This window comes from Cricetulus griseus, chromosome 6 (genome assembly GCF_003668045.3).
Source record: "Cricetulus griseus strain 17A/GY chromosome 6, alternate assembly CriGri-PICRH-1.0, whole genome shotgun sequence".
NCBI classification, from domain to species: Eukaryota; Metazoa; Chordata; class Mammalia; order Rodentia; family Cricetidae; genus Cricetulus; species Cricetulus griseus.
In genome coordinates, this window is record NC_048599.1 from 147,509,381 (window position 1) to 147,651,430 (window position 142,050).

The following is a 142,050-nucleotide window of genomic DNA, read 5'->3' on the forward strand; positions in this document are numbered from 1 at the left end:
TGTTGAGAAACTTGCCTTCTTTCCCTTTGCACTTTCTTCAGAGGTCAGTTGACCATATGTACGTGGTCTATTTCTGGCCTCCATCCGGATCCATTGATCTGTACATCTTATCCTTATGCTGATTCTGCAGTCTTGTTGACATTAGCTGTTTTTCCAGAGGCTAAAGTATGTCTTGAAAACGGCTTGAAACCCACTGGCATGGAAGTCCTCTAGCCCTTTTCTGCATTCTCAAACCCGATTGGCCATTCTAAGTCCTTTGCATTCCTGTCTGAACTTAAAAATCCTGCTTGTTAGAATCTTTGAAAAGCTCCCTGGGATTTTAACATGGATTGCATTGAATCTGTAGGTCACTTTGGGCAACATGTTCCCAGAACATTATTGAGTCTTGCAATGTGGCGTTGGCTATTCATTTCTTTAGACTACAAGATAATACCTTTCAGCAATGCATCTTGGTTGTTAATCTTACACGTGTAATTTAAAAAACTACGTATTGTGTGTGTGTGTGTGTGTGTGTGTGTGTGTGTGTGTGTGTGTGTGAACACACTGTGAGTGTGGGCGTGTGTGTGACGTGCGCATGTGAAGGTCTGAGGACAGTTTTCAGAAGTCCTCCCTCCTCCTGCTTTGCTGCATGCTCCAGCTTAGCTGGACCTAACTTGTGGGCGATTCCCCACTCTCCATCTCCCAAATCACTGTCAGTGCTGTAATTACAGGTTCAAGCCACTGTATATGGTTTTTCCCTGTAGTGTCTAGGATTGAACTCAGGATATCAGGCTTGTGTGGCAAGTGCATTTATCTGCTGAACCGTCTCTCCAGCCTGCATGTTAACATTTTAAAAGGTGGTGCGTGCATATGTGCATGCATGCCTCTGAGTGTGTGTGTGTGTGTGTGTGTGTGTGTGTGTGTGTGTGTGTGTGTGTGTGGATCGATCACAATGGAGGGACTAAGAGTTCACTATAGTTGTTAGTCTGGTGGAGTTTCATGGAGGCTGACAAAGCACAAGACATCTACATCCGAGGTAGAGGATGGACTTGTGGCCTCCCCTGTTAGTCAGCTTGGGCTTCACATTTCTATTGATTGTCCTTCCATTCAAATTCTAAGAACAGATTTTAGGATGATCTATTCTTGACTATAGCTGCTTTGCTCTGCTATTTTTTCAGTGTAACCTTGTGTCCCTTATAGGATCTGATAAACAGTCTATGAGTCAGTTGCTCCTTAGGCTGAAAGTTACACAAGGAATTGGAGTGCAGTCTTGTGACAGGATGACATCATTAAATCAGTAGTTTGAGCCAGGTGTGGTGGCGGGTGCTTGCAATAGGAGCTCTTGAGAGGTGAAGCAGGAAGATCGGGAGTTCATGGATATCCTTGGCAAGAATGGGACTAGCCTGGGCTCCATGAGGCCCTGTCTCAAAAGCAAACAAGACAAACAAGAAGTTTGGAGATAATTAACATAGAATTCCAGGTTGTGCAACACAGAAAGGTAAAGAAAGTATGAACATCATATGTGTACACACACACACACACACACACACACACACACCCACACACACACACACACACACGAATGAAAGTGGACATGTAGGGGCTAGAGAGATGCCTCAGCCTGTAAGAGTACTCGCTGCTCTTGTAGAGGACCTGAGTTTGTATCCCAGAACCCACAATTGCCTGTGACTCCAGCCCCAGGGGATCTGATAGTTTTGATCTGCATGGGTACCCAAACTAACATGTACTCAGTGACACCCACATACACATAACTAAAAATAAAACCTAAAAAATTAATAAATACACACTTAGTTCTGTGCCTGTCTTAGCATGCTGCAAGAGGCAAGCCTGCTGTATCGTACAACTTGATGACATGATTTTTAAACAAGAGGGCAAAATATTAAGGAGTATTAAGTACCGAGGTATGATCAGCAGGGGGGTAGTTTCTAATGACTGAGGTGTGATGGGGGTAGTTTCTAATGACACAAGTGTGGTGGGGTAATTTCTAATGACACAGGTGTGATGGGGGGGAGTTTCTATGGACAGAGGTGTGACTGAGGTTTCTAAGAACTGAACTGGAAAGGATGAGATTTTAGTGTTGCCGCCTCCCTTTGGCACACTTTAATTAGGACTTTGTGTCTTAAAGTTTTGTTGATGTAATTAGTTTCTATTCTAAGGATGAAATATGCAAGGCGCTGGATTGAAGAGATATCTCAGTGGTTAAGAACACTGGCTGAGCTCTCAGAGGACGCGGGTTCAATTCCCAGCACCCACACAGCAGCTCACAACTGTCTGTAACTTCTGTTCCAGGGGGTCTGACACCCTCTTGTGGACTTGGAGAGCACTACATATAAATGGTGTACAGACATACATGTATAATCTTTGAGGTCTGGAGGTCAGAAGTCTGCAGTCTGGTTCAGCAAGCTAAAGTTAAAGGGTCTTGAGGCTGTGACCCTTGTGGAGGCCCTGGGGATAATGTATTCCTTGCCTTTTTTAATATTCTAGAATCTGCCTGCAGGTCTTGGCTCATTACCTCACCTCTGCCCAACTGTTGCTTCCCTGATGACATTGTCTTTTTTCCTTCTCTCACCTTACTGTCTCCTTTTGTGGCTGGGCATAGGGACACATATCTATAATCTTAGCACCTGGAATATTGAGATAGCAGGGCCATGAGTTCAAGATTAGTCTGAGCTACATAGCAAGATCCTGTCTCCATAGCAAAGAAATTAAATAAATGAAAACTAAAGTCTTTGTTATCACAGTGTGCTCACCCTGGTTTTCCTTCGCATTCAAGTCCTTAATCATATCTGGGTATCATTCTGCCACATGAAGAAACACTTTCACAGGCTGCATGGGTCAAGATGTGTTTTTTTTTGGGGGAGGGGGGGAGGATCCAGTACTTGGATCACAGGGGAGAGGAAGGGTTTGTAACCTCCAACTAACACCTGGCCACAGATGGACCATCAAAGGCTCAACTGGGAAGAATGTGTAGTCTGAGGCAGGAGTACCAGCTTGCGGAATTTTCACAAATATCACCAGAGAACAGTATGGTAGGTTTCATATGCTTCCTTGTCCTAACACGCACACATACATGCACACATACAAGCACACCGTACCACCTACCACACATCACATACACCATGCATACACTCACCATGTTGTACATACATACATCATACCACATAGGCACACACCATACCTGTGCATACTACATACACAGACACCCACTGCTGTCACACACACACAGATACCCACTGCTGTCACACACACACAGACACCCACTGCTGTCACACACACACACACACACACTGCTGACACACACACACACACACACACACACACACACACACACTGCTGTCACACACACACACAGACACCCACTGCTGACACACACACACACACACACTGCTGTCACACACACACACACACACACACACACACACACACACAGAGACACCCACTGCTGTCACACACACACACACACACACACACACACACACACACACACACACACACACAGACACCCACTGCTGACACACACACACACACACACAGACACCCACTGCTGTCACACACACACACACCACACACACACACACACTGCTGTCACATACACACACACACACACACACACACACACAGACACCCACTGCTGTCACACACACACACAGAGACACCCTCTACTGTCACACACACACACACACACTGCTGTCACACACACACACACACACACACACACACACACACTGCTGTCACACACACACAGACACACACACACACACACACTGCTGTCACACACACACAGACACACACACACACTGCTGTCACACACACAGAGACACACACACAGGCACCCACTGCTGTCTCACACACACACACACACACACACACACACAAACACTGCTGTCACTCACACACACACACACACACACAGACACCCACTGCTGACACACACACACACACACACACAGACACCCACTGCTGTCACACACACACAGGCACTCACTGCTGTCACACACACAGGCACCCATTGGCAAAACTCTGTCTTGAAAGTTCTGAGTTTTCGCCTGGGCTGCCTGCTCAGGTCTCCGGCTGGGGCTCAAGTGTGTCTAGCACCCTCTTGAGGGCTCTGCCTTTTGGAGCTTCCATGCTCTTCCCTGCTGTCAGGTCATCTCAGCTGCTGTCAATCTTGATGTTCAGTTTTGGTTTTTATTTTTTTTTCTTCATTTCATTTCTCTTCAGACTTATACAGAGGGATGGGTTTTACTGAACTACTGTGTGACCTGTGTATGTTTTAGTTTTATTTTTAGGGTTTGGAAGGCGCCATCTTCTTTCACTCAGTGTGTGTCTCCGGTCTCTACTCTTAGGCCCTCTGGTTCTACAAAGAGAAGCTCTATGCTGTTCCTCTATGTGACTGTGTGCACATATGCCCAGGAAGGAGAATGACTCTGCTTTAGTCATGCGGACAGCAAATGCATTTTAGCCTGCAGGGCCCACTGCAGGCCTTAACTTCTGTTTTGAAATGATTATAGGTTTGCAGCAATTGTTCAAACAATACAGACAAGTCCAGGGCGAACTGCTTCCCCTTGGCCGCTTGCATAGCAGTGCTCTGCAGAGAGGGACCACCAGGAATATTCTAGAAGTCAAGCTACGGTTCTTGCTCAAGGTGATGAGGTACACCTGGACACAAGAGTCAGGAAGGACCTTCCTTAGGGCCTGGTGGTCTGGGGAGGTCTGGGGAGGTCTGGGGAGGTGAGACTAACGGCTGGTTGACTGTTGTCACAAAGTGGAAGAAGGCAGGGCTATGTCAGACATGACGTCCTTTTCTTTTTTGGCTATTTGAAACAAGCTCCTGAGTGTGTAGCTCAGGCTAGTCCTGAACTTGAGCATCTTCCTCACCCCCACCCCAGATGTTCTGGTTCTTGTCTCTTGGGAGAGGCAATTCACAAACTGCTAACCTGTCATTGATGAAGTAATCGTCCTCGAGAGGAGAGGAAGATTTTGTTTGTTTGTTTTGTTTTTGCTGAGAGGAGGCTTGGTGTTTTGTGGGCAGCTGTGACCATGTCTTTGTGGACTGCTTAGACATGAAGCAGCTGTGTTTGCTGTCACTTTATTGTTGTCCTGGGTCACCCATCCCAGGAGGCTGCTTATGTTCAGGGGAGTAACATGGTCATCCTCCTGCCTCCACTACCCAAGTACTGGAATTGCAGGTGTGTGCCACCATGGGGCACTGGGGGTTGAACCTAGGGCATCCTGCATGCTAGGCAAATGGTCTACCAGTTGGGGCACCTCCTCAGTGCTTGTTTCATCACTTTGAATGGTGTCAGTGCTGTGGAAGTCATTGCTGCTGCTTTCCTCATTAGCAGCATGCCCTTGGGATGACCCACACCGTGCAGTTCTTTAGTGCATTCTTTTTCATAGCTGACTGGTATTCCACAGTACTACAGTTCCTCTCCCAGGCTCAGTTTCCCCTGGCTCCCTATTTCCCTTCTTGCCCCTAGGTGAAATCCCGGCCTCACCTGCTGGAAAGTGTTCTACCAGCGAGCCACATTACCCCTCCAGCCCTATTCTATTTCTGTTGCTGCTGCACATATTAAATCTATCAGTGCACACAGCACAGGTGCCATCTTACAGTTCAGTAGATGGAACTCCAGTACTGGCTTTGCCAGACCCAGCCTAAGTGTTGTGGGTTGCCTTCCCTTCTGAAGACTGGAGGAAAGCTCACCTTAACCTGTGTTCCTGCACTCTAGAGGTAGAGGTGTGGGGAGTGGGAGTTCGAGGCCAGCCTAGACTACATAGCAAGGTCCTGTCTCCAAAACAAAAACAGAAGAGACAAAAAGAAATCCCATCACCCTCATTGTGTTTGCAGAATGTCGTTCCCTGCAGATGGTTGCTGCACTCAGGCTCCTGTCAATCACTGGCTGTCAGCTGGGTTCCACTCCAGTCTTGAGATGGTGACATGAGTGTTCCTCTGCAGCAAAGCTAGCAGTGGAGGATGGGAGTCCCTCTTGCATCTGAAACATTTGTCTTTTGCCTCCTGCCATGTCTCTAGCTCCAACCTCGGCCATCCTTGCCCACATTTAAGGGCTCCTGAGGTGGAATTCTCCCCAAGGGTAGCCTTGTCTTCTGCCTCCCAATCTTGATCCTCAAGTACACATCTGCAGAGTCCCTCTCTGCCCCATCACCATGGCTTATTTACAGGCTCCAGGAATTAGGATGCAGGTTTCTTTGGGGCATCATTATTCTTTTATGCATTGTAGTTTGCATAACCACTTTCCTATTGAAGGATGCTTGGTTGTGTCTAGTTGGGGCTATTGTAAGGCTGCCATGAACACTCTTACAAAAATGTTCGTAAGAGGGTCATAGTCTATCTATTTTAGCAACTGTTTTTCTCATTTAACATCCTGTTGCTGTTGTATTTGTGTTAATCGATATGAATTTAGATTTTTATGGCATGCCTTTGTGCTCCATGTAGAGTCCTCCTGAGCTGTGTCCTCTTCTGTGCTGTGTAGTATTCCACTGGGTGACTATTCCATGATACAGTCAGTTCCAAGATATAGTCATCCTTTCCCTACTGCTGGACATTTAGGCTGCTTACCCTTCTGTGCTAATGCAGGGCTACAATCATCTCTGCAGCCATCATATCTGTGGGATGAACCATACAGACTACCTGGACTACACAAGTAGTGTAGTCTAGACTGCACCTGTAAGAAGGACAGTTCTGTTCATATGTCTGTCTGTGTGTGTGTGTGTGTGTGTGTGTGTGTGTGTGTGTGTGTGTGTACTATCTGATGTCTGATTGTTCCCCAGAGCCTGTCCATGCCACCAGCAAGATGAATGAGTAGCATCCTTTCTCTGCCAGTAATGGGAGACACTGCTCATTTTAATTTCAGGACTGGTTTCTTATTAATTTCTTCTAGTTTCTTTTTAGTTTTGGACTGGGCCAAAGTGTATCTGAAAAGTGTGAGGTGGTATCTGGTAGTTCTGATTGACTTTTCCCTCACTGTGAGGACCCCCATCCGCTTCTGCAGCACCCAGCCTTTCTAAACCTCTGCTGACCCTGTGTCTCCCAACATCCATGTTCAGAGTTAGCACCTCACCTGCCTCCAACCATTAAGATCTGGGCAGTGCAACCCGACAGTTGAAATTACAGGATGTTCCTCCAGCCACTGTGTTTCCATGGGAACAAGTAACAGTCATCCTTCATGATTAGGTGGTATCCATGGTAACCAAGCCAGCAGCATTTGAATGAAACCGATTTTATTTTATTTATTTTTTGCAAACACTTGAAGGTTAAGATGCGTGACTCTGGCAATGGCTTCCAAGAGTAGACAGTAGCCTGATCTCACTGCTTAAATGGGGACTTTTCCTACCTGTCAGTGGAAAAGGGGGATGCAGCGTCAGCCCATTCCAAGGCTCAGTTCTGTAGACTGGGAGGTCATGTAGAGGTCGTATCAAGTATGAGATGAGGAAGGACTTCTGGGCTGTCCTTAAGGGAGGTCTGAGGGTGAGTTGGGTGGGTGGGTTTCCCTTTCCATGAACAGGTCTTAGAGTTATCTCATAGTGCTGTTTGTTCTTAGTGGACTCACTTGGCCTCTTTGGGATCCTACTTCCATCAGCTCCTGTTTCCAAAGCCTGCAAAAACCTGTGTTGCTAAGTCTGAGGCCAGAGGCAGAGGTCCTGGAGCTCAACACTGAGCTGAGAACCTCAGAGGCAGAAGCACAGTTTGGTCTGGGGACACGGTAGGGGTACCAGCTCCCTGCTCATTTTCTTGTATAAAATAAAGGTTGGGGGCACTGGGAGAGTGCTCTCTGCTTTTCCTCTCAACTCACTGAACTGATGTTTAGTCAAGAGCCCAGAGATGGAAAAGCACTGGGTTGGAGTCACACAGCAACCACAGTGTTAAATGGAGACCGAACTCTCCCCCCACCCCCCACCCCCGTCTCTGTTTCCTCTGCCTTCCCTGAGGTCCTATGTGAGTTCCTTTGGGGGGGGCATTGTTTGGGACACTCGGAGTAACCTTTATGTCTTGGAACCTTGGTTTCTTCATCTGGAAACGGGTGCACACCATGGCTGTCCAAGCTGTCACATGGGGTTGTTATCTGAAAGCCCAGAGCACTTGTTCTCAGTGGGGGTGGTATTATAAGCAGTATTATACACAAGCTGGTCAAAAGCTGGGTCCCCAAAGAGGTGGAAAGTCCTACCCTTTCTCATCATAAAGCCCAGTACATATTCAGTACCTAAAAGATTCTACTTTTGCTATTGCAATTTTACGTGTGGGTACCAGGGAGAGAGAAGCTTGAGAAGACTGCAGAGGGTCAGTGCTCACCACCAGAGGCTGAGATGCTGGTCAGGCCTCGGCCATGGAGGCCTATATCTTCTGTGTGCTCAGCTCAGTGGGCTGGCTGGTGTCTGGCTTCCCAGGGAAACAACTTGGAGTAAAATGGGAGGTTAGCCAAGCGGCCTTTGAGAAGCTCCTGGATCAAACCCTGAGGGCAAGAGGCAAGGTGCTGGGTGGGTCCTGGAGATCATCAGTCTCAGAGATGGGTGAAGGTGCAGACCCTCCCAGCATCCATGTTCTACTGGGAGGCCAGGTGTCCTGGAAGGGGAGGTAAAGCTGTGGCCAGGTGCGTATGCACGTGTCGTGTGTGTGTGTGTGTGTGTGTGTGTGTGTGTGTGTGTGTGTGTGTGTGTGTCTGTGTGTGTGTGTGTGTCTGTGTGTGTGTCTGTGTCTGTGTGTGTGTCTCTGTGTCTCTGTGTGTGTCTGTGTGAGTATGTGTGCATGTGCCTGTGTGTATGTGTGTGTGTATGTGTACATGTGTGTGTGTACATGCACTTATACCCTTCTGTGTGTTTCCCACATGTGAACACATATATCTTTGGAGGCCAGGCATCATGAGGGGTTCCCTGATACTTTGGAGATCTCATACCTTTTTTCGTAGGGATCCTAAGAGGTCTGGAGCAGGCTGGCTTTGCCAGCTGAGCCCATGGCTGTAGCGGGTCCCCTATGTGGGTTAGCTGAGTTAGTGGAGGAAGGATAATGGCCAAACCAGGACCCAACACTGCTGGGTGCCTGGCTCAACAGAGCTGGGAATAGAGATATTCAGGGAGAGACTTAGTAGGTCTGCAAGACTCAGCGATGGAGAAGGAGAATGGGCATGAGTCATGTCTGAACTGATAGGGTACCCCCAACATACAAACAATGACCCCTCAACACCTGACTGCATCTCACAGGAGGCCATGCTATGTCTATCATGAGGAGACAGCATGGATGAAGTGTAGAGGGGGCATCTCTGCCTCATGGCAAGCGCAGTAGAGCTTGTTAGCAGGGGCAGCACCCAGTGGTACTATAGAGTGGCCCTTAGGAACCAGGGTGAAGTATATGTCTTCTTGAGGTAACTGAGTAGGGTAGAAGACAGCTATCTGGAGCTGACCACTCCAGACTTGTCAGTTCCTATCCTGGCCCTATTCCCTGTCCTTGGAAAGGTGACCAATCCCAGGTGTCTGCCTTAGCTAAAGTTTGCACCCTGAACTGAGCTCTGAGTACTATCTGTATGTCTTCTGGCTGGTCCCAGGGCCCAGTGGCTCAGTGCCTCAGGAACTGTGAACTCAGTCCATACATACCTGGGCACCCATCCCTGTCCTCACTTGATAGTGATGGAACCTGAGGTTCAGACTCCACTCTGGTAAAATGGGGCCTCCATTGCCTGTGGCCTTCCAGGCACAATGCCTCCCACAGGACTCAGAGTGACAGTGGGATGCACCATCACAGAGCTCATAGGACATCTATCTGGTGGTGTTGATGTGCTATTAGGGACACCTGTTCAGGTGGCGAAGGTGTGTTCTGTCACAGAATGAGCTGGAGCCAGGCCTAGGTTTGGGGGAGAGACTTGATGGCAAATAGGGAGCGTGGGAAGAGATTTCCTAGGAAAACCTCCAGAAAGAGTGGATGTCTCTTGAGTGATTAGCAGGGTGTGTGTGGGGGTGAGTTTTAAGTAGAGAAACACAGCAAGGAACTGTGGAGATGGTTGCCCCCTGACTGGAAGAGCCACTTTGGCAGAGTAGGGCCAGGGCATGTCCTGCTTGCTCCTTGGCCAGGGTTCAGAATTAGAGACTTATAGTTGAGTGAAGGCTGAGCTCTGTCCTTTTGCATTTCTGGGAAGAAGTAGGAAGTGTGAATAGGATGGCCTAGACTACTCTGCTTTTGACGAACCTGCTCCTGTGATTACCTGTGTCCTCTGTCCTGCACCTGCACACATCCCCACTTGCTGTGCTCCTGGGGTATACTTGTGGGAGGATCTGTGTAAATGCGTGCACACATTTGCCAGGGTGGTCTCTTATCCCATGTCCCTGTGTGTTCCCATGTACCAGGGAGACCTTCATACTGTCCTTTTCTTACTTGTAAATCAACAGGTTTTTTCTAAGTGCCACATATACCAGGCTCTGTGAGTGCAGGAGATGTGGAGATGCAGTGTGAGCATTGGGAGTTGTCTGTCTGTCTGTGTCTGTGTCTGTGTCTGTGTCTGTCTGTCTCTGTCTGTCTGTCTCTGTCTGTCTGTCTGTCTCTCTCTCTGTCTCTCTGTCTCTCTGTCTCTGTCTCTGTCTCTCTCTCTTGCTCTCTCTCTCTCTCACACACAGACATACAGTGCAGTGACCTTCCTTCTTAGCAAGAGACACTCAGCCATTGCCAGAGGAGCCAAGATAACAAACAGGCAGAAGTGTCACCAAGGACCTCCTTCAGGGCTGTCTGTGTAGTTGACTGGTGGATGAACCTGGAAGAATCCTCTGGGGTGGGCTACACCAATGCAGGCAAACAGGCAGCAACTATGGTCTGAGGGAACAGGCAAGAGCAGTTGGATTGGGTCTTAAATAGGCATGTGCAGTCCTGACCAAGCATATCTCGTCCTCCACCACCCCCAGGCTGTCACCATTTACAAACCCGAGTATTTCACATTTTAGAAAGCTACAGAAGTGATAGGCTCATCCCCCGCCCCCTCCATATCCTCATCAATCCCCACTGGAGCTGTGTAGCCACTGCCTTTTCAACCCTGCTATGGTCTGATCCTGCCGGCCTCCCAACCTTAAAACTCCTGGAAAGGAAGGCCCAAATTGGAAGACAGAAGTCACAGATTATCTTGGTTAAAGGGACTGTGGATGCAGCCATCAAGTTGCTTATCTAGTATGGCATTCTAGGAAAAGGCTCCGTGACCTGTCTGCTTATGTTACACTGGTGACAGGATGCTTGCTCAGTACACACAAGATAGTAGCATTAAGTACAGACTAAGGAGCATTTAAAAAAGCAATTGTCGCCAGGTGGTGGTGGGACACACCTTTAATTCCAGTACTTGGGAGGCAGAGGCAGGCAGATCTTTGTGAATTCAAGGCCTGGTCTACAGATTGAGTTCCAGGATAACCAGAGCTGTTATACAGAGAAACTCTGTCTCCAAAAATTAAAAATAAATAAACAATAAACAAAACAACAACAAAAATAATTGTGAGGGCTGGAGAGATGGCTCAGTGATTAGGAGCATTTGCTGCCCTTACAGAGGACCCTGGTTTGGTTCCCATCATGCACATGGTAGCTCACAATGATCTTTAACTTCTAGGGATCCATTGCCTCTCCTGGCCTCTGTGGGTACTAGGCATACATGTGGTGCACACACTATAATGTAGACAAAACACCCACACACATATGGCAACAATAAGTCATTTAATGAATTGTAGAAATCAAGCACTTAGGAGTTGGAGGCAGAAGGATCAGCTGCATGGCAAATTCAAGGCCATCCAGGGCTACATGGAACTCTGTCTCAAAATAAATTGCAGTAAATGCATGCAGTTTGCTATTTTAACACCTCTCCCTCCCTCCCTTCTCCCCTTCCTCTCCCTCCCCACCCCCTCTCTCTGAGTGTGTGTGTGTGTGTGTGTGTGTTGGTGTTCTCTTGTTACTTTCTGTCTTATTTTTTGGAGACCAGGGCTCTCCCTGAACTTGGAGCTCACTTCTGGCTAGACTGCCTGGCCAGCAAGCTTTCAGGATCTTTCTGTCTTTGTCTCTTCAGTACCAGGATCACAGCACACCTGGAGTTTATGTGGACACTGGGGATTGGAACTCAGATCCTCATGCTTGTGCATCAGGCACTTTGCCATTTGAGCAGTCTTCCCAGCTTCATTTCAACCATTTTTAAATGTACAAATGTGCAGTTGCACAACTCTCCATTTGCAAAACATTTTTATCTTCTTACACAGAAACCCTACACCATTCAGCCATAGCCCTTGCCCCTTCCCAACAGTCCTGGGTAACCTTTGACCTACTTTCTGGCTATAAATTTGACTACTATATTTATTTCCCATTGTTGGATTAGAAGAGTCTTTGCTCTTTGGTTTCTGGCTTATGTCACTTGTCATGATTTTGGGGTTCGTTCACATCATGTAAACTATGCTTCACAATGTTCCTCCAGTCATCTGTGGATGAGCAAATGAACCGTATTTGCCATGTGCCTGTTGTGAATATCGCCGGTATCAATATTTCATACAAGTATTTAAATCTGTTTTCTGGTCCTTTTAGGTGTACTTGCAGGAGTATCATTAATTGCCTGGGTGTATAGTAGTCCCATCTTTAATGGTGGGGGGCATGCCACCATACTTTCCATAGTGGCTATAGTCTGTCTTTTGTGCTGTCTTAGAACATGGGAGTCCTAAGAAGCCTTGGCATTTCAGAGCTTTTGAATTTTAACCTCCTCTCCTCTTCTTCCACAGAGTCACCACAAGAAAGGCCGGGCTCCCGGCGCAGCCTTCCCGGCAGCCTGTCAGAGAAAAGCCCCAGCATGGAGCCCTCGGCTGCAACCCCGTTCCGGGTCACGGTAACTATCTCTGCGTCACCACGGCCACTGCCACCACCATCACCACCTCGCCCTGTGGGGCTGCTCTGCGACCCCGCATTCCCCTTCCTGGAGCCTCATGGACCGGGAGAGCCTCCAGCCTCCCTTGCTCTAGGTATCCAATCCCCTGGCGGCTCCCTGTTCTCTGGGGGCCACATGGGGTCCCATTCTTTGAGGGAGGGGGCAGGTGGAGGACAGAGCCTAGGAGGCCACCAGGGCTGGGAGAACAGGCTGGACTGGATTAGAGCCCTTGACATATGCATATGCAGCCCTTCACCCTTAAGATACAAAGCTGTGCTTTGGTATCTTCCATAGAAGAGTCCAGGACATGTCATAATTTGATTATGTCTTGAAAGGAAAGACAAGAATTCTGTATTCTCCAACGGATAATGCCTTAAAATTGATCCCCACACAGCATGTGTACTGTAGTTGTTCAGTTTAGATAGCCAGCATGCATACTTTCTTCTTTTTTGCAAACCTAAATGAGGGCTAGAGAGATGGCTCAGTCAGTAAAATGCTTTCCTTGAAAACGTAAGAACCTGAGTTCAATTCCTAGATCCTATGTTAAAAAAAAATTTCCAGGTGCCATGTAATCACAGAGATGGGATACAGGAAGGTCCCTGGGGATCACTTGCTGGACAGCCTAGCCTACTTGGTGAGTTTCAGGTCAGTGACTACCTCAAAAAAGGTGTACAGTACTCTGAGGAATTTTTCTGTGGCCTCTACACAAGTGCACACTCTTATGTGTATGTACCAGCATGCACACATATGGATACATGGAGATATATATATATATATATATATATATATATATATATATTGTCCAGAAATGATTTCACAGAAGTGGACCTCAGTCACATTTAATGTCTCTCACTCTCATGCATTTTTTTCTCCCTCCCTCCCTCCCTCCATTGTTTTCCTGAGACAGGATCTTATTGTGTTGCCCTTGCTGGCCTGGAGCGCATAGGGATCCACCTGCCTCTGCCTCCTTAGTGCTGGGGTTAAAGGTGTGTGCCACTGTGCCCAGCTCCATGTGTTCTTATTCTCTGTATTCTTACTCAAACACACATTTTCACAGAGCCCCTTAACACAGCGGGCATAATTGTACATGCTTCTCTCCAGTGCCGTGGCAGGCACCTGGCACCGGGGGAAGAACACACACTATTTTCCCCAGAGATTTCCAATCTGGGCCAGAGATAAAGGTGTGAACCTTTGATCATCCATCCATTCATTCGTTGAGCAAGTTTTCCTGTGTGCTTGCTCAATGCCAGGTACCATTCTAGGGACAGGCCAAGTGGTAAGAGTGTCAAAGCCAATGCACGGTGGGCAGAGCCCTCTTGTTGCCAAGAGCTGCTATGAGGAGAAAACCATAAGAGAGCTTCTCGGGTGTGGTCTCAAGGGGATGTTTCTTGTGCCTCTACTCTTTGAGTGCTAGCATTACAGGTGTATACTGCCACACTTGGCCTTTGAGGTGACGTTTGAGGTAGATGATAAAAGATGAGGTGCCAGATAGTCTGTGGCAGACAGGCAGATAGACAGGGAACCAGGTGAAGGAGAGAGAGAGGAAAAGAACACAGGTCTGTATGTCTTGTGACTCAGGGGCTCCAGAGGAGCCTACTGTGGCTGTTCTAGAGGGTGGGAGAGGTGTCTTAGGCCCAGAAGGGTCAATGGAAATTGGCTAGGTGGTGGCCATTGGCAGTGGTGGTGGTTCAGAGTCAGGGCCAGCCTCTGTCGGGGAACAAGAGTCCATGCTGAGCCTAGGGTCACAACAATGGTTTCTGAGGGCTCCATTGAAGCAGGAACTAGATGTTTCTCCCCCTACACCCTTGGCCCTCTGCCCACCCCCAGATAGGAGGGCCACAGTGGACAGGGTGAACCTTTGGAGACCTTGGGACAATGATTGGTATTGCTACCTGTTCCCATTCACATACGAAGAACCTGAGGTTCAGAATCTGTGTCACATAGCCCCTGAGTTACAGGCAGGCACTTTAGGGCTCTTGGCCATGTCAGATTTTTGTCCTTAGGCACTTTGGTCCGTTGTCTCTGTGTAGCCTTTAAGGACAGGTCTTAGTGGAGACTCTCTTGGCCTGGATGCCTGGAACTGGTGGAACTGAGTGCCTGAGTGCTTGGGTATGGAGATCTGGGTTCAAATCCTAGCACTTCCCTGAGCTATGATGTGACCTGGTTAGCCAACCAGCCTCTCAGAACCTCACCCAGTAAAGTGTGGATGACAACCCCTGCCCTGTGGCAGGTACTTAGCTGGTGAGATGTGCTCTGACCAGTCATACCCATTCATTAGACCCGCTGTCCCAGCTGAGCTTCTCTTTCTGGCTCTAGGTTAGTGCAGGGCTGGGAAGGACTAGGCTAGAGGACAGAAGTCATGGGCCTCCTCACTGCCATTCCTGAGCACTTACTCTTTCCCACATTTGGATCCTGAGTTTGCAGCTTGCTGCTGCTGCCCCCCAGGGGAGCCTGGGGAACATGGTTTTGCCTGGGGGAGGCAGGGGAGATACCACAGGCTGTAATGAACCTGCCACTGTTGCTGACATTGCAAAGCCTGGTGACAGGATGTCACCATCTCTCATAGAAGGTGCCCTGTGGGAGAGGACTGTATCTGACAGAGGTCCCTCCCAGGCCTCAATCTCAGCCCTTCTGTGAGAGGCTGTCCTTATTACAGGGCATGGGTAGCTCCGTGCTAGCCCCATTGCAGCCTGTTTTTTTTTTTTTTTTTTTTTTTTTTTTTCCTGCTGTGAAATGAAGTTGATGGCACTTGTGGTTGGGCACTTGTGATGGGGCTTTAAGGGCTTTGTGATTTGGGCGAGATGGAGGTCCTTCTAACTCAGGTGCAGTTTCTGGTGTCAGGTGGCAGTGAGCATGGACTGTGGTTCTTCAAGGAGATTGCTGTGTGTCTCATCTGTGTGGTATAGAGCCTGTGGGGGAGGGGCTGAGAGTAGGTGACCACAGTGGCCTCCTGGTCCTCTCCTATAGGTCTGGGTTTCACAACCAGCACTGTCTTTTCTGACACAGGTGATTGGGAAGTGGGAGACCGAGTAGGAGGCGGAGCCCTGGATCTGCAAGCATGTTGTGCCCACCCCTCTTGGGCCACAGTCCCCTAGTGTGTTCCCAGGTTGATGGGCGACAAGGAAGTGCTGACAGCCATGGTTCCCTGGAAGGCCCTTCAACCTTTGCCATCCCTAGGTGTGTGCTGAGTCCTTCCTCCTTCCTCCTTCCTCCTTCCTCTGTCCCGTAGGCTGTTGACCTCGAGGAGTTGAGCTGGGTCAGGGTGGGAGGTGGCAGAGGCTCTGGGGAACTTGACAGCCCAGTGACAGTTGGTCTGTCCTGGGGAAATGGAGAGTAGAGATGTTGGCTGCAGGTAGGTCTCAAGGCTATTTTTTTGTCAGATAGAGAAGAAATGTCAGAGGGAAGACTCAGGGGGCTGCAGAAGCTGCAGATGAACTCAGCACTGTGCTGATTGCAGATGCTTCTAGAAGTAGGTCTTCGTTCTTTTCTGTGATTCACTTTTACTAGTGCTGGGTTGCACATAAACTGTGTATTTCTGAGTCAGTGACAGGTATGGGGGGACAGCGCATGGGAACCCAGAATGAGAGCTCTCTGGCTGAGGCAAATAGGAGAATTCTTACATGGGGATCTTTAAAACTGGGTTTTAAGGGACATGTAGGTGTTTTTCAAGAAAAGAGATAATAGTTTGGTTAGAGGAAGATCTAACCAAACAAGAACAAATCAGTGGTCCTGTTTGCTGTGTTGGAAGCATGAAGGCAAAAGTGAGTCAAGAAATGTTGGGGCCTCTAGTGGGGGCTCTGAAGCCTTTGTACTTTCTCCTATAGGATGTAGGAGCTACAAGGGGTGATGACTAAGGGTGGAGGCCTCTGGGGTACCCACTTGATGTTTCCAACTGCTCAGCCCTCTCTCCATTCCTGCGTGACTTCCCCATGTGTGAACCATCTTTCTCTCAATAACAGACATGTAGAGGGTGGGTGACTCGGCTGGAGAGTCTGTCATTCTGCAGGATGCCCTTTCCTAGAGATGGAATGTTCCAGGTAGATTTCAGTCAGAGCACCAGAAGCAGGAGCTGTTCAGGTTGGGTCAGAGCTGGGGAACAGGGAGCCCAGGTCCATGAGGTGGATGGGACTGTTGGGATTTGGGCTCACCCTGAGAGCCAGCAGTTCCATCAGTAGACAGAGACCAGGCCAGATGGGGGAATTAGAATGGGTAAAGGGACACGCCAACTGCTATTGTCACATGGCCCTTGATCCCCTGAGCTTAGATGTCCTTGTGGGGGTCTGCTTGCTCAGTCCCAGGAAGGACTAGCCCAGCCTGGTCAGCTTGGAGAGGGAAGAGGACAAGGACAGCTCCCCACCCCTTCTTTTCAGCTCTAAAATCTTCTAGAGTGTCCCTCAGTCTCTGCCAGGCCCTCTCTGGTAACCACAAGGTATGAATGACTGGTTCCTGTCACAGACTCCTTACGTGTTTCTCACTCAGGGTGCCATGTTGGGTTCAGTGACTGGCAGGCAGAGTGTCATGGAGACATTTCCTTTCTTCACATGTGCTCTGGGTATATAGTGCTGACTTCTCCCTACAGACCACCTGGAGGGAGCGAATTCAAATCTTGGCCGCTGCTCTTCTCTGTGGACAAATTGCTCATCTCCAGACCTCTTTCCTCATCTGTAAACAGGGCAGCTGTGAGGGCCTGCAACCAAGTAGGTAGGCATTCAGCCAGTGTCCACCCCCTGCTGCTTGTTGTTTCGGGATGCACCCTTTCCACACTCTCCCCAGAGCCCCAAGTACCTGGCCTATCTCTCTCCTTCACACTGTCCCTCGCTGTCCCAAAGCAGAATCACCCCTGGCAGCTCCCAGGCCCACCTGGGATCAGGAGGTGGAGAGAGGTGAAGGCCAGAATGCTTGGGGAACCAGAACTAGTGCTCTAAGGAGGCAGATCTGGCTAGAGCTGGCCAGTCTAGTCTGCAGGGCATTTTTCCCACCAATTGGGGGCAGCAGAGGGCAGCCAGTGGACATCTGGGTGGCTACTTTGAGCGAGAGCTGAGGTCCTAGTTGTATCCCTAGCCACAAGGAGCCATTGAATTATGAAAGCTGTGGGTGACAACACTGGCTGGTCTAGCTTGGGTGGCTGAACTGGCTTGGGGTCATTGGAGGGCCAAGGTTTGGGACCACAGCATGCTTGCATCAGGGGAGGCTCTGTGAGAGGCTAGTGTGAGAGGCTGTGCGTGTGCGCTCATGTGTGTGTAGGGGCCAGTTGTTGACTTTGGGAGCCTTCCTCAGCTTCTCTCCCTTTCTTCCCTCACCTCTGCTCTCCGGGACAGGTCTCTCACTAGCCTAGAGTTCACTGGTGTGGAAGCTGACAGGAAGGCTTAGGGCACTGCAGTTACCAGGCTGGGACAACTAAATACTTTGACCCTGTCATCCTGAACTGTTTACAGGCTCCTTGAGTCCCACTACTTTGGGAAGGAGTAGGGTTTCCAGGGGGCGGTAGTCAAGTCTTCCTGACTGGGTCCCAAACCCAGCATGGCTGTGTGGACTATATCGTACAGGGTCATAGAGCCTGTTTTCGGCAGGCCCCTGGTTCAGACCTGTGTTGGGCACTCTGCAGGTGGTGTTCACTTTGCAAGATGACTACATGGAGCATAGGGCGAGGCCCCTGAAGCTGCCTCCCTGTGCACCTGGATGTGGAGGGCCTCATGGACCTTGCTGGCTGCCTGTGACCAATGTGCGCTAGCCAGTGTCACCATTCTCTTTATGGACGAGGGTTCACAAACTCACAGAAGTGAGGTGTGCTGTTAGCGGGTCACATAGCTAATAAGGGTGGGAGCTGATATTTGAACCCTCCCCCACTTTCCCTTGCTCAGCAGTGCACCCCACCTTGTAGCCCTGCAAGCACTTGAGTCTGGATAGAGGTTCACATGCCTTCATTTTCTCCTTCTCTCTGTGTGCTTATTAGTGTATTCTCGTGGATGCGCACATGTGTATATGAGGTCCTGTGCGTGTGCGCTCATGTGTGTGTAGGGGCCAGTTGTTGACTTTGGGAGCCTTCCTCAGCTTCTCTCCCTTTCTACCCTCACCTCTGCTCTCCGAGACAGGTCTCTCACCAGCCCAGAGTTCACTGGTGTGGAAACTGACTGGCCAGTGAGCCCTGGGAGCTTGCCCATCTCTGCCGTCTCGGCATGCCTTCTAAGGATTGAATTTAGGTTCTCATTCCTGTGTAGCATTCACTTTACTAACAGGCATCTCTCCAGCCCCCCACCCTACCTCTCTTCCCACCCTACCTCTCTTTTTTTAGCTAGACCTTGGATTCTTGACCTTTCCCCTCCACTTTTGAGTGCTAAGAGGACAGGCACATACCATCGTGCCTGGTTTTTGCTGTGCTGGGGATCAAACTCAGGACCTTGTGTATTCCAGGCAGGCACTCTACAAACTGAGCCACACCCCCAGCCCGACTTCTTCACTATTTCCTGCTATGGATACAAAGTGATTCTGTGACATTGGGGTTGGATTACAGGCATAATTACATGTGAGGTCTTGGGTGAGAATTGTTTCTGAAGCCTGGAGGCCCTCTGTGGAGGTGGCTGCTACAGACATCTGTTTCCTACACGAGTCTACACATGGTGATGAATAAGTGCCCGTGGGATTGCTTAAAAAACATCTTAGAGGAACCATGAATGTCCCTCCCCTGTCCTGGTGCCTGGTAGGGATGGGTGGGTCCATTTCTCCAGACTGGCATCCGGGCATCCAGGGCCCCACAGGCCTGTCCCAGCCTCCACTTTGGGGCAGATTGGTCTTTCTGCCCCCCCCTCCATCCCCTGCTTTGAAGTTATTTCCTCCCTGAAAGGCCTTCTGGGCAGACATCCCCCTCCCCAGCCCCAGCGTCTCCTGTCCTTCCTCTTCTCACTAAGGATCCACTTCGTGCCCCTTCCACCAGCTGACAGTGACCTTCTCAAGGGCAGGACTGGTTTCTGATTCTTTGGAATCCTCAGTGCCTGCTGTGGGCACCTGCTAGGGACTGTTGGATGGGTAGGGGGAGGGTGGGAGGCAGTAGGGAGCAAATTAATTAGATGGGGGTGACGTGGGGAGCAGCCACCTCCACAAGTCTGAGAGTCCTCCACTCTGTGTCTGAGGCTGCTCTGGCTACCTACTCTGGGCAGGAAAACTGACTGGTTGCCCAGCTCCCCAGAGCTCAGCAGGTCATCAGCCCTTGCCTAGACTTAGACTCCACTCACAGTTCCTCTGAAGCAGAGCAGCCTGTGACTGACAGATTACCAGAGGATAGTGTCCCAGCTGCCACTGTTCTCCTAGTGAAAAGGCACTTAACAATCCTGCTGCTCAACGGCTCCGCTCCGGGGTGCTACTGTCCCTCTCAGTTCTGCTTTCTTGATGCTCAGGCCAGAGGCCCCTGGGTTCTCTGTTGTTCCCCATTGGTTAGCACTTTTCCCTGCCTTGCTCCGGGGCTAGTCCAAACTGTAGGTGTCTGGGAAGCTAGACCATCTGACCTAGCATCACCCACCCTGTGGGTTAGCTACTGTTTTCTCTCTTATTTGTTGTCACAGCAGATGAATTTCTGTTGGTGTGGTGGGGGAACATGCCTAAGAAACAAAGGGTTTAGAGCTCAGCTGGTTTCTAGACCAACCTTTTCATTGTAGGAACAAGGAAACAGAATGGCTGAAGTGCTTGTTCAGGACTTCATGGTTGGTTGTGGAGTCGTCTACCCAGGCTTCCTGGCTGTGTGGCCCTAGGCAAGGTTCTTGCCCTTTCTGAGCCTCTAATTTCCCATCTGCATAATGGGTTGTAAGGACCAAAGGAGTCATGAAGAGCTCTAACACAGGTGGGAGCGTTGTGAGTGAGTGTGAGGTCAACTCCTGTTGTATGGTCAACAGGGAGGCTGAGAATGGGCCCCTGGCCACTCTGTGAGAGCACTTGCTCATACAGGATGGGGAAGGTATGATTCACTAGGCCTGGTCATGGGATCTCAGCCCTGAGGCCAGGGGACAAAGATGAAAGGCCAAATGCAAGGGAAGGCACCCTGGTGGAATGGACTTCCTGAAGCCCCCCTCCTGTGCTAGCCTAAGGTCAGCCTAGAACAATGGTTCTCAACCAGTGGGGGTGTGACCCCTTTGGGGTCTACCCCCCCAAAGACCATTAGAAATGATTCATAACAAGAAAGGGGATAATTTTATTAAAGGGCCGAAGCATTGGGAAGGTTGAGAGCTGCTGGCCTCGCATGTGTAGGCCTTCAGGCCTCTGAGCCGATTTATGCTAAAGGTAGTGTCTACAGGCCTAGGGACTGAAGAATGCATGGCTGATTTCTGCACATGGCTGTCTGCTCAGGCCTAGGAAAATATTAGAGGGCCATGCTCATGTAGCTCTTTCTCTTCCTCACTCTCTTCTCCTGCCTTCTCCAGGCTCTTAGGATTTCTTAAGGGACCCTTGCCTTGCATGTCCTCATAATGGGTCATCAGCCCAGGCTGGGGTGCTGGTGTGGAAACTGGAGGCCAGGGGGCCCTGCAGCAGTGGCAGGGGTCTCCAGAAATAGTCATACTCACTGTTGTCCTGAGTCTAGACCCACCTGGCATCCCATCTTCAGTATTTCTAAAAAGCTGCCTCCTCTGCTAAGCCCCCCAGGATTACTCCTAAGTGGGGTTCTTTTAAAAGTCTTTTTTTGAAAAATCATAGATACAAATTCACTCAGGATATACTTTGTGACACCTGCCCGCCTTGCATGTGTATTTGCAGGTGCATCTGTGAGTACGGCGGTGCTCGAGGGATGTGTATGTTTTGCTTGCCTTTCTTGTGGGTGTGCCTTATGTGTGGGCATTGTTGGCATGCCTGTCCTTGAGCTTGCATATGGTTCATCCTTGTATGTTTCTCCATGTGAGAATGAGTTTATGTGCAGTTTGCTGGCCAGGATGTTTGAGACAGGGTCTCATTCTGTAGCCCAGGCTGGCTTGCAACTCACGATCCTCCTGCTTCTGCCTCCTCAGAGCTGGGATTACAGGTGTGCCAACATTCTTGGCCACTCGGTGTTTTGAGACAAGATTTTATTCTTGAATGTCCCATCCTCTTTTGGGGACCTCTTGCCCTGTTGTCCTGTGTTATCTTTGTGTGGACCATGTGTTGTGCTGACAAGGCGGACTAGGAAGGTCTTTCATGTTTAAGAGAGCACTGGCATGGGTCAGAGGGTGATCTGTGGTGTAAGATGGCCCACAAGTGGGTGACCATCAGAAAGGCACTAGCTTATCCCAGCTTAAAATTCCTCTTCTCTTTCACCTGTTACTGTGCTTGTCATTTCATTAGTGAGTCAGTCCCCAGCTTCAGTCACCTTTGATGCTGGAGAACGACCTGAGGAATGGCACATCTAAAGGACATGGGCAGAGCCAGAGCATTCTTTGGTACTGAATGCCAAGCCTGGGAGAGCCAGGCAACCTGGCTAGTCACTGATCTTAACCTCACAGAGTTGGCAGGTGCTCACTCACCCCAGCTCCTGTTTTCCATGGAAGACTGGAGCAGGCCTGGGGCAGGAAGTCCGTCCGCCACCTGGGAGAGTCTGGAGGCACGGTGCTGAAGCTGTAAGGAACTGAGGAGACCTAGGTGTTGTGCTTGGTTATTCTAGACAAGTCTGGGAACCCTCTGTGTGTCTCATTTGTACCTTGTGGGTCCTATTGCTTTCACCCATCCACCTAGGAAATAGGTTTCCTGCCCCAGTCTGCTATGTGCCCAGTATCTCTCCTCGGTGCCAATATCTGGCTGGGATCTTCCCCTGCCTTTTCTGTTTTTGCTTATTTAGATGTGTTCTTGGCATTTAGACAGAGCCCTAGGATGGTATTGAAGGAGACATTTGTGAAAACAGCCTCCCTCCCCGAAGCTTCCCTGTTTGGGTTTGGACCTTTAAAATCTGGCATGGGTAGAGCTGGGTACTGCCCAGCATGGATCCATGGCGTTCTGCCTGCATCCTGACCCTGCATCTCAGGGTCGCAGGTTGGACAGATGAAGGGAGTTAGAGGTATGCCAGGCCGTTTACACGTCTGCAGTAGCCCAGTTTGCAGGAAGGGAAGAAGGAGGTGAAGACTGGGCTGGGTGGAAGGTGTATGTATGACTGGATAGATGCTGAAGGTGCAGGAAGGAGCACACCCTTGACTGAGTACTCGCTATTTACTAGGTCTGGGCTCAGGACTTCACACTGTAGGAGATACATAGCAGGTTGGAGGCCTTTGGTCACAAGGGCGTGGGTATGTACATCCTTCAGAGTACAGTGCATGAGAGGGCAGGACAGATTAAGACTTCTCCCTGAGCCTTCAGAGCCTCACCTGTGAGTCCTGTGTGCAGAGGATGGTCTGAGCTGTCTGTTTCACTTACGAGGGAGGTCCCCACTCTGTTCATCCCATATTCCAGAACTCTCCTGGGTAGAGTCCAAGCTCTGCCACATAACAGCCTATCCACCCTGAGCATCTTAATCTCTCCTAGCCTCCACTTCTCATTCTGAAAACCTAACATTCCGATACTGAAGCTGGCGTTCTCCCAAGGACTCTTAGCCTCCTAGGCTGACTCCCTCTCTGCTGAGAGATGTGCTATTGAGTTTTCATGGACACAGCAACTTGGCAAAACAGGAGCTTGCTCGATAACCCATCATTTATCATCATCATCATCACCGGGAATTGATTGAAATGGGTGAATGAAGAAGTCACGCGCCTGGAATTCTGAAAGGGCTTTGAGCGCTGCTAGAGAGCCTCCCAGAGAAGATCAGGGGTGGGCCAGATGTTAGGACCGAGTGGCTGCAACTAGGGTGTGTGTGGTGTGCCTGATGGCTCGTCCTTCCAGCTATGTTCTCACTCCAGGTCTTGGGCCAGTGGTAGAGGGGGGATCAGCTGTGAACACTTGTGTTCTTTTGGGTGGGGGGCATTCACAGAGGGGGCAGAGGCAGGCACTGGGAACAGCAGCCTTGTATGAAAGCCCTGGGGCCTTACTTGAGCTCTGCATACTGGCGCAGCTGCCTGCTGTGTTAATGGAGGCCTGTGCCCCACAGGAGTGGAGCAGGAGCTGTCCCGGTGGACTGCAGGCTGCCTGCTGTGTTTTACACTTCAGTCCATGCTCCCGGGATGAAAGCTTAGGCCTCACCTGAGCAGCCCCATGGCCTCACACTGTGCACATGGGGAGTCTGAGGTTGCTTTAGAAGAATGCACTAGTTAAAAGAGTTCAGAACTTCTAAACTGTATCTTACTCTGCGGCTCCAGGGTCATTTTGCAAGCAACTTCATTCATGTATCTGTCCCCATTGCTAGGCAGCTTGCAGACTCCTCAGAGGCCCAGGCAGACTCCTACCTGTGTTGGTCACCCACACCTTGGAGCAAAAAGTATTAGCTGTACTTAGGCCAATCTCAGTAATGGTGACAGTAAAGCTACTACATGTGGTTGCTTAAATATTTGCTGATTTACTGGTAATATCTGAACATAGTCATTCCAATAATCCCATAAAGTAGGTTCTATCATTAGCCTATTTTACAGATAGGGATACTGGGGCTCAGAAAGGGCCAGTAATTTTTTTTAAAGATTTATTTATTTATTATGTATTCAGTGTTCTGCCTACATGTATGCCTGCTGGCCAGAAGAGGGCACCAGGTCTCATTACAGATGGTTGTGAGCCGCCATGTGGTTGCTGGGAATTGAACTCAGGACCTCTGGAAGAGCGGTCAGTCCTTTAACCTCTGAGCCATCTCTCCAGCCCTGGGCCAGTAATTTTTATGGAGGTTGTCCAAATGACGTTTGAACCCAGGCCAGACATGATGTTGCATATCTGTAATCTTAGCACATGGAAGGAGATAGAAGGATTAGGAGTTTTGAGGCCAGCCTGGGCTATATGAGACCATGTCTCAACCTCTTCCCCTGGTGGAGGGGAGGGCATTTGATCCTAGGAAGCCAAGTGTGATGGTGCTATCCCAGTTAATCTAGCACTCAGGAGGCTGAGGTAGGAAGATCATGGAACTCACAAAGATCTCTGTCAGCCTTTGCCTCTGGAGTGCTGGGGTCAAAGGTGTGCACCACCAAGCCTGACTGGAATGAACAGGAACCTTGTCTCATACCACTTAGTTAAAGGTTGGCTTGGGTCTTTGTTTTTCTCTCAGTGTTGGCATCAAAGTCTACACCTGATACAAGCCAGGCAAGCAGCCTACCAGTGAGCTACCTCCCAGCACTTTGACTTGGGCCTAGCATAACTTTCTGACTTGAAGACCAATCAGCCACTCTTCAAGAATTCTGGTTCTAGCTGATCCCATGAAGGGACAAAAGAAATGGCTTGTCTCCTTTTATCCAGGGTGGGGATGAACCATGTGACCCTCCAGCCCCCGTGAACCAGGACAGAGTGCAGGAATGCAGATTGGGACTTTTGATAAACCTTGTTGTGAAATCTTGGGGAAGCCCCTTCATCCCTCTGGACCTTTGTCACCCTCAGTAACAACTTGCTGCCTATGAGTCTCCTTTCGGGGAGAGGGTGTTTACTATATGTGGGGCTCTGAACTGGGGACTCAGGTCTGTAGGGCAGACTGTGGAAAAGTGGGGATTAACAGGGGTCCTCAGTGGTTCTCTGCAGAGTCCCTCATGATCTGACCTTCCCAGCCTCTTGGAAATGTAGACAGTGTCACCTTATAGTGCCCATTCTTGTGTTCCCAGTGTCTTGTGCAGCAGGCTCTGGAAGCATTGGACCCCACGATCATTGCTGACTTGGTAAGGGGAAGTATCAGGTAGCATTGATTTTCAAAAGGAAGTTACTGATGTCCATCAACTGGTATTTGAGCCTTGTCAGGAGAAGTGGGGGAAAGTTGCAAGAGTCCAACCCACTATCTTAGAGGGGAGAATACTTTTATTCTTTTAAAACTCAGAAATAGGATCAAGCTGACAATGTTATTACAGAATGGGCTCCGTAAATTGTAAAATGGGCTTTGTGGTTCTTTGCACCCTAAGAGCATAACAATTGTGAATTGTCAGTACAGAGAATGAAAACCAAGAACAAGTTAACATGTGCTGCAGACTTCTCACACAGGCCAGCCAGGTGGGGGTGAGGTTAGGAGAGCCCAGCGTTTGCATGTCTGCTGTGTCCTGGGGGCTTCAAGCTCCCCTAGTTTACAATGCCTTGCCTGTGGATTGTGTCTCAGGAGGAGGGTCCCTCTGATTTACCCTGTAAGCCAAGAGGTACCTACAGAGCTGCAGTACGTTTGAATATCTGCACAGGTCATGTGGGCTACAGGGGTCAGGTATGTGTGGACATTACTACCTGGGAAAGTCTTTGGGTAGGGTAGCATTTTATCCAGCCTAGGAGGACATGTGGAATGCTGACAACAGGAAGAGGTCTGCTATGGATGGGAGTGGTTGAGGAGGAAGAAAATGTAGAGGGAAAGGGCAAAGTGAGGGATCACTTGAGGTGTTGCGAGAGAGGGGGTATCCTGTGGGAACATTTCTGGCATTTGCCCCTGGAGCTGGGTGTCCTTGGGCAAGGCACCTCATCTCTGAGAAAGGCTTCTTCACTTGCAGACATGAATTTTCAGGTGTTTTCTCTGTGTGCTGGTGATATGAGAGGATTTATTCAGCCCATTTTTGAGTTTGTCGTGTCTGTGGCTTGAGGCTGCAGCAAATGTCCACCTGACCCTCTTAAGTCAGAGGGCTGTCAGACCCACCTGTGGTTCTGTTCTCCTGTGGTGGAGGAAATGTGACATTGGGATCACATCGACAGCACTGACATCAAAATAGTTAACATTGCTTTATTTCTGTCTCTACATCACCCAGAATGGAGGCTGAGTGGGTGGGTCCAGACAAGCCCTCCTCAGGGAGTTGCAGCTGTCTGCAGGTTCCAAGCCCGGTGTTGTAGGTGTTGTAGTTAGAGTTTCTAATGCTGTGATGAAAAGCCAAGAGCAAAGGAACTTGGGGAGGAAAGTGTTTATTCAGTTTATGCTTTCATATCACAGTCCATCACTGAAGGAAGTAAGAAAATGGCCTACAACTAGATCTTATGGAGACATTTTCTCAGTTGAAGTTCCCTCCTCTCAAATGACTCCAGCCTGTGTCAAGTTGACATAAAACTAGCCAGCTCATTCAGTAAGACTCAGCTGTGGCCCTTGAGCTCCACATCTCCATCATCTGTGAAGGGAGCTCTGGTCCGACCTTCATGGACTGCCTCCCCTGCTTTTTCATTAGCTCAGAAACTCTGGGTTGGGCTGGGGTGAGTTGGGGGTGGTGGTTTAAGCTGGAGTCTCAGCTCAGTGCTGCCTGGTGAATCCCTGCATGGTATGACTCGGTGTCCCAGATTTGAGGGTACTTGGCAAACCCTTCAACACCTCTGGCTGCTCCCTAAGGGGGCACTTGAGGGATCCTGTACCCATGGGGATTGGCCTTGCTGGGTTCCCAAAGCTTCAGGCTCCATCCTGACATCCAGCCACTGTCTGCCTACCTTAGGGATCTAGATGGCCAGAGTGCTGCTACTAGGCGCTGGCCGGCTGGAGGGCCTGCTCTCCCAGCCTTAGTTTGCTTTACTGTGTAACTGCTCCTGTCAGTCCCAGACGGGGCGGGGTGCGTGTGGAATCCTCGGAGGTTGGGGGTGTGGCCTGGTTGTGAAGCAAGGCTGGGAGATGAGGGGCAGCTGGTGGCGCGAGACCCCCCCCAGGTCCCCGCCCCTCCGAAGCCTTGCCCTCCCCTCGGCTCGGCGGGGGTCCTCGGGCATTCTCGGCCACGATCGGAGGCACTCGGCTCGGCGTCGCCATGGCAACGGCGGCTTAGGGGCGGGGGCGACGTGGCGGGCTGGGCTGGCCGGCGGGCGGCGCGGGGTGGGCTGGGCCGCGCTGCGCGGGCCGGGCCGTCGGCGCTCGGTCGGCGGGCGGGGGGCGAGCGGCGGCGCGGGCCGCGAGCTGCTGGGGCCGAGCCCGGCCCGCCGTGGGCCGCGAGGGTGCTGGCCCGCCGCCGCCGCCGCGCTAACCCCGCCTCCCCTTCCCCCTCTTGTCGCCCCGCGCGCAGGGCTTCCTCAGCCGCCGCCTCAAGGGCTCCATCAAGCGCACCAAGAGCCAGCCCAAGCTGGACCGCAACCACAGCTTCCGCCACATCCTGCCGGGGTTCCGGAGCGCAGCCGCCGCCGCCGCCGCGGACAATGAAAGGTGAGCCCGCCGTCGCCCGGGCTGTGCCCCGAGGGCGCGGGGACAAAGCCGGAGCCGGGCAGAGCGCGCTCCCGCGGGAGGGACGCCTCACCGGTCTCCGGGAACTCCGGGAACGGGGTCCCCGTCGGGCCGGGAGACCGGGGCTGCACCCTTCGCTGCCTCCACCGGCTGCCGGAGGTCCGGGGCGAGGCCCGCCGCAAGTGTCCTCTTGGGCATGAGGGGTCCTGCTTCATCTGGCCGAGGTGGGCATTGTTTCCCGGGCCGTGCGGTGCTTGGAGGTAGTAGGGACGGAAGTGGCGCCTCCACCCTCAGGACCCATCCCCCGGCTTGCTGAGTCCCTCGGTGTCCGATACAAAAGGCATTTTTGGCTGCGTCTTGCCCAGACCAGGCAGCGCTCGTGGCGCGGAAAAGGGTGAACATCTGGAGGGGAGGAGCAGGGGGCTGGGCTGCTTAGGGGGCACATCTGCGCTAAGTAGGGCACGTGCTCCGCTGGGGGCTGGGGCGAGCAGAGCGGGCAGTGCCCAGGCGCTGGGTTGTTGGGCATAACCCGAGACCCGGGAAGATGGGCCTTCCCTCTCCAGTCTGGCCAGCTGCTCCCCTCCTTTACCTCCCGTTCCCAGGGGTGTCTCCTGTTCCCTGCTTCCTTCTGTATAAGCCGGGAGCAGGTGTGGAAATTCCAGGGGGAGGTGGCTTGTGGGGCAGAGGAGCGGGGAGGAGGTTGTTGAGCCTGCTTTGGAGTCACTGGCAACGTGCAGGCTTCAGCTCGCAAGGGCAAGCCATCCTGTCCGTGCGGGGGCACGGGGCAGGCACAGCTTCTGGGGGGCCTGGTTCTCCTCCTTGAGTCGTGTCAGCCACAGGCACCTTTCTACTTAGGCACAGGCATAGTGATGGATTCCTGTGCCAGTTAGAACGTGTCGTGGAGGTGAAGGAGCCAGTAGGCTCTAAAGAAGCCTTTTCAATATTCAGCCCCAACATCTTAGGCTACTGGCATTTCCCTTCCTAGGTCTGTGTCCGTTTTACCATTGGCGAGTTGGCACTTCTTGTGTGGAAGGCACAGGTAGAATGATAATGTTTCCCTTCCTCCTTGGTACCAGCAAGCAAAGGAGCCCAAGTTATCGCAACTCCTGCCCAAGGTTGGAATGACGATTAACTGACAGCTAGTTACCCAGAGTACCCCTCCCACATCCCAATCAGAACCGCTATACCTTCCTTGTCCCTCAGCCCAGAGCCGCTCTCCAGTGCAATCCCACAACCTGGCTTCCTGCCCCAGCTGCCAAGCCCAGCCTAAGGCAGGACCCCCCGGCCTTTCACTGATGGCTACAGTGCCCCAGGGGACCAGGCGTTCCCTGGCAGAAAGATGCAGCCAGGTCAGAGCTCAGTGCTGGGTGCAGCCACTGCGTCTTTGAAAATCTCCATTCCCATCTTTGTTATTATTGTCTGTCTGGGCGGCAGGCCACCCGGTTTGCTGCCTTCCTCTCTCCTGTGGTCCCCACCTCCGGCTGTCTCCCCCAAGAACATGCCCTTCTCAGCGTTTTCCCTGGCAGGGGTCCGGACCCTCTGTTCTCGCATGCGAGGACTTGTGTACGTACCGGTTTTGTGTGCATGTGGTGGTTGTCCGGGAGCAGGAGAGACAGCAGGCAGCTAGGGTTTCTTAGTGTGTCTGCCCTCTTGAGAGCAGTTGGCATGCATGTGGTGTTTACCTGGGAAGCCGGCACCAAAAAACCAGCAAGCGCCGGGCTAGCAAACCAAGCCAGAGGTCTAGGCTAACATGACCTCGGATACACCCTGTTCATCCTGGTCTCAGGTTAGCCTTGTTATATGTAGGGAGAAGGGGTAGGCAGAGTCAGGTTTGAGAGTGAAACTACAAGTCCATTTCTGGAAATGTGAATGGCAGCAAGAGGAGCTGAATGTCACTGGCAGCAGTGTGGAATTGTCTTTTTAATTTTCTATAAACAAAATCTGGCCTACTGGTGCCCGAAAAGAGCCCAGGTTTCCCATGAACAGTCAGGGAGACTAGGTTTGTAATCCTATTCAGTCTAGAAGTTGAAATGGGCTTTGCCAGGGTTGGGGTCTTGGTTTGTTGCTTTGTTCAGGAATAGATCCACTGGCTGCTGTTGGGTGAATTGGCAGATGTTTCTCTGGGGCAGTCCCTGGAGTCATCATTCTTGGAATTCAGTGAGTAACCAACTGTGGTGAATCCACTCCCACCCCCTAATTTCATGGTCAAACCTGAGTCAGTGGAGAGGTACCTCTTCACTCATGTGGGTGTTGTGCTGCCCAAGTGGGGTGGCATGAACAGAGCAAGGAGAGACTGAATCCCCTCTCCATGGCAGGCACTCCCATTGACTGCTGTCCCTCTCTTTGGGGCTGGGGTAAATACAGAGACACCAAGCAGTGAGTGGATGGGGGACAAGGATGGGAAGGGGAATAAAGTGCCTGTGTGAGTCCTGACCCCAGAGACCCTCCCATGTAGATGAACAGTTTAGGGCTATCTGGGTCAGTCTCTTGAGTCTAAGTGTGGGTGAAATCTGTCTGATTTATATAGCTAGCTGCTAAAGAGGCATTGTTGTGCGCTGTCTGTGGGGAGGTCTTTTTGTTGTTGTTGTTGTTGTTGTTCTGGAATTCTCCATCCAGAGGCTGGAAAACCAGGTGGTTCTGTGTTGGAATCTTTGGGATTCTTGAGAAAGAAGAGTGCCCTGGGTGTAAGCTGCTGCTGTTTGGTTGTGAAGCTTTGGTCAGGCCAGCAGGGACCTGGGGGCTCAAGGGCTACAGGACAGGTTTGAGCCCTTTGTACTTTGGCTGCTGAAGATGGCTTCAGGGGAGGTTCCTGATCTCTGGGTCTCTCAGACACTCCTTCCTTTGGAGGCTTTGGCAGTAAGCATCAGGAGCAGGCAGTCATTTCTCCTGGATAGCAGAAATGAGTTCTGGCCAGTGCTCTCCAGGTGAATCAGATCAGTGCTGGTAGAAGCACTTGCCTTGTGCAGGCTGCAAGCGTTGCCACTTCATTTGCAGGAGGTTTTAATGTTGGTAAAAGCAATAAAGGATATGGCGGTTCTGCCTTCCCAGAACCAAGTCACTGAGCTAGGAGGTCAGTCAGCTGACATCCTCTCCCTTCTCCTCATATCATTTCTAGGTGACTCTGTACTCTGGCTCTCTGTACTCTGGAAGTGGCACTAGTTGGCCTGTTGTGCCGCTTAGCTTGGAAGTGCAGGCAGTCAGGTGCGGCTAGGCAAAGCTGGTGTATGTGAAGTTAGAGCTGCAGTGTTCTTCCCGGGAATGTGTGGAACTCAGTTTCCACATCTGAGAGTTACTCTTGGGTATTCCAAGTGTGTAGAACCAGGGAGAGGAGGTAATTGGAAGTTGGGGGTGGGGTTGTTACAGAGACCCTCAACTGGTTCTGAGTAGGCAAATATGAGTTCTGTCTTCAGGAGTGAGATAACCTTGGAAGAAGAGACAGGAAGCTGGGTGAAGAACAGGAAGTGGAAGGTAGTGCTTGTACCCAGGCTAGCATTTGTGCTCTGGTTCCTGCTGCACTGTACACAGGGGATGGGACATCAGGTTTGTGAAGTATAGCGACTACAAGATGCAGTTCAGACAGTTACTAGGTATAATGGGAGTATGTGAGCTTTGGCTTTAAAGCCATTCCTGAAAGCAAGTCACTTAGGTTTGGGGAGCATCAGTTTATACATCTACAAAGTGGCCACAATGAAAATCATGATAGAGATACTGGTAATGATACATTCAGTAATTAATTGCAAGTATATAAGCTTATTCCATGCTCTTTCCTTAGCATTTAATACTGGGTCTCGAATACTTCTTAAATGTTTCTAAAATTTGGTTAAGTAACACATGTGGGAGAACTTAACCCTCATTGTAGGATTTCAGGTATTAATGTCAGTAGGAGGAAGCCATTTTGTTTGGTAGGCCTCAGTTTTCTCATCTCTAGGCTGGGACTAGCAGTTAGTCATGTGGTATCATTCCCCAATTATAGAGAGATTATAGATGCTACTGCTCCTGGTAAGAAGAATTGAGTCATAATGGAGACCGTTGTTAACCTTGAACAGAGCAGAGCCAGAGGCCTGGTAAAAGAACTTTCTTCCTGTCCACACCTGGGAATGCAGAGCCTTCCTGTGTGGTTAAGAAATCTATTTCAAATGTCCATTGTTCCAGCTCCTTCTGAGCCATCCTTTTTAAAAAATTATTTAGCATTTAGCTTTATTTTCTCTTTATTAATTTAAATCCTTGAACATTCATTTTTGTCTACATCTCTTATTTTCCCATAGGATAATGTCTTAGAAATAGAATATGAATTTTGAAGTTTTTGACCAAAAAAAAAGCATATCAAAAGCCTATAATGGTTTATTCTCTGCTGGTGAATTTTGAGAATGACTACCTATTGGCTTTCCTTCATCCCCCTCTAAGATGTGAACTGTCTGTCATAATAAAAATGGTCTCTTTCCTTTTGGAAAGGCAGAAAAATGGTATTTCTTTATTTGCATTAGTTTGCTTGTTAGCGATTGAGTGCTGACTGCCCTCCCTAGTCCAGTGGCCAGTGGTGCTGTTTCCTCTGGACTCACCTCTTTTGTCCCTGTGTTCTGAATCTGCAAAGGACAGGGCCCTTTGCAGACTTTTGATTGCCCTGTCCGGCCTTCCTCGGCACCAGGAGGCCTTGTGTGGGTGGGCACTAGCTCTAAGGAGAAATCACTAATTCCTGGGGAGGAAGACTTACTGGCTCTCAGCTCTTTCCCCCTCCACTCCTCTTCCCTGTCCATATGGGAATTAGATTTAAATCTTGAACGATAGTCATTACAAGGAAGCTTAGTGGTACATGAAGAGGGCATCTGTCCTTCACTGGGTAGACAGGCAGATAAGGGTCTGAAAGGTCCAGGAAAACTGAGGCCACATGACAGCCAGGCCTTTTGTAGTCATACTGCCTCCCTATGTGGCACCTTACTTGGAGCCTCAAGAGCATGGGCAAGCCTAGCTCGAGCCATGTGTGACTCTGAGCCTCAGCTCTAGAGGAGAGGGAAGCCACAGAATGCAACCTGGATGCATGCAAAAGCCAATTTATTTTTGCCTTCTCATTTTTATTGCCTTCCTTTTATATCTGCAGCTCCCTTGTGGACCTTCTAGATATCTGAGCTGGATAATATTTTAAGGAATGGTGGAAATAAGATAGTGATCAGCCCCAGGCTGCCAGCTTCAGTTTCAGAGGCTAGGTAAGCCTACCTTCTACCTTTGGACAAGCACACATATATCTGCCTGCTTTTTAAATATATTTTGCAAGTGTACATCTGTCCTTGGGAAGGTGTATGCCTATGACATGTATATGTCTAGGTATTTTGATATAAAACATTTGCAAAAGACCAGTTTGGCATTCTGTTCGATTAGAACATATGAAGTTTTAAGATTTCTCTAGGTCAAATATAGGCAAATGATTCAATCTAAGTTCTCAGTAAGTGCTGGCTACTATATTATTATTGTATTTTCTTCATATGTGTGTCTCTTTTTGTGTTTCATATACTCTGTGTTTTCTATATGCATGTGTGTGTAGTCTGTGTCTGGGTGCCCATGTACACATTCCTGTCCATATACCAAGTTCTGTCTGGGCATGTGGACATGCTGGCCTATTTTGTGAACAAGCTACCTAACTTCTTGAGGATAACTTATCCAGTAGCAGCACCTGGACTCCCCTGTCAACCTCACATGTGAGCTCAGGTCCTGGTGGCAGTTAGCAGGGGTACCTGTGGGACTTCTCTCCCCAAGTAGCTTTGCCTATTTCCAGGCCCCATATCAGAGGATATGCAGATTGACTCCTTAATGGAATTCCTTTGCAAAATATTATTTGAACCAGAAAGTTAATTACTGGGCTCTAATTAACGGCTATTTCTGAAGACCACAGAAGGAAACTAGAGATCATAGGGAGACTGAAAAGGCAAGAAGGAAAACCACAGACCTCCCTGACTGGCTGGTGCCTTCCAGGGTAGCAACCTGTGTTTGGGTTCTCCCTGCTCTGAGCTGCCAGCCCTATTCTCTATGAGAATGTGAAGGACAAAGTGCTCCTTCCCAGAGAGGCTCTGATGGTTGCAGATTTTTTGCTGTCTATGAGTCTGTCTGGAGGAGGGCCCTGAGTAAGCAACCATCCTGTAGGACCTTTGCCAGTGTGTGGGCAGCAGTCCTGGATTGAACTGAAGCTGCCCCATCCTCAGGGCTCCAGGTGGCATACCTAAGGCCTGCCCTCTACACTCACTGGCCCATTTTCTCCTCACTACATGCAAGGGGCACTCTCCCTTAGCCCAAGCAGAGCCCAAGATAGCTGCCATGGCCAAACCCCACCAAGGGCTCAGCTCCTCGCCCTCAGACCCCATCAGTGCTCATGTGGAGCCTATGGTCCATGAGTAAGGTGAGGCTGTACTTGGTCTCATGCTGACATCTGGTCTTTGAATGCTGTAAGCAAGCCATGCCTCCTCAGTTGCCCCCTGCTCATCATGATCCCATGTGTTTCTTACCTAAGAAGGCTCAGAAGTGACTGTGACGCAATTGACACAATCGAGGGCAAGTTTCCCCTCCAACCTTGCTCTGCCTCCTTTCCCATTCCCTCTTGAATTAAAGAGCATCTGAGCTCCTTGGACACACATAGACCTTTTTTTGGAACTTGGGATCTAAGTACTTGTGAAAGCCACCCTGTCTATGCTAGGCAAGTAGTAGGTATGATCTCAGGAGAGGGAGGAAGAGAGTGTCCAACCTGACACCCTTCCTGGGGACTACTTGGACATTCTTAGACTAAGAAGTGACCCCCAAAGCTGGAGGTTAAGCCTCACATGCCAAGAATACCTTTGCCTGCTCAGGAGGCCTGCATGCCTCTGACTTGTGTCAGTGCTTCTGCACTGGGCTGGCTGGTCAGAGCACTGACAGTGCTGTGTGCTGCACGGAAGTGTTTAGTACTGCCAGTGAGTAACTTTGCATATGCATAAGTTTCCTGAGAGAGATGGGGCAGTGGGCAGCCTCAAGATCCTGCGCCTTGGAGCATCCCCAAAAGGTAACCTGCAGGCTTTTGCTACCCACCTTCTGCTGGCACTCATGGGTACTTTGGTGTGTCTGGCCGGGCTGGAGCAGGGGCTGCACGAGTGACAGGCATGCTCTGAGTGCCGCTTTCCCATATCTTGGTACATCTCCCTGTATGTGTCACCTGCAAGGTGACTGTAGCCATCTCCCGCCTTTTTTCCCGTGGGAAGCTTCCACTGGGGAGCTAGGGGTTCTTTAACCTTCTCACAGCTGCCCTGGCAGCTCCCCTTCTCTCTTAACCCCTCCTGCCCACTGTTTTGACCTTTCTTGAACAAGCAGGGTCCCGCTTGATTGTTCATCAGCCCGGCTGGATTGTAAAAGAGTATTGGGCAGAGTGATAGGTGGCACCAGGGTAGCACACACCCTAATAAGATGAGACATTGTCGTAGGGAGTTTTCTTGCTGAGGACAGTGAATTAGTGTAGCATCTCCCTGTGCCCACTGACTAAGGGGAAGTTAATTTCATGCTCTGTCTTTTTGACATTCATAATCAGAACATTGTATTGCAGCTGCAGATTGTTAGCATGTGAAGAATGGCCAAGCCTCAACAATTACTGTTTCTGGCTGGGGAGGAGATTTATTAATGGGTTGTTCCTGGCCCTGCCCCCTGTTCCTGTTCCCATGTATGCCTTCTTTCCAGTCCCCACCCCAGACTGCAGCTAGGAAACTCAGTCACAGAAGTGTCTGGGATGGAGTTTGTGGCAGATGTTCAAGGTAGGGGAGGAGTCATCTGGTAAAATACAGGTTCTTGGATTCCACCCTAGACCTGCTGGATTACATGCTTTGATTGGGTAACTTGTGTCTCCTCCAAGTCTAAGAACTGCTACCCAAAGTTGAGAACTATTGTAGAGGGCCAAAGATTGTGACCCAGATGTATGCTAGCAGCTTGTCTAATCATATCCAGTGCTGTATTTTTTTGTTGTTGTTTTTTGTTTGTTTGTTTGATTTGGTTTGGTTTGGTTTTTTGTTTGTTTGTTTGTTTGTTTTTTGAGACAGGATTTCTTTGTGACTCCGGAGGCTGTCCTGGAACTAGCTCTTGTAGACCAGGCTGGTCTCGAACTCACAGAGACCCACCTGCTTCTGCCTCCAGAGTGCTGTGTTCTTGATTCCTCACTACAGGGGGTAGGGTGGAGTTTGTCTTCCATTTCACAGATTTAGAAACTGAAGCTCAGTGTGTGAGTGACCCTCATCACTCCTGGGAGAGCTCTTGGCTCAGGCAGTTCATTCCCTGGTCAGAGCCCAGCCAGAGCTGAGATTTCACCCTTATCTGTGCCTGCCATTTGCTTTAAGGTTGTAATGCCTTTTCAAAGAACATTCCAAACCAGGAGCCCTCTTGTTAGAAGTTCAGGGTCAGAGAAAGAGACCAGCATTCATTGCGGCGTCTCTATGAAGCAGCCTGGTTACTCTTAATCAAGAAGGCACTTGCTTTTCTTCTTGCTCTGGTGTTTACTGTCCGGCTCCCACTTTGGAAAGTGTCATTGTGCCAGTGCTCTGGGCTTCCTGGAGGTACTTGGATGAGTGCAGGCATTGAGACAGTAAGGAACAGGCCAGTGAGCTCAAAGAGGGGAAGGCAAAGCTGGAGTTGCACTTTCTCCATCTCCAGGTCCAGTATTGAGCCCATACTGGTCATCAGGATTCCTTACTCTAACTCCCTGGTTCTAGGTGTGAAGCTGAGGTGCAGAGAAGTGACTTCGCTTACTGGGAGGAAGTAAGTGGCAGCCATGTGATTCAAGCCCAGTTCCATGAAGGCAAAGCCCCTGGGCAGGACAAGCCAGTGTTTCAGGGCTGGAGGGGTGTCCTGCCACACCAGACAGAGCTCTCAGCACAGCCTAGAGGGCCCTTTCTTGGCGGGCGGGGCGGGGGTGGGGGTCGGGGGTGGTCTGGCTTGTGAGGCAAGGTCTTGGGATTTGAACCTTGGCTGTCTATTCCCAGCCCTATCCCCTGTAGTTCCCACTACCACATGATGAACAGTCATCTCCCAGAACCTGTCTGAGGCCTTGTGCCAACTACCATTTCCCTCTGAGCCTGAAACTCCCTGTTTTAGTAGAGCAGTCCCAGGATTCGTGGGGGGAGCACCCATTGAAGTGTGAAGTTTTTGCTGGGCTGGTTCATTGCAGTTAGGTCGTGAAGCCCCTGGAGCTTTATGGACCATTGTAACTAGGCAGGTTGCAGATGCCTTCTGTCTTGCTGTCTCTATGGCAGCCTTCTCTTGGTGCTTGGTGCTATCACCTTTAAGTGGCCACTGAAGATGGGCTATGCTCGGGTGTTGTGCATTTCTGTGTCTGACCCTTACAGGTGCTACTACCATCCCTACTTCACAGAGGAGAAAACAGAGTCCCAGTGTGGCCCTGTCTCTAAAGCCCTGTCAGCTGTCTTCCATGGGGTCTCGGCTCACATGTCATGTTACATGTTGTGATAATATTAATAATAGCAAATGGCTTACCATTTTGAGGCTCTTGTGCAGTGAATATAGACCATTGCTGATGCCCTGGCCTACTCCTACTTTATCCCCGCCTGCTTGATAAGTGAAGAAACTGGCCTCAGACAGTAGAGTCTCTTCTCTAGGGTTAGCCTCACAGTGGACTTCGAGACTTAGGAGTTCTTTGGATACAAAGGCAGGGTCCTCTAGTGTACTGGTCACATGGTGAACCGTCTTCCAGGCCAGCTCCTTCCTCAGCGCTTCATGCTCATGACAGGCCAGGCCTCATCCACTCACTCTTGTTGCCAGAGCTGGGATCCAAACCCAAGCTGTCCATCGCCCATTGTTAGGGTCTAAGCTTTAACCACTGGCTAATGCCACCCTCTCCTAGTTTTATAGATGAGTAAATTGAGGTTTTCAAAGTTAAGTCACTTGCCAGTGATTGGCAGAGATGGGATTGTACTCGGGTTTCTCCAGTGTATTTCTCTACCTCCCACATGAAAACATGGTAGCTACCAGGAGAGTTTTAGGGACTGTCTATAGGCCACCAGGGACTCTGCAAAAGGATGTTATAGTGGTGAAGTCTCATGGAGGTCGTGGCAGTGGAGGTGGGCTCTCAGTGGATGAGTGTCTCCGTGGAGTGCAGGTTGGTGTATGTTCTTTTCGTCTGTGCTTCCTCCATTGTGCTGAGTAACCTTGTAGTTCCTCTTGGGATGACACTGATGGGCAGTAGCTGTGTTTGGGTCTGTGTTGGGGGTGATGAGGAAGAAGGCAGGAAGGTGTTGGCTTTCACAGCACCCCACTCCCCAAGTCAGGATGTGGGGGTGACTTTGATCTCTGCCCTGTGGAGTCAGGGCAGAGAATATAGTGATGGTGGACTGTAGTGGCATCTCGCCAAAGTGAGAGGTGAATTGTTGAGGGCTGGCTGAGTGGGCACAGTCCAGGATACCTGAGGTGATACCACCTTTGCCCCAGAGTTCCTGATGTGTCACTTTGGTGCTGTGGATAAGGGTCATGAAAACCTACTCCACGGTATTTCAGTGCCTGACTACCTGTAGGGAACATTTACAGTCTCTTCAGACTAGGGGAAAGGCCGCCACACTCCCAGCCCGTAAGAATGTTTCCCAAACCAAGTTCCACAGTACACACAGTACACCATATTCTTGCTGTCGGTAATGGGTTGGGGATGAGGGATTTCCTAGTCTAAAGCCATCTGGGGGTGAGGAATGACCTCAAAATTGGTTTCAGAGTTTCCTAAATGTGGGACTCTATGTTGTCTTCTGCAGGGGTTGTTTGCTTCCTGGCCCCAGGTTGGAGGCCTTTTGAGGTCCTGCAGTAAAGACACCAATTCTGCTTTGTTTAAGCCAGGGTTTCCTGCCCCCACCCCAACCCCAGGAGCAGCTGTGAATGTCTGCCGAGTGTTTTGCAGAGCACCATTTGGTAAACATTAGCTTGAGGTGTTCCCTCTCCTCAGAAGCATGTTTTTAAGAAGGAACTCTGGATGCATTCCCTGCCTTCAGGACCTGTAGGAGTAAGCCTTGCATAATGGCGTTGCTGGCTCAAATGGCAGGGCGATTTTGTTTTGGGAAAAGTTATTATAAGGTGCACAGAACGGATCTTTAAAGTGGTTTCCAACGTGTGTGTGTGGGGGAGGGGGGAGAGAGTCTGTCTGTCCGTCCATCAATCTGTCCTGTCCACACCCTCACTAGTTCAGTGGTTTGACCAGTACTTACCTTACCAGGAAATTGGGAGTTGCTGTCCCTTTTGTGGGATGAGTGGCTCCCCTGTACACAGCAGCTCTGGCTCTGGGTCTCCCCAGCCCCCTCAGGCGCTCCTGCAGAAGGCAGTAGTTGGGCAGAGACTGTCCACAGATTTGCATAATTGTACTGTCCTCTGAATAATTAATAAAGCACTGTCCTTGCTGGGAGCAAAGTCTGTGCCATTATGGATGGGTCTGCCATGAATGGGTTTGCAGAGCTCTTCCAGAGGAGCCGGTGGTTCCTGGAGTCCTTGACCTTTCAAGGAGCCCTCTCTCTAAAAGAAAAGTGGGGTCACTGAGTTGTTTGGGGGGGAAATGCTAGTGTTATACCTATGTGGCCCTTGTGCTAGCCATATACCTTCTGGGATCCATAAATGGATTTCTGGCACATGTGGGTTAAGTATCTATGTACAGTCTGGTCTCTCTGTTCCTGTACAGTCTTCTCAGATGTGTGGCAGCTGTTGTGGGGACCTTGCCCCCCTTTTCTGGAAGCCGAAAGGTCATGGTGCTTACCTGTGGCTAGAAGTGCATTTTGGAGTAGGAGAGGGTAAGGTAGGCAGGCATATCTGCCTGGATCCTCTTGGAATCCAGTCTCCCAGCTTCTGGACTTCAGAAGGGGTAGCCTGGAGGAGATTTTGTTGAAGATCTCCAGTCCTGTTTTAATCGCCTCTTGTTGAGAGGAATGTTCCTTCTGATATGTGGTCTCTTGCTTCTCCTCATACTAGAAATGGACATTGAGGCATAGATCTTCCCTGACATGCCACTGGAAATAGGGGAAAGTCCTGTTTCTCCAAGCTGGGGTATACTTCCCTAACTCCCCCGCTGTCCAGAGGTCCCATGGGAGTGTTTCTCAGAACTTCTTACAGGTGTTACAGTTTGCTGAGACTGAGGGAATCCCATTGTACATACAGGTGGGCAGCATTCAGTGAGCCAAAGGAAGTAGGTTTCTTCAAGGCATGATTCCTTAGCTTCAAGTGTTAATGTGTCTGAATCTACAAGAGGAAGTGCAGGCTACTTTGCCTTCTGCCCACACTGCATAGTATCTGTCTGCATATCCCTCGAATTGGACAGCCTTTTCCTAGGGACAGACCATGCTATCATGCTAGAGCTGAATGTGCCGGCCCTGGCATGTCCCAACTCCTCTGTTGAGCTTGCCTAATGTGTGTGTAGCAGCGGCAGGGGGTAGGGTGCGGTGCATTTCTGTGTGAGTTTGTGTGTGTGGGGGTGAGTGTGGGGGTGCATACTAGATCATTCACCACTTGGCTTTCATACCAGCTAGGACTTATGCAGGACAGGAATCATCCCATTTTACAGATGAACTGGAGAGGCTCAGAGAGAATAATTATCACACCCAAAGGCACACAGTTTGCATTTTAAATTTACACTCACCAGCTGGGTCTTGTGCTTTTTCCCTTGCAGTTACCAAGAACCATTTGCTCCCTGGATAAATGTCAGTCTGTTGGCTAGGGTGGGGCTGTGGGGACCTGTGGCTCCTCCAGCTGTCTTCTCCACTTGAGATTAGCAGAATCCCTGTTTAATAGTTTACCACTGTGGGGTTGGCTTTAGCACTTTGTGTCAGTGTGGGCACAAGACTACCAGATGTCCTGCTCATCTGGTTGCCCCTGACAGGCTACCTTTTCCTCCTCTTACCTGTGTTTTGGAAAGTGGTTTAGAGTGTTCTAGAATGATGAGGCAGTTGTCTTGGGCTGTGGTGGTGGTGGGAGGGAGAGAATGAGTGTTCAGCTGGCTTGTCTTCCTTCAGCCCTTTCTGAGCCCAAGGTTGATGGGCAGCCTGAAGTGACATGCTCTTGATAGGCTTGGGGACTGTGCTGAGGTGGAGGGCGATTCAGGATTGGGACCAGCTCTTTCTTATATCTCAAAAGGGAATGGAATTTCCATCCTCACCCCACTGAAGACAGGCCATACCGATGAGCAGAATTCTGCTCTGTGACACATGTGCCTGGACCAGACTCTCCATCGTCTTGTGTGATGAGACAGGCCTCTTGGGGTCTTGAAGTCTACTTGAATTGCATGTGTGGTCATTTTATCATCTTATATCATCACACATTGGAGCTTCTGTTTGAGGCCTCAGAATCCTGACAGTAGACCCACCTCAGCACTCCCAGGGTTCACCCCATCATGTAACAAGAGATGCCCAAGACAAGCAGGAAATGATGTTTGTGCTGACATTTCTTCACTTAGAAAATCAATATTCTGTGGTCTGTCTAATTGCTCTGTTGCTGCTAAATGAGTCATTATGGATGGAAAATAGCAAATACATTGTGAGATTAATGGGAGAAAATAGTTGGCAAATGACTTTGGTTTGCTTCCGAAACTCTGAAAAGGTGTTACTATGAAAAATCTGGAGAGTTGTGCAAGTCCCAAGCAGTGGGGAGACAGGCAGCATTTGGGTGGTGAGATGCTGGAGATGCCAACAGGTCTGAGATTCCTGTTAGAGCGGGGCGCTACTGGGACTGGAACCAGGAGTTAGTAAGCGCCCACAGCAAAGGAACTTTGGCCTGATCTTGAGGGAGGGGGCATTGTTGGGTGAGCCTGTCACTTGTCAGGCACCAGGCAAGCTGGGTACTCAGCCTTGCCTCTCATAGGGTTGGGATAAAATTGTCCCACAGGCAAATTGTAATTGCACTGCCCAGTGAGTCAGATGTGGAGTTTGAACCAGTGGGAGTAGGGTAGAACAGTGAGCTTCTTGGGCAGGTACAAGAGCTTATGCACATTCCATGGTTCAGATTCAGGGGATGAAAGAATGTGTGTCCCTAAACCTCAGACAGTTCTAGGAAATAAACTTCTTACAAGTGTGGAAAGCAAGGTTGAAGACAGCTGAGGACTTGACTAAGGTCATATAGCCCTTGAGACAGGCTGGGTTTTAACCTGGGCCTGTATAACCCTAAGTCTTAAGGCATGTCCAGCTGCTGCAGGAAGCTAGCACCTGCAGGTACATCTGCAACTAGTGTCAAGGACTTCATTCCTGCAATAGGACTGTCAGCTTCCTGAGACTGTTGAACTAGGGGTCTGTAGGGTGCCAGCAGAGTGTTGACCTCAGTATCCCCAAACTAGACTTCCTCTTAATGGCAGCCTAATGGTTTTGTGAAAAGGCTTTGCAAATAACATCCATCATCCCCTCCTGTGAGGCCTGTTGGCTTATTCCTTACTAGTATCCCAGCTCACCTGTGATGACATGGGGCCTGCTGGCTGTCTGCAGAGATGGTGGTTGAGATCTCTGGACTCCCCGGGGTTTCAGAAGTGGCAGCAGCAGGTGGGGAGAATGGGCCTTCCCTGTGAGCTATAAGAAAGGCCTTGGGAGCATCAGAGGCCATGCTGCCCTGCTTTCTGGAGATGGCTGAGCATCTTCATGCCAGAGAAACTGTGCAAAGAACACCAGCCTGGGAAGGCCAGACCCTTGGTTTGTGATCCGCTCTGGAGTGTGTATCCCTTCCAGTTCTGGGTCATCCAGAGATCCCAGATAGTAGCCCTGCCTTCCTCTTTCCCCACAGTCCAGGCTTCTGGAGGATAGGGAGTGATGGTGTTGCAGGTAGGGTTGTACGCTGGTGTTCCTAGGTGCAGAGTAACCCTGGAACTGGGTGTGCAGGCCCTACTTGCAGCTGGGAGCCAGGCCTCAGTGTGTCCCTGTGGATACTGGTAGGGCAGGGCCAGATGGGCTGTTGAGTCTCAGGAACTCACTGGTGTTTGCTACTGCTGTTAGCTGGAAGTCAGATTTCAGCACAAACTTGGGTCTGATTGGCTGTTCCCTGTCCCCTTGCCAAATATAAACTGCAGCCCTCCATGGCTAGAGGCTAAGTGTTTATGTGGGTTGGTTAAAGAGCCCCAAAAGTTCTGTTTAGTTCTTCAAGCAAACAACAAGGCACTTACCTGTGGGACTGCCCTGCCCCAGTGCCCCAGTGCCCCATGTGCTGCCCTAGAGAGGCTGAATCGGCAGCAAGGAGGATGCTTTGCTGCAGGACTCCCTTCTGGTACTGCTTCCTCCTCCCTGTTATGGTCAACACCATGACCAAACCAAAGGCAACTTTGGGAGGAAGGGATTTGTTTCCTCTTAAGTTGTGGCAGGCCCTGAAGCAGGAATTGAGGGACCATGAAGAAATGGCTTGCTCTCTGTATAAGCAAAGACCATACATGCCCAGGGTGGTGCTGCCCACAAAACAGAGTGATAGAGGATCTTCTTAAGTAGGGTTCCCTCTTGTTTGTGTCCTGTTGACAGAACTAACCTATACAGCCAGCTCGTGCTCTTCAGTGTGATATTAGGATCACCTAGCAGCCCTGTCTCGGTCTCTTCAGAGACCGAGTTCTCTTCCCAGGTCTCTTCATAGGCATCTTCTGATGTTCCATGGAGACAGGCTTGGGCCAACGAAGATGTCAAGTGGGAGGTAACTCATTAAGCTTCCCCCACCATGCACATATGTTGCCTCTCCATGGACCATGGGAAGATTTGAGATTTGTTCTTATATATTTCTGTCCCAGCTAGGCATCTCAGCCACTGTACTAGTATGCATAGGTACCCAATTAAGTCCAAGTAGACTTGGAGTTCTTGGAGCCTGGTCTCAGGGTGCCCACCTGAGCAGCAGTGTCTTGCTCCTAAGTCAAGGTGGCTGGATTTCTAGTCTGAAGATTTGCTGTGAGCAGGGAGCTTGGACTCCTTTCCACCCAGAGTCCCAGGAGAAGTGTCGTCAGGCAGACTGCTGTGGACACACAGAGCAAGCAGTCCTGCAGACCATCTCCTGCTGGTGGCCTGCTGAGAAGCACTGAGCAACAGCTCATTCCTAGCATACCCCAGTGTGTTCATAGCAGGGACCAGCAGCTTCCTTACTGGCTCATGGGTCACGAAGGATCAAAGTGACATTAGTGCAGGTAGAATTCAGGACCTGAGTGAGCCTTGGGCAGGTTCAGACAGGGTTGTGATGCCTCTTGGTGTGCTCTCGGGAACACTGCACCCTTTCTAGTACAGTTTACATAAGACCACTCTAGACCTCTGGTTGCCATCTCAGCACATGGACTCCTGGTTTTGTGACTCTGCACTTGGGTGGATTCAGTTCATGTTCATGTTTCTCACAGGCCTAGGAATTCGTCTTCTGTGTCAGGTTGGACTACATACATAGTCCTTAACAGTAGTCTGGACCATAACCACCCAGGGGCCAGTCTGATCTGGCCTCTTTCCCCCCTTTTCAGCTCTACTTCTCCTGACCCCGGCAGAGGAGCAGGCATCTCAGATGGTAGATGGCTTGCCTATGAGCCCTCGTCACTAAACTTCTCTGGGAAAGGAGCTTGAAGCCCATGGCTGAGGTTACTGCCGCTGGACATTGTGCTAGGAGCCCAGAGAGAGCATGTGCTAAAGCGCTCTGCCTGTGAAGGCAGACTCTTCAGCAGCCCTGGCAACAGCTCCTGCCAGCCTGTGGTATGGCCACTGAGCATGCCTCCTGACTGGCTGCCTTCTCCAGCTCCTCAGCAGCAGCCTCTTTCAGGCTTCAGGCAAATTGTGAAAGAAAGCTGGGGACTGGGGTCCTCAGACTGTTTGCCAGGCATTCCCTGGGGTTTTGTCTGCATACGATAGAGTGGCTCTGCAGGGTTGACTTAGGGCTTAATGAGCCTCTGGAGCCTCCAGACTCTTCTTGCCCTGCTGCCCCCAACCCCCTGTGCCCTGGGCTCTCATTTACTCATGCCGATGCCCCAGGTCAGGGTCTTTGTCAGGTCTAACTCTGCTGTAAGATGTGAGGGTGATTGATAGCAGTTCCTGGCTCTTGGGAGTCTTGAGGGTTAGATGAAATTTACAGCAGGTGCCTGCCTGGCATGGAGCAGGTGCTTGAAGCCATCACACTGTGCTCCCTGCCTTGTATCCCCTCTGTCCAGATGCCTTCTGCTCTACCCGTACTTCAAGTCCCAACCCCTTTTGCTTAGGGCTTGTTGCTTCCCTGGTGCCCCTTGCCTGGCTTCTTGAGCCATTTCTTTGGATTCCTATTGGATCTGCTCTCAACAGCAAAAGGACTTCCTCAGGACACTGGGAGTCTAGCTCCTCCCCAGACCTACAAATAGCACTCTGCCTCACTCTGGATAGCCAAGCTGAGGTCCAGGGATACAGAGATTTGTCAGGGCCAAGTGAGGAAGGGATGTACAAGGGGCTGGACATTCTGGCCTGCTTCTTCCTGCTGCTGTCTATGGCAGAGTGTAACAGGAGTTGCATCTGCTTTCAAGGAATCAGGGGTGAGGTGGTGAGAGTATTTGGGATTTGAAAGAAATCAGTCCCTCAGGACAAGGACACTGAGACAAGCAGAGTGAATCCAGTGAGAACATAAGGCTTCAGAGGGCTAGGACCTTTCTGTCTTCTCGGACAGGCTATGTGGGAGGTGAAAAGGGAGGCTGGGAGAGAGGGCACCAGTTCTACAGTACAGGAGCAGCAGGTAAGGAGATGTGAAGACTGAGACTGAGGGAGTGTGGTCCCTATTGTGCCGGGTGCTTTGTTTTTGGAGTCAGAAGCCTTAGAGGTGAGCTTCCTTCTGTGCTGGGAAAGGGGTGTAGAGGGGCTTGTTGATTTGTCCGAGGTCCTGAGGCTAGAATAGAAGAGCCAGAATGAACTGTCAGCCATACAACTCTTAAAAACTGCTGGTGGCCACGGCCTGTGTAGGACAGGCAGGCATGCCCTCTCGGCTGGGTCAGATAGTCTGCTCTATAACCATGTGTAAGGACTACTGAGTGTCCATGAAAGCGTGGCCTATGCAGTACTGTGGCATTTTCAGGTTCCTGGCATATGTGACACAGATGTGTAAGTGAAACCATCAAGCAGGCCTGGCCACTGTTGAACTAGGACAGAGGACAGTGGTGGAGGTTGTAAGACCCAAATCCCTTACCCCTGCCTCAAGGAGCCCACGGCCCCTCTTTTGGGTCCCACAGGATTCTGGTTCCTGGCAGTTCCTACATGCAAGACATATATGACCATTGTCTCTCTAACCCTTGAAGGGCAGACCTCCCATAGACGGCCTAGACCTCCTTTCCACTTCTGGCACCCAGTGTGAAGCCTGGCACAGCTCAAGCTGAATAAACAGACTCGTTGAGCACCTACTGCACGCCGTGCCCTGCGCCAGGTGCTGGAATAATTAACTCTGGCGTGGCACTTTGCGATTCCCACAGCTCCTCTGGGTCTCATTAGGAGGTTGAATCTCTCCAACTGGGTATTTATTTCCTTATTTTCCAAGTGAGGAGACTGAGACAGAGGGGAAAGTAGCTTGAGGTAACATCTTCAGCCACCACAAGGGACCAAGCCCATCCTGAGCCTTGACCCTCCCTGGGCTGTAGGTACACTCTTAGGGACTGGCAGCTGTTTCTTCCCAAACTTCATGCTAAGATGGAGTTTCAGGAAGCCAAGCCCACAGAGAATCCGTATCCAGGGGAGCAGGACTCCTGGGGGACCACAGGAAGCACCTGCCTGGTCCTTGTCTCCACCCAGCAGGATCTGGTTGTTGGGGACAATTGTCTGTGTTTGGGGTAAGTCTGAGGTAGAACAACAAAGAGAACCCTTCCTGCCAATACAGCTCTGACCTTGATAACCCTGTGGAGTTTCATTTACTGGAAAGAAAGAGGGAAGAATTGGTTACCAGCTACAAAGAGGGTTGGGCCTCCTGCAGGCAGCATCCAAGAAGCCTGGACTTTGTGAGCTCTTGCCATTGGATTTCTCCTTTTCAGTTTCACAGCCGTCTTGGGGGTCTGTCTGGGCTGGCCACTATGTACAGAGATGCCAGGAGCAGTGGGCCTCCTTTGCCTAGACACTAAAAGGCCTAACCTTTAAACAAAGACCATTCAGTGATTCAGTGAGGTCTAGACACAGCCTAACAGACTACTCTGGTGTCCTGTTGCAAGCCCACCCACCTGTGGGAGGGGCGCTAGGGGTGGAGCTTGTCAGCTGTACGTGCTAAGGTAGGGCTTTTGCAAAGAAGCAGTATGGCAGTGGAGTAGTCCTGGGCGTGGTAAGGCCCAGGGTTTATCTGTTTTATCTGCGTTTTTTCCCCCTCTATCTACACGTGTTGACAAGTCTCTGTTGTGTGTAAGGGGCTGGTGTGACTCTAGGAGAGGTCTGATGTGTTGTGGGCCCTGCCTTGCCCGTGTGACATAGGAACCACTTGACAGCTATGGTTACAACTGTGACAGCCTGTAGGGCTGTATCCTTTTGGGGACAATGACAGCTAGCTGCTGGGCTTTGGTGGTAGAACTTTGGTTTTGGAAGAGAAAGACCTAGAGCTGTTTTTTTTTTTTTGTGACATTTAAAAATTTCACGTCTTTAAATGTTGGCAATTGATTCAAAACTTAAAAATGTCGTATGTTGTATGGCTAAACAAAACATGAATGCTGACCAATACAGCCTGCTCTCTGGGTAGACTTCTTTATGGTGTAGTTGGCAAAAGTTCAGGTGACTAGAAGGCATTAGGCCAGGCCTTCCTGCAAAGGGACATAGCAGAAACAATGGGACCCACTTGCATTTATTGAATGTACCGTGCTTGCCTGGTTGTGGGCTGGCTTAGTCCCAATGGTGTGCAGTGCTGTCATGGACCAGCATGTCAGCTAGAGGCTAGCCCAAGGTGCCCTGAGAATTTCCAGCTGTGTTCATTGCTCCATGCGTACTTTCCCCAGCTTTGCTGCATAAATAAACCCTCTGTCCAGGGAAGAAAAGTGGCTTAAGAGATGCCACAGTGACACCTGTATCCTGCTCTTGGGCAGTGGTGCGGCTATATAGCAGTGGGGTGGCACCGTCCACACGAGTGATCTTGCTGCTGTTAGCATTTGCTCTTTTGTCTACAGGGCAGTTCCTTCCTGTGGTGCTGAGGAGGGCCTTGGCTGGACCTTGTGCCCTGTCCTTCCTACCCTTCCATTGTAGGCTCCTGCTCCTCAGAGCCTTGGTTACCTCTAGCCTGGCTCAGGTCTGTCTAGGCCTATAGGTATAATTTTCCCTTTCTTCTTTCTCCACTGGCTGTCACATCCTCACTTGACTTTATAGAAAATCAACCTGGTGCCTGGTCCTTCCCATTGTCCTCAGGCTTAAACTTTAATTATCCCTGTATTGTATGCAAAACCTTAGGGCTGGGGCCTGAGGCAGCTGATCCTCCAAATCACAGTTTGTTTTTTTTTTTGTTTTGTTTTGTTTTTTGGCTTTTTTTTTTCCAAGACAGAGTTTCTCTGTGGCTTTGGAGGCTGTCCTGGAATTTAGCTCTTGTAGACCAGGCTGGTCTCAAACTCACAGAGATCTGCCTGCCTCTGCCTCCCGAGTGCTGGGACTAAAGGTAAGCACCACCAACGCCCAGCCCAAATCACAGATTGGTGGAGCAGTCAGTCATGAAGCCAGAGGTTTCCAGCCTCAATGTCTGCAAAAGCATGAGGAGAATGGAGAATACCTCCACCCCACCCCACCCCTACCCGAGTGGCCTTGAAGAGTCTGCTACCCCCAATGCCTGTATCTAAGGTTGGGCTCCTGACTGTTCCCCAGCTCTGCCCTCTCTGTGTGTTATGGGTGCTGGCCTGAGGTCAGGCAGCACTCTAGGCTCTAGGTGGTGACAGGATCCATATTACCCAGCTCTTAATCAGAGGCTTCACTGCTGTCCTCCCATTCTCTTTATTTATCTTGCTTAAGTCTTTTTTTCGATACAGATATAATTAAAATCAGAAACTCTGAGCACAAATTCCAGGCCCTGCCACCTCTAAACTCCCACTCTACCACACCACAGGGACTTCCCTCTGCAGAGAAAGAACTGTCCCTGTGCCTGGACCAGGTGCCTTGGAAGGCAGGTAGTGCAGTTAAGTGCTTTTCCCATGAGCACTCTTGCCCTCACCCACAGCTGGCAGCTTCTGGGGCTGTGCCAGGCTTGGGGAAGTTTGAGTTCATGGGGGGTGGGCAGGGGTCTTGAGCACATGACTTCCAAGACGCTTCACACAAACTCCAAGCAGGCAGGTTGTCTCATTTTCTGGTGCAGACAGAACCCCTGAGGGATCCTTGGGATTGAGTTATTTCTGTTTTTGTTCACCTGTGCTAAGCCCTGGGGACAGGGACAGAAAATCAGATGTGGTCCCTGCCCGTGTTGATGTGGGAGAGGTACCTGCCATTCCTGGGAAGCCTGTCCTCACCACAGTTTTTACCCAGCTCTTCGGTGCTCCAAAGGGAGGCCAGGCCGGGCAGGAGGGCAGCCTGGGTTTTTAGGTGGGCCATGGAGGAAGAGAGTCACAAGTTGAGGTTACCAGGACTGTCTGGGCAGAGCTCTGAAACTTGTGTAGCTGGGTGGGAGGTGGAATACTGGGCCCTGAGTAGGGGAAGGGGTTTCCTTAAATGTCTGATTAGGTTACACAGACTAATGTGAGTTGACTACTGGCCTAAGGCACTGTGGTACTGTCTGCCCTAGAGCTTAAGCCAAGTTCTTTGTCAACAGAAAAGCAAGTGTGGAGCCCAGCCCATTCCTGGGCTCTCTTGAGGATCAGCAGAACTAGTAGCGGGGAGTAGGGGGTAGTTAGAGGATGGGCTGGTAGTAACAGGGACAATAAGAAGAAATATTTATAGAAGATTTGTCTTGTTCCTGTAGCTGACCCTAGGCTGATCTCCCCAAATCCCCCTCTACTCCAGTCTTGTCAGTGCCAGAACAATTGGTGGTTTTGTTTGATTTTTGTTGTTGTTGCTTATTTTTTTAACAAGGTCTCCTTAATATATCCCAGGAGGCCTCAACTCTCCATCCTCCTGTCTCTGCCTCCAGGTGCTGGGATTACATGTGTGGACCCCCATTACTGACAACACTAGAACAGTCTTTAAAATCGTATTCCCTTGGAGAACTTGTGAGAGTGACTGCCTGCCTTTCTGCTCTCTGCTGCACTGGGCCCTGGACCCTGCCCTGCAGTGCAGCTCAGCCTCTGTTGTTCCATCTCCACCAACAGTATCCTCTTGGCCTTGCTTCTTCTCATTGATATGTTAATCCTAGACTCCTTCCTGCTTGAACCTAGACTTGAGTTCCCATCTTACTTCCTGTACATTGTGCCTGACCCACGTTTGACCAGAGGCCTGAGAGAATAGACTCCATATCCTGCTCCTTCCTGTGTCTCTGGTACCTAGGGTAAGGGCTAGTGTGGTGTCAGTGAATAAATACACAGTTCATTTCATTTTACCCTGTGAGATAGATACATTACTATTTGTATTTTACAGACCAAAAAACTAATCTCAGAGAAGTGGGGTCACTGGCCCAGGGTCAGTGCAAGAGGACAGAGTAGGATTTGAGCATAGGGTCTTGATTTAAAAGTCTTCCTTAGCCACTCAGTCCCCTCCTGCCCCTAACCCCCAGCTTCTCAGACCTGCCTCTTGGACAGATAGGAATGTGGGGCCCAGAAGAAGTAGGTGGGCTTTCACCTTGGGAACATGAAGGATGAGGAAGTAATAAAGGAAACGGGGTGGGGGTTGTCTGAGCATGCCAAGTGGTTGCATGTTAGGAACTTTTATTGAAGCTCAGAACTGAGCACCTTAGCAGAGTGGTCCCTGAAATTACCCCTTAGGTGCCAGCTTCTTAAAAAAAAAAGAAGAAAATAAATACCAAACAACAGTAGCTCTATCACTCACCCACCTTTAGGCTCCTTGTGCTAGCTCTGGCTCCTGCCATATTTTCTGTTTCCCAGAGAAGCTCAGGCCTGGTCAGGCCAGGCTTCCCAGGGCAGAGAAATACATGAAGAGGGGGTGGGGAGTGTGTGTGTGTGTGTGTGTGTGTGTGTGTGTGTGTGTGTGTGAGAGAGAGAGAGAGAGAGAGAGAGAGAGAGAGAGAGAGAGAGAGAAGAGAGAGAGAGAGAGAGAGAGAGAGGAGTGTGTGAGGGGGTGGGGGTGGGGGTGTGTCCGGCCTTGCTGTTTGCAGTGCCCTCACATCTTCTTAATCATTCTATTTCTGGGAGCGATGACTTCATCTGCTATGATTCTTGACACAGCCATGGTAAAGATTGGGCCTGGCACCATTCATATTCTCCTGATGAGACTGTTTGGGAGAGCAGTTGGTGGCCCTGATCTGACTTGGCTCTGGGGCTTACAGTTCAGCTACCTCTCAGGACACTCTGCTTCCTGGGACCATCCTAGATCTGGCTCCATTGACCTAAGGAGCTGGAAGCAAGTTTAGTCAGCTAGTATTTACTGTGGGCCCACTGTGTGCACTCTGTCAGAGCAGTGGTTGGGCATTGTACCTAGCCAGGACTCCATCTAGGCTATGGAAGGTGTTGAATAGCAGCCTGGACTTTGGTAGCTGCAGAATCCAGAACCAGACCCCCAAATAACTGCAGTGAGGGCAGGCAAAGGCTCAACCTTTAAAACCTCTGTAGTGTTTAGTTTTGTTTTCTGAAGGAATGCAAAGCCTAAGTGTTGTATCACTTAGCCACATCGCAGTCCTTAAAGCCTGTGATTCAAATATGTATGAGTTCCTATCTGCTGTTAGGAAGTAAATGTTTGTTAATGAAATTAATAGTGTAAGCAAGATTTGGGGAGGGTGGGCAGCAGGGGAAAGGTTATTTAAACATACTTCAGACAACATTGGCTCTAGCTGCTGAGCAGCGCATTTGCATATGTAATGACTGCTAATTATAGGTGGCCTCAGCTGCTAACACGTTTGCCTGGTTGTGCTTCTTTATTGTAGTCACCCACTCAGAATTCTCTGGCATGCTTTTCACTAAAGATAACACAACAGGAATAATAATACCTATCAGTTTTTGATCCCTTGCTATGTGCCAGACGTCCTACCAGGCACTTGGCAGGCATCATGCCATGTACTCTGCAACGCTCTGGTCCCACAGATCCTTATGTCCTGTGTATAGGGCATGAGACTGGGGTGGAGGGAGCCTTGATGACTTCCCTGGGCTCAGCCCAGTCAAGAGCCCAGAGGGTCCTGCTGTCTCCCAGGTAGGTTCCCTCTGCTCTTGAGTACTCCCGGGGACTCTTGGTAATGCTTTCATCTCTAAGCTTTTTCTCTTTCTTGGCCCTCTCAAAGCCCCCATTTTGCTAAAAAGGAATCTGAAATTTACCCCAGGAGGGAAGTAGGCCCCCATATCTTCTAAAAGTAAAACCAGATCAGGCAGACCCCCTCCTTCCTGCAGTCTGGTGGTAGGGCGAGGGGAGAGGGCCAAACCCTCAGTAGCCAAAGGAAAAGAAGGCAGTAAGTGCGCATTTGGGTGGAAGAGGTTGTTGAACACTGTCACAGAGTAAATTAACTTACGTGTGTTGTCATTAAACTAGGGTTTGGCCTCGGTGGCGCATGGCCAGCTGTAGCCCACAGCCAGGCTGGACTTCACACTGGGGTAGAATGGTGTTCCAGTTTCCTGGTTTCTTCCTCATTGATTTCTAGCAAGCACTTACATATCCCTAAACCATTCACTTCAAATATTCTCTTTAGAGTCCAGAGTTCTGGATTTTCTTGGAATAACACTCAACAGCGTTGGGCCTGCATTCCTGTTCACCTGACCTCTCTCATACAGCATGCTTTCCCAGATCTGCTCTAGTGATACCAGAAGATGTGGGGGCTGTAGGACTCCCTTTCTAGAGATAAGGAGACCAAGAGTGTCACCCCACAATGTTGCTAATGAAGCTGAAATCCATCCTTATTGTCTACCTATGGGGTTCTCACTTCACCCCAGTGCTTCCCACTTGTGTTCAACCCCCTCTGGCCACCAAGGAAAGGAAGAAGCCTTTCCCTGGCCTAATGACTCAGAAATAACCACCAGTGGGCCCAGAAAACATTTTTGATTGGCCCTTTCCCCTTTCCATCCCTCCAAAGCCATTGGGGACATGGAAAACCTATTCATTTAAACTCGATCATTTTCTTGAAGACGGAGTGGAGCTGAATTGGGTCAGTGGCTCTATTTGCTGTGCTCAGCTGTTTCTGCTGAAACACCGTCACTACTGGGTCTCTGCTGGCTCTGTGCCACCAAGCTCACCAGTTAGAATTCCATATCTTTGGCCATCCTCAGCAAGCCTGGCCCTAGCAGAAAAGAGGATGCGAGAAACCACTGAACCAGTGTCACTCAGGCTTCAAAACCCTTTGTGCAGGTGGGGAAACTGAGGCTTAGTACTTGCTGGAGTGCAAGCCTCAGAGTCAGACACAACAGGCCCTACAAGTTCTGTGGATTAGAGAAATAATGTTCTACTCTGCACTTGTAAACAGGGCATCCACTATTCAAGGCACCTACCTCAGGGCTGGGCTGCCCTGGTGTAAAAAGTCTGTCGCATGTCAGTGACCAGCTCCAGGCTAATTGGCTTGCAATGAGAGGTATCCTGTGTGCCAGGCACAGAGTTTGGAGGACTCAGAAAGGGGTGATCTGGGCTGCTCACCTCTCCGTGTAACTATTCTGATTCTTGACTCCCAGAACTGAAGTGTTCCCATTTTGTTTTAGACCTCACACTGGACAGTGAAGCAGCCTCTTCTGGCCCATGGCTTGTTGTGTGTGCTTTCATTTGACACCATTTGGTGTGCCTTCCCTTTCCACTAAGCTGCCAGCTTCTTAAAGTCGAGGACAGGAGTCTTGCCCATGCTTGGGACCCTGGCTAGGTAGCCTGGGAAGGCTGTCTATCCAATGGGACCATGCTGTCATCTGTAAACTGGATGTGGGGTTCCTTCTCTGATGTTTGTGCTGGTGAAGTGGTCAGTGGCAGCTCATAGCAGCACTGTGCAAGATGCCTGTGGAACAGACCCAAAGAACCCTGGGAGCAAGGCAGGGCCCAGGCTGCAGGACAGGGCCATGGGGAGTCCTTGGAGGGACTGTGGATGCCACCCACCTTGCTGTAGACCAGCTGTCAGGCTGCATGCATCAGTAAGAAGAGCAGTGGCTTGCGGGCCTGGGCTCAGCCCTGACTGATCAGTGCTCTGGGCAGAGATGGCAGGTTGATTGACTTCTTATGGCAGCCACTGGATCTGAGAAAGTGGTGGGATACCCCTGTCACCCCATGGCACTGTTATTGGTGGTCCAAGGGTTGGGGATAAGGGCACAATGTAAGGGGTTTGAGTTTCATGTTTGAACTTTTATTTTTTTTTTAAAAGATTTATTTATTATGTATAAGGTGTTCCGTCTGCATGTATGCCTGCAGGCCAGAAGAGGGCACCAGATCTCATTACAGATGTTTGTGAGCCACCATGTGGTTGCTGGGAATTGAACTCAGGACCCCTGGAAGAGCAGTCAGTGCTTTTAATCTCTGAGCCATCTCTCCAGCCCCCATGTTTGAACTTTAACTTGTAGCCTAATGTAGACATAAGGTGATGGTTGGGCCCTATCACCAGTGAATGACTTTTATCTCTTGACAATTCTAAAGGATGGGGAGCAATGCTAGCACAGTCACTAGGGATAGGTTATGGTCACCCTGTCCTTTGCCTCCTGATAACATCCAATCCTTGGCACACTGTGAATTGCTGCCTAGCATTTGGCAGTGTTACAGCCGAGGAAGGGAAATGCTGACCGTGTCTCATTGCTTGTTCAAGTAAATTTACTCTGTGTTTTCAGAGGAGGTATCACATGGGTGGGAATTTACTCCCACGAAATGCTTTAATGGAAACATTACATTTGGGGAGCCAACATGTGTTAACATCTTAGTAGGGGAAAAGGTTCCAGGTTTCTCTGCCAGCCACAATGATCACCACAAAGCCCTGCTTGGGGGCCTGGCAGATGAGGGTGATGCATCCAGGCTGGTGGAGGGCAGAGGTGGCCAGGGGCTGGGAGCTTGCTGGGCTTCTGTGAGAAGATGGGGAATGGGAAGGGAATACAGGGCTGTAGGCTGACAGTTTTCCTTAAGCACGCGCACTGGTCACAGCAAGGGGGAGTCCAGAGGCACAGGCAGTAGGCCCTGGGGTAATGAGTATTGGGGAGCCCAGAGCTCCAGCTCCCACCAGTAACTATGTGTAGCATAGGGTAGCATTTCCTACCCCTCTGTGCTTCAGCTTCATTTTTAGGCAGATGCTGTGTGGGTACCTGTGCTTAGAGCCCTTGGAGGTTTAAGGAGATAATGTATGTAAAATTCCTCGCTTTCGGCTTGGCACAGAGCAGGTGCCAGGACACATTTGTTTCTTGTTGGTGCTGATAAAGCCATGCATGGCATGGATGTGCTCACATAAATTAACAGCTGTTGTGTGCTAGAGTTGGCCCTTAGTCTGACATTAAGCTCACGTCCTGCCATCAGCCCAGTATAGAGCAAGGGTCTTAAGAGACCCTTGTCCTTGAAGAGCCAAGCCTGGCTGATTCCTCTGCAGTGGTCCCCCACTGGTGCTGCCCTGAATGGCTTGCAGACTCATCCTGAGGCTGTCCCTGGGCTATCACAGCGCCTCCTGGCAGGGGTGTGTGGGGTGTCTGTCATTAGAGAGCAGCCTGTAGAAAGGAGAGAGAGAACTGTATAACTGTGGTAATTACTTTTGCTGTTGGTGTGACCATATGTATTATGTATTTTGCTGGTAGTTTCAAAGAGTTCAGTTCTTGGGCATTGGCCCCTTGACACTTGACAAGATTAGCTTAGGGGTAGAGTCTGACATAGTAGTGCTGTTCCCAGAGTGCAAGTGCGCTGCAGGCACACCTGGCTGCCAGTGGATGGTTTCCTCACCCTCAGTGACCTACCCACAGGTGTACCTCACCAATCACCTTAGTGATTCTAAATCTAGTCATGTTGACAGTGAACACAGCCAGGAATATGCAGGGAAGGCCTCCAGGTGTCTTCATAGTCCACTTGGCTCACTCTCCTGTCACACCCAGAAAGGGAAGCTCTTTCAGGGAAGGTTTCAAGAGCACTACAGAGAGCCTTACCTGGTTGGTAATGACAACTTCAGATAGAAAGAAAATGCCAGGGCCTTGAGCTCTGGTGAGAAGACTGGCCTGTATTGTGTGTGTGTGTGTTATGCATTATGGAGTTCTTGAACCAGAGATGAACAGAGACCCCAAGGAGGGCCTTGAAGATCTCGAAGTGGCATACAGGCCTATGAGGGGAGAGGGTGGGGAAGACTTCCCTTACGTGGGAGGAGCCTAACTGTGCTTTGAAAGGTGGAGTGACCAGACTGGGGTATAGCCACGAGGAAGGGGAGGGTCTTGAGGTTGCTAGCATTGGCTATGAAGGAGGAGTGTGCTGGGGTAGATATGGCCTATTCAGGAGGGTGCACCCCTGACTGGGGCTGGGAGGGTGTGGAAGATACACCATCTCCAAAGCCAGACAGCTGTTGAGTGTAGGATACAATTTAGGATACAGTCTAGCCTCTGCTCTTGTAACCTGTGACCCTTCCTGTGACTGCTATCACACAGGGCAGAGAGCCCTGATCTAAGGCCTGGTTTGCTACAGGATAGTAAAAAATAGGTAAAATCTGAGCATGGTGACACATGTTTATGATTTCTACAGTAACCCAGTGTTTGGGAGGCTGAGGCGGGAGAATTGAGTTTGAGGCCAGCTTAGAGTACAGATCAGTGTCTCAGAAAGAACGAAAATTCGGGTCCCCTGGCAGGGAATGATTTCCTGCCTGGGGGAAATCTAGGAGGGCTTCCCGTTGGAAGGAGTATTTGAGTGAGGCCCATCTGCCTTCAGATGTAGTTGGGTCATTTGTGCAAGTGACTGTTTCTGTGAATCTGACTTAGTGTGGGAAGTGACTGCCTTGCCTTTTACTGCATGCACAATCATGAAACCGGGGATAGAAGGTCTGCTTGGTGCCAGCACTTGGTGCTTAGAGGACAGCCTCTGTTTGCTCATTTCCTGCTGGCTTTGCCACTGTGGAACTAAGGGGTCTAATTCATATTCTCTGTAAATATGTTATCACCTCTTCCTGCTAAGTTACTAAGACTTGGAAACTGGGAGGGTTAGCCTGGTTTCCAAAGGAAGACCATAGCTTGCTAGGAGCCTGCCAGCCATGTCTCCTGAGGGACAGGCAGGTACATATGTGGCCAGATGGGGTGGTGTTGGCCCACCATGCCCAGAACACAGCCAAATCTGGAACTGGGGCCTAGCAAGATGGAGTAAGCTGGGTATCCTAAGGTTAGAGTCACCTGGGGCCGGTAGTCCAGCCCCTTCAACAGCCCTTTGCTTGCCCCTGCAGAGCCCTGCACACTGTAAGTGCTGGACACAGTCTAGGGCAGACTCCACCTGCCACGGATGGACTGGACCCTGCAGTGATTCCAGGAAGGCAAGGCCCTGGGCAAGGGCCTTCTCTACTGTCTCTCTTTCCTTTGGGACTTGAAGCCCTTGAAGATGGGAATTGTCGAGCAGGTACAAGGGGAAGCTCTAGACCGGCCCTTCAGCCTAGTGGCTCCGAGTGAAGGGGTTGACCCCTTGGTGTTAGAAGCTTAGTCAGTAGAGCCTGGTGCTGTGGCTTGCCTTTGTGGTATGGGAAAGGTGACCAAGCAAAAGTTGTTCAGGGGTACCTTCTCAGAGGCACAGTGTTACAGTAGTGCGTTACAGTGAGGCTGGATATGGTGCGACCTGAGGACAGAGCTCCAAATGGAGCCAGCTGGGCTCCTAGACATCTGGGCACTGCTCACAGCTCACCAGCTTGCCTACCTTGCTGCCTTTAACTTAGCTCCTTGTCCTGTTGGCCCAGCTGCTTTCTGCAGTAGAGAAACCATCCCAAAGTGAGACAATGGCTGTCTGGGACCTAGGGCCTTCTCAGCTAGAGGGCATCTTCTGTCTGTGCCCACCTGGCAGGAACTGAGCATCCGTTGGTTCTTCTGTTCCAGTGACTGTGGTCTGCAAACGCTACCCTTCTCTGGACCACTCTCCTGTGTTGCTTAAAAAAATTTCTGATTCGAAGTGGTAGTGCTGCTAAGGGGGAGGGGTGTTTGCCCTGGCTTTTCTTCTGACTGCTGGAGTGAGCTAAATGATGATCCCCAAAGTGAGGCTGTCTTCCATTCACCTCCCTCCTGCAGTGTGTGCCCAGCTGAACCCACAGTACCCTTTAGAGCTCAGCCATAGTTGGAAGGTGCTGTTGGGATGGGGGAGCCTGGAGGGAGGTTGCAAGGGCACGTGGGGACCAAGCTCCAGTTCCCATCCCGACTACTTCATCTCTCCTTCCTCAAGCCAGTAGCAATAGAAGGCAACAAGGCCTGGGAAGAGAAGGGCAGGGCCCATTCCAGGCCTGGGAGAATGGGAGGCGGAGCTAGGAGAGAGTTCCCAGGAGCAATGCAGTCTGATGGAGATCTGGACTGCTGGGGTGGGGAGAGGGTGGAGAGGTACGAGGATTCCCCCAAATCTCTGATGCTCCAGCTCCTTCTTAATATAGCTCTGGCTGGCCTGTCTCAGACCAGCTAGGGAAATACACCCACAGATTGCCATTGCCTATCAAGTTCCTACTTTTGGGCAGACTCTGCTCCTCAAGGTGTTCTGGGATTTTGGGTTGGACTGATAAGGTTCCTGAGGGAGGGGGAAATTAGAGCAAAAAAAGCAGGATGACTTCAGATCCCTGCTATGAAGAAAATGAAGCTGGGTGATAATGGATGTGGGGGTGGAGAATGGGAAGGGCCCTCCCACGACTGATCTTTTGGTCTGAGACCAGAATTCATCCAACTGGGGCTTCTGGGCATTGGCTAGCACAAAGGCCCAGGGGCGGGACTCCAGGGGGCAGAGCCAGCACTCCAGGGGAGGTGCTTGGGAGGACGGAGGCTCCTGCTTCCTGGAGTTGCTCCTGCTAGTCCTGCACTGGCCAGAGGCCCTGGGAGATTGCTGCCGCTGGCTAGGAGAAGCTGTTTACTTTTAAGAGCCCTTCTGACTTCTTGGACCTGGAAGCCTCTGGTTACCTGTCTGGAAGACTGTAATTTTTCTCTTGTTCTCTGGGAGCCTGGAAATCTCTAGATGTTGTTGCCTCTGTGTGTTTAAGACATTTGGGGAGTTTCAGCGTGGAGGACATGGACTCAGCGTGTGCTCTGTGCTAAGGGGGAGCCCTTTGGGCTCCCCTCTTCTTAGATATCCACCCTGGCCATCTGGGTCTGTACACCCTGTGGGAATGGGCCTCTGTGGCCTTGGGCTCCTCAGTGACAACCTTGGCAAGATCCTCAGCCGGTCTGGAGGTGCCACTCTCTGGAGGTCCAGCCATCCTCGGAAGCCTCATCTGGCTCCTGGGCCTCAGGTGCTCAGGTCAGCAGAGGGGCCTGCACTCCTACCATTGCCAAGGTTTGTGCCTGCATGTGCAGGGAAGAGGGAAGAGGACACAGCTTCCTGTTCCCTGTCCTGTGCATTCAGCCAGTGTGGGGGCTGGGGCAGGGCTGGAGGCTGAGGGGCTAATTCTCCTTGGAGGTGTGTTACTAGGAGGACACTGTAGTGGTGAACTGAGGCCTAACCCACATCTCTCCATATACCCACTACTCTCAACAGAGTGGGGTGGGGCATAGGGGTGGAGCTACTGGGTAGATTGCTGCCATGCCATAGGAGCCAAGCCCTGCCCTTGGGGACAAGAGGAAACCAGCAGGTGAAGCTGGGTACCCATGCCTTGGCTTTTGATCCTGGCCCAGAGAGGCTACAGTTTAGGAAGGTGACACCTGAAGGAGGGGCTTTAACTGACCTCTTCTTGGGCTCTCGCCAAAGCTACCTGCTGCTCAAACCCCCATAATTCTCCCTGCCACTGCCTCAGTGACAGATTTAATGGAACTGTCTTTGCAGTTACAACTGCAGGAGAGAAGCTTTACTTTCTGGGATGTGTGTTGATCCAGACACTAAGGGCCACTCTCTCCTTCCTGTCTGAGCAGAGAACATCAGAACCCGAAGATTGAAGGAAGGGTAAAGGTTGGCTTTCTCTGAGACTCTGGTATGCATCACCTTTCTGTTCTCTCCAGTGCATCTGGCAGTCCCCAAGGACAGAGACACTAGGGTCCTGCAGCCCTGAAGCCCTTCCTTATCACCTAAGGGCACGGCGGGCCCTGGATTTCATGTCTTTCTGCATTTGGTTCCTTGGCTACTCTGGTCCTTGATTTGCATGTGTTGGTTCATCAATAGAGTTTACATTGTATCAAACTCTCTCTTAGGGCAAACTCAACAGCCTTATCCCTTGGCCACACACAGCTTCCCTTATGGGAAGACGGTAAAAAGTAAGCAAGCGACAACTGCCTACAAACCCAGGACTGGCTTTGTTCAGCATCTGTTTCCCAGGGTCTCAAACAGGACCTGGCACATAGTTTGCACCTAGTAAATATTTGTTGGCTGCATGAGCAAGATGCTCAGAAGAAAAGAAGCCAGGTGTTTTGCAGAGGAGTGATAGAGGCAGGGCAGGACCTGGCGTGGAGTAAGGAGTCTGGGAAGGAAGATATATTCCAGGAACCGTCTAATTTGAAAGTGGGATAGAGTAAGAACTCTGATTGCAGGTGCAGCATCATCCCCAAGGCAGATGTGGGCCAAAGAACCTCAGGGCATTGCTGGATAAGATAAGGTCAGCACAGGCAGACACTAGTAAAAAGTAAAGTGTTTTTAGAGCAGACTTCAACCCCTCCCACTTGGGGAGTAGTTGAGAGTTCATCAAGTAGTACTGCAGTTATCCAGGAATCATTCATTGGAAGTTTTTTTGCTGTTTTAGTTTAACTTTATTTAACATGTCAGAGTGTTTTGCCCTCATGTATGCACCATGCCTGGTGCCCACTGAGGTCAGAGGGTGTCAGATTCCTTAGAATTGGAGTTACAGATGGTTGTGAGCCACCGTGTCGATGCTGGAGAACAAACCTGGGTTCTGTACAAGAGCGACAAATGCTCTTAACCACTGAGCCGTCTGCAGCACCCATTGGAAGGTGTTAAGAGTTCCATGAAGTTCTAGTGGAGTAGGGGTATCTAGTACAGGGGAGGCTGCTGGCCCTGTGGGGGAAAGGGGCCTTTTAGGCCTGAGCTTCTCTGGGGCATGCATGGAGAGGGTGCGGGCATGTCTCCCACTTGAGGTAGGAGTCTGGAGCTCCTAGGGAGGAAGTGGTACAGAATTGGAGTTGTGAGCACACTGGAGTATTTAAAGCTGGGGGTGGGGTGGGGTGGGGTGAATGACATCACCACAGAGAAGCATTTGCTTCCAATACCAGAGCCCTGTGGAGCCTGGAGGAAAGTTAAGACAGAGACCTGTGAGGAATGAGAGTGCCTGGTATGGATAAGAGCCTGGGTCTCAGATGGTGTTGGTGGTGGCGACTTAAAGGCCCCTGGTGATCAGAAACCCTGTGTATCGAACAGGAGGAGGAAGCAGGGACAAAAGCTGTCTCAGAGGCTCCCTAGCTTGCTTCGGGTGACCTAGCCCTGCTCAGTGGTGCTGAAAGCCCCCAAATTTCAGCAGCCTTCTGGTTCCTCCTCTCATTGCTGCCCTGGGTGTGTTTTACTTTCTCATTCTTTACTCCTGTGCTTTTCCCTGGTTCCTAGGCCCCATATCAGAGCCTACTGGGTCTGTGGCCTCTCTGGGGGGAGGGGGAGATCTTACTCAGAATGGAGGTAGACTTTTTTATGATAGAAATTTCCAGGCAGATTTTGAGGTCTCAACAGACTTTGGTCACTAGCCCCTTTACCTCTGTCCCAATTTAGAATGTGTTTTGATTTGGTGTACAGGGCTAGGGACAGCAGAGCCCTGGTGGGTTCACAGTGCCTGTTGAGTGAGTAATTGAAGAGTTTGAGTCTTTGGGGGTCCTATTTGTTTGGTTAAATACCTTTTCTGCATTTGGTTAACCCTTGTTTGTCCCTGTGCTGTCTTCAGGGGAGGGAGATACATTACTTAATTTTTTTACACAAGGAAACCGATGCCTTGGAAAGTGAAAGGCTTGCTTGCAGTTGCTAAGAAACATGGCCAGAATTGTAGCAGAGGCATGCAGAGCTTCGCCCTGGGCCTGTCCACACCTTTCTGGCCCACACTAATCAGATGCACCCTGCTTCAAGGCCTCAAGCTTGGAGGATCTTAAGGTGTTTGTGGTGTGGAGGTCCCTGGCTCCTGGGGAGGCTCTGTGTGCAGCAGCTGTAGGTGGTTTTTGTGGCTAAAGCAGCACTTTATATGTACAAGTTAGTTGAACTCAGAAGGTAGGGAGACACTTGGGAAGTGGGGGGCTGAGACCCAAAAGTCAGATGTGAAATAGGCTCTATCTACCATGGGAGATGAAGCCTTAGGTTGCCTCCCAACAAGACCCTCAGGTTTAGGGCCCCTTCCTTCTTGCCCTCTGCCTGCTCATTGGATCTCAGCTGGGGCTGGACACCAAGGCAGGCTGTGTGCTGCTTCTAAAGATTTGGCTAGCTCGTTTATCCTTTCTCAGACTTCATTGTCTCCAGGGAAAGGCAGACATCTCAGTCATCCTGCTAGGGATCTCTGAAAATTCTTTCCCAGAGGAAAAATGGCGTGCCCACACCATTACCCTGGAAACTTGTCCTTGATGTGTGCCTCCCAGCATGCCAACTCCTTCAGCCATGCTGGAGACTGGACTCTGGGAAGTGCTATTTTGAAATAGCCCATTTTACAAATGGGGAAACTGAGGGAGGCCCGGAGATAAAGTGGCGAGTGGTATGCTCGGATTTAAGTGCAGACAGCTGTGGATCCTCAGACTGACCTGATTTCCAGGCTCTGTAGAAACAGTGAGGTATTCAATCCTCAGGGCTTAGCCCCTGCAATGTTGGGCCTGAGGTTTCCTCCTGGTCAGGGTGAGCTACACAGCATCCATTAAACTCAGCCACTGTGGGTCAGAATGACTCTTGGCAGCCTTCTCAGACCAGGTCCCAGGATCCAGGCAGTCAAGTAACTCCCCCCCTCTCTTCCCTTGCCCAAGTGTTGGGGGAGGTAGGGGGAGAGCCCCGTTTTGTGGCTCTCAGCCCCTCCATCTCTGTAGACAGTCTGAGTTCTCTGTAGACAGTTCTGAGTAGTCTTGGGCTAAAAAAGACATTGGATCTCACCTGTTGCCTCTGTCCACACCACCTGTTGTGAGGGAACTGGGGTTCTGTGTGGGTGTCCCTACCCTGTAGAGCCTGCAGACCATCCTCTTGCCTCTCGGTGCTCCTTCTCCTGGTGTTTGTCTCCTTTTGGCTCTTGTCATAATGTAAGATAGAGGAAGTAGCAGAAAAGACCTCACAGGGCTTTGGGGCTCAGCTTTAAGCCCAATGGCTGGGCACTTTAGACTAATGATTTAGTGCCGCCCTTTCTTAGTAAGAAAGGTACTGAAGGGGTGGATCTTGTGAGACCTAAGGTTGGGATGGGAGAAAGCTGGTCTTTTAGGAGGGAGTGGCGGCGGTGGCAGCTGCAGGCGTGGGGGTCCTCTGCTTACACTGAACTCTGTAGGTTGAATCCTGGGGAAATCCTCAGTGTTCATCTGGAAGATGGGATGATGGTACCACCTACCTGGGGCATTGTGGGAGCAAGACAGTGCCAGGAGAGCTGAGCCTTGTATCTGGTAAGTAGTGATTTTTTCAGAGCTGGCAATGTTCCCTGCCGTTTATAGTCTGAACACAAGAATTAGTCTCACTGTTTTTCTTTCGGGTGCTTTGGGACCTTCAAGTGAAGTTTAGATTTGACTCTTAAGATTTTTTTTGCCTGAAATCTCCCTTAGAAGCCTAAGGCTGCTAATCTGATCATGACTCATGGGTTATTATTTCACTTTTCCTGTTTCCTGTACAGAAAAGGGGATCTGTACCTTTAAGTTTCTGTAGACCTGATTGTGACACTGGCCCTTTAAGAGAACATTACAGAAAGTTGGAACATGGCTTTTGTTTAACTAGCCATGCTTGGTCCCAGAGGATAGGACTGGAGTGCTGTGTTTAGAAGCAGAACAGAGGGCTGGTCTGACTAAGGCTGGTGGGGAATAGCCAGAGGCTAGGTAACTGGTGTGGCCTGTAAACTTGGTAAAACTTGTAGCTGTGTTCAAAGCATGGTGAGTAGCCTTAGTAGAGGTTGGGCAGAAGGGAGCCATTGAGCCTCCTGGGCCCAGGTAGACGTGGCTGGGCTGGGGCTGCTACCCATACTAGATGGAGTGATTGTCACAGATGCCCAGCTGGAGAGGGATTCAGTTTCCAGTGATGGTGGCTCTATCCAGGTAGTCACTACTGGCCCAGAACTTGGAAGCAGTTGGGGTGGTCTGCCTCAAGTGGGAGATGAGCAGGAGTGCTGCTGCTGTTTTTAGTTTCCAAGTGAGGGGACCTAGTGGCACTGCTGCTTTTTGCAGGCCCCATGGCCCTGTTAACAGGAAAATGCCAGGAGCTACTGGGAGCAGGCTGGTCTCTAAGGAGCCTGGCCTTTGCTCTTGTTGTCTAGCTGGGCTGGGTGGAGCTGCGCTTTCTCAGGCCTTACTGTCCCGGCGGCCTTGCTGTCGCTCACCTCCCTCTCTCTGCCTTGGCTCCTGGGCTATGTCTGGCCCTGTATGTGTTGGCCTCAGCTGGAGAGCTTGTCAGAAACCAAATAGTGTTGATGTGATGGTCTTCCCTGGGAGCCTTCTTGTCTGGTGTAACCCTCATTACCACACGAGGGGCAGGTGAGACTGTGCCTGCAAGATGCCCTTCCTACCGTGTTCCAGACAGGTCACCTGGTGACAAGGCAGGGATATGCAGTTCTTACCACACACAGTTCCTGTAGTTACTTGAAGTTGATACGTTTCACCACACAGTTTCTGTAGGTTTGGTGAAAACCTGGGGTGTCTACAAACTGGCAGAGAAGAGATTGGAGTTGGAGCCATATGCCCATGCCTCCTCCCCACCCACCCTGCTGCCTATGACCTGGAACACTGGGCAGAGCTAGTTTTCAGTGTGTGCTAGGGAAGCCTGTGGAGATGGTGAGCTTTTGCTTTTGCTTTTGCTTTTGTTTTACTTACAGAAGCATCTTGCTGTGTAGCCTATAGCCTAGGCTGGCCTGAAACTTAATTTTCCTGCCTCAGCCTTCTGGGTGCTGGGATTACAGGTGTGTGCTGCCATGGTGGGCAAGTGACCACTGAGCCAGGCTCAACCAGGAAATGAGCCTGCTTATCAGGAGTGGCTCACCTTGAGCAAAGGTGGGTTGCCCCATATAGTGGCTACTAGAAGGGTTGAGCAGGGCCCAGCAGCTGCTTGGTATACACCTACCTACTTTAAGTGCATTGGCCCGAACTGCTGGGATGCCTTGGAGCAGATGGCAAATGACAGGCCATGCTAGTGTATCCTAGAGTCAGCTAGTATGGACTGTGTGAGAAAGATGGACTGTGAGGGCCATCTCTAAGTCTTAGTGTCCTTAACTGTAGTGAAGTGCAGAAAAATCAAAGGGAATGTGATGCCAGTGCCTTGGGGTGGCTTAGCTGCAAGTGGCTATTTGGGGACTTGAGAGCCACCCCTGTTTTTCTTTGATATGTTTTTCCCCCTGAGGTTCTAGTCTTGCTTGTGGTATAGGAGCTTGGCTTGCCAGTAGCTGCCCTCTTGCTACCCATGAATGCTTCTGGCTGCCTCCTGCTGCCACTTGAGACACAGTAGCTCTGTTGCCCACTAGGGGTCTGCAGGCTTGAGGATGGTGTGAGGAGTCACTCAACTATTAATATTCCCTGCACAGAACAGGTGGGTACCAGTGTGGTGTAGCCACAAGATAGCCCATTTGACAGGCTCTCTCTTTATGTCTATTGTTTCTGTCTCCTGGGGGCACTGACATGGACCTTGTATGGCCACTAAGCCTTCCATCCCCAGTCTCAGTGTGCATGCTCATTTCAGATGTGTCCTCCTTGCTAGGAGTCTTTGGGATCTCTGCCCAAGATGACCTGTCTTTTTTGCCTGTTTCTGGGTGGGGGGCAGAGCTGTGGAGGTTGTCTGGGATCATTTGGCAGAGAAGTTTTTAGGACCCTTGCTGTAGGAACTGGAAGGAAGGATCTTGAACCAAGTGAGAACAGCATCTTGGAAATGCCATTGGGTCGGGAGAAGCCAGGAGTATTAGAAAAGTGCTGGAGAAGGGGCCAGAAGGCCTAGAGTAAGGCAGGCATAGAGGTTACCAGAGCTGACCACAGGGGCTGTAGACCAAGAGCACACTGTTGGGTGACTTGTTGCACAGCAGTAGGGCCCAAGTACTAAAACTCTTGGCTTATTAGTTTGGCTCAGGTCACAGAGTTTTACTTGTGGGTTTTTGTTGTTGAACTTTCTATGTAGTGGGGGCTGGCCTTGGGCTCCTGGTCCACCTGCCTCTGCCTCTGCCTCTGCCTCCAAAGTTCTAGGTGTGCCACCATGCCCAACTCTGATTTGTATCTGATCAGCACATTTAGCAGTTATCAGAAGTGTGGCCCAAGGAGTTGGAGAAGGAGGCAGTTCTCAAATTAACTGTTACCCTAATGGAAACAGCCAATCACACGGCCTAGCACCTGGGTCTTGGTGGAGAAGATGAGGCAGAAGATGCTGCCTGTGCCCCTATACTCCATCCTAAGGGAGGGAAGGCTTTGGAGGTGGAGGACTGGGGGTTCAGGTGGGAAGGTAAGCTGCTTCCTGTGGAATGAGAATACTTGCTTCTTAGCTCATTCTTGATTTTTATTTCATAGTCATTCCCTACAAACATTCTTATTTCCAGGACCATGGAGGCTGTTCTTGGAAGTATTTGTGGTAGGGTTAGGAGGCAGTCAGGAACCCACACACTCATACCAAAGGGGCACCTGGATTTGTCCTTTGCTGGAATACATTGAACTCACTTACAAAGGAGAGAACACCTTGGCTAAGGCCTTGAAAATTCTCTAGATAGTGCAAGAAGATGGGGGCAGGGTGACAAGCTGAGGTGCTGCTGAGTTGGCTGGGGTCAGAGCCCTAAGGGTCATGCTGTGCCATGCAAGGATATTAGACTCTGCATGGGATACAGGTAGAGACACTTTCCCTGGGGAGATGGGGTCAGGGTGAGAGCTTGGAATGTCTTGCCCCCTGATCTTTTTGAGTGGCAGACCAAGCCTGGAGTGTTCTGGGAACCAGGGAGGACTGCAAGCTTAAGTAATAGTGGCCATTGGGCTTCAGCTTTCTTTGGAATTACTCAAATCTCACTCTGTCCAGTGAGTGTTCTTAGGTTCTTTTTTAAAATTCAGGGCACTTCACTGTTCTGCTGGGGTTTATGAATGTTTAAAAACTGCTTTGTGGTCCCCAAAGTAATTTGACAGGTCTGACAGCTATTGATTAAAAACCCCAAATTATTCAGGCTGCAGGATGATGGAGGCTTGGATGGAAAGGTTTTTGTTTTGACCCATCCCCTCTCAGGAAGTGAGCTCTGAAAGGTGAATGTGGTCCCAGAGGTCTGCAGGCTCCATGGGTATGCCTAGTCCTGGGACGGATAGCATGGGGTCTGTTGGCGTGTGGAAAGTGTACCTCTGTGCAGAAGTGAGACCAATGCTGGCCAAGGCCCAGGCAGCAGTGAGGCATCACTGATGATCTGTTGTGGTGTAGTGTAGCCCTAGGTAGTGATGTCTCTTCATGGAAGGTTTCCTGGTGGCTCAGCATGTGAGGAACAACTCAGAGAAGAAAAGGAACTTGTTTAGGGTCCAAAGGAAAAGGTGTTGGCCCAAGGTCACTTAAGGGTGGAGCTCAAGTGGGAGCCCAGGACTTGTTGGCCTGGTTCATCGTCCTGTGTGAAACAGGAGATACAGACCTGTGCTGGGGCACTGGGCTGACATGGTGAGCAGGACTGCAGTTTCACAGCTGTTGGTCTTGTGAAGCCATGCCCTCTCTGAATCTTGTGTGGAAGAGTCACCACTGACCTTGGCTCATTTGAAGCCCTGTCTGCTTTGGATGATACCTGTATGGTTGTTGGAAAAAGGCTGTGAGGTGATGTTTGTACCAGGGTAAGAACACTTGGTAAGTAAGCATAAAGTCAGCACCCTGTGGTTACCACTGTGCCAGGCTGCTTTGTACCTGCCAGGAGCTGTCCTGGTTAGGGTAGCATTCTCCTCACATTCTCAGCCCTGTGGTCTGGGGATTCCAAGGATAATGTGAAGCCAAGGCTCAGTGTATACGTGAAGGGAGGTGTCATCCAGGTTCCTGCTAAGACCTACTTCAGGTCCTGAACTGGGGGAACCCAGGCCTGAGAGGGATGGATTCCTCCAGGCTTTCTTCCCAGGAAGCTTCCCAGACTGACTGAACAGCTTCTCTCCCATTTTAGGATGGTGTTTGTCCTCCCAGGGGCCTGGGAGTCACCAGACTGTGTTCTTCTTCCCCAGTCCAGGATTCCAGCTGGGCCAGGAGTGAGTACAGCAGCTAGTTCTCAACAGCTAGTTCTCAGGTCTCATAGGACTGAGGAGAGATGTTCCTAACAGGACACAGCCTACATTGTGGGAAGAGCTCCAGCACTGCTGCTCGGCAGAGCCCTGCTGAGATCTAGAAAGTTGGCTGGGCTCCCATACAGCTTCTAGTCTTTGGGTGGGCATCAACCTTGGAGACGTACTTTGTTCATGTTTTCCCTTTCCCAGACCCTTAAATTAACTATAGGAAATTTATGGCTTTAAAAATATTTTGAGGTATCCTAGGCATTTGGGCAGCTAAGATGATTGGTCCTACCCTATAGATGGAGGAAGTAAGAAAGTTGAATGTTAGGGAATGTGAACAGAGAACAGCTTGGGAAATGCCAGAAGGATAACCTAGAATTGTCATCACTCATCTCTTGAACCCTGCATGGTTAAGAGGTGGGTAAAGAGAGACAGGATGGTGGCAGTTCCTGACACGGACTTGTCCTCATGAGCACACCCTTGCAGTGTCTTGTTTGACTTTAGAGTGACCTCCATGAGCCTGTGTCCATTCCTCCACCGATAGGTGGGAAGCAGGTCTAGACAACTGAATGACTTGACACTTAAAGCTGCATTTGTTAGGTGTAGAGGTGGACTTGCTACTGCTGCTTCTGGCCCCATACTAAGCTAAGCTCTGTCTCACCACGCACTGGTGTTTCTGTAGTATTCCCTCACATGGGTGTGTTTACTCCAGGGCTCACTGCCTGTGTGCCCTGTTACCCAGTAGTGAGGTACCTGCCATATGGCTTTTAAAAATATTATGTGCATTTGGGTATTTTATGTGTATGTATATCTGGACACCGCATGTGTGCTGGAACCTGCAGAGGTCAGGAGAGAACACTGGATCCCCTGAAACTGCAGTGACAGCTGACATGTCAGTACTGTGAATTGAGCTCAGGTCCCCTGGAAGAACAGCCAGTGTTAACCTCTGAGGCATCTCTCCAGCCCCTGTCCCCCGCACTGTTCCTGTCCCTTCACCGCCCCATTTGGGGACAGTCTGCCTGCTCTGCAGCTTGCCTCTTCTGGAGCCAGCCCCTTACTCAACAGTCCCACTGTAAACTCACCACCCATAGCTGTGAACACACTGCTGGTCAAGTGAGCTAGCTTCTCAACATGACAAGTTTTGGGTTTTGTTTTGGGTCCCTCCCTCACTGAAATAAAGGGGAATTTGCCTAACTTCTGTGTCTTTAACCTTTTTAGAGAAAAAGATCACAGGGTTGAAAAACATCTTGTGGCTGTTAGGGAGGCTATCAGATAAGGCTGTGCCCCAGGAGCCAGACAATGTCCCCTTGTTCCTGCTTCTGGCCTCACAATAAGCTGCTGTTAGGCTGGCTCTGCCTCCAGCAGTGGCTCCCTCATGCACATGCTTACATTTCCTGGGCCCTGGAATGAGGGGATCACAAATGGAAGACAGCCTTGCTGTGGCCCTTGGCCTCTCTAGTGCCCAGTGGCTTCTGTGGGGTGATAAAAGGCCAGGCTGAGGCTGGGGCAGTATTAGTAGACCCAGCCTTAGGCTCCTCTGAGCTGTAGTGGGATCTCCTATAGTCACTTGTGCTACAAATCTTAGGCAAGTCATTTCTCCGAGAGGATGCTGCGCCTCAGTCCCCACAGGGCAGATGAGAATTAACGGAGGCAGGCAGTGTGGCATGGAGTGGGTCAGGCAGCATATTTGCTTGGAGAGACCAGGGACAGCATGGGTTGGGCTTTGAAATAATAATGTTGTTAGATAGAAATAAAGAAGGGTAATAGCAGGTGTCTTGGTCATTGGCCAAAGTGATTTTTGATGAATGTTTGGCCACTACCTTGGGTCCTTTGGGGCTTGATTAGCACAGGGGCTCTGAGTGGAGAGAGGAGGAAATGGAGTGAGCCATACTATGTATGTAAGGATTCAGGCATTATGCTGGCCTGCCCCTGTCACCTGGCAGAACGCACTCAGGCAGTACCCTCCCTGGTTAGCCCAGGTGCAAAGGACTCCTTTAAAAGAAAGACCTCTGCCCACTTACTCTCTCTTTCTGCTCTTCTCTTTCCTGCTCCTCTCTTCTCTTTCCCTCTTTCCTTCCCACTCTCTTTCTCGCTGTTCCCTTGGGGCAGACAGGACTTTTCCTGTCTCCCTCGTCTCTTCTGTCTCTGTCTCTCTCTGTGTCTCTATCTCTTTTCTCATTTCTTCCCCTTTCCTTCCCTTTTTAACAAAACTAAGCTCTGTCTGCCTGGCATGTTCATCCCTCTGCCTCGTTCACCCACACCTGCCATGGAATTCGCCAAGGTCGTCCCCCCTCCAAGCTTTATCCTAACAATGTAGAAGGCAAATTCAATGGAATGTTGCTGTATTGGAAGTGGGAATGGCCCTTGAGTCACTGCCTTCATCCCTGCAGGCGGATAGGCCCTGGTCAAACCAGTTCTAAGCCAAGGAGTTCAGTGTAGATTGTACTAGCCTATGGTCAGGCTCTCCAGTGAGTGACTGGGGAGTTACTTCCCAGAAGGTGTGTAATCCCATTCCATGGAGTGTATGGTGAAAGGGCCCCTAGAGAGCCACTGTGGGACTAGAGAACTTGTTGTATTTGAAGAGGTCTCCTAAGGGTCAGGTGGATGGACAGAAAGAAGTACTTCCACTGAAGAGAAAATGAGCCTAAAGGTCCTGTCTCTGATAAAGGTCATTGGTGTTGTGGTTGGCTTCAGGGCCCAGCTCTCAGGAATTATCCTGGAGCAGGCATTGAGTACCTTGATCACCCACTTTCTTCTTTTTTATATAATTTATTTATTTTATTTAATGTGCATTAGCGTTTTGCCATGGGTGTTGGGCCCCCTGAAACTGGAATTGCAGACAGTTGTGAGCTGCCATGTGGATTCTGGGATATGAACCTCGGTCCTCTGGAAGAGCAGTTAGCACTCATCAGCCATCTCTGCAGCCCCCAAGAGAACATTTTCTCAAGTCACAGAACTTTATTATTCAAAGGAGAATATCTAATAATCTTCCTTGTAGGTACATTGCAAAAGTGGTATATACTCTTCACTGTTGAGCCCTCTCCAGCCCCTACCCAGATCGGATCTAGTTAATGGCCTACTTAAAAATATGTATTTTACTTTTTTTAACCTTGTTTTTATTGAGCTATATATTTTCCTCACTCCCCTTTCTTCTTCCCCTCTTTCCTTCCACCCCCCCATGCCCCCCATGCTCCCAATTTACTCAGGAGATCTCCCCCCCCCTTCCTAGGTAGATTCATGTATGTTTCTCTTAGGGTCCTCTTTGTTGCCTTGGTTCTCTAGGGTTGTGACCTGTAGGTTGGGTGTCCTTTGCTTTATGTCTAACACCCACTTAGGAGTGAGTGCGTACTATACTTGTCTTTCTGTGTTTGTGCTACCTCACTCGGGATCTTTTTTTTCAATTTCTGTCCATTTGCCTGCAAATTTCAAGATGTCATTGTTTTTTTACTGCGAAGTAGTATTCCACTGTGTAAATGTACTGTGTTTATCCATTCTTCGGTTGAGGGGCATCTAGGTTGCTTTTAGGCTCTGGCTGTTATGAATAATACTGCTATGAATGTAGTTGTGAGAATCACCCACCCATGTGAATCACCCACTTTTGAGTGAACTTTGTCACTTCTCTTTGGAAATGCCCCCTTCAATATCATCTGAAGTCAGGAGGCCTGTCCTTGTCCTCACTGACCTGACCTCCATAAGATACGGTTGAACTTGGCTGCTGGAATCTGTGGGGGCTTTGGCCCAAGAACTCTGAGGCTCTGTACACTGGAGCTAAGACAAACTCACTCTACCCACAAGGAGTAGTGTCCATACCTGGCAAAGGGACAACAATGTGACCTGGCTAATGTCCCTGCTTACTCAGAGGATCTGGGGCTTGATGCTGGATGTCAGTTGGTTGTCAAGTGCTGAAGGCCTGCTGAGGAGACACAGGGAGTCCCTGGGGTGGGGCAGTCCAGAGTGTGGGACTAGGGCTGGAACCTGAATCTGGTCTGTAGGGGAACACCCTCAACCTCCATCACAACTTGAAGGCCTAGGAAGTACCATCTCCAAACCTTGTTCTTACAGCTTTTCCTCAGTGTGTACCTGGAGATCTTGGTGATGCACCCACTTTTCCATGTCTCCCTCATAGAGCAGTTTCTGGGGAAATAGGCAAGCCAGGACTGCTCAACTGTTGCCATTTGGGCTGGGCTAGTCCAGATGCCTTAAGGGCGGGCTCTAAGCTTCCCTTCCACCCTCTTTTCCCAGGAACCTTCCCAGGGAGGCTCAGGCCAGCTGGAACATGTCTGGGGCAGCCTGTGGAAGAGAGGGCAGTAAAGATTTTACAGCCACTGGTTCTAGCTCTGGTTGTTTGGGGCCTGGCTTGTTGGGTCCTCCAGTTGTAGGTTCGTTGGAGCAGGCCCTGGGTGATAAATCATGCCTTACACTTCTGTTCCTAGCAACCAGAAGTTGACCCCAGCTCTCCAGCTCCTCCCTTTACCTGACTGGGCTTCTCACTGTGTCTGGCTCTCAGCTGGGTCAGAAAGCACCCTGATTCCACCTTGCTGTTTTAGGACCTGGCTATCAGACCAAAGGGGTGGTGGGGCTCAGCTCTTCTTAGACCAAGTGACTTCCCTTCCATTAAGTTATGAGTTATGAAGAAGGCAGGAAGTTTGTGATGTAGGCTGCTCGTTTACAGCAGTGGTCAGCTGCAGTGGGGTGAGATGTTGGAGCCAGGATTCAGGTCTAGAGCAAAGCCTGTTTAAACAGCTAAAATCACATGGCAGAACAGACAGGCCATGGTTCACCTTTGTAATATGGGCCATCCCAGGAGAGAATGACAGGATGGACCTGTTAGGTCCAGGATGGGAACAAATCCCCATTTTCACCTCCTGAGCCCCAGTTGCCTTCTCATGCATGCGCTGGTGGACTGCAGGAGACCAGCAGGCCGATCCAGGCATACCCTCTGCTGTGTAGCCAGTGGCCTAGGCCATGCCACACACTGAAGTGGAATGCAGAATGCCCATCTCCTTGGAGCTCTCAGAGACTACTTTGTACTGGGTTAGAGAGACACTGAAAAGGTTGAGTGGGTCTCCTGGGTGGCCTGTGTGGCTGTTGATGCTGGGGCTCAGGAAATAGAGATGGCTTGCCTGGGGCTGCAGGAAGAGGTATACAACATTTCCATTGCCAAACCTGTCAAAGCCAGTCCCAGCCTGTCTTGATTATCAGGTGTCATCTTGGTGTCTTGTGTCAAGGCCTGAGTTGGAGTTCTCGGTGACCATAACTTGGGTCTCAAAACCCAAGGTACATAGATTCCAACCTAGTGCCACAGTTTCTGGTGCTGTGTAGAAAACTGGGGTCCCTGTTACCCAGAGGCTCTGGGAGCTCCCCTGCCTCCTGTTGGTATGGTAAGATGGGGCAGTGCATGAGAAAGCTTTGCTGGCGATGCCATTCTTGAGGGATTCTAGGGCAAAGCCCAGGGCAGAGGGCAAGAAAGATAGGAAAAGCCTCGGAGGACTACAAGGTCACAGCTCTTTTGTGCAAGTTTGTGGGGCCTCTGCAGATCCAAGCCAGGCCCTGCCCCAAATCCAAGTGGACAGAACCCTCATCCTCAGCAGCTTGCTCTCTTACAAAGGAGTGCCTTACCCATACTGCAGTGTGTTGGGGAAAGGGGCTGTGACAGGCCTCCAAACCTGTCTGTTGCAATGGGGTTGGGAGGAAGAGTTTTTCTGGGAAGGAAAACAGGAAGGGAACAGTGGGGACAGAAGCAAGGCAACTTGACAAGGGAATGGAAGCCTATTTGGTGCAAATATTATCAAGCCCCATGTGATGTTCTTATTACCTATCTCCCCAGGTCCCATCTGATGCCAAGGCTGAAGGAGTCTCGATCACACGAGTCCCTGCTCAGCCCCAGCAGTGCAGTAGAGGCCCTGGACCTCAGCATGGAGGAGGAAGTGATCATCAAACCTGTTCACAGCAGCATCCTGGGACAGGACTACTGCTTTGAGGTAGGTGTCTCCCACAGTTCTCCTCTGCTCAGTCACATTGGCCAGGCCTGCTCTACAGACTCCTCCAGGAGTGCTCGATGGCCCCATCAGGGAACAAGTTCCTGGGAACAGTCTAGAATGGGCTTATTCCTTGTTTTCTACAAGGTTTGTGCCCAGTCCTCCTCTGGTAGAGGACTGAGCCTAGTAAGGACAAGCCAATGGGCCTAGTGTGGATCCTCTTGGCATCTGCCACCCTCTGTACCCCTGTATTCTGGGTTAAGACTCCAGGCCAAATCAGACTGGATCTGGACTGAGGTGTCCGTGCCTGGTACCTGTCTTCTTGGTTTCAGCAACGGCTGTTATAGAAGTATCATATCCTCCAGAACCTGGGTGTTTGGCCAGTGAAGCCTGCATATGGCTGGGAGCAGCAGGGTCAGTGAGAGCAATTCTGGCCAAATTCCCTCACTTCAGGAAAACATGTAGTTTACAACCAGGAAGTGAACAGAATTTATAGCAGTAGTGGAGGGTGAAGGTCTCAGGCCTGGCTCACCCAAGAAGCTCAGCTCTCTTTTCTCTAGACTAGCATACTGCTAGGTTTCTATGATCATTGTTGTCACTAATTGATGGGCAAAAGGAAGCCCCCAGGAGGGGTCAGTTTAGGACTAAGCCTACCCTTGCTTGTTGCCTGGGAACCTGCGATCTGCCTGTAGGGAGACTGTGCTTGGGGTGAAAATGCACTCTCACTGTAGCAGGGTACCCCATTCTCTCTCCCTCTTAGGGGAGAGGGAGGGCAGGGATGAGGAAGCAGGCCCAAAAGCCTGGCTACTTTCTTGCTGCTGACTGCCCGGGCACAGAGGGGTTCAGTGTGCCATGTGTGGTTCAGAGGCAGCCCTTCCTTGCTTCATTCTGTGGCTGCTATGCAGTCACGGTGACCTTGGCTTTCCTGAGCTGTCCAGCCTAGGTGTGATCCCTCCCCCAACAGCAGCCTGTTTGCCCCACCACAGGTGACAACATCATCAGGGAGCAAATGCTTCTCCTGCCGGTCAGCAGCTGAGCGCGATAAGTGGATGGAGAACCTGCGGCGAGCAGTGCACCCCAACAAGGTAGGCCTGCACCGGCTCTTGGTAGACCTTGAAAGATGAGATGAAACCCAAACACAGGGGAGCAGAGGCATGAATCCTGAGTAGGGGCAGGATCAAGTGGACCTGGGGGCAATTGGAGTTGCTGAGCTATAACAGCTGTTAGGTGTTTCTGCCCCAACACTATACACAGAGGAGCCTGGGAGGCAGAGCTATATTTCGTCTTTTAGAAGTCAGGACCTGTGTCCTGCCCAGAACCACTTGTTCCTAGCCAACTGTGGCTTTTCAGTTCTGTTCATCCACACTCTTCTCCAGGTGTCCTCTTATCTTCTACTGACCCTGGACTCTTCGTCTGGTTGGGGCCCTGAACTGTAATCGCTCCTTTGTCTATCTTCCCAGATGATTTGTGGGTCTAAATGAATCCTGTTTACCAAGACATCACTAAAGAAAGGGGTCTTAGCAGCAGTCACCTCTTAAGTTGCTTTGTGGACCAAGAAACTGAGAAACCATGGCATCATAGCCTGTAAGGGGCTAGGTGTTGTGCCTCTCCTGCCTCAGCCTCACTCTGAAGCAGGGCTGTTTTCTAAGAGAGCACGCCTGGGCCCAGGTGGTTGGTAATCTAGCTAGTGATGAACAGTGTGACTGGATGAAGCCATATCCATGGGTATCTCTCCTGTCACTACCCATGCACCTCACCACTCATTCCCTCCCAGATCTCTGAGGATTGCTGGGCTCTGGGCTAGCCAAGTAGGTAGGTAACAGCCACAATTGACCACCCCAGACCACTCTTATGCAGGACAATAGCCGGCGTGTGGAACACATCCTGAAGCTGTGGGTGATTGAGGCCAAGGATCTGCCGGCCAAGAAGAAATATCTGTGTGAGCTCTGCCTGGATGATGTACTGTACGCCCGCACTACGGGCAAGCTCAAGACGGACAATGTCTTCTGGGGAGAGCACTTTGAGTTCCACAACCTGCCACCACTGCGCACAGTCACTGTCCACCTGTACCGGGAGACTGACAAGAAGAAGAAAAAGGAACGCAACAGCTACCTGGGCCTGGTGAGCCTACCTGCCGCCTCTGTGGCTGGGCGCCAGTTCGTGGAGAAATGGTACCCGGTGGTGACACCCAATCCCAAGGGTGGCAAAGGCCCTGGGCCCATGATCCGAATCAAGGCACGCTACCAGACCATCACCATCTTGCCCATGGAGATGTACAAAGAATTTGCCGAGCACATCACTAACCACTACTTGGGGCTGTGTGCAGCCCTTGAACCCATCCTCAGTGCCAAGACCAAGGAGGAGATGGCATCAGCTCTGGTGCACATCCTGCAGAGCACAGGCAAGGTCAAGGTGAGTAGCTCCCTGTTTGTAGAAAGACTGCTAATGGACACTGGGCTGTCTGCCCTTTCTGGATCTGTGTTGGGGATACCCATGGTAATTAGATGGGCTTCCTAAAATTGAGCAGTGAGCTGTGAATTGGGGAGAATTTTGTACTCTACCAGTAGCAGGGCTGAACCCCGAAGACAAGGTGCAGTGAGTGGACTGGGACTCTTAGTGCAGAGTGGGCCTCCCCTGCTGTGCTCAAGCAGGTGCATACCCAGGCTCTTCCAGCATGTGAGCCCAAACCCACATACCCAGTGGGATATGAGTTGACAGATAGCCCCAGCAGGTGAGCTGCCTTCATAGCTCCAGCCTCCACCCCCACTTTTCACACATAGCTTTCCCGCACAGGCGCATGGATGTAGATAGCCAACTGAGACCCTGGTGTCTTGCAGGGATAGGGATCAGAGAACCATGCAGATAGGCTCTGCTTCACAGCTTGGAGGGACCCAGCTCCTGCTATTACCACCACCTTTCAAATCCTGCTACTCTTGAGAAGGGCTCAGAAAGGACACACCTCCACTCCGCCCTCCTGGTTTAGAGAATAGTGTCTCCACAAGACATACCATCTTTCCTACCTAGCTCAATAGTACATGGCTCCCTCCCTCCCCAGTGTGGTGAGACTCCCGATAACCATTCATTCTCCTTTGGGGTTTACTGCCCACAGAGAGTGGGAGGACACCTCAGCTTTACTGGCTGCCTGCATTGAAGTAGACTTCAGATGACTAGCCAGGGAGGAATAGGGATCATCCTGAGGTAATGTCCTGAGTCCATAATCATGAAGGGAACTGGGCTTGGGTGCCCAGTGATCAGAGCTCTCCATAAATCTTTGGTCAACTCTTACCTCTTCCTAGAGGCCCTGGTAGGGGGAAGCTGTGGCTGGAAACCCCCTGCCCTTTGCATCTTTCATTACCTGGTGGACTGACTGGCACTGTGCAGAAAGACAGGGAGGGAGAGGGACCTCACCTTGACATCATGTTGCCAGGATGCTCTTCCCCTTGTGCCTGCCTTCAGGCTGGCTGGCTGGGTAGGCTGCCAGCTAGGCCAACTCTTGAAATACTGCATGGTTTTTTTTGTTGTTGTTGTTGTTGTTGTTTGGTTTTTAAATTTTTGTTTATTTGTCCTATGTGTACGGGTGCTTTGCCTGTATATAATTGTGCACCACATACATGCCTGCTTCCCACAGGGGCTAGAAGATAGAAGAAAGCATTGGCTGCCTGGGACTGGACTTACAGGTGGTTGTGAGCCACCACATGGGTGCTGAGAATCCAAGCTGGGTTCTCTGAAGAGCACCAGTGCTCTTAACTGCTGAGCCACCTCCAGCCCAGGTGGACTGCTTTGATTTGCTGGTGGGTAGTGGGCTGGAGAGTCCAGGGACTGGGAATTACAGAAGTTACAGACCAGAGAAGGCAAATTGAGAGGCTTAACCCTTCCCCGTCACTGTGTTCTTTTAGTTCCTAGTCCCAAGGACTGCTGTGGCTTAGGAAGCTGATGGTGTCTGAAGCAGCTAAGAGGCATACCAAGGATGGAGGGATAGAAAGTAACCCATGTCTCTGGAATAATCTAGAACTGGCAGAGCATTCTTGAGCCAGGCAGAACACATGTTGAGGGTTACTTATGTAATGGGGGGGTAGGCATTTGGCCTTCCTGAAGTGGCAGCTGTACTCTGTGTGCTGACACCTCCTGTCCTCTACCCAGGGTCCTGTTTGCCTAAACTTTTCAAGTCCCCATCCTAGCCCCACTGCCCCCACCCCCCAACTCTCTGTATGATCTTGGAGGGATAAGGGAGCCTCAGAGGCATTACCTGGCCCCAGGTAGCTGTGTGGCCTTGGGCAGGTTGTTCTTCTGCCCTATGCCTTGCTTTCTCTCTCCCTGCTGCTCTCCTCTTAGGAGTTATGTCTTGTCCTAGTGCTGAGGTCTAGCACCTCCCACACAAGGTCAGGAAGATGGTGGCTTTGAATAGGAGCCATGGTGGACCTTCAGGAGTGATGGGTTCCTTATGCCTCTGGTGTGATTCCAGGGAGGCCAACTGTAGCTACCTTCAGACCTGCTTGTCTCTCAGCCCTTTCTTTTGTTGGCCAGTCAGGCCTCATGAATCAGGATCTTTGTTTTCTGAGATTGGGCTTCTCTGGGTATCCTTGGCTGTCCTGGCACTCACAGTGCCAGTAGACCAGGCTGGCTTCCAACTTGGAGATCCTCCTGCCTCTGCCTCCTATGTACTGGGATTAAAGGTGTGTGCCACCATCACCTGGGTTTTAAATATGTATTTCAAAGGATCCAGCTTTTGGTTGGCACATTGGAATGAGGTGTTTCCATAGCTCCAGAAACCCTGGCCCATGCTGAGTCTCTTGTAGGTTCTGCATTGCCTCTCTCAGATTGCTGCCAATGAGTCTCCTGCTGTGCCTCTTTTCCCTACCCCAGGTCTCTGGTTGACTTTGGGCTTGAGAGGAAGGGAATGGCCACCCAGCCAGAGGGAAAGGTGTAGCTGAGCTCCTCTGCCTGTGGCTTCTTCCCACAGTATCACGGTGACCAAACTGCCTCCAAGTCATTCTGGGGTGTGCAGCAGCCAAGGACAGTGATGGTTCTGCTGTCACACCATCTCAGCTAAGGTTCTGCTCTGTCCCTCCTGTCTCCTAGGACTTTCTAACAGACCTGATGATGTCAGAGGTGGACCGCTGTGGGGACAATGAGCACCTCATCTTCCGGGAGAACACATTGGCCACCAAAGCCATTGAGGAATACCTCAAACTTGTGGGCCAGAAATACCTGCAGGACGCACTAGGTAGTTGGGGACATTACTGGGCGAGCAGGTGGCAAGGGCTAGGCAATGCTCATCAGACCCTCACTGCCTTCTCCATGCTCACCCATTGCAGGTGAGTTCATCAAAGCCCTGTACGAGTCAGATGAAAATTGTGAAGTGGACCCAAGCAAGTGCTCAGCTGCTGACCTCCCGGAGCACCAGGGCAACCTCAAGATGTGCTGTGAGCTGGCCTTCTGCAAGATCATCAATTCCTACTGGTCAGTGCCACATTTCTAGGCTGTCCTCTTTTCTGTCAGGAACACACTCTCTCTCTCTCTCTCTCTCTCTCTCACTGTCTCTCTCTCTCTCTCTCTCTCTCTCTCTCTCTCTCTCTCTCTCTCTCTCTCTCTCTCTCTCTCCATCTGACTCCATCTGACTCCATCTGAGTTGCTGGACTGCCAGGTTCCTGTCATAGCCCTTTGAGTTCTTAAATATAGGAAAGCACTCTAGAATATCTGTAAGGTGTGTGTGTGTGTGTGTGTGTGTGTGTGTCTTTCTGTCTTTCTGTTGAAAGGAACTGTAACTGTGGTAAGCACCCTTCACAGGTAGAGGCCAGTGTCAGTACACTGGTGCAGCATGTTGATGTCCAGTTGTCCTGGCACCTACTCCCAAGGCTGCTCACCTATCTGCCCCTGGAGGTTATCACACTAGCACCAGCTAGGCCTCCAGCTTGGACTAGGGAACAAAAAAGAAAGGGGTGGCTTTTTGGTAAGAGTGGGCTACTCACATTGGGGCCATAGTTGGGGCTGGGATTCTTCCCTGGGAAACTTCCTGTCAGGCCAGTTTCCCAGGTATCTCTTTGCTTCTGTGGTGCATGGAAGGTGACTGGCTGGCCTGGTGCTAAGCCTGGTTGTGGTTAGGGTATGTGGGACTGTCCCTGTGGGCCTTGCTGCCAGCCTGAGTGTTGGGTTTGTTTGGAGAAGCTACCCAGGTTGAAGCCTGTATCACCACCTCAGCTCAGCCTGATGTTCATGCTGCCCAAGCCACTCCAAAGCCATACCTCCTCCGTTTGTTTGGCGTTTCCCACATGCCATCTCTTTTGACCTGTACACATCTTGTCCTAAGTCTTGAGACCTGTCCCCTCTGTGGCCCTTCATATCACTTAATCGTTTGTACCCTTGCAGCCAGGAACACTCTAGGGCAGGTTGGTCTGCCTGCTCAGAGCTAGCATGGGAGGTATTTGCTCTTCCCAAAGGACAGACAAAGTTAGGCCTACTGGGTGAGCCTTGGAAAGGGATCAGTGGCCAGTTCTGGGGGTAGGCACCCACCTGTCCAGGTCCCTCAGCCTGTGTTGTTGCATAAGATGCTTTCATGGGGTAAGGAGAGCCTTGAGCTCTCCTTACCTTGAGCTTGACCCTCAGAGCACACTGCCATCTCCCTGCTGAGCTGGGCTCTCAGCCTTGACCCTGCATTCCACAGGGAAGACATTGTGTGGATGAGAGTTTCCATTTCTTCCTTCTGGCATCCTCTGACAAGTCCGTCAGTAGACATCAGCTGGCTCAAGCACCAGGCCTGAGGACTGCCTACCCCACTTCTCTAGGCCGCCCTGCTGCTTCAGCCTCATTTGTTTCCTCATGTCCTCCTGGGCTACTGTAGGCTTGCAAGGTGAGGGGGGATGGGACAGTGTCAGTCTGATCAAGTCGATGGATGGCTCTGAGAGCCTGGGGAGGCCTCCTCTCAACTTAAAGTACTCCAAACTGAAACCCAGGAAAACACAGGGTCTTCGTCAAGAACCTACTTCTGGGCTCAGGACAGAGCCAGCAGTAGACTAGGTCCAGGGGGCACTGGAGTCCCCAGGAGGAAAAGGAAGGAAAGCCATCTAAAGTCAGGAGGGTCAGGGTATTTGGTGGAGCCAAGAATCCTGCCCTCTTACTGTGCCACCCCAGGGAAGTTTTATTTCTCTCCCCATCTAGACCTTGACAAACTATGTTCTCACTAGCTGAGGGTACACCTCCTGCTCAGTCATCAGGGGCTCTATGGAAGACCCAGATCCCTATGACCTCATTCGGGCAGAAGGAATGAGTCTTGGTAGCCAGAAATAGGAGCTCAAGGAACAGCAATCTGTCTGCCCTGTGGTTTTCTTCATGCCTTCAGACCCAGAAGCCTGTTGTTGGGGTGGGAAAATGTGTTTACCCTGGGGAAGATGAGAGATCGAGTAGTGCTATTCTTGCTGTTGAGCCTGACACGGAGCCAGTTCTGCCAGCCTCAGTGCTTGGCCCACTTGGACCCTTCATGAAGAGCTTACCCTGTGTGGAGCTGTCTCATACTTGTTGAGCAGCCTCCCTGCCCAGTAGACATCTTGCCTAGTGGATGGTCATTTGGCTAGGCTGCAGAGCTCTGAGTTCATCTACACCAGCATGGAGATGGCGCTGGAACTCAGGGTTCCATGTGTCTCAGAACCAGATCTAGCCCTGTGCTGTCCTGTATTGGGACCCTACCTGACCCCCAGGCCCACCTTTGTCTGTCCCTTCTCAGTGTCTTCCCACGGGAGCTTAAAGAAGTGTTCGCCTCCTGGCGGCAGGAGTGTAGCAGCCGTGGCCGGCCAGATATCAGTGAGCGGCTCATCAGTGCCTCCCTTTTCCTGCGCTTCCTCTGCCCTGCCATCATGTCGCCCTCACTCTTCAATCTGCTCCAGGAGTACCCTGATGACCGCACAGCTCGCACACTCACGCTCATCGCCAAAGTCACCCAGAACCTGGCCAACTTTGCCAAGTGAGTGTCATGGTCCCATGGGGTTGAAGTACATGGGGACAGAACCTTGGGGTGTGTCTATACCTGATGTAGGCTGGTGCAGCAGGCCTTGCTTTTGTCCCTGTCACTCTCAGTCTCCCCACCGCCACTTGCTTCAGAATAGAAACTCCTCCGCACCCATCCTCCCAAGTAAAGCACATGCCATTTTGGTATGCTTCCCTGGATTTCAAAGGTGGGAAGACAAGATATTCTTTCCTTCTGCCTTTTTGAATTAACATATCATCATACCACACCATGAGGATTCTCCTGTGTCTTCTGAGACCAGGCTCCACTTTGCAGTGAATGGCTGGTTTCCCAAGAAGCTGGCACTTGGGTCAACACTGCTGAGAAGACTGCCTGTGAAGCACTTCTGGGCTTTGGGATGATTTTTTTTGTTTTTTTAAGTTAGATTTATTTGTTTTATCTTATGTGTGAGCATTTTGCCTCCATGTATGTCTGCACACTACATAAATGGTTGGTTCCTGTGAAGGTCAGAAGAGGGTGTCAGCTCTCCTAGAACTGGATTAGGGATGACTATGAAGCACAGTGTTGGTGATGGGAATTGAACCTGGGTCCTCTGCAAGAGCAGCCCGTGCTTTCAACCACTGAGCCACCTCTCCAGCCCCCTGGGCTGCCTTTTTAGAGAGTGTAGGTAAGAGTGGCAGGGCTGGGTAATCTTGTTATTAATTCCCAGTTGTAGATTGAACCTTTTTTTACAGAGCTCTTTGTGCTGGGCCCTGACTGTACAGAGATGAGGTAGCTCTGGCCCCTTGCCTCGAGTGTAGCATGTCAGCCAGGGAGACATGTGCAGGAGATAGAATAGAGACCAGGACATGTGCCAGAGTCTCAGGAGGATCCTTGGCTGTGGGGAGGAAGGGTGGGAAGGCCTTCAGCTCAGATGAGCAGCAGAGGCTGGCATGATGGTAAGGGTGTGGCCCCAGAGGAGTGGAGGGTATCAAGACAAAGCCACGAGAGACAGGAAACAACTCAGAAGGCTATAGGCATGCAGAGGCACCACTCGGCTTGGCCCTTTTCTCTTTTGGATCCTGAAACGGCTGTGACTGGTAAGGAGCCACTCCAAGGGAACTCATAGCCATGCTTGAGGCAAAAAAAAACGGCAGAGGCACTTGGGCAAAGAGGCCATGACTGCTAAGGATAATGTTAGGTGACAACAGGCCTTGTCATTTGAAGATAATGATGAAGGGGAGTTTACAACAGCCAAGCCTCTGGCTTGTTGTCCAGGGGACATGGTGTTTCCACTTGAGATAGGGAACTCGGGAGGAGGGCACTGGACTTGGGATGTCCCTGATGACTCCAGAAGCTCAGTAGAGAACTGGGCCAGGGGTAGTCTGAGAATTACCTATGTACCAGGCTTTCGAACCTTTCTTGAGGCAGGGGCCCATAAGGGGCAGTATGTAGAGGGAACACAGAACATTCTAGTGACTTTAGTTCCTGAAAAGGGTAGAGTGGTCTTGGCCTTGGGAAGAGGGCCCTGGTGACTCAGAGTCTTGAGTGACAGCAGCCATGGTGGGGAGGGAGATGGGACCTGACAGCAGCCATGGTGGGGAGGGAGATGGGCACTCACCTTGGCTGCCCTTTGTGTCCAGGTTTGGCAGCAAGGAAGAGTACATGTCGTTCATGAACCAGTTCCTGGAGCACGAGTGGACTAACATGCAGCGCTTCCTGCTGGAGATCTCCAACCCTGAGACCCTCTCCAACACAGCGGGCTTCGAGGGCTACATAGACCTGGGCCGGGAGCTCTCCAGCCTGCACTCCCTACTCTGGGAGGCTGTCAGCCAGCTTGAGCAGGTGCCTATTGCCTGGGCTAGATGGTGCACCTCCAGGTTGGAGGGCTCACTGCATGACATTAGCTTGTAGGGTATCTTCTGTGGCAGAAATCTCTGTGGATGAGTGCCACGTTTGCTCCCTTGCACTGGGCAGAGCCATTTGCTCTGGGTACTGGGTTCAGGTCTTCTGTGTGCTCAGCTCTGGTGGCCAGGTGCCATATGTGAATACTCAGTCCTTATGTCGGTGGTGTGAGAAATGGGTCTGACTTAGTTGTTTTACTGAAAATGCCTTTGCTCTTGGTTTTGTGGTCACTAAGAAAGAAAAGGTACTCTGAAGATCCTGTCCTTCCACATATCAGATTGAAATTTAGGAACCATGTAGAACAAGGGTAGGGTGCTGATCTCGCATGCATAAGGCCCTGAGTTTGGTCCCTAATTCAGGAAAGAAAAGAAAGCTTTTTGTAATTACCATTGGCTGTCAGTGGACAAAATTAGTACCTGACATTGCTTCAGTCACATGGCCCAAGCAGCCCTTCTCTAGTTCCACTGATTCCCCCAGTGGCTGCAGCCCCTGGCGAGCCTGCCAGGACCCACTTCCTTTTTTTTTTTTTTTTTTTTTTTTTTTTTTGGTTTTTTGAAACAGGGTTTCTCTGTAGCTTTGGAGCCTATCCTGGCACTCGCTCTGGAGACCAGGCTGGCCTCAAACTCACAGAGATCCGCCTGCCTCTGCCTCCTGAGTACTCGTATTAAAGGCGTGTGCCACCAGTGCCCGGCCAAGACCCACTTCTTAACTGCTGTGCTTTCCAGAGCTCTAGGGGATCACTTGACAAAGGTAATGATCGCTGACTCCAGGCTGCAAGCCCCCGGCCTCTTGATCCGTCTCTGTACTTTGCCATGCTGTCTTGTAGACTTGTTTTCACGGGCCTCTGGTTTGCAGTTTGTTTTCAAGAGAGAACTTAACTATTCACAGCTGTTGTACCCCTCATCCACTCACATTATTCAGTTCCAGCTCTGGCCTTTTAGTGCAGCAGAATATCGTGTAGTGAGAATACTGTTAACCTCACCAGACCTCACTGATGGACTCCAGTCTCTCCCAGCCTCTCGCCGTTACTCTTGCTGTTTTGCTTATGGCTTCCTCTCTCCTACCAGTCCTGAGCCAGTGTGCTGGTCACTGTCCTATGGGTCTCAGAACCAGGCAGATAGTGCAGAAAATGGTCAGTTTTGTCACAAAAGTGATTTCCACAACTTTGCCCTAGGGATTTCGAGCTCTTTTTTGGGGTGGAGGGTTCAAGACAGGGTTTCTCTGTGTAGCTTTGTAGACCAGGCTGGCCTCGAGAACTAACAGAGATCCACTGCCTCTGGCTCCTGAGTGCTGGGATTAAACGCGTTCGCCACCACCTCCCAGCTCAGGATTGTGGGATCTTACATGCATGGCTTTCCACTGTAATGGTAGTGTCCTCTCCCTTCAGCTCAGCCAGACTCCTCTACACCACATCTACACTATGACAGGGCCCAGGCACTGTCATTTCTTGGGCTAGCACCCTGTGTCTGTTCTATATCTGGCCTGTATCTTCAGGCACAGGTGTAGAAGGGTCAGGTCCACCCCCTAATGAAGGTAGATAGTCTGAGGGGCTACCACACATGCCTCTTAGTTAGGGCAATGTAGAGTGAGAGATGCCAAGCCAGTACTGGGGGACTATAACAAGGCAGGGTTGTAGCACCTTTCCAGACTTGCTGCATCTAACTGGTAGTGAGCAGGGCTCTGCATTTCTGTGGTTCCAATAGGTGAAAGCTGCCTTTTTCCATTTTTGCAGAGCATTGTGTCCAAACTGGGACCCCTGCCTCGTATCCTAAGGGATGTTCACACAGCACTGAGCACTCCAGGCAGTGGGCAGCTTCCTGGCACCAGTGACCTGGCCTCCACACCAGGCTCTGGCAGCAGCAGCATCTCAGCCGGGCTGCAGAAGATGGTGATTGAGAACGATCTCTCTGGGTAAGAGCTGCTAGGTATGCTGGGTGGGGTGGGGTGTGCATGCAGACTGGGCACAGGCCAGCTGTGGTGTCAGAGAAAAGAAATGATGCCCATACAAGCACTTATAACTAGACTCACAAGACCCAGAGTGTGTGGGGCAAGCTCAAGGGATCAGCTACATTTGGGATAAATCAGAGCAGGCTGTTCGGAGGAGGTGGGTGGCACTAGTAGAGCATTTATGCTTTTTGGAAAAGATGTGTTTCCGCTTCTGGGAAAGACATTCTTGGGTTCAAGATTGATCACAAGCAGAGAGCTGAGAAAGCCTGTGTTTAGGGATAATTACTGACTCTGATTCCCTGAGATGTTTCCACAGGACCTGTGCTTGTTAAAAAACACCTTTTGCTGGGTGTTCTGGTACTTTAATGCCAGTACTTGGGAGACTATGAGTTTGAGGCCAGCGTGATCTACAGAATGAATTCCAGGACAGCCCAAAACTATGTCGAGAGACCTTGTCTCTAAATAAATAAATAAATAAATAGAGTAGACATCCATTTTTGTATTTCTAGGGCTTTAGAAAATTGGCTTTTAGGTCCCTAGTCCCAGCTTCCCTAAGCACTGAGCCCTGGATACAGTTACTCTGTGACCCTCAAAGAGTAGAGTAGAGGGGCTATTAAGGCAGAGTGAGTGCTTTGTTAAGAAGTGTGGAGTTGGTCAGACTGTGTGTCACCCCTGCCAGGGCATGGGAGCAATTCATGAGGAAGGCTGGAGTGGCGAGCAGCAGGAGACTCATTCTGGTCTAGTAGCAGCCTTAGCTCTGAAGCAAGTAGAGACCATGGGAGCCAAGCCTAGTGGGTGTGGCTTGAAGAGGGCTGTTACTTGAGGCTCTGCCCTCAGCCTGCCAAATGAGGGAAAGTCTCTGGGCGGGACTGGAGTTCAGGTGACAGCAGCCTGGCATGTGGGTGCCAGGGAGACCTGCCCTGGGCATGCACATGCTGCCCAGACTTGTATTTTCTCTTGCTTGGTCGGCTGCTCTTACGTAGTCCTTCTGTCCCTGAGCACTGTGGCCCTGAGTGTCTGCCGTCCAGCTGCTTTTGGCCAAACCAGGCCCCCTCGTCCCTGCTGCTGCTCACCAACCCAGAGCCCTGTTTGCTTTGCACATTCTTATGTGGTCCCCACAGTTGTGCTTGGTGTCTGGGGAAGGTCTGAGGTTAAGCTGCAGACGGGGTTGGAGTGAGGAAGCAGTCAGGCCTCGCTAGAGTGAGGGGAGCTGTGCAGATTCAGACTTGCCTACTTGTCTCATGTCCTTGACAACCTCTGATACCCTGTTTTTGCCAAGAATGGCAGCCCCCGCCTGCCACTCAGAAAGAGTGGCATCAGGAAGTGGGGCAGAGGAGGTTTCACCAGGCCCCCATTGGAGTTACTAGGCTGACTAGGAACAGGAGGGGAGGCAGGAGCCCCAATAACTTTGAAAATGGTGTTCCCAACCTGTCGGCTCAGGTTTAACTACGGGGCACTTCTAGCCCCCAGCAGCCATTGTCCCAAGATGCACCTACAGGGAAAAGTCCTGCCCAGCAGCCTGACCTAAAACTAGCAGGGCTTGTCTCTAAGGAAAAGTTTTGTCAGAACAGACACCTCACCAGTGACCCTCCTGCCACCTAGCCATGTCCACAGCCCTGGCTCAAGCTGCCAGACCCAGCAGGTGGTGGTGCTGTTGGTTTGGACCCATGAGGCTGGACTCACGGTTCTTTTCCCCTTCTTTCCCTGTGTGTGCTTGTCTCCCTGCAGTCTGATAGATTTCACCCGGTTACCGTCTCCAACCCCCGAAAACAAGGACTTGTTTTTTGTCACAAGGTCCTCCGGGGTCCAGCCCTCACCTGCCCGCAGCTCAAGCTACTCAGAAGCCAATGAACCTGACCTGCAGATGGCCAACGGCAGCAAGAGCCTGTCCATGGTGGACCTCCAGGACGCCCGCACACTGGATGGGGAGGCAGGTTCCCCGGTGGGCCCTGATGCTCTTCCTGCTGATGGGCAGGTCCCTGCAACTCAGCTGGTGACTGGGTGGCCAGCCCGGGCAGCCCCAGTGAGCCTAGCAGGGTTGGCCACAGTGCGGCGGGCAGTGCCAACACCAACCACACCAGGCACCTCTGAGGGTGCACCAGGCCGGCCTCAGTTGTTGGCCCCACTCTCCTTCCAGAACCCTGTCTACCAGATGGCGGCTGGCCTGCCGCTGTCGCCCCGTGGCCTTGGTGACTCAGGATCTGAGGGCCACAGCTCCCTGAGCTCTCACAGCAATAGTGAAGAGTTGGCAGCTGCTGCCAAACTGGGAAGTTTCAGCACTACTGCCGAAGAGCTGGTGAGGCGGCCCGGTGAGCTGGCACGGCGGCAGATGTCACTAACTGAGAAGGGTGGGCAGCCCACAGTGCCAAGGCAAAACAGTGCTGGTCCCCAGCGAAGGATTGACCAGCCACCGCCGCCGCCGCCACCACCACCTCCTGCCCCCCGGGGCAGAACACCCCCTACATTGCTGAGTACCCTACAGTACCCACGACCCTCAAGTGGAACCCTGGCATCAGCATCACCTGACTGGGCCGGCCCTGGCACCCGGCTGCGGCAACAGTCTTCCTCCTCCAAGGGAGACAGCCCAGAGCTGAAGCCCCGTGCTGTACACAAGCAGGTCAGCACTGCGGGTGGGCCTCTTGCTCAATCCAGTCACCCATGTCATGCTCTTCCTTGCTCATTTCACCTCACTTGCGCCCAGCTGTCATCCCATGCTGATGGGACTGTGTCCCGCTGCATCCACTGGCCCACCATATGCACTCCTTTTTCTGGTACTCGGGACTTCCAAGGCTTTAATAATGCCAGGCTCCTTTACCAGTTCCCTAGGGATAGGCTGGGTCAGGAAATAGCAAGTGTTTCTATTCTCTTGTTCATGCCTAGTAAAGTTCTTGCCCAAACCCTAAACCTGCTCTGGCCACTCTTCCTGAAGCACTCACAGGTTGAACCTACCCCTAGACACAGCTATTGGAACTCACCCCTTCCACCCAAAGGCTTCAGCAAGACAGGTTAGTGTGCAGTAGACTGACCACCCCTCAGCCAAGCAGCCACAGCACCCAGTAGCAGCAGAATACAGTGCTCTGAACCACCTGGCTACTGTGTGGATTGATGTCCTTGAGAAAGCACTCAGGCAACTAAGTCCTCTCTCCTCCCACCTGTGGCTCCCTGCCCCACCATCTCTGCTTCCCCACAGCCCCTCACAGCTGTGTTTCATTGTAGGGCCCTTCACCTGTGAGCCCCAATGCCCTGGACCGCACAGCCGCTTGGCTCTTGACCATGAACGCGCAGTTGTTAGAAGACGAGGGCCTGGGCCCAGATCCCCCCCACAGGGATAGGCTAAGGAGTAAGGAGGAGCTCAGCCAAGCAGAAAAGGTAAAGCTGGGTCGGGTGGAGGGCGGGCTGCCTCCACTAACTAGTGTGTGGGGGGGTGTCTCCAGAGAGCCTTAGTGGAGTGACACTGCTTGCTCTTATCATGGCCAGTCCTCGCTTACCCCTGCCCCTGTGGAGACTGAGTCATAGAAGTGGGAGGAAAGCAGCAAAAATTTAGCTTGGGCCTAAGGTTTCCGTTACAGGCTGCACATGTGTTACCTGGAGAGGCCCCTTGCTCCTGGGCACTTAAGGGGCTGAGGCTCTTGAGGAGTCTTGGGAATGAGGAGCCAAGGCAGGGGTCCATGACTGCTAGGAGAGCCACCAAGATGGGCTCTTTCCCCTGTGTTTAGGCCTGCCTAGGGCTTAGGGAGGAATAGCAGATACCAAGATACGGGATAAGGCGACATTGCCAGTGGAATGTGCCTTTTCACCCAGGGGAAATGTAAGTTCTACAAGTTTCAGATCTCACCCCACCATGTATCTAGCATTTCTGGAGCTAGATATAGTGTGCTTTAACTACCTTCCCAAGTCTTTAGGAGTCATGACAGCCGCCCTGGATCCATGGGTGGGCCTTACCTTTCCCTGGGTATCAAACTCCAGGTAGACAGAGGAGCCAGAGTAAGACACAGCCAGATCCTTCCCTTGCTATTCTCTTGCTATCGAGTACCCTTGGCCCTGGAATCCTAGGACAACCTGTTGCAGCCTCCTGTTCAGGAGCCCCTTGTTGAGGGTGACAGTGTTCTCTGTGTCCATCCCCCCCACTTGAAGGGAGTCCATCTCCATGCTACATTTGCTACCTGCCACCCACCCTCCCCGGTTCACTGCTTCCGCTTGCTTCCCCCAGTATGTGAAAGGAAGCTGGGGATATGGGACATGGTGCTCCCAGAGGCATGGTTAGGAGAGCAAGGAGGCCTAGCCTCCCTGCAAGCTCCCTGCTTCCTCCCTTCTCCCCAGAGGCTGAATCACATCTGGAGAGTCCAGTATACATTGTTTTGCCTTCCCTTTCCTCCTTATTATCTCCTGCCTGCACTGCCATCCTGTTCCTGTGGTGGTCTTGTCAGGTAGAGGTTGGGAGGTTGGGATCTCATCTTGATGGCCAGTTGGGACTTGTCTGAGCATCACTATCCCTCCTATGTTGCCACCTACCTCTCAGGGCACTATCAAGTATCCTTTGTATGTCTCAGGGCTTCCTATAAAAAGGATACAGGACTGGAGAGATGGCTCAGCAGTTAGAAGTACTTATTCTTACAGAGGACTCCGATTCAGTTCCCAGCACCTATAGGTGGCTAAGAACCATCTGGAACTCCAGTTCCAGGGGATCTGACACCCCCTTCTAAACTCCTCAGGCAGACAAGTGATGCTTATGTCTACATACAGGCAAACACTCGTACATTAAAAAGAAGTTTAAAAAAGAAAGTTCCAAGTTAAACCTTCACTTGGGTTGAATCTTCACCTTCTCCTGACTGCGCAGGTTAGACTGGAAGAGAGAGGAGGGAACAGACTTTGGTCAGCTACAGGCTTGAGTCTCATCACAGTCACTGGGCTGGCTCTTCCCTATTGGACTTGTTCCTACCATGTACCCTGTGCAAGCTAATGAGGCCATGCTCTCTGTCCTGGGTGCTGGCCCATGGCTTGCTGCCCTTCTGGCAGGACCTGGCAGTGCTGCAAGACAAACTGAGGATCTCCACCAAGAAGCTGGAGGAATACGAGACCCTGTTCAAGTGCCAGGAGGAGACGACGCAGAAGCTGGTTCTGGAGTACCAGGCAAGGCTGGAAGAAGGTGAGGAGCGACTGCGGAGGCAGCAGGAGGACAAGGACATCCAGATGAAAGGCATCATCAGCAGGTGAGGTGTCTCCCCCTGGTCCGCAGAGGCCTCTGAGAGACAGGAGTGAGCGCAGAGCAGGGGTGAGGTTGAGGGTCTAGGACACCTGTAAGAAGCTGGGTCATCCTGCCAAGCTCTAGGAGGCATTTTAGATGCTAAGCAAGACACTTAGGAAGCTATTGAAGTAAGGAAGAAGGACAGCACATCTGCGTGTGTGAGGGTGCCCCTGTGAGTAGGGAACAGTTTGAGTGGGGAAGAGAGGGCTGGCTATGCCAGCTTGGGGTCTGTTGGGTCTCTAGTACCGGGCTTGTCTGAAGACTTTTTTGAGGTCAATTGGTTCTTGTAGCTAGCTCTCTTCCTTCCATCTCTGCTCAGAGACAGAGTGGTGTGCCATCCTTGGTGTCTGCACACAGGCAGTCAGCACCTGGGCCACCCTCTGCATCCTGGTCCTAGAACATCCTTCCTGCCTCCCAGTAATACAAGGTGTAAGGAGTGTGGGCTTACAGCCTGATCATTTGCTGAGATTTGGACTGTGCAAGGTGTGAAGGAGGCAGGGAACGCCCCCTCGGTCTTCTGCTTTGCCCATAGCATCAACCCTTCCCGGATCACCTGTTCTGCTCTCCTAGTTTTTGTTTTCTGTGCTGCGATTCTGCCCATTAAACATGGTAAACAGAGCAGAACCCAGGTGGCTGGACACCCGCTAACTACTTCCCATCTCTACTCTTGGCTTCCCTGGTACCCAGCCATTTTTCCTTCCCTGGGTCTGTGAGTGGAAACATCATGAGAACAGTTGGCTCTAATATGACCTTGCTGCTCTTTTTTGCCCACTTGCTTGTAGTCTATCAGTTTCTAAGAAATCGATGTTGGGCTATCTGATCATGATTCTTCTGTTTATTTCTGTTGTTATTTGCTTTATTGACACTTTTAGTCTTGGGTGGTGTTCTTTTAGGATTGTTATGTTGTACTAACAATATGACTTTTTTTTTTTTTTTTTGGTTTTTCGAGACAGGGTTTCTCTGTAAACCAGGCTGGCCTCGAACTCACAGAGATTTGCCTGCCTCTGCCTCCCGAGTGCTGGGATTCACAATCTGACTTTTGTTGTTTGCTTGTGTTTTTGAGACAGGATTTCTTTGTGTAGCCCTTGGCTGTCCTAACACTAGTTCAGTAGACTAGGCTGGCCTTGAATTAAGAGATCACCTGCCTCTGCCTCCCAAGTGCTGGGATTAAAGTCATGTGTAACCACCACCCAGCCAGACTAACCTTTCTACTTATAATCTTTTTCCATCCTGTTTCTATTGTAGCCACTGTAACTTTCTTTGACTGGTGTTAGCATGGTGTATCATTTTCTGTCCTAAGTATTTTCAAACCATTTTTCAGTCCATTTGCACTTCTATAACAAAATACCTCCACTGGGTGTTATACACAAGAGGAATATACTGCTCACAGTTGTAAAAGTTGCTGTGTCCAAGATCTAGGTGTCTGCAGATTTAGTATAGCTTTCCTTTATAGATGAAAACCTTGATGCTATGTCCTGAAGAGGCAAGCTCCTTCCAGAGCACTAACCCTATTCATGAGGGCAAAAATACCTCATGACCCAATCCCTTCCCAGAGGACAGCTGGTGACATTGTGGGGGTTAATTTTCTGTGTACACTTTTGGGTGTGGACACAAACTTCCAGACTGTAACACCAATCTTTGTGCATAAAGTTTGTTTTATAGGTTCCTTATTGTTGGATCTGTTTATTATCTAACGATTTCTGCCTTTTAGAGTGTTTAAACCATTTAATTTTAATGTAATTATTTTTAAGCCTGTTACCTCTAGCTGGTTTCTGTTTGTAACATTAGCATCTCTTTCTTTCTTCTTGCTTTTCTTGGACTGTATCTTTTATTCCATAGCACCTCTCCTGTTGGCTTCCATGCTGTATCTCCCTGATGCTTTGGGTATTCATTGACAAGTTTTCCTCAAAGGGCAGATACTAAGTCTGCCAGGCTTCAAAGCCCACATGATATTGCTGCTCTGTTGCAGCTGCTGTGACGTGAAGGTTTACAGAGGGAGGCAATGGCTTGATGTAACCCTGCCCCTGGCTGCAATGGCAGGAACATTGCCCTATCTTTGTTTCCCTACACAGAGTACTTTTTCTCTAGCTGTTTTAAAGGTACCTCTCTTGGGCTAGAACTATGCTCATGGTTGGATTTCTTGCCTGGCATGCACAGGTCCTAGGGTGGATCCTTAACACCAAAAATTTAAAGCATATATTTACATTTGGGGATGGGCATGTGTGTGTGTGTGTGTGTGTGTGTGTGTGTGTGTGTGTGTGTGTGTGTGTGTGACATTTGTACCACTGTGTGTATGTGGGAGGGTGTGGGTATTTGTGGGCGTGTGTGTGTGTGTGTGTGTGTGTGTGTGTGTGTGTGTGTGTGTGTAGGTGTGTAGGTGTGTGTATGGGGGATATATATGTAGGTATGTATGGTGTGGGTGTAAATGGATGGGTATGTAAGTGTGTGTCTGTGTGTCATGTGGGGATCAGAGGACAATTCACTGTGGGGTCTGGAGATTTAGCTCAGTCATTAAGCTTGTATGCGGTGCTTTTACCCTTCAACCACCTGACCCAATATTTTTTTCATTAAATGTTGTCAACAATTTGATTTTGCATCTGACTATAGCATGCCTTGTATGGTTTTCTTTGTGTTTCTTGGGGTTGCTATTCTTAGATATGTAAGTATATGGTCCTGCTTCCTATTTCTTTCTCTGTGACTGCTGCCACCTGCCCTCACAGGTATAGTGTTTTGCTCTATGTTGTCTTCCATTTCATTATACTTCATGATTTTCTTTGTCTCCTTCCCCCTTACCCCCAAGAACTGAAAAACCAAATCCAGGGTCTTGTGCTTGCTAGGCAAGCTCTCTACCGCTGAGATAAATCCCCAACCTCCTGCCCCTCACTAAATCTCTAGCCCACCTCCCTTGTTTTTTAATTTTATTTTGTATGTACAGGTTTGCCTCCATGCTTTCTATGTCTGGTACCCAAGGAAGTCAGATGAAGGTGTCAAGTCTCCTGAACTGGAGTTAAGGTGCTTGTGAGCTGCCATGTGGGGGCTGGGAACTGAATTCAGGTCCTCTGCAAGAGTGACAAGTGTTCCTATCCACTGAGCCATCTGTATGGCCCCCACAGTTTTCTTTTTCCATGTTTCCTGCATTTTGTTTTATATGCATTTTTATATACTGGGTGGGGACTGAACCCAGAGCCTTGTTCAGGCTAGACAGTTCTCTGCCACTGAGTTATACCCCAATCTTTTTCCTTGAGACAAGCTCTCAGTCAATTTTCTGGGCTCTCCTTGAACTTGCTCTACAGCCCAGGCAGGTCTTGAACTTGCTAGGCTCCTCCTGCCTCTGTCTCCCAGGTAGCTGGAAGTTCAGGCCAGGGGCCATAGGCCCTGCTTGAGACGATTTCTGTGTGGCCTCTGTGGCGAACCAGTGCTTCCCTTGCACCTGTCATCAGCCCTTTCCACTTGGAGTATGTAGTTTTCAGCTCTCACTTTGTTGTAGTTTAAATCTCTCCTCTAGGCATGTGGAATGTCTACATCATGACTGTTTTAATGGCATTACTGACTAGCCTGTCATCTGACATCCCGAGTCTTTCTGCTCTCTGATTTTCCTCCTAGTTATAGGTTTCATTTCCTTACAGCTCTGTGTCCTCCCTAGATTTGGTGGGATGCCCTGCCTTGTGAATTTTACAGATTGGTGGTAGAGGTTGTGTGCCTGTAATTACTTGTGTAGGATTTGTTCTGAAATAGAGTGATACTGCCAGGAATCAGGTGTATCCTTTCAGGTTCGTTTTGGAGCTTTGCTAGTGTGAAACCTGAAGACCTTCAGACTTGGCCTCATTTGGCTGTATCATGTACACAGATACCTTCCCAGAATTCTTCATGGTGCCCCAAGTAGTGCCTGTTTCCCAGAATCTATCTGGTAGGAGCTGTTCCCAGGGTTGTGGCTCTTTCACAACCCTGCTCTGCCTACTGTTTGCTTACCTGCTTGCAGGGTGGAATTAGTAGGGTGCATCTCTGTCCTATAGATCCTCCACCTCAACCCTGCTGAATTCCCTCATCACCCTGATCCCAGGGGACTGCCAGCATCCCTGGATATGAGTTGCCCCACGACGACGACGACAGCTATACAGCTGTGCAGTTATAGGCCTGGTGTGGTGTTCCTGGTGGTCTGAGTCCCTAAAGGGAAATGGTGGAGCTTCCCTTACCTTGGGAAGCTTCCCTTACCCTGTGCCTTCACAAGGCCCACACTATCTCAGTAAATATGATGGAAGAGAGTCTAGAGCCTTCCAGGGTCTTCATTGTATTCCCTGCTACAGATCCTGTGACATGGCATTCCTTGTGCCCTGGAAGTGCACTGGGACAGGTAGCAGAGCTGGATGTGGGGAGTTGATGTCAAGACAGAGCAGCTCAGCCATGTCAGTGATGGGAACAGTTGAGGGGCCACCACGCATTTCGTCCTTCTGGCGCACCTGACTACCCCTGTCTCTGGTCACAGGTTGATGTCTGTGGAAGAGGAACTGAAGAAGGACCACGCTGAGATGCAAGCAGCTGTAGACTCCAAACAGAAGATCATTGATGCCCAGGTTGGGCTCTGGCCACAGTGTTAGAGAGCTTGGGGGGATGGGGAGGTGACTGGCTTCTCTATCGTCCTTGGTTATACCTAATTGCAAAAGCCAAGGACCAGGAACCACAGTCTCTGTTCTGAGGAAGCTGACCAGTGGAACTTACTGGGAGTTGGGGGAGGGAGAAGCAAGCTAGGTAGAGGGCCCCAGGCCCCCAAGTCCTTTCACTCAAGGCTGTGTCCCTTTCTTCCCAATGCCCCAAGAATTAGTTAGACTGTAAAGTACACAGCCTAGGAATGAGGAGCTCGATGGTGTTATGTATGGAAGAAAGCAAGGGCTCCTGCCTTTGAGCCGGTAGTTCTGCTTTAACTCTTAAGAGGCAGATGACAAAGTCTCAGTCTGTGATGGTGCAGAACCTTCCCCACACCTGACTTCCAACTAAGTTTCCCTGTTTTCCTTACCTAGCTGCCCTCTACAGTCTACAGCCCATCCCATGCCTTACTAATGCCCTCCTTGCCCACAGGAAAAGCGCATCGCCTCACTGGATGCTGCCAACGCCCGCCTCATGAGTGCCCTCACGCAGCTGAAAGAGAGGTACAGCATGCAAGCCCGTAACGGCGTCTCCCCCACCAACCCCACCAAATTGCAGATTACTGAGAACGGCGAGTTCAGAAACAGCAGCAATTGTTAACCTGCCTAAGGAGAGGGGGACTGTGGTGGCCCCGGGCAGGGTCTTGGTCTCAGTCAGGAGGCTCCCCACAGTTGCAGACTCGCCTGCAGTGGAGGGAGCACAAGACTGATGGAGTGTGAGCCGGAGGGCACAGTGCCCCCTTCTCTTCGCCCAGCTGAACAGCGGGTTTGGGTAGAGGCAGCAGAGACTGCACGCTGGGGAGCGGGGGACAGCCTGGAGGGAGGCCTGCCAAATGTGTCTGTTGGTGGTTGAATTTGGTATGTGTCACCTTTTCCTTCTTGACCAGCCAAGTGCATGTACCCCTTACCCATTGCTAGGGAGGGAGCTACCTGGAAAGGGCTCAAGTAAGATCTAAGGGCCACTTGTGGAGGTTCTCTTTACCTCCTGGGACCTGATGGAGTGGTTGGCTGGTCAACACAGTAGGGATTCTGTGGCCCCTGCTCATCTCTGCCCTGAGCCCCTGCCATTGCATGCAGTCCATCAGGGACCCTTCCTGGCCACGCAGAACTGAAGCGTCATCTTGCTCCTCCCATGCCCGTCCCAGGCTCACCATCCTCCACCTCCTTCCCTTCCTTAGTTACATTGCCAAACACACAGTGAGCAGTGCACTTTCTCTGCGGGCCCCTCATGCCTGTGGGGGGAGGGTCCACAGCTTCCCACACTTCATGTGTGGGCCTAGCTCATGCTCTTGGATTCCCAGAAGCCAAAGAGCTGGGCAGAGGTGGCCAGGTTGCACCATGCCTTCTCCAGGGTCCCAGTGCATGCCAGCACAGTGGCCCTGTGGGGAGTGGCCCGCTGATGCTCACCTGCTATGGTGATCTCTTTCCTCTGATGGTTTAGAAAGAACTCTAATGCCTGCAGGCCCTGAGAAGGTGGATAACTGTGATTTCTTTTCCTTTCACAGTATGCATTAGAAACTAAAGCCCGCTTGCTCGCTTGCTGGAACACAGGGGCCTTTTAAGTTGAGCGTGCGCACTGCAAGGGAAATAGCGGCCCTGGAGGATGTTAGACTTGCTCCCTCTCCAAGACAGCAGCAGCCTGCACCAGGCCCTGTGTGTGCAGTCGCCTCTCCTCACCCCAGCCAAGGACCCAGGCACTGCAGGCAGGGAGGGGCACATCCCACAGCTGGGGCTGGTTTTCCTCAGCTCTAGGCTGTTCTGTAGCATATCTGCCCCTCCCCACTTTGTGGGACAGAGATGGGCAGGGGCTTGGGTTTTCTTGGATCCCCACCTGTTCCCATACCCTAGATTCTAAGCCCTGGTTCTGAGTCACTTAGGGCAGGAGCTAGGGCCTTTGCCCAGACAGCAGAATATGGGGCAGGCAAGCTGCACTTAAACTCCTAGAGTCCTCATTAGGAAGGGTGGAAGTCCTGGAGGTGTGGCTCAGCCATGCTGCACCCTATCGCAGTCTATGGACAGGCAAGGATAGATGTAACCTACAACCCAATTAGGCTGCAGACAAATGCTAGGAGAAAGGGCCTGGCTCAAGGCTCAGAGACCTCAGGAAGGAAGGAGGCAGGGCTGAGGTCCTGCCACTGCCCCTTCCTGCCCCATTTCTGTCCACACCCCTGCATTTCAGCCAGGGTGGCCTCTTGGGCAGGGCCTGGCCTGGCCTGGGTCTTGCCCTTCCACTGTCCAGGGAGCCCTGCTTTCCTCCTTACCCATACTCTTGCCCATGCCTCGTAAAGTGACCTCTGTCTGAGCGCCTCCTAGCAATATGGGGAGGTCCCCAGGCCTGGACTGCAGGGCGCAGGGCCAGATACAATGGCCCCTCTGGTGGGGTTGTTAGCTCTCAGGCCGAGAGCCTTATTTACCTAGTGCAAAAACTGTAAAAGTGTACAGACTCTCCACAGATTTTTATCTTAATTGCAAGTCTGCCGATTTTTGTAAATGTTCTTGGTGTTTGACTGTAATGGATCTCTCACCCAAGGGATGTACATAGTCCTTTAGTCGTGGTGCTGCGAGGGCTGGCCGGGACCTCTGCTCTCACGGTTGATACTGTAGCCTAGAGAACGGTGCTGGGCTTTGCAGTCTAGGTGTCTGTCTTTCTCCTGCCTGGGGCATTGATTTGTTGGCTTTATAGTTTGCTGTCAGGGATGGGAGGTTGATGGGGGCACATGCCCCAGTTGGGCCAGTAAAGCATTCTCCTGCCCACAGCCTTGGGGCTGAGCTCTACCTACAGCAAGGGCTGGAATCGCCAGAGGCCCCAAGGGAAGAATGGTCTCTGCTCTGGGAAGACCCTGGCCACTGACACCCAGGCTCTGCTGGAGAGAGCTGCCCCTTCCCCACCAACACAGACAACTGACCTTTTTGTTCAACTTGTATGTTCAGGATTAAGGAAACTGCCAAACTTCCTTGGACCGGAGACTTCTGACTGCCCAGGAGTGGGGGTGGGGACCAGGGCCAGAGCTCCCCATGTACCCCAGCACCTGTCCGAGGGACACCACTCTCTCATACCCATATGTCTGGGAGCCAGACTGTCCAGGGAACCAGCCCCTCTTTTCTATATACTCAGCCACAAGGCTGCCCTTGTCCCCCACTGTGTCCAGCCCCCCTTTTGTAAGTATGTGAAAAGGAAAAATGCAAACGTCAGAAGTCGGCTGGAGCATCTCCCTTCAGCCAGGACTTTGAACCATGTAATAATGTACAGAGAACTTGTTGGTGTTCAAAAACTCTGTGTGGCTGTGCAATTTCTGTACATTTGCAATTAGAAATATTAAAAATTTATTTAGCTATTTTAAGCTTGATTCGCCTGTGTTTGGCTGTGTTGTGGGTTGTTTCCTACTTGTTAACTGTGAACCTTGTGCTGATACTGTTGTGTTCCAGCCATGACCCCTAATTGGGAGACCTGGGATCACCCCTCCTCTCTACTGAAAGCCTGTGCTGGGGAGTGGAGCAACTGACCTCCTAAAGGCCCTCCCGACCCCCATATGCTTGGGTGCTATTGATTCCTGGGGGTGCAAATAGCTGCTGCACTTCCTGCTGCAGAGGCTCCAGGTCAAACCCTGCCAATCCACTGCAATCTGAAGAGAGAAGACAGCAGGGAGAGCAAGAGCTCTGCCCAAGGTCACCAGTGAGTGAAGACTGGCTGTCCCCAAGTGTCCAGTGCTTGGGAAGGTAACTCAGAGTCAGACCCTCCCAAACTGGAAATGCACTTTCCTGAAACTGTTTCAGCCATACCTGATGAACAAGTTCCTTGCATCCTTGGGTGTTTGCCCAGCATCTGTCAGCATTTGGGATCCCATCTTTAAATGTGTAATAACCCTGGGTTGAACACATGGGCCATTCACTTCTATAGGGGTACACACAATAAGCCCAGTGCAGACTCAGAAAAACACCCCAACCCCCTAAGAAAAAAAGCAGTTGGAGGGTTTCAATAACTTTGAATAAGCAGGGACACATCAAGCTTTCACTCTAGTAAGAATATACCGGCTTTAAAGTTGGCTACACTGAGATATAGAGAAAATGCCTGCCCAGGCTACAGTGAGAAATGATATAAAAACCAAATAAATAGATGCACCACCAGGATCCACCAGGATTATTATTATTATTATTATTATTATTATTATTATTATTATTATTATTAAAGAAACGACTCTTGAGGGCTGGCGATTGCTCAGAGGACTGACTGCTCTTTGAGAAGTCCTGAGTTCAATTCCCAGCAACCACATGGTGGCTCACAACGATCTATAATGAGATCTGGTGCCCTCTTCTGGCATGCAAGCATGCATGCAGGCAGAGCACTGTACACATAGTAAATAAATTTTTTTTTTTAAAAAAAAGAGAGAGGCCGGGCGTTGGTGGCGCATACCTTTAATCCCAGCACTCGGGAGGCAGAGGCAGGCGGATCTCTGTGAGTTCGAGACCATCCTGGTCTACAAGAGCTAGTTCCAGGAAAAGCCTCTAAAGCCACAGAGAAACCCTGTCTCGAAAAACCAAGAGAGAGAGAGAGAGAGAGAGAGAGAGAGAGAGAGAGAGAGAGAGAGAGAGAGAAATAAGTCTTGAAATCGAGTGAGGACTCCTTGACCACATATGATTTGTTTCCTTCCCGAACATCATTGTACTGAAAAGATTAAAGTTGCAGGGGGTTCAAGGCGATAAGAGGATTAGTTAACTGTCTGGAAGCTGCTGAGGAAGGGCTGTTTGCCCCTAACCCTTCCCAGGTGGGAGCTCGGAGCGCAGACTTTCATACACGCTGTGCTGTCAGAGCAGCACTGAGAGTACTGCACCCTGTCTCTTGGCAGGGACTGGACTTCATTCTCTAGAGGAATTGAGCCATCCCCATGAATTCTAGACTGGGGACATCACACAGGCCTGAAAAACGGGTGAGGGAAGTAAGCTGCTCCCCTCTTCCCATAGCCCTTCACTCACTCAGAGGTTTCTAGATGCTGCCTCAATGAGAAGACTGAACGGCAGTGCCACTGTTGGAGAAGGTGCCCGTGATTGTGTACATACATGTGTAGCCAAGGACACCGAGGCAGCTGAAGGCTTGCCATCTGCCAGGTAATGAGTGACTGAATCAGGAACCATGGCAGATGACACTTGGGATGACGTTTTTATATCCAATTCATGGCCTTCCGTACTTCCCTTTCACTGAGGCTGTGTGCTCACTTTTTTATTGCCACTTGAGGATTTCACAGGCATCAAACTTGATATGTCTGAAATAGAATTCTTGACCCTGGTGCCTCTAAAACTTGTTCCTCATTTTCCAATCCCCTTTCCCACAAACGGTCCAACCTCTCCTACCATTTATTCAAGCCAAGTGCTAAACTTGATTTCTTTTAAATGTGAATTCTTGATTCTTGGGCTTTAATGGAGATGTACAGATTTAGAATGATGTTCATGATCCATCCCGAGTGAAAAGCAAGCAGTCAATCAGTGTGCCCTCATTCTAAAGAAAAGCTAATAAATTCCACCACAGGCAAACATCCCACTTAGTGGCAGTTTGCTCTGGGGAGGGGGGAGGGGAGACTTGAATGTTCTACTTCATATTCCTTTGTGTTGTTTGAATATTTTACAGCCAGTTTTATTTTTCATTTTGATATGGAGCCATTTAAAAATAAATAAAACATACCCATATAATGAAATGCTATACTGCCATTAAATTTGTAGAAGAATAATAAATGACATTGAGGGATGTAAATAATGTATTAGGTGTAAACGCTGATAACAAAATTATTTGTTCAGGAGGATTCTGTTTTAGCTTTTAAACCATGTTCACAAAAACACCTGGATTGGGAGATGGTATTGGTTAGATAAGAGCTTGAGTTTGGACATGTGAGTGGGCTTTGAGGCTTAATGGCTATTTATTGGCAACATAAGCATCTGGGACAGTCCTTCCCTTCTTAGTTTCCTCAGTGTGAACGAGGACAGCAGTGTCTGTAGAGAAGTCTTCTGGGAAGATTGCAATTGCTGCAACACAAACAAGTCTCTATGAATGCCATAGGAGTATTAATAAGATTTTCCAGGGCTGGAGGGACAACTCTGTGGCTAAGTGCATGTCTGGATCTTCTAGAGGACCCTAATTTGGTTCCCAGCACCCACATCAGGCAGCTCATAGACATCTGTAACTCCAGCTCCAAAGGATCCAGTACCTTCTTCCAGATTCTGCAGGTACCCGTACACACACACACCCAAAAATGTGTTTGGGTTTTCTTTTTTGGTTTGATTTTTCAAGATGGGGTTTCTCTGTTAAACAGTCCTGGTATCTGTGTTGTAGACCAGGCTGGCCTAGAAATTCACAGAGATCCGCCTGCTTCTGCCTCCCCAGTGCCGGGATTAAAGGCGTGCGCCACCACCGCCCAGCATGTTTTGGTTTTCAAGACAGGGTTCTCTGTGTAGCTCTGGCTGTCCTGGAACTCACTCTGAAGACCAGGCTGGCCTCAGACTCACAGAGATCCACCTGCCTCATAAGTGCTGGGATTAAAGGTGTGCACCACCACACATACCTGGCTAAAAATAAAAATTTCAAACAATTTCCCAATAAAACCTTAAAATCATACATTCTTAGGATCATTAAAGAGATACATGCCAAGGCATTGATAAAATGTTGACCTAGTGATACTGAGTGTGGCATTCATTTCTCTCTTGGCTTATCTATATTTTCTCTCTTAACATGTTTTCTCTTTTTGTGTTTATGATGAAAACCCAATTTAAAAAATACCCAGGGCTCAGTGGTAGAGTGCTTGCCTTGCAAGTATGACATCCTGGGTTATTTCCTAGCACTGAAAAAAAAAGTCTCAAAGCCAGTGGGCAATACTGTGCAGTACCATGGCAGATGGCCATCCTACGAATGGGTAGGAAGGCCGGGCGTTGGTGGTGCACGCCTTTAATCCCAGCACTCGGGAGGCAGAAGCAGGCAGATCTCTGTGAGTTCAAGGCCAGCCTGGTCTCCAGATTGAGTGCCAGGATAGGCTCCAAAGCTACACAGAGAAACCGTGTTTCGAAAACAAACAAACAAACAAAACGAATGGGTAGGAAATACAAGGTAGGTGAGGTAAACTACCATGCTGAGCTAAAGGGCAGGGGAAAAGTTCATTATACTTATTGGGGGCAGACAGGCAAGAAAACAAAACAAAGTGAGACTGTCTTAGAATTTCCCATCATAAAAATGGTCTTTGCTTAGGAAAGTGGCTGGATACAAAATAAAAATACAAGCTAGATGCTGCTTTTCTAAGCAGCCACCAGTGGCTGTCAGGAGGGAAAACGGGTGTTGTTGATGGTATACTGGATACCTCAAGTCCAGACAGCCCAGGGAGGGTTGCTTGCACACCATCTGGACTGAGTCATTACCAGTCCCTGGCCAGGGTGGATCACCTGTGTCCAAGCTCACCAAGGTCCGATTATCTTATTACCTGCTACAGCTACACTGTTGAGTGAATTCATGTGAAGACGGCTATGTGTTTCCACATGCGTGTTTAGAATTGACTGCAGTCTTCATGACTCCTGGTTGGCATTTATTTCTGAATGTCTTTGAAAAATTCAGAAGACAAAAGAGTCCTTCGGAAGGCCCAGTCAGACACTACCTGCTTCTCTGAGGGTGATGGTCTGTTCTTTGTGTTGGAGTTGGCACTGAGCCTAAGAACTAGGATGGGTTTCCTGCAGAGTTACACTTGGGATGTCCATCCAAACACTAAGGTGTGGGCCGGGGGATGCCACACTGGAGGGAGAAGAGCTCAGTCTCAGAAACATTCCTCAAAAAATGTTTACAGCTTTTTACACTAAACGACAAAAAGGAACAAATCGTGTGAAAGCATATTTTTTGACAACCAAGACTTACACACAAATATAAGATGAACATATGTTTAACATTTTTTTTAATTCACTAATTAATGAGGAAACCAGTCAGTTGTCACAGCCAATTCAAAGGAGAATTCAAAGAGCTTTGCATACAAACAACTGGAAATTACAAGGAAAAAACTTAAAAATAAATGCAAAGTCAGTCTGTTTCCAGGGTGCTCCGACAGACGCCGTTTATCCCAAGCTGTAGGGCAAATATCATAGTGTTGCCATCATTTCACCACCTACACTAAAGAAATTCAAGGCAAGTAAGTTATGGATCCAGTAGACTCATAACCCAAGATGTTGGAGTCTCATATATTTTCCTAAACCCAACTTTAAAAACAAAACCAAGCCAGGTGGTAGTGGCACATACCTTTTAATCCCAACACTCAAGAGGCAGAAGCAGGCAGATCTCTGAGTTCAAAGCCAGGGCTACACAGAGAAAACCTGTCTTGAAAAACCTTAATTAATAAATTAATTAATTAATTAAAATTTAAAAAATAAATTAATGGGCTGGAGAGATGGCTCAGTGGTTAAGAGTGCTGGCTGCTCTTCGAGAGAACACGCGTTTAATTCTCAGAACCCACATGGCAGCTCATAACTGTCTGTATCTCCAGTTCCAGGGGATCTGATACCTTCACACCAATGCACATAAAGTTAAATAAATTTAAAACTTAAAAAATAATGACTAAACAGGAAAGGTAATGTTGAAAGGGTCCACTACCTAAAAATCCCTCTCAATGTAGACATATCTATTGTTTATAGCTGTCAAGATAGACTTTGCCCTTGCCCAAGCAACCTAATTTCTATTTTATCATTTGAGGTAAAGTATCACTATGTATGCAGCCAAGGCTGACCCCAGACGCGAGACTCCTCTGCCCTACCTCCAAGTGCTAGAATTACAGGTGTGAGCCACTACACTTAGCACGGACATTGTAAAGACAAAAATAGAATCATACTACATACTAATCAATTTTTAGAAGGTGCCTTTTATTTTTATTTAAAAAAAAATAAAATATGAGTGTGGGTAAGTGTCTGCATGTATGTGTATGTGTACCACATATGTGCCTGGTGCCTGCATAAGTCTAGGTCCCCTAGAACTGGAGTTACACATGGTGGTGAGTTGCCATGTAGGTGCTGGAAATCAAACCCAGGTCCTCTGCAAGAGCAATCAGTTCTCTTAACTGCTGAGCCATCTATCTTTCTAGCCCCTAGCCAATAGTTTGAGTTTTGTATTAAATTTTAAATTATGTGTATGTGTATGTATATGTATGTATACATACATGTGTCTGTGTGTTTATATGTGTGTATGTCTGCATATTGTATGTCTGTATATGTTTTGTGCATTGAGCAAAGATACTCTCAGAGTTCAGAAATGGCACCAGGCCTCCTGGGCTGTTGTAAGCTGCCCGATATGGGTGCTGCAAAAGTCGTTCCTGCTCTTAACCACTGAGCAGTCTCTTCTGCGACCCCCAACCCCACGCTCCATTTTGTTGTTGTTTTCTTGTTTGTTTTGCAGAGAATGTTTGGGCGTGCCTGTAATCCCAGCACTTGAGAGGTAGAGACAAAAGGATCTCTGCCAGTTTGAGGCCAGCCTGGTGGTCTACATAGTGTACATTGTGTAGTCCAGGTCAGCTAGGGTTAACGTGACTGTACCCTGTCTTAAACAAAACAAAACGAAACAACCAAAAAACAGTTGAAAGTTGACCAGGCTAGTACCACATTCAAGATCCCCCTGCCTCACTTCCTCCTAAGTAATTGACGTTTGCAAGATTGTTGTTAGTATCCAACCAACAGGTTTGCTTTTCCCCTTGGCAGTAGATTGTGGACACTATTCTTTACAATACTGTTACCTTATTTATTTTTTAAAGATTTATTTATTATGCATGTAGTTTTCTGTCTGCATATATCCTTACAGGCCAGAAGAGGACACCAGATCTCATTACAGATGGTCGTGAGCCATCATGTGGTTGCTGGGAATTGAACTCAGGACCTCTGAAGGCCACCTAGTGTTCTTAACCACTGTGCCATCTCTCCAGCCCCACTTTATTTTTTTTTTTTTAATGATTATACTTGCACATAGTTTAAAATTTCAGGCCTTGGATTCTGATTTTTTTCTTTAAACTTTTGCTTTGATAATAGTTTCACCCTTTGAGCTAAGTTGTTTAAATCAACAGTACAAGGAACACTCCTGTGCCTTTCATTCCAAAGGCCATGAACGTTTAACCCTATTTGCTTTATCACGGTAGTCTCTCTTTCTGTCCCTCCTTTTCTCTGTCTCTCTCACATACCACACAATCACACACACACACATGCATGAGTGCACACACACACAATTCCTTGAAGGTATGCTGCATAATGTGGCTCCTTAACCTTCCTAGCTTCAGGCAGCCTCTGCACAACTGTAGCTCTGGGTACCAGCTTCACCAGTTTAACCCTGCTGCTGTCACCAGCTCTCACATTCGCTTTCTAGTTTTCTCAGCTGACCCAGTTATGTCCTTTTATACTGTCCCCCCAGTGCCTCAATCTAGGGTCAGGGACTGCATTCAGTTGTCACGTCTCTTTAGCATCTTCTACTCTGGAACTTTCCATAGTCTTTTCTGGTCTTTTGTGACAATGCCATTTAGGAGAAATACAATCAGCTGCACTGCTTACTCCTTGTTAAACAACATCAATAACAAAATTAAAGCAGACCTGTGCGTTTATCTGATGTGTCTCCATGACGACAGCAGAGGCTCTCCCCACTATCTGTGTGGAACTGATGCATCCCTATTGTTAAGGGGATAGAATTCATTTCTCAGTTTTGTTGTGACAAAATCACCCAGCAGTTCTGGATGTGGACCCTGGAAGCCCCTTCAAGCTGGTGTCTTAGCCTACTGACATACCCTAGTTTCTGAACTTGCCCTTACAGTCTGACCTAATGTGACATCCAGATTCCTTCCCTTGTATGATTCCCTCCCTGACTCTGGCATTTGTCATTTCTCTGAGTAACATTAGGGAATGGCATTAACTGGCCAAGAGCAGGAGTATACATCCCTACACAGAAATTGTGAGTTGGTTCCTCTGTCTACAGTTTCATGGATCTGAATTTTCACACACACACACACACACACACACACACACACACACCAAAGACGAAAAGTCTCAGGGAGATTCCCTCTTGGTCTTTGGCCTCCATAGAACCATGGTGACTTTTGCTTTGTATTCACTGCACTTGAGTGGCAGCATCCTCGGGGAACGTGGAAGCCTCTTTGTGGACCTTGAATGGCATCACATCAATAGATTACACGGTCCTGCTTAGAAACACCACTTACCTTGAGCTGTCTCTCACCTTTGTGGACAACAAAAATGCATGTGCAAAGAGATCCAGCTCTTCCTGAAGAGTTGAAGAATTAGACCACCAGTTATCCCAGCAGAAAAGCAGACAAAAGAACGAGATGACAAGTTGAAATAGAAATACAAGAAGTCAACAAATGAGTGTAAGCTTACAGTGGTAGCTCATACCTGTAATCCTGGCCCGTGGGAAGTAGTGGCAGAAGGATCAAGAAGTTCAGGGTTGTCCCCAGCTACACAGAGAGTTGAGCTGTAGGAAATCTTGTCTCAAAGCAAACAAGCATGCTGATAATTCAAGAAAAGCAAATGAATATAGCAGTTAAGTTGCTTTTGTTTACATCTGTCCGTGTTTAACAGAAACAAAAAGGAAACCAACCCAAGAAAAGAAAAACAGGAGATGTTAAATATTGACACACACATAGGGTCTGGGGTTCACTGGGTTAGCAGCATTAAAGTCAGGTTGTCAATCTCAGCTTATTTAATTTTTTCAGCTTTATATATTTAGCACCTAAAGTGATGCTTGGCTCGGGGAATTCAATAAAGGAAGGGACATGTTTTTTAGAGATGTATTTTTATTATTTTCAGTGTGTGTGTGTGTGTGTGTGTGTGTGTGTGTGTACAAGGTACCTTTGCAGGTCAGAAGAGGGTGCCATATCACTTGAAGCTGGAGTTACAAGAGGTTGTGAGCTGATGTGGGTACCCAAACAAAACTCTGTTCCTCTGGAATAGTAGCAACCACTCTTAAATGCTCTAACATTTCTCCAGCCCCAAGGCTATATCTCTTAATGGATAGGGCAACAAAATTAGAAATTAATGACAAAATTTGACCTATTGCTTGAAAATTCAAAGCACATATAGAAGCATGTATACGGATTGTGTGTGTGTGTGTGTGTGTGTGTGTGTGTGTGTGTGTGTGTGTAAGAGAGAGAGGGGGAACTTGAGCACACACTCACAGAACATAGGCACATGAGTACTGGTTATCAAATTGGTACTCCAAATTCTCTGGCTCTGCATTTATAGATTTAACTCTCAAATACTGAACATATTTGGGAGGAAATGCAACTATTTTGACCACATATATTTGTTTATTTTTTTATTCCCTAAACAGTATGTGACTGGGCACTGTAAATAGTGGAACTGGTTTAAAGCATGCAAGAGATGGTACACAGTCTACACATGTACTACACCAGTTTACATAAGTGATTTGAGCATCCTTGGACTTTGGTATCTGAACATGGAAGGATAGCAGTACTATTGTGATGGATGTATCACAGTGGGTTGGTGTAGCCTACACTTTGGCATGCGAGTAGGTGTCTGTGGATATATATATATATATATATATATATATATATATATATATATCAGTATGGGTATGTGTCCTGTTTCAGTGTGACGAAATGCCATAGATGTGTGTTGTGAGCTGAAGACAGAAGCCCAGACCTGTGGCTTCTAGGAGGCTTAGCAGAGCTAGTTTAACACAGCATGGGCTTCAGCGGCCGGCCAAGTGTTTGGCTGGCCCGGCTATGGGTTCTGCAACAGCAGCATCAGTGTAGTGGGGGCAGAGGCAAAGGGGACACAGGACAGGGACAGGCAGACAAAGGTACCCCTTTGATATCCCCCTGTCACTCTCTCCCTTTGGAGCTGCAGCAGGGACCAGGTTCGAGCTCCTTGAACTTCTGTCTCCCTTGTGGAGGTTTGGAAGAGTGTTCCTGATGAGGGGGTGGTCATGCGTCCATTGCAGGAAATAAGCTGTGTGATTGCATTCCAGTAAATCAGTGCAGGCTTCAGAGCAGCAGGGGTCTCGTAGGCTCTGCGGGCCATAGAATTCAATATGATATGCTTCAGCTTGTGGGCTAATGGGCTGCTGCTGGATGCCACATGACCCAGCCTTCTGGAAGATGTGAGGCACAGCTGAACACTGGTGTAGACCTATTTGTTGGGATAGTGTGCATTCCTGCTGGTGGGTGTGTGATACCCACCTGTGACATGTGCATGTGGAGATGTGTTCTGGATGCTGCAGGCAGCTTCCAACAGGGCAGAGTGCACTCCGCACTCACAGAGCTTTAGTTCATAAGGGAGATAGACAACTTCTTTGATGACTGTGTCCATTTGGCCTCAAAACTCAGAGTAAGGCTAGGTCTGTAGCTCACTGGTAGAGTGCTTAGCTAGCATGCTTAAGGTTCTAGGTTCAATCCCCAGTAATAGCAGAAAAGACAACAATGCCCCCCGCCGCCAGTCACAACAAAACAAAACCCTGGAAAACATATCTGTTTCTCTCCCAAGTGATGGCCAAGGTGGAAATGGTGGTCCCTGTACTCACTCACTCACTCCCCGTGTTCACTTTGTTAAACCCAAATTGTTAAATTTGTCTTCAAAATCACACCTTGATGGTCTTGGTGATGCAATGCTGAGGGGAAACTTCCCCAGGACCCGAGAAGCCTGGTCTTTTTTTTCTGGAGCTATGTCTTGATCTGCATGGCCTTCAGCAAGAGTGTCCTTAGACCTTCAGTCTCAGGCATGCAGCAGGCATGCAGGGGCCGCTTCTGCCTGTGCCCACACCGCACACAGAAGGGCTGTGCTCTGTCCTCTGTGTTCATTCTGGAGAGGTGCCAGCAGAAGCCTGGATAGGAGGCACAGCCCATCGAGGGGTGAGGCTGAAGGAGCGGCGTGGGGGGTGGGGTACAGGAAGAGACTTGACCTTGCTCCTCAGAGGGAGGAGAAGCCATAGAGCATAGTGAAGCTGGGAGAGTCCCCAGAGCTACTGGGGGAAGAACAGAGGCAGAGAGGTGACTGGGAGATCATGGAGACGGCAAGGAGAGCACAGTTGCACTGTCCCCTTGAGGAGGTAGGTACAGGGTGGGAAGGGGGAAATGATCTGGGGCCTGCATCCTGTATCTCCTGTGGCCTGGGACATCCAGACACGATCTGTACCCACTAGCCTCCCCTACAATGCCCTGGAGCCTAGGAGGAGGGATGGAGAAGCTCAATGACCCTAGCAGGGCAAGCCAGGGTACCTGGGAAGGACTCTTCTGCTGCATTTCTTAAAATTTGCATTTTGCAACGTGTTAATGGATATTTACAGGAAAGGACAGCCTTGTGGACAGTTGGGCAAATTTGAGTCTTAGAGGGGCTTCTGGGCCCCTCAATCCCTGTGTCCACTGAGAGTTAGCTGGGAGTTACCTTCGTTCCTCTCCCTCACCTACCCCTGCTTCCCTTCCTTCCCTCTTTTCATGCATTTCCTAGCATCTCGTCTTGCTGGGGGTAGAGTGGGGTCTTGAAGGGGTGCCAACCTGCCCTGGGAGTGGAAGACAAAGAGAATCGCCCTGAGTAAGTGACAGGGCTGCACAGGGTTTCCAGGAGCTGCAGGGCAACAGGATCTGCCCCAGAAAGTGGGTCAGTCTTGCAGAACTGGCACCCCTTAACTCGGGAGCTTTGCAAGTTTCCCAGACCCGTGGCAGAGGAGGGCATTGGGAGCTGAGGGGAGCCTTTGAACCTAGCGCTGGAAGGATGAACAGCAAAGGGGTTTGTGGAATGGCAGAAAGTGTGTGCGAGGTGGGGTAGGGGTTACAGGTGTTCAGTAGGCTGCTCATGGCTTCCAGGAGGGGTCAGCTCTTAGGTTCTTCCCTGTGTGTCATAGATGACTTCCTGTGGCGGCGGCGGCGGCTGTGTGGCTCAGAGACTAGAGGAAGCTCAGCCCCAAATATGAAGATTCAGAAACCAGTGGGGGTCAGCCTGAGCCATGGTTGCTGATGCCACTTTATATCTTCCCAGGGAGCAATGTGATGGGCTCAACCCTGGAGAATGGACTGCGGTGGGGAGAGTCGTCTGACTTGGAAAAATGGCTCATGGTGAAGAGGGGTTTTGCAGACCTCTTTTCATCAAAGAGGTGTCACAAATCAGGAGGGAGAACGGTGGGCAAACAAGCTGAAGGGGGAGCAGCCAGGTGACAGGACAAGAAACATGACAGCTTTCGACACACAGCAGAGTCTTGAGTGAAAATTAAATCTGTAATGGGATGATGCTGTTTCCCACCTACCACCAGGCCAACAACTGCGCTCTGACAGTGTGTCCTGTGGGGCTGCATTGGGGATGATGCCAGACTTTCACACAGGGTTAGTGGAGCTAAAAACTGCCCAGCCCCTTTGAAGATCCACCAAACCACACTGGTGAAATTTTAAAATGCGTGTATCCTTTGACCCGGTACACATTCTCCTTCTGGGATGCATGATCCTTGTACATAAAGTCAGGATGTGTGTGTGACAACTGTCACTGTGACACCTCATAGTAACATAACTGGCAGCAATGTGAATGTATTGATTAAGCAACAATGAAGAGCTGGGCGTCAGTGGTGCGTGCGCCTTTAATCCCAGCACTCGGGAGGCAGAGGCAGGTGGATCTCTGTGAGTTCAAGGCCAGCCTGGTCTACAGAGCAAATTCCAGGACAGCCAGGGTTACACAGAGAAACCTTGTCTCAAAACGTAAAAATAAAGAACCAGTGAAGAAAGTGACAGTATGATATGTAATTATAATACATTGTGTATCGGATCCTACTACATCACTAAAAAGCTAAGGCCCATTTCCATGTGTGTATCATGAAACAGAGTCATGTTTGCATCAAAAAACAGCATTGGGTTAAAAAAGGCAGAGTGCAAGTTGGTGTGTACAGAGACACACATGAGCATACATAGACAGACACACAGACAGACACAGACACACACACACACACAAACATACACACACTGCTTAAAAAGACCCAGAAAGCTGCCAGCGGTAGATGGGGGACATCCCTTGTCACCATATGCCTTTAAACTGTGTTTTTTGTTTTGTTTTAGTCCTATATATTGAGCTGGGTTTTGGGGGTTTCTTGTTTTGTTTTGTCTTGGTTTGGTTTTGTCAACTTGACACAAGCTAGAGTTATGTGGGAAGAGGAACCTCAATTGAGGAGATATCTCTGTCAGATTGGCCTTGGAGCATTTTCTTAATGACAGATGTGGGAGGGCCCAACTCATTGAGGGTAGTGCCATCCCTGGGCAGATGGGAAATGGAGGGATGTGGTGGGGCTCATCCCTGGGTTCTATAAGAAAACAGGTTGAGCAAGCCAAGGGGAGCAAGCCAATAAGCAGCACCCCTTCATGGCCTCTGCTTCAGTTCCTATCCCAGGTTCCCGCTTGAGTTTTTGTCCTGACTTCCCTCAGTGATGGACTGTGATATGGAAGCATAAACCAAAGAAATTTCTCTCCAAGTTGCTTTTGGTTTTATCACATCAATAGAAAGAAAACTATATCATGTATTTTTTGATGCCACAAATGCAGTTTATAGATGTATGTATACACATCGGTATATGTGCATACATGCATGCATATATATTTATTGTATTTTTTAAAATTATAACTACCAAAAAAAAAAAAGCCCAGGGAGTTTCACTTCTTGTTTTCCAGGCACTGGGGGTTTATTTTAAGCAGGATTTTGAGGTCTGACTTTCCATCGAAGTGTGTTTTCCAGATATGGCAAGAATCAAAACTCTCAGCAATTATTTTTAAGGAGAGCATCGTAAAATACACAACGCACATATTTTATGAAGTAAAGAATATGGAATGTGGGTGAACATTTTCTGGGTGACTCAAAAGTTCCTGAATTAAGGTCCCTCTCTTTTTACAAGAAATTATTGTGTTTACAGGGTATGTGTATGCGTGCACATGTGCGTGGCATGTGCCTGGAGGTCAGAAGACAACCCCTAGGAGTCAGCTTCCTCTGTTACCTTGTGGGCTAGAACTCAGGTCAGCAGGCTTGAATGGCAAGCCCTCCACCCACCGAATATTTTGTAGGTCCCCAAGGCCTCCATCTTAATGAGCAAGAGGGGCTGGAGAGATGGCTCAGCAGTTAAGAGCATTGCCCTTCTTCCGGAGGTCCCAGGTTCAGTTCCCAGCACCCACATGGCAGCTCATGACTGTCTGTAACTTCAGTTCCAGGGGATCTGACACCTTCACACCAATGCACATAGTAAAGTTAAATAAATTATTTTGTTAAGAAAGTGAGCAAGAGTGGCAATGGGAACAGCAGTTGAGAGCCTGCACTGTGTAGGTAATATCTATTGTTTGCAGAGCCAGGGGCCAGGCTTGGACCCACACTGGGTAGGGGGGTCTTAATGCTCTCTGCTCACATATCAGCACTTGGAGTCAAGAAACTCGATGGCCTGCAGTAACAAGAACAGTGGCTTCCTTCTTTCAACTGTCACACAGAGCTTTGCACAGTTTCTGTGACTCCATTTGCTCAGCTGTCAATCGGGAGTAATTCCACAATGGCTGGGTGACTGTGGCAGGCAGGAGTCAGGAAGTTTGTCAGGCCTTCCTACCCACATAGCCAGGCACAGTCTGGTTAGGAAAGAGGCTGTCTGGATTATTACAGCCGAGTTCAACCATTTCCACAGGCTAGGCCCCATGGTTGACTCCATGGAGCACAGGGTGACTGCAGGGACTGCTGGTGTTTCCTTGATGGCTTCATGGAGCTGAAGCTCTTTGGAGAATCTGACATACTGCTATGGAGGGACTTCTTGGTAGTGCTGAAGCTTCAGCATTGACCATTCATTCATTCATTCATTCATTCATTCATATCTATGGGGATGTGTGTGGCATAGTGCCACACACATGTGGCAATCAGAGGACAGGCCATGTGGGTTAGCAGCAAGTTTCTTAATGTGTTGAGCAATTTATTTGGGCCATGGAGGTCCAGATCTGAGACTAGACTCAGCATTAGCGAAGGGCTACCGTGGGCAAGTTACTTCAGTTCTGCACCTGTTTCCCCAACTGTACCCTTCATTTCCACAAGGGTTCAACCAACAGATGTTCAAACCTGTCCCCAAATGAGTGCATCTGTACTGAGTAGGGACAAATTCTTTCCTGGTCCTTAACCCCCATGTAGTAACAACTATTCCTACAGCACTTTCATTGTATTAAAGATTGTAAGTCTAGAAAGGGTTTAAAGTGTATGGAAATACTGTTACACCCCGACAGTATTCCATTTTATCCTAATCAACTTGAATATCCTCAGAGTTTGATATCTTCTGAGGATCTTTGAATCAATCGACTCTGGATACCGTGGGCTATGTCTGGTTGTGATGGGTTTTCCATATGCTGGTGTGGATAGGTGTATGCCACACCCTGGGCTGTAAGAGCCCATCCATGGTGAGGGTTATAGTAAGGTGTAGTTCAAAGGCTAATGTGCATGGGTAGCCTAATTGAGCTTGTGGCAGGGTGCAGGTGATTCTCACCCCATATTATTGTCTTCTTGGGTTTACAGTAAGGTATATTTCCCATTATACGAGCAACTGGGTCAGAGCCAGGTGACATGGTGATGGCCAAGGCATGTGGGTGGAGACAGAGTTGGCTTTGGCCTGAACAACATCCCCAGTTGTCCCCTTGCCTTGTGTTTCTCCAAAAGAGCTGGAGACCTCTTCAGAGAGGGAAGAGCCTGGATTGGAAGCAGCTAGAACCCCCTGGACTGTCACCTCACCTAAGTATGTGAGCATTCCTGGGGAAGCTGCTGGCACCTACAGGCTGCCTTATTTCACTTCTGCCTAGGCTGACTGAAATATGAGCATAGCACTGAACAGAATGCAAAAAGTTATGGCACTTTTAAAATTAACACATGAAGCTTCAAGTAAGTGGCTGTTTCCAACCTGTCAATTTGTGGTCTACTTTGTCCCAGCACAGCAAGGGACAGACCGTGACCCACTGAGGCCAACAGCAACTGACTCTGGAAATGGCTCAGGGCAGGTCCATGCATGTGAAGAGAGCCCAGTGAGGAGCGAGTTGTTACTCCTTCAAATTGATTAGAGTTACAAACTCAGCATGAGGCTTCAAGAGTCCCCAAAACAGCTCAGCTGGGGGAGAGAAATACCTGTTGCAATGGACTGTCTCATCTTTCTGAAATTCAGCTGATGAATGTTTCCTCCAGCTGTGATGATATGAGGAGGCGGGGCCTTTGGGAAGTCATTAGAGCATGAACAGGATTGGTGCTCTTAGACAGGACCCCACATTGCTCTCACCCTCTTTCTGCCACATAAGGATACAATGAGGAAGAAGAGAGCAGCTTATAGCTGCTCAGGTCATCATCAGAACTTGACTATGCTGGCATCCTTCTTGATCTTGGAATTTCAAACAGGAAGAAGTAAGTTCCCATTGTTTATAGGCCTTTCAGCTTATGGTACTTTGCTACAGGGAACTAAATAGATTCAGTCACCATCTGGGGCCGGCCTTCTGCTTGGGACCTGGTGTGGACCAGTTTAGTAACAGATCATCCTGGCCAGCAAGAGGCTGGCAGGGCTAGAGGTGTAGGTCATGGCTGGACTCCAGTAGCCAGCAGAAGCCTCTGTGGTCATGAACTTGGATGTGTATTTCCAGCTCTATAAAAGCCTGGAGCTCACCTCACAGATAAGAGTTGCAAAGACAGAAAGTGCTGGAGGCTTTTGCTGTGACTGCAGATACACAGCACAGCTAACAGTTGTGTGCCCTGGAGTCCCTCCGTGACAGAGGAGTGGCAGCTCTGTTGAAGTGATGGAGGAGAGCTGGCTCTAGCTCCTGCCCTTCATGAGTCCCTTGCTTACCTCACACTCCTAACTTGCAAGGTAGAAGGCTAAGATCCCCCTGGAACCCCTTCATCTGTAAATGAATAGCCATGCACACAATTGTGCAATGGTACATGTATGGGTAATGCTGGAGCTGCTTGGATTAAAGACAGAGGTGGGGTCTGAACACCCCCTTACCCCCCACCAAGGGATTATCATCGAATGCCCAGGGTTTAGGGGGAAGGCAGCTGGGTGAAGAGCCTCTCTGATCTGGACAGTCTCAATTCCAAGCCCCAGAGACGTATCCTGGGTGCTGTCCTACCGTCTTCCCCACAGAGCAGGCTCTCTCGACAATACAGTGGAGTGACAAAGAGCCATGACCTGTGACACAGGAGCCTGGGACCAAGGAGGCTGTCACATGGTGGGAGTACAAGGCATGTGTAGGATCGGACTGTTGTGTGAAATATTGGCACTGAGGAGATCAAAGGACCTATGGAGTTGTCAGTGTGCACAGCCTGCCTAAGTGGTGCCGGAGCTGTGTAAACGAATGCTTTGTGCCGCTTGGGTGGGGGTGGAGAGTTCCAGGGAGCTGGGGGTCTCACTTTATTTTTAACTGTAGGCCATCTGCTTCCCACTTCCCACAGGGTGGGCCACAGTCTGGGAAATATTCAGAGTTGTTGAACATATGCTGCTCCCAGTGCGAGGCGGGTGGGGGGGTTGCCCGGAAGAGGCATGTGCAGGGGTGGGGGGACTCTGTTCTCAGGAGTTGTGGCCATCAGGTATGTGCAGGGGTGTGGGAGAGGCTTGTTCTCAGTTGTTGTGGCCACCAGGTATGTGCAGGGTTGCAGGGGTGGGGGGACTCTGTTCTCAGGAGTTGTTGCCACCCAGGTATGTGCAGGGGTGCGGGGGTGGGGTGGGTGGGTGGTGCTCTGTTCTCAGGAGTCATAGCCACCAGGTATGTGCAGGGGTGCAGAGGTGGGGGACTCTGTTCTCAAGAGTTGTTGCCACCAGGTATGTGCAGGGGTGCGGGGGTGGGGTGAATGGGTAGGGCTCTGTTCTCAGGGGTCAGGGCCACGAGGTATGTTGGTGGTACTCATTGTGGCCCCCTTGTTGAGACCTTGGCATTTCAGTCTCTGCGGAGGAGTGACACATACAGGGAGTTCAGAGAGCAAACCTCTCAGGTGCCCCTCCTAGAGTCTTACAGGTGGCTAGCTTCTAACAGAGACCACCCTACTAAGAGACTGTCCTCAGGCAGTTTGGAGGATTTCCCAAGCTCCTCCCTCTGACTCCCCTAGGCCTTCATGGTTCCCTAGAGTCAATAGCACTCAAGCAAACATCAACCATGAGGGGGGAAAAATAAATAAATAAAAGGTGCCCTTTTCTTCCCAACTGACCCAAAATGAACACTGTTCCCCTTGGCAGGTTTAATGTCAAAAATCACCACACAAAAGAGACTGTCAATACTTTGTAGCTGTTTATACAATAAGCCTGTGACACTCAGCTTTCTTTTATTATTGCGTTTTACAAAGTTACCAAGACAACTGAGGCTGTAGCAGAGCCTGGACTACATGCACCATGAAAATTTAATAAACAATTGTGAAGGGCTTTTAAGAGGTGGGAGTGGCAGGGGGTGGAGCTGAGGTCTCCACAGACTCCCAGGGCCTCCCCTGCCAGCTCATGGCTTGGTGCTTCCTGGCATCCCTTGCTCTCAGCATACTGAGACCATACCTTTTCTCAACAGACATTTGTGAAAACACTTCCAGGTGCCAAGTCTCCTGCCAGGCTCTTTGGGTCTATTTTGACATGATCTCTACTGTACAGAAGAGGGACAGGTGTCAGGGAGGGAAAGTCACCCATCCATGGCCACTTACTGGCAGTGCAACAGACCAAGCAAGTTCACATTCACTTCAGAATTCCAAAGCCCTTGGTCCTTCCAGAAGGGATAGGTAGGGCCTTCTTTGGCATCTCTGTTCTGATGTGAAAGCAGGGAAATATCTCTGCAGTCCAGTTGAGGCCTGGGTGTGTCCTGATGGCCCAGACCACAGCCCTGGCCAGAGTCTATGCAAATGTTTCCCCTTCCTGTGGGAGGAAATGTTTCCCAAGAGCTTCTGGGTGAGCAGGGTCTGCAACACAAAGCCACAAAGACCCTGATTTCCAGAAGCAAAATGTCAGATATGAGGAAAACATTCATGAATTTATCATTTTATGCTGAAGTTCAGTGGTGCTCAGTGTGTGTGAATGTGGGTACACATTCCTGTGTGTGTGTGTGTGTGTGTGTGTGTGTACACGAGTGTGTAAGTATATGTTTTCGCATATATGTGTACGTGTGTGTGTGTGTGTGTGTGTACACGAGTGTGTAAGTATATGTTTTCGCATATATGTGTACGTGTGTGTGTGTGTGTGTGTGTGTGTGTGTGTGTGTACTTGTGTGTAAGTGTAAACAGAGGCAGTATGTTTTTTCCAGTTAAAGTGAAAGCAAGACTTTTGGTCAAGAGAGGAGGCAACTGAGAACAAGAAAAATTACATTATTTTGTGAGAAATAGTGTGTGGAAAAATTTCACTCACATTCATCAAATGAAATGGGAGAATGGCAAAATTATCAATGGAGGCTGGGTAGGTCTCAGGCTCCATTGCTCACTGGTGAATTCCCCTCATTGAGTGTGGACAGCTCTCTGCTTCTGGGAACACAGCTCCAGAGGAGTGTTCATTGAGTCCTGAGCATCAAGAGAGCTAGCCTAGTTCTCACTTACAGAGCTGAGGAATAAAGGACATTAATCAAGGAACGAAGGCGTGGGGGGGAGGGGGGCGGTTGGGATTTGAACCATTTAGGAGCAGTACTGTGTCAGTGACGAAGCCAACTGCAGACATCTTCAGATGTGCAGATGAAAGGCAGCTGGGGGTGTGTGGGGGAAACAGTCACACTTGGCTTCATCCATCTCCATGAAACTTTCACTTGCTAGAGCCCAGAAGCCAGTCTGAAGGCAATCAAACATCCCACAGGCACTTCAGTTTGTAGAAATAAGTCTGCATTTACTACACTTTTCATCATCTCACTTAACATTCCCAAGATACTGAGAGAGAATAGCACCCACATTCGGGTGTTTGAGGACCTGAAGTCCTTACAGTCTCCGTGGGGCTCAGGGTCTTCCTTGGGGAACCAATAGAAGAATGAGTAGGAAGGCCCCAAGTCCCTAGAATTCCCAGGTATGCTCTGATGGAACACGAAGCTTCCCTGTCACATGGGCTACCATGTCTGCTCAGCTGAGCTTTGAACAGGTGTCATAAGGTAGACAAGAAGAGACATTTAGGCCAGGAGTTGGTGGCGCACGCCTTTAATCCCAGCACTCGGGAGGCAGAGGCAGGCAGATCTCTGTGAGTTCAAGGCCAGCCTGATCTCCAGAGCGAGTGCCAGGATAGGCTCCAAAGCTACACAGAGAAACCCTGTCTCAAAAAAACCAAAAAAAAAAAAAAAAAAGAAGAAGAGACATTTAAAAGAAACCTTTGAACCACAAAGCACCGAGAACACGTTCATTCACACAAGAAAAAGGGTCTCTGGAGTAATCTAAAAAGGCATGAGATGTTTTCCAAATGCCCTTCCAGCGCTACTCCTAACTAGTTAAATTCACAGCAGACTACCTTCTCTGCATGTGTGGTGTGACATTAGATGGGGGCAGGGTAGAATCTGCCTGTGGAGAGACTTAAGGGTCAGAAAAGTCACTGTCACTAATGGGCTCAGGGGACAGCTACCATGCTTGGGAAAGGGATCAGCCAATTGGGAATCTGAGGATGTTCAGCCAATCAGCTCAGTGAAGCTTAGAAGGCCATGATTCCTGAGGGCATCCACAGCATGTGGAGAGAAGACGCATGTCTCCTCACCTAGAACTGCCCAGTTTCCTGTCACTTCAACAAGCACTTCTGACCCTGAAGTCACAGGTAAGCGTGACAAAGAAGGGGGCTTTCTGTATGCCTGGACATATATGGAAGAGCTCTTCATTCTGGGAGGGCGAGGGAATGGGAGGCAGCAGGGCTCTGGAACTGCCTCCGGAGGACGTTGTTTGCTATTGGCCAGAGGGATCTGATTGGACCTGATAGAAGTGGTATCAAGTGTGGGGTGGGGAGTCAGGAGCAGTGAACTGCCAGGGTCTCCCCGCCAGTGCAGAAAGGACTCAGTGATTCCTGACAACAGATTCTAAAAGGTCTAGGAGGCCAGAGTTCAAAACCAGGGCTTCGGTACTTTGTGGCTCCTAGAGAAGGTGAGGGGGGGGAGGGGGCTTGATCAAAAGGCCCTTGACTGGGGGCCCTTTCATCAGGGATTCAAGGGCTCCTTGGTGTTCTTGCTCCTTCCAGAAAGCTAGGGAGGGAGGATCCATGGGTATGGGGGAAAAGGTGTGGCTCTATCTGGGAGAGACCTGCTGAAGTCTGAACTTAGGAGAAGACATCGAGTTCTCTGGGGTAATATAAGGGGAAACACGCAGCCCCCACCCCTGCTGCCAGGAGGCTTCAGAAGGCCCTGTTCTGCTAGGGGTGAGGACAGGGTGGGCATCTGGTAGAACCGGCATTTAAACAGTGCCATGGAATCCTGTGTCCTTGTGGCTCCTGCCTAGGCTGGTGGGTCACAGCCCCAGCCTCCAACGGATGAAAAGCTGAACCTTGTCTTCAGGCTGGGATGGTTCTCAAGGGGCCTCTAGAGAAGGGACTTAGGCCATAGTGCATGCAGCCCTCAGCAGAGGTCCCCCTGGACCTGCCTGGGCCCTCTGCCTTCACTGTAGGAGGAAGGAACCATCTGCATTGCTTTCATTCCAGTCACACCTTGCAAAAAGTAAGGGGCTGGTCACCAAAGTGAGTAAAGGCAGAGGTGCCTCTGGGAAATGGGAGGGGGGGGCAGAAGTCTCCTAGTGCTCACTCTCACAGCAGAGTGACTCCAAAATTCTATCCAATAGTATTGGGGGGGGGGTAGCTTGTCTGTAATGAGCTTCACTAATCATCATTACAGTCAAATCCTTAATGGTATGGAGTCTCCCAAGGTCATGAGCAACAGACTGAGCAGCTCTGTAAGCATGGAACCAACAGTGACCTACCTCTAGAGAGGCCACCTCTCACCATGAGCACTGACATTTTTATATCACCTCAGTGTGGCTGAAATTGAAATTGAAATTGTTTCCCCTCTGCTCCATGTTGGCACACTTTCTGAAGACTCGTTTTGAGTCAAAGCTCTGTTTAATAGGCCCCATAAGCTCCCAACTGGTCACCAAGGATCCCCATGGTAGACCATTTGAGAACACTGACTGCTCTAGTCTAGGCCCCACACACTCTACACACACTTCTGCTTGTCCTGCCTCTCATCTGGCCTTACATCCTCCTCTCTGAACCCCTCCCCTCCCTCAGGGCTGACAGCACAGTACTGGCTGGGTACACAGTGTCTCTTGGCCATTGGGTCAGTGCCCCACCTTTGCAGGGGGCCCCTGGAACTTAGAGGAGGAGACTGAAGAACCTGTTATTTCTTAATTAGTAATAAATCAAACATTGAAGCAACAGGCAAGTTAATGAAATAAGTGAGGTTAATCTGTTAAGTACACCCATGTAGCACATGATTGGGGTGTCTACCATCTTGATATTTCTACTTCTTTCAGAGAACGGGTTAAAGGAAAGAGATGCTGTGATACTGAGCTCTGACCAGCAGGCTCTCGGAGGCCCTAGCAGACCCTAGGTTTGACCTCGTATCCACAGCTCCCTTGCTTTGAGATGGTCTGTGCTCTCTTTCATCATCCACTCCCCTGTGGCCCCAAGCACAGCAGAACTTCTCCAGGTGGTGCTACCCAGGAACCCAGAATAGTAAGTACCATCTGTCACATCTCAGATGTCATATGTCCACTGATGTGCTGACTCACAAACAGGGTGGGTCACCATAAGGTGCTGGGAGGAGGGTGGGCAAGAATTGGCCATGTGAGTTGAGAGCCCTGCAGAACAGAGGATTCCTGGCCATTGCAGCTAGAACCCTAGTGGCTCCCCACAGATTGGGGGAGCCCAGGGTACTCAGCCCCCAAGAGCACACCTTCTTCCAGGAAGGTAGAATGGTCTTCAGGACAGAGCGTGTCTAGAGTGAGACAGCTTGCTAGCACTGATCATGCGGGGTGCAGGGCTGTCCACAGCTGAGTGGGTTGTGGGGTTTATCTCCTGGGGAGGACTGCTTTGGGGACCTCGACTCCGGCCGCACACCAAGCGCTTTTCATCCAGCAGGGACAGGTGGTATTCACACAGGTCGATCAAGGAAGCCACTTGCTCATGCAGAGGCAACATCTTGAACTTCCTCTGGGCCAGGAAGAAGAAAGCTTCAACAAATGCCTGTAGACACATCCCTGTGGACAGAGAGATGCTGTCAGAGAACTCATGTTTCCCCAAGGAGGCTCAACCCCAAAATGCAATGGCTAGCAATAGTCATTCTGTTCACCACACCTCCATTCTAGAAACTCCACACAAGACCAGCACACAGGGACCTTCCGTGCCCAGGCATTCTGATCATAAATAGACCCAGGAGGTAGATTTAATTCTCTGTCAGAGAAGTGGGGAGACCTGAGTAGGAAGTGGTGGTGCTTGGATTTAAATCTTGCCCCAAATTTTATTCCTGGGCACTGTGATGAAATGTATTCCCATGATAACCCCGCTCCCAAACTTTCACCATTGGAGGGGATGTTGTTAGTTATCAATTCAACAATCCTCTCCGTTCTGATACAGGTGTGTGCAGTCAACTGTATCTTAATGTTTCTGCATTTTGCTACTTGTAAAATTTACCTCACTGAGTAAAATAAACCCAACCCCCCTTTCTCTTTGTAGTCATGTTGTAAATGTGACCCTCCACCTTCCCCAACCACAAGTGCTGTGTTGAGTGCTTAGTCTCCTGCTAATGGCACTGTTTGAGAAGGTTCTGGAAACTTCAGTTTCCTACCTGAAGAGCCCACCTGAAGGACTGTGGTCACTGGAGGCATGCCTTTGAAGACTATACTCTGCCCCTCTACTTACTTTACTTCTGTCTTCCACAAGGTGACAAGTCTCCTCTGCCTCATACTACTGCCACCATGATGCTTTGTTCAAGTATATGGGGCCAAGTAACCATGGACTAACCCTCTGAAACTGGGAGGGTAACTACGCTTTCCTTCCCATTAAAGTTGTTCCCTTAGGTGCATCTCAGTCACAGCTACGTGAGAATAATGAACACGCCAGTGACAGTTATGTTCTGGGAGACATGATATACCATGCCCTGGAATGCTCAAACATGCCAGTGATGGTTATGTTCTGGGATGCATGATGTACTGTCCCCACTGTGCCCTGGAATGTCCTTCCTGACTATACCTCATAAGCTCCTATCTGACCCTGGGATTTGAGCTCAAAATTTCAAGGTTAGAATGAAGCAGGTCCCCTGGTACATTCAGGTTTTCCAGGGCTGGGCCTAGGATCCCAGGTCCTGTATAAATATGTTCCACACACCCTACTGCAAAACTTTGTCCTGGCCCCACATGCTTTGGTGTCAAGTGACATAATAGAATTTAGTGCAGTTTCAGGTTAATGGATAAACGAACAGAAAGTTCCTTGTCTTACACAGCTTGTCACAGTGTGGCCCAGTTGTTACAACTGGTTAACCAGTATGGAAGGCACAGGTGTGTATCCGGGCCCTTTCTTTGCTTTGTGTAGTTCTGTATGTTTTGGCAAATGTGTAGAAGGCAAGAGTCTCTGCTTAAGACATCACATGGAACAGTTTCACTGCTCCCAACTCACTGGCTTCCACCTACCTTGCCTCTCCCACCCTTCCAATCCTTGGTGAGGCCACTCATTGTTTTATTACTGTTGTAGCTTTGCCTTTCCCAGAATGGCATCCAGTAGGGCTGTTGCCTTTTTAGAGTAGATTCTTCCACTTAGCAGGTTCTGTTACAGTTTGTCTGTTACGATAAATCTTTCCGCCAAAAGCCGCCGAGCCCCACCGCCACGTGTAAGCTTTACGCCAACCGCCCGCCTGAGTTAGCCCAAATGAATACACACAAACTTGTATTAGGTACAAAGCTGCTTAGCCAATGACTAGGATTCTCATCTGTTAGCTCAGTCTTAACTATCATAAACCTATATATTTTATAAGGCTTATCTTATCGGACTCCTTAACGTCGTCCCTCCTTGCCGGTGGATCACATTGTGCCGATGGAGCAGGAGCGGAAGGGAAAAGAGGGACGCTTCCTGTTTCTCCTTCTTTAAATATGAGTCTCCTTGCTATGTCACTTCCTGCCTGGATCACCACTTCTCTACTACATTTCCCAGAATCCTCTTTGACTCCTCGTTCCGTCTAACTTGCTGTCTCATTGGTCAAACAGTATTTTATTCAACAATCAATAAGATAAATATACACAGAAGTACTCCCCCCATCATCTCCTCTTTTCTGTCTAAATAAATATCTTTTATAGTAACTGAAGAAAACTATAACCATAACTATCTGTCTTCAACTCTATCAAAGACTCTATTATCTAGAAGGATAATATATAATCTCTAGAATTGACAGAGACATCCACTACCTGGACAGTCACCCAAAGTTCCTCTGTAATGGAGCATCCACCTTCAGCCCATAGGCCACAGTGTGTCTGGCACACTTCTCCATTTCAACAGGAACCCTTCAGTACTGTCTTGTTTTGTAAGTTCAGCAGTCATTTTCTTGTGGGTCCTGCATGTCCAGTTTATTCAGCAACAAACAGTCCAGGCAAGAGCAGTTTCTTGCCCAAATGGCTAATCTTGCCATGTTGAAAGCAAACTCCATAATGAGTTTCTTCGATGCCCATCCTCCTTTCTGAGGTAATTGGTGTGCCAGGAGCAGTTGTGTCTCACTGCCAAGAAAAACCCTAAACCATTTAAGTGCCATATTTCTGTAGGTCTTTGAAAGGTTTGAAGAAAACCTAACCATCTCAAATACATCTCTGTATATCTAGAAAACCTAACTAACCTAATTATAAGTTCTGACTATTATAGGTAAAAAGATCTGTATAAACATAATACCTAAACAAGAGGAGACATATACCTATCACAAAATTGACCTTAAAGTTGTATCAATAAATGAAAATCTATACCAATGTAAAGTATTTATTCTTATAGTCTGTCCATGTCTTTTTGTGGTTTGTCAGCTCATGCCCCCCCCACTACTCTCTCCATGCTCCTCTCTCCCTCCCCAGCTCCTCCTCCCTTCTGCTTTCCATTATAGTCCATTTATTACTGGCTCTATTTCTCGTTTCCTTTAAGTCTCTTCCTCCATTCTCAAGACCTAGAAACACACCACACCACACACACACACACACACACACACACACATACACACACACACACACACATACACACACACACACACACACACACAGAGAGAGAGAGAGAGAGAGAGAGAGAGAGAGAGAGAGAGAGAGAGAGAGAGAGAATTTTAAATGCAGGCTCTACACATTACACATTAAAGGGTGAGTTATTTTCCCAAGCCAATTGAATCCATTTCCTGCAAATGTCACTGTTCATTTTTCTTTATGTACCCATTCACCCAGTATCCATGAACATCTGGGCTGCTTCCACTTTTTGACTGTTTCAAAACTTGGATGTGTGAGTATCTCTGTGGTGTTTTGCATTAGAGTCCTGCAGGCACACACCCAGGCGTGAGACTCTAGGCTTAGTTTATTGAAGAAGCCCCATACTGATGCACATAGTGGCTGCCTGAGTTTCCACCTCACCAGCAGCAAGGAAGAGTTCCTCTTTTCAACACCCTCGCCAGCATTTGTTGTCCTATTTATTTATTTAGAGACAGGGTCTCACTATGTAGCCTGGCTGATCTGGAACTTCTGTGGAGACCAGGCTTCAAACTCACAAGAGATTTGCCTGCCTTTGCCTCCTGAGTGCTGGGATTAAAGGTGGGTGCAATCATTCTGACTGGGTGAGACAGACTCTCAAAGCAATTTTATTTGTTTACAGTTTTGTGATTGTACATGTGTGTTTGTATGAAAGTGTATATATGTAGTATGTGCACCCATGTGTACCCATGTATATGTGGAAGTCAGAGGTCACCCTTGGTGTTGTTCTCCAGTCAATCACTATTGTTCTTGATTTATTTTTTTTAAATAAGGTTTCTCACTGGGACCTAGGGTTAATCGGTTAGGTTAAGCCGACTGGCCAAGGAGCCCCAAAGCTTTGCCCTTTTTCACCTGCCAGTATTGGGACTCTGATCCTGTACCACCATGCCTGGCATTGCCTGTGGATGTTAGGAAGCCAACTCCAGTCTTCATGACTGACAGCATGCACTTTACCAGCTGAGCTCTTTCTTCAGTCCTCAAAGCAATTTCAATCTGCATCTCCCTGATGGCTAAGGATACCTTTCCAAGGATTGTTACTGGATATCTATATTTCTTCTCTTTGGAGCTTCTCTTTGGAGTCAATCCTCCTTGACTCCTAGTCCCGCCTAACTTGCTGCCTCATTGGCCAAACAGTGCTTTATTCAACAATCAATAAGATAACCATACACAAAAGTACATTCCCCATCACTGCTCAGAAAGTCCTTGCCTGTGTTCATTCCTTGAAGCATTTGCTTTCCAACTCCTCCTTCCCTGTTCTTGGCAACACCCGCCGCTGCAGCTTGCTTGGGTTTGTTTTGTGGCCCTTTGGCTATGCCCATCTTTCCTCCTTTTTGTTTAGTCATCAGTGTCTCCCAGGAACCCAGAAGGTGCTCAGTGAAGACCACTGGATCCATGAGCAATGACTGGGTGGGTCTGTGAGTGGCTGGCTGGCTTGCTGGGTAGGTGGGTGGGAGAATGAATGTGTCAGCATGAGGTACTTTAGAGATATTGTCACTGGTCCGCTCAGGGATAATTGTTAAGCTCTACAGATGAGGAACAAGACAGAGAGGAAGTAAATTTGTAAGGTCACTGACAGAGAACAGTAGCCTAAGAAATCAGTTTTCAAGCCAAACTGTATTACATGAAAGGTCCTGAGTCTTTTCCAGCTTCCACATGAAAAAGAACACAGAGATTCTCAGGGAGGTAACAACTATGACCAGAGCAAGAGTCTTACAGCATGCTGGCTGAGGCTGGCTCTGCCTCTGCTGACCCTGGGACCTGAGAACACCTATGACTTGGGAATTTGCGTTGGGCAAAAAAGGCTTTTGTCTCCTCCCAAACGCATCAGTCTTGTGACTCTGCTGCTCTTGATAGATGCCCCAAAGCCCCTTGCTCCACAGGAGGAGATGGCAAAGAACGTGGTACTCTCCTAAGAAATCCATGGGAAGCCCTCTCGTTGTGGGAAGACAGGGAAACAAAACCTCAGGTGAACTCAGGAGGCAGAGATGTCCCAAACACCAACTCTTGGCTAGGTTTACTAAATGTGTGCATGTGCGTGTGTTCTGTGCTTATGACCACGTATGTGTTTGAGCATAAGAGTGTACACATGTTAATGTGTGTGTCACGATTGGTTGGGTGGGTCAGATAAATGGAAAATGCCAGGCCACCAAGGGCCATGTCTGAAATAGTGCATCTCTGGCATCTGACAAGATAAGGAGCTTGGGCCAGAATGTAAATCAGCCACTTCATCAATCATGTTGCTTACGTGAGCTGACAGTACTTACAACAAGTCTTCCTCAACAAAGGAAGTGGCCATTTGTTTATGCTCTGGCTCCAGCCTCTGGTCCAGGCTGTAAGCAGCATTTTGCAGGTCACAGCTCTGAGGACTTCCAATATCCACACACAGTAGCACTAATGGGCATTCCAATTATCACTGTCTTCTTAAAATGTGGATTCTGGGGTGAGGCCAAAGATGTGCATGTTGTTAGGTCTGCAGGCTTCTGGCCTCTGGACCTCACTAAGCAGTAGGATTGCAAATATAGCACCTTGTAATTCATGAGATTACTTTTGTCCCCTTCACTGAAGACTTCCTGTGATTTGACCTATCATTAATAGAAGGAATATGATGGGGAGAAGGGTAGATGGCTGGATTATTTGGGTGAGGATATTCTGAGAGGAGAAGAGGTTTAATTCACTACCCTTAGCTTTGTTTTTGCTTGACTGTCTTTTCTAATTTCCTAGAGCAAATGTGTATTAAAAAAAATACAGAAGGGCTGGAGAGATGGATCAGAGGTTAAGAGCACTGACTGCTCTTCCAGACGTCCTGAGTTCAGTTCCCAGCAACCACATGGTGGCTTACAACCATCTGTTATGAGATCTGGTTACCTCTTCTGGTGTGCAGATATACATGGAAGCAGAATGTTGTATACATAATAAATAAAATCTTTTAAAAAACATACAGAAAAATACACAATTTGTCCTTTAAATCAGGTGAGAAAAGGTCTCATCTTATAGTCCAGGCTGGCCCCAAACTTGTGTAATCCTCCTGCCTCAGTCTCCTGAGTACTTGATGGCATGTCTGTACCCCTACACTTAACTTGCAACCAGAAACTCAAGTGCATGGGAAGAGGGAGCTTGCTTCTTAATGGAGAGCCTAAGTGTGAAGTTGCACACCCGGATTGCTTTGAAAAAATAGTGTGCATGGGTGCATGTGCTCTCTCTCTCTCTCTCTCTCTCTCTCTCTCTCTCTCTCTCTCTCTCTCTCTCTCTCCTTTGATAAAACATTGCAATTATTCTTGAGGGATGTGTTTCAGGACTCCTCAGAGAACCCTGAAACAGCCATTTCTAAATACTGTTGCTGTACGTCCTATATTTCCCCTTAACTGTCGTGCAGAAACACAACATAGCCCCAGAACACAATTTGTCTCTTCCAGTTTTGTACTCAATGTCACCTCTGCATCACTGATGTTCGCACTTTGGGCCACTGCTGAGTAGTAAGGGTTATCCAGCATGAGCACCGCCATGCTGTTGCACCATGGGCAGGTAACCCATACAGTGTGGGTACACTGGATGAAGAGATGATTCATGGTTCTGGTGGGATGGAACAGGTCAGTCTGAGAATTGTTTATCTCTGGAATTTTTCTTTTAGTATTTTAAGGCTGATGTTGATAGTGGGTAACTAAGACAGGAAAGCAATGCTTTGGATAAGGGAAGACCACCATAAAGGGAAAATAAGATTGAAGGAATATGGGCATCAGTGACTCACAGAAAAGTGCCGCCCTGCCCCTACATGGTTGTGAGTGCCTTTAATCACAGCATTTGGTGAGTTCAAGGCTAGTCTGGTCTACAGAGTGAGTTCTTGGAAAGCTAGGGCTATACAGAGAAACCCTGTCTTTAAAAAGAGAGAGACAGAGAGAGAGAGAGAGGGAGGGAAGGAGACAGCCATCCTCACACTTAAGCCAGGTGGGTGGCAGCTCACAGCCCTCCCCTCACAGACCTATTCATCTTATAGGACTCCTGGCTCTTCTCAACCCACAAGGCCACCATCATCCCTGCCCGGCATCACCGTTTTACCTAAGAGTCAGTGGTACATGACATCAGGAGTCAGTCAGTAATCCATAATGTGAGGACCAGAGCCCAGCTCTCTCTATGTACTCAGCATGATCTCAAACCGCAGAGCATCCCACTCCCAGAATAAAGGCAAGTGCAAGATAATGGTGACTTCAGGCTGTGGTCCAATCCCTTCTGACTTCAGAAACGCAACTTGGCAGAAGATTAGCAGCCATTATATCATTTAACACATCAGTGACAGACCCAGAAATTTCCCAAATACAGAGCATTTTCTCACACATATGGCTCATTGCCAATTCTTCATAGTACACAACTGCCATGGTGTCTTAGTTAGGGTTTCTATTGCTGTGAAGAGACACCCATGACCACGGCAACTCTTATAAAGGAAGACATTTAATTGGGGTGGCTTACATTTCAGAGAGCCAGTCATTATCACCATGGTGGGACATGGCAGTGTGCAGGCAGACATGGTGCTGGAGAAGGAACTGAGAGTCCTACATTTTGATCTGAAGACTACAGGAAGTGAACTGAGACACTGGGTGTGGCTTGACCATATATGAGACCCCAAAGCCTGCCTCCACAGTGACACACTTCCTCCAACAAGACCACACCTCCTGCTAGTGCTGCTGCCGACACTGCCAACAAGCTTGGGGCCAATTACATTCACACCGCACACACAGCATCAGAGCCTTTTCTGGTTCCCGTATTTTCCAAAAAGCATCATGGCTGCCCACTCTTGGTGGTAATTAAAAAAAAAAAAATAGCAAAAGCTTATTTTTTAAACAAATACCCAAACAGAGTCTAGGGTACTGGTTCTTTGAGGCTCCCCTTGGCCACCCCAAGTGGCAGTCAGGTACATTTCCTAGTGCTTTCTCCTGTTTCCTCCTACGCTGGCTTTAAGTCCATGGGTACATGGCCTAAAGATTGTTCTGGAGGCATGCTTGAGACACAGGTGTTTTGATGGCCATCATGCAGAGCAGACACTGAGAGTAGCTGGGAGAAAAACACTTGGGTAAAGATCTGCAGATGGCTGAAAACTGAATTACCCTGACTAGGGGATCCTTAACTTCAGATTCCCCTGGTCAGGTCGAGGAAGGGTATTGGAAAACAGAAGCCCCAAGCCAGAGCTTCAGATCCAGAAGTCTAAGGTGGAGGGTGGGGCTGAAAATCTGCCTTCATAAATTCTCACGCGATGCTGAGGGCTAGGGACCAGGGACTCTACTTGGAGACAACCCCTTCCCCAAGCTGAGTCCTGCCTGGATGAACTTTACTTTGTCCTAGAGTAAGAGGAGCTTGACTTTGGGCTAAAGTCATTTTTAAAAAGACATTTATTTTAAGACATTGATTGAGAGAAACCCAACCCATTATTTTTAAAAGTGTAATGACAGATCTGAGAAACCACGAACCTGTCCCAATGTTGTGCTGATCCCTCCCTTGGTTTCTGAGAGACCACATACTTGCAATTCTTGTGGACTCACTTCTCAACCACTAAGTGGGAGTTCTATAACCCCTCCTGGTCCTTGCTCCCATTGGTCTTACTAAGGTGCAATAGGCTAGGAAGGTTCTAGAAGGCTAGGCCGCAGATGGCCCTGTAGACCACGGCAGGTTTCAGACTGAGGAAGATGAGAGGCCAGCAGGGGTGTCTGAAGTAACAAGATGGCTGTGGCTCCATGCTGAGAACAAGTGATGAGGGGCAGTGTGAAAGAAGACAAGGGGTGCTGTACCAGGCCAGACAAAAGCTGCCAGGGCACCTTGGCCTGGTGTGGTAGTGGAGGGGAAGGTAGTGAGGGCTGAGCAGACTCTAGGTGCAGTGTAATAACAGCCAATGTGAGCTGAGATCTGCCCACAGGCTAGAAGTAGGTGTTGGAAAGGCAAGGGTACTGGCAAAACAGGGCTTTGACACCAGGCCTAGGAGACAGGCCTTCTCTTGGTTTTATGCACAAGGTAATTGGAGGACCTTGCCAGAGACTCAGTTTTTTGTCCCCTTCTCCTGGAGGTGTTGCCTGTTGAGAGTCACGACAGATTTGGGGGCCTTTGGGATGAACACTCCAGTGTGGTCGTGTCTTGAGGCAGCATAGTAAGGAAGGACAGAGGGTGCTCTCTGAGAAAGCTAGCACTGTGTGTACTAGCCTAGCATGAGGGTGGCGAAGAGCCCTTGAGGATGCTGGGAAGCTTTTCTCTTAAGACCACGGCTCACCATCCTTGTCCTCAGATGGCTATAATGGAGTGCCACACATTCACTGACAAAGAGCAGTAATGTCCATCTTCCTCACATTTTGAGGCTGGAGGTACCAGCAGGCTGTGAGCACGGTCAGGCTCTGGAGAGGGCCTTAGCTTGGCTGGTAAATAGCCACCTTCTTACTGTGCCTTCATAGGTCAGAGTGTGAGTGGTCAACCCCTTCTGCTGTCTTCTGACAAAGAAACTAACACAATTGGAAAGGGGCCTCATTTAACATTAGTCACTTCCTTAGAGACTTTATATCCTTGATCCATAATCCATCCAATAGGGGATTAGTCCCAACACGTGAAGTAGGGGAGGGCTGCTGCCCCCCAGGCCTGCTGAGGTAGCCCTATCACGTGGAAATACTCTCTCACACTCCCCAAGTCCCTGAGTTCCAGAACCATTTAGGGGAACAGTAAACCCTCACCTCTTTGCCTGCTCCTCTCTAGAGGTATGGAAAACTCCCAAGACCAACTTTTTGGAGAAGGAGATTATGCTACTATAGAAAGGTCTAGCTTTATGCCTTGAAGCAGCTTTGAATGCTTGGGACAGAATTGGAGATGTAGGAAAGAAAATTGAGTCATTTACTAAAGTTATGCAGGACCCAAAGGAAGCCTTTCATGGATTTCTTACAAAGACTGACTTCAGCAGTAAATAGAATGATACCAGATTCAGAAGCTAGACAAATAATAATTGAATCTCTGGTTTCTGAAAATGCTAATTCTTAATTGAAAGGGATAATTAGGTCTTTAAAGGCAAGGTCGGCACCTTTGGAGGAAGATACAATCAATATTGAATCTTATGACCATGATGATGCATGGATAGGAGAGGTGATTTCAAGAGGTTTGAAGAAAAATAGAATTGTCAAGTGTTTCAATTATGGCAAACAGTGTCACCTTAAAAGGGACTGTAAACAGGGCATTGCTAGAAACAATGCTTTTTCTAATCATAATTCAAATGGAATGTCCTTCCCTTCTGGATTATGCAGGTAGTGTGGCAAAGGCAGGCACTGGACTAATGAATGCAGTCAACAAGAGACATTCGAGGTAACCCTTTGCCGTCAGGAAACTCCTTGAGGGGCCTCCCACAAATTACCCTATACCAAATCTGGTTCAGTAGTTTCCTGTCATTGTGGAGGAAAATCCTTCTCAGAGCTATTAAAGAACCTAAAGCCTATAATAAGAAATCATACTCTTCTGGATGATAGAAGAGTTTTTGAAGCTAGAAAAAAAATCTACTTTTAAAAAGAAGCTACTGGTTTTAAATATTTTACATTGGATTGGATTTTTGTACATTGTATACAAATTTTGTATATTAGGGGGCTGGAGAGATAGATGGCTCATAGGCTAAAAGCACCAGCTGCTCTTTCAGAGGTCCTGAGTTATTCCCAGCAACTACATGGTGGCTCACGACCATCTATAATTAGGTTTGGTGCCCTCTTCTGGCATGTTGGGATACACAACATGCCAGAACACTGTATACATGGTAAACAAATCTTTAAAAACCAACAAATTTTGTATATTGATACAAATTTGAGATTGATTTTGTTAAAACATACTGTACATACGTCTCTAATCTTGTTCAAGATATTGTACCTATACAGCTCATTTAACAATGTAATGCAAATTTCTAGTCCTTGAAAGTTATTATTACCAGCTATTTAGGATAATAAGGAAATGCAGGTTAGTAATTAGTCACCTATTACAATTGAACTTGTAGTCACATTAGATATGTTTTCAAGATCAAACAGATATATTTTGGAAAGACGGGTCATTGTCAAACACTTCGGAGATCTAAAAAATATGACATTTAAGGTATTTTAATAACATAGGCTCTTTAAAAAAAAAAAAAAAAGACAAGAGTCATGTCTGCTCCTGGCAGCACTAATCTACTTCAGAGAGACAAAGATTGAAGAAACTCCACATGGAGTTTACTTTCTTTATGGTGAAAGTTAGCCACTGGGCAAGAAAGTGTCTTTGCCTCGACTGCTGACAGTATGCTGTTCAAATTGGACAAGCAGGACCAAAAAGAGAGTGACTGCCAAACCTTGTCAAGGCAAGAAGGGACAGTGCTTCAAAAATCCTGCTTCACAGAAAAATCTGTCAGATATGCTAGGCCTATAGGCTGAAGACAGATTCCCCAACGTTGCAGAGGAACCTTGGGTGACTGTCCAAGCAGCCAGCTGTTTTTGTCTTTCCCCACATTTTTTTAGAAGTCACTTGTTTGCACTTCCTGCTTATTCAGTTAATATTATTTCCTTCTCAGGTCTCTGAGGGAGTCGAAGACTAGATAATTATAGTTACAGTTTTCCTTGCTTACCAGACTCAGAAAAGAGACTCACTAAAGAAATGTAAAGTATATGAGGCTGAGAGACATAAAAAGATAATGTTCAGTTGGTAATGTAAGTTAGAATAGAAAGTAAATTAGGTACAACATTTTGGAATCACCAAGATAGGATAGATAATGGGAGTATTTTCCCTGAATTTGTCAAATGCAAATGAACTAGACATTGTTGATTTACTTATTGCCTGTATATATTGTATGTAGTTATTTTATTTATTGCATATGATTTTTCTTGTATTAGTTATAGGCTTCTTTTTTATTTTAGACAAAAAAGGGGAAATGTGGTGATATATTGGTTGTAATCTAACAAATAAAGCTTCCCTGAAGATCAGAATGCAGAACTAAGCCACTAGGTTAACAACACACCTAGTGGGCCCTAGAGATTGCTCCGAGGTTAAGAGCACTGGCTGCTCTACCAGAGGTCCTGAGTTCAATTCCCAGCAACCACATGGTGGCTCATAACCATCTGTAATGAGATTTTGTGCCCTCTTCTGGCCTGCAGGCTTGTAGGCAAACACTGTATACATAATAAACAAATAAATCTTAAAAACAAACAAAACACACCTAGTTAAGAGGTAAACCACTAGTTAGCCCCTACAAACTAAGCCACTAGTTAGCCACACATCTAAGCCACTAGTTGACCATAGAGGACAGGCAGTGGTGGCCACACCATTAATCCCAGCACTCAGGAGACAGAGGCATTTGGATCTCTGTGAGTTCAAGTCCACCCTGGACTACATGAGAATGAATCAGTCTAAAAGAGAAAGAGAGCTCACACCTTTGGTCCCAGCACTGGCTTGTGAACCTGTAACAGTGGCCACGCCCTTTGGGTGTGGTTGCAGGTGTGGATGTGACCAGTTTAAGGTAGAGGAGCAGGGGACAGAAGCCCCCTTTTGGGCTGTGGAGAGCACTGGGGAGGCAGGGTCTGCATCCTTGGAGCAGGATGTTATCTGTGTAAGTTCATCCCCAATAAACACCTATTTATCATTCATCTTGGTTTGGCAAACTCATTATAACTACTCGCCTTCCCTTGGGATGACATGCCTTTAATCCTAGCACTAGGGAGGTGGAGTCAGGAGTGATATGGCTTGGCGGAGAGAGGAATATAAGGTGGGAGGAGACAGGAACTCATTGCAGCCTTGGTGAGTCTGAGAAGCTGTGCAGTCAAGTCTGAGGTTCAGTGGATCGTCCTTTTAGGCTGAACATTAGTAGAAATAAGAACTCTTCAAGTGGCCACTTGGCTTCTCTGATCTTCAGCTTTAACCCCAATATCTGTCTCTGGGTTTTTATTATTCATGCTACACTCTTCCACCTGTCACAGGGCTGGGCTTGGGCAGTGGAAACATTTCAACAGCCAAAGTAATGAATGGTAGTTCACAGTTATTGGGTCTTGTTATGTGAAAGCCTTGGGATAAGGACTGCCCTCATATTATTGTTCAACCAGACTGAACCAAAATCTTAGAAAGCAGGTGCTGTTAAAAACCATTTTACATTCAAGAAACGTGTTAAAGTCACATGGCTGGGACATGCAGGTGCGACCCAAACAACAGACTTTAAATATTTTTGCTCAGTACTGCTTTGAGTCTTCAAACATCTGGCCAATCAGAGTTGCCTCAGGACTGCAAAGAAACAAATAAACAACAACAGCAACACTCTTAAACAAGAAAAGAAAATTCCAGAAGCAAAATCAATCTTGGAGTGAATAAGGGTTGGGCATCATCCATCTCTGCCAGGTGTCAAGAATGACAGGCAAAATAGGCAAGATCCGGGGGAGGGGGGGGGCTGGAGAGATGGCTCAGAGGTTAAACGCACCGGCTGTTCTTCCAGAGGTCCTGAGTTCAATTCCCAGCAACCACACAGTGGCTCACAAACATCCGTTATGAGATCTGGTGCCCTCTTCTGGTGTGCAGATATACATGGAAGCAGAATATTGTATACATAATAAATAAATAAAAATCTTTTTAAAAAAAACTGCTAAAATAGGCAAGATCCATGGGTTTTTGTGAACATGCTTTCTTCACATCAGCAGTGGATCGGGATTTGAAACTTCATTTGGTTGATGGGTGTTGCTGGAGAAAGCAGCCTTTGAAACATTCTGACTGCAGACTCATGCCTCTCGCTGGAGATGACCATTGAATATTGAGATGCAGCCACTGACAGGACATGGCCTCCTTCTGTCAATCAGCAGGTAATGGAGGGCCCTCTAGCTTCTGCTGGCACACGGTCCTCTCCTCTTACGCCCATGGAGGCCTGGAGCACACCTGAGGAAGCCCGTCTTCTAAGGCTTTAGGATGGAAACAAAGCCAAGGGCTTTCTTGGGTGCTCTCCAGGTCACAGTATCTCCATCTTCTCATCCAGCTCCAGTGTTCAGAGAAGGCTATTGGCACAAGAACTTTCCACCTGAAGATGAGGGACACATCAATGGCCAAGCAGTGAGCCAGGGTAACCCCTAACAAAAGAGGTAGCATTTCAGCCTAAGCCTATCTTATACTCAAACCCGCACTCTTTGTCCAATCTAATTAAACTTTTGTCACATTTGATGGCTATGTATTATTTTACAGTTTTTAGAACACATTTACATACTTGATGTAATTATATTCAAATCATTGTTGACAGCCAGAGATATCCTACACTGAAGGCGAGATTGATTCCCACTTCCAGTCAGTCTCTGCTCTCTCACACTTTTCAAGTCTCTTTCTTCTTAGTCAGTCAGAATGGGGAGTTCTGCCTCACAGAAGTCCTAAGTATACTTGTGTCTGGGAATAAAGTTGGATACTTTGGACCGGAATCACCTCAGTGGCCCCTCCTCATGCATGGCTATGGCCCCCAGAAGAGCAGTGTGCCAGGAGAGAAAAGGCACCAAGTTGCTCCATCACCAACTCCCAGCCTCCTCCCTGCTCCTGTGGAGCCCTGCTGCCTGGAACTCTGTTTCATGGACCTGCCAGCCATCATCACAGTCTTCCAGGACTAGTGCTCAGATCTCATACTGGGTAAATCAAACCTAGGCAGTTCCCAAGAGCCAGCAAGGGGCTCAGTGAATGGTGACTGGGACACTGGGTCCCATCCCAGCTCTGCCACTGACAAGGTGCCTAAGTATTTCTTTTCTCTGTACCTAAGAGTCTTTATCTATAAAGTAGGGACAGTGACATCCATCCTGAGTGGCTTTTACAAGGGTCCACCCAGACAAAGGCAACAGGAGTCTAGAAGCTGGCCATTGGTCTGTCTGTCTCCTTCCCACTTGCAGACCCACCCTCTCTTGCTTTCCCGGAGTGTTAGCTTCTGGCTATGGCTTCTCCTTTTATGGCTGGTTACCCATGACTGGCTTCCTGACTTGTCTGAGCTTCACAAGACTACAGAGTAGGAGGCCAGCCTCTCTCCAGTGGTCTCTGTCCTTACACATTGTGGCTTTGAGCTGGTCACTTCAACTTCATGGATCTCATGTTTCCCTTTTGTAGAGGAGGGTCTCTTGGGATTCTAGAAATACTAGTAGTTGATTGTATCTTCTGGATGTCGGAAATGGTGAAGCGATGGTTAATGCTGTCAACTTGACAAGAATCCAAAATCACCTGAGAGAGATAGGTAGGCATGCCTACAGGGGATTATCTTGATAGCATTAATTAAGGTGGGGTGATCCACCCATTGTGGATGGCACCATCCCTGTGCCTGTGATCCTGGAGTGTGTAAGTAGAATAGCCAAGAACAAGCATTAATTTGCCTCTTCTGACTGTGGATGCCTCAAGAGCAGCTGCTTCAGGTTCCTGACGCCTTTATTACCTTGATGCGATGGGAGTGTACACAGAGCAATGAGCTAAAATAACTTTTCTTCCATAAGTTGCTTTTCATTTTATAATAGCAACAGAAAAGTAACAAAGAGGGTGATACCTTAACATCAATTACCAACTGCAATTCTTAGTAAGTTCTGCATGATAGGGCCCCATCCTTACTCCTCCCCAGGCCCTTTTCATGCCTCATGGTAGTCCAGAGAGGCTGGCTTGATTAATCTTCATGTTGAGGACGTCACAGTGCTCAAATCAGAAAGGCCAAGGCAGGTATGCAACTTCAAGTTCTTTTGACTTAGGTTACATTTCAGAGGTGGATGGTGTCTTGGTTAGGTTTCCATTGTGACAAACCATGACCAAAAGCAACTTGGGAGGGAAGAGTTTATTTCAGCTTACAAATCCCAGGGCCAAATCTCAAGCAGAGGACAGAAAGGAGTGCTGCCTACTGGAGTTCATCCTGGCTTGCTCAGCCTGCCTTCTCATGGAACCCAGGACTACCTGCTCAGGGGTGGCCCTGACCACCATGGGCTGGGCCCACACATCACATCAATCAAAAAAATGCACATCAGATTTGCTTACAGTCCACTCTGGTGGAGGTAATTCCTCAATTGAGGTTCTCCTTCCTGATGACCCTCACTTACATCAAACTGACAAAAACTAACTGACGCAGATAGTGCTGGGCTCCCCACCACTGCCTATTACTCATTTCCTCTCAAGCTAGGGTGGGGAGGAAAGCCCCTCAAAGCCCAACCTTCCAGGGAGGAAAGAACCTCGAACCTCCTGCAATATCCCCACACACCCATAGTTACTGCCTACAAGTGTCACATCAGGGAGAAGCCACTACCATCACTTTTGTCTTTGTCTGGATGGAGAAATGAGTAAGTGGCAAGACAGAGCCATAAACAGACCTTGCAGAAAAATCATTACCCCCAGAAGCCCACAACACCCAATGGCAAACATAATCAAAGATGAAAGCAATTATTCCATCTTTCATTAACCAAAGGTCACAGACTGGCCTTGGGCAGAGTGGCCCAAGGTCCCAGGCCCCTCCTGTCTGACATCACACCTGGGTCCACAATAACAGATGCGTATTTTAGGCTCATCGTGGAGATGGGCCTCAGGACTCGTCATTGCTTTTCTTGCTGCATCATGCCATTCCAGATATTTCTTATGTGACATGCAGCTCCATGGATATTTGGAGGTTCAATACTCATTCCTCAGCAAGTTGCCAAAAATCTCTGACTTAGAAAGAAGCTCAGAGACAACACATCCCAGGTCCTTATAGGGCAATTACACTTCTAAGGAGAATTACGGGTATCCACAGCTCTAACCGGGATCCTCTACCTCCTCCTCTGGCTATTCCAAACCTTTTGTTTTGGTGGCTGGGTGAAGGGATGCAAAGTTGTTCCCATGGAGCCCAGGCTCCCCACAACCCTGGTGCCTGCCTGCTCAGAGGCAGGGAAGAAGCCACACTGGGCAAGCATACAGAAAAAATGTGACTTCTTGTATTGTCCTGTGAGGTTCTTGATCACAGATTGTACTCTCTCACACTGCTACCAATGGCCATCTAGCCCTCTCTTGGCTGTCTCCAGGGTTGAAGTGCTCACTCTCTACTGTTCCAGGAGGACCCTTATGGCTGCCGCATGATCTCTTGGGCCCAGCCTGGGACCTGAGATGGGTGAGGCCTCTTCCCATGGCCTCACTTTTTTAACACAGAGTGAACTTGACTCTTCTGTGACAGCACTGGTCTGTGAGGACAGCCACTGTAGGAAGGCAATTCTGTCAGGGAGACACACTGATTCAGAAGCTTCTTCCTGTGCTGGGGTCCTGACAAGTGGGGATAGACAGATGTGGAGAGGGCATGGCTAGGGCTGGAATCCAAGGGAGGAGGAGATCATTGTCTGGGGAGGCAGGGAAGACAGTAAACTCCCAAGAGGAGCCTGTCTACTCTAATCCCTGGGCTCAAAGTGTGTGCGGTAGTGTCACAGGATTCTGTAGACCTTAGTAACTTATCTGTATACTTCTATGTATGCTTTTTCCTTTTCTCTCTTTCCTCCCTCCCTTCCTTCTTTTTCCCTTTCTTTTTCCCTTTCCCTTTCCCTTTCTTCCTTTCTTTACAGGCTTTTAATATGTAGAACCTAGGCTGGTTTCACTCCTGTCTTCCTGCATGGGCTACCACCCTGAGTGTGTACTCTACCTGTAACCATGCCTTACACCTCCCTGTGTCTGCATATACATATCTACTCAGTTTTTTTTTTTCAGACAAGTTCCTAGTGTGCACATACATACCATGAGCTTTAAAGCCCCCCCCCACTAGTGGACACTTCAAATGTTCTTTATTTCTTTTCTCCTCATGTCAGGGTCGCATGATGCTGCAATGAACATCTTTGCACAGCTATCAGCGTATGCCACACTTGAAGGAGCCATTCCTTCCTTCAAGGGGAAACTTCTGGGCCACATGAGTAGCTCCTGTAAAACTCTCCTGGGGTTGGGACCCTGGAAGATCTTTTTGAAACTTCTGATCTTCAGGCCTCCACCACTCAGGAGCTGAGATGACAGGAACATACCGCCGTGCCTAGTTTTTATGCAGTATGAGGGATCAAGTCCAGAGCTCTCTGTGCATGCAAATGCTCCATCAAATGCTCCATCAACCGAGCTCTGCACCCTCTGGAGGAAGACCTTTTATAATGAGAAGCTAGGTCATGTTATGAAGGGCTTTCTTCTGGTGTCGCAGAGCCTGGCGAGAGGCCTTGGGACAGCACAGAGAAAGGGCGGTGCTTAGAAATCTGTCCCTTGAATGGATGTTCCAGTGGGTACTCTGGGCTTTTCAGCCACCAGCCAGCCTTGGCCCCTCAAAGTGGAACAGGCTGCTTAAGGTTGTACCTTTTCCTCCCCCATTCTCTCGTTTCTACCCACCTTCCTCAGCCTAGCCTCCCAGGTGCAGACTGGCCTGCACAGGCACACCTCGGCAGCGCCGCCCCTGTCCCTTCCAGCTCAGGAGCTCAGGGCCACTGGAGTCTAGTGGGGCTTTTGGAAGGACTAGACACCCTTTCCTCCCCTCCTCTCCCTCTTCTCAGCTTCCCCCTGCAGCATCCACTGAGTGGCAGACCCCTCCCCCTTCTCTCCCTTCCCCCTCTGCCACTCTGCTGCCTGGTTTCCTTGTGGTCTTGGGGGCTTTCACCCAACTGCCCCTCTTTTACCCACTTCCAGTCATGTGGTACCTGAGTTTTAAATATCTTCAGAGAATTTCAAAGCCATCTAAATTCTTCCCAATCCTTATCTGCAGGGCCACAGGGGTTTCTGCCTCTGGGGTGTCTCATTAGCATCTCAAAGAATCTGTTGAAGACAACCCTGATAAAGATAAACGGCACCTCCACCTACCTACTTGCCAGGAGCCAGGAGCCTGGGGTCAGCTTTGCAACTTCCCTCCCACAACCTCACCTGAAACATTTCCATACCCCAACCAATGCACCTGCCTCCACCTGCTAGGCCCCGGGACTCCTGCAACAACCCCACCTGTCCCCTGGCCTCCAGCACCAACCTGTGTTTCCTGAGAGGGAACCCACATTCTTTGTCTCCTCTGGGGGGGCCTGTAAGAGCTGCTCCCAAGCTCCGCCTTGCTCCCTTCTCAAGAAGCCTGTAGTAGCAACTTCCCCTTTTTAGCATCCCACCTCTGTCTCCCAGAGGATCCTGGTCATCAGCACTCTCTCTGACTGCCAGGTCCTTTCCTGGTGACCTCTGTATCTTAGCTCAGTTGCTACCAACTGACACATCCCTCTGGCCTACCTCCTAAGAGAAATTACTGTTACTCTCACCTTTCTGTAATTATCAAAATGGTCTAATTACAAGATGTTCTGTGTTAGACTTCTCTCTCTGCCCGAGACAGGGGCCTGGATGCTCCCAAGCAACATCTGTGTGGCACATAGCACAACTTCCTACGTGGGCCAGGAAGAATCCAGAGTGGCTATCTGTCACTGTGTGAAGGCAGGAAGTGCCTCAGGTAGGCTGTGTGATGATCTGGGCTGGTTTGTTGTGGCCTGGGAACCTCAGCTTCTATCCTAGTGGCAGGGGTGGGGATGGGGACCACGAGGGGGGGGGGTGCATAAGCAATGTGTCTGGCTTGGAGAAGATACTCATGAATTAAGTTTCCTCCCTGCTTTGTCTTTAAGTCACCAGAGGGACTCAAGCCTGGAGACACAGTCTGTCACCCTGAAGAACAGCAGCTTAGATACCACCCAGACCCTTGTGGTGGCTTCTGCTTCCCAAAGAGGGACAGTGTTGCCCTGTTACTTAGTTGTACCTTCTAGACTTTAGAGAGGCTTCAAGGTTCTGCCTTGGAGGGGTGAGGAGGTAGGCTGTGGGGGTGCTGTCACTCACAGGGGCATCCAGCCCTGGCCTCAAGGACCCTGGGGCACTCTTCAGAGTCAGAAAGAAGCTGGGGCAGTGGGTTCCAACTTGACTCACATTACAATGTCACATTAGAGCACAAATGAGAGGGAGGAGAAATGCTCTTT

At 49.4% G+C, this 142,050-nt stretch overlaps 2 protein-coding genes, 1 long non-coding RNA gene and 1 pseudogene across 10 annotated transcripts in view; 3 read left to right on the forward strand and 1 right to left on the reverse strand.

Annotated features, from left to right (window-relative positions):
- Positions 1–27,768: 27,768 nt before the first annotated feature.
- On the forward strand, positions 27,769–99,360 carry Dab2ip (DAB2 interacting protein). Of its 8 annotated transcripts, XM_035446090.1 has the most exons (16): positions 27,872–28,008; positions 74,190–74,343; positions 75,327–75,425; positions 76,198–76,752; positions 79,420–79,564; positions 79,656–79,800; positions 82,058–82,294; positions 83,920–84,121; positions 85,914–86,092; positions 87,857–88,745; positions 89,345–89,497; positions 91,145–91,338; positions 95,857–95,944; positions 96,447–96,517; positions 96,605–96,609; positions 98,771–99,360. In XM_035446090.1, the coding sequence occupies exons 2-16, from the start codon at positions 74,200–74,202 to the stop codon at positions 99,322–99,324; spliced, it is 3,660 nt and encodes a 1,219-aa protein (XP_035301981.1). In that variant the 5' UTR covers positions 27,872–28,008; positions 74,190–74,199; the 3' UTR covers positions 99,325–99,360. The 8 variants fall into 8 exon arrangements, with proteins under 8 accessions (XP_035301980.1, XP_035301981.1, XP_035301978.1 ...); XM_035446087.1 differs by lacking the exon at positions 96,605–96,609 and having other exon boundaries at positions 76,183–76,752; positions 97,519–99,360; XM_035446089.1 differs by having other exon boundaries at positions 27,769–28,008; positions 76,183–76,752; positions 96,447–99,360.
- Positions 99,361–119,241: 19,881 nt separating this feature from the next.
- Dennd1a (DENN domain containing 1A) overlaps positions 119,242–142,050 on the reverse strand; it is a 1,920,886-nt gene continuing 1,898,077 nt past the window's right edge. The window contains 1 exon segment of the mRNA XM_035446997.1: positions 119,242–122,146. Within this exon segment, the coding sequence (XP_035302888.1) occupies positions 121,869–122,146 (278 nt within the window). The 3' untranslated portion in view covers positions 119,242–121,868.
- LOC113836513 lies at positions 135,708–136,297 on the forward strand. The gene is made up of 2 exons (XR_003486818.2): positions 135,708–135,945; positions 136,116–136,297. It is a non-coding gene; the product is annotated as an uncharacterized LOC113836513 (long non-coding RNA).
- Positions 137,285–142,050, forward strand: part of LOC100768896 — a 7,870-nt pseudogene continuing 3,104 nt past the window's right edge.

Bases quoted from the DNA above. Each gene is read 5' to 3' on its own strand.
- Dab2ip (XM_035446090.1), top strand. From the start codon at position 74,200: ATGCCAAGGCTGAAGGAGTCTCGATCACACGAGTCCCTGCTCAGCCCC. The intron at 88,746-89,344 runs GTCAGCACTGCG...GTTTCATTGTAG, and splicing joins CCCGTGCTGTACACAAGCAG to GGCCCTTCACCTGTGAGCCC. The intron at 89,498-91,144 runs GTAAAGCTGGGT...CCCTTCTGGCAG, and splicing joins AGCTCAGCCAAGCAGAAAAG to GACCTGGCAGTGCTGCAAGA.